Source organism: Salvelinus namaycush, chromosome 41 (genome assembly GCF_016432855.1).
Source record: "Salvelinus namaycush isolate Seneca chromosome 41, SaNama_1.0, whole genome shotgun sequence".
Classification (NCBI taxonomy): Eukaryota; Metazoa; Chordata; class Actinopteri; order Salmoniformes; family Salmonidae; genus Salvelinus; species Salvelinus namaycush.
Window position 1 is genome coordinate 12,310,798 of NC_052347.1, and position 134,587 is coordinate 12,445,384.

At 44.1% G+C, this 134,587-nt stretch overlaps 1 protein-coding gene across 1 annotated transcript; it reads left to right on the forward strand.

The window, feature by feature from the left end:
* The first annotated feature begins 20,036 nt into the window (after positions 1-20,036).
* On the forward strand, positions 20,037-84,132 carry LOC120034487 (glutamate receptor ionotropic, NMDA 2C-like). Its single transcript, XM_038981069.1, has 12 exons — positions 20,037-20,465; positions 46,497-47,095; positions 50,618-50,732; positions 56,384-56,595; positions 73,280-73,448; positions 77,016-77,169; positions 77,592-77,717; positions 77,926-78,155; positions 80,221-80,381; positions 80,595-80,782; positions 81,209-81,441; positions 82,510-84,132. The coding sequence occupies exons 1-12, from the start codon at positions 20,037-20,039 to the stop codon at positions 84,130-84,132; spliced, it is 4,239 nt and encodes a 1,412-aa protein (XP_038836997.1).
* The last annotated feature ends 50,455 nt before the right edge of the window (positions 84,133-134,587 follow it).

Here is a 134,587-nt window from a genome sequence, read left to right on the forward strand (position 1 = left end):
TTAAAGAACGTAATAAGGGTACATTCAGTTAATCAGTACCTTCAGTTTGTTTTGCACCAACACTGTCACTTCAATCAATACTTTAGCTCCACTGAAAAAGTATAAAAGTCAGATGCTTTACGACTATAGCTTTCATGGGTTTCTGTAGAACAGCGTTTGTAACCATGCATATGAGAAGAATCTGATAGCTTTGACATGTAATCTAGTCCAGTTTTGGCATGTTAGTGAGATGTCAGGGAGAGAGGCGGAACTTAGTGTTGTCGCTGGTCTCAGCACATGGCAACGCAATGTTTAAAGCAGAAAACACTCGATGGGATGGTTACCGTATAGTATACTGTATCCCAGAGGTAGATTATAAAACAAAGTGGTATGTTCATACGTGGGTTAGTGCTTATGTGAGGGGTCTGTCATGGCAAATGGGTGGGCAGCAGCCAGCAAGTCAGCTGTCAGAGCAGGATGGTGACATCTAGACCCGGGAGGGGATCCCCCCATCTCCATCGCCAGCCATGGACCTCGGCTTAACCAGGGTTTTATCCTGATCTCTGCTCCACATACCACACGGACACACATGAGGGTCACAGACAGCACGGTCAAAGGCCAGGACTACAACCCAAAGCTTACACCACCATGACCATGTCGACCCAACCGTTTCTTACTTGACGCTGTGATGCACAGAGCCTTCAGAAAGCATTCACACCCCCGTGACTTTTTCCACATTTTGTTGTGTTAAATAGATTTTATTGTGATTTTATTGACAAAGATCTTCACAAAATACTCTGTTATGTCAAAGTGGAAGAACATTTTAAAGTTTTTTTTATGAATGGAAAATAAAGCACTAATATATCTTGATAAAAAAATTATTCAACCCCCTGAGTCAATACAGGTTAGAATCACCTTTGGCAGCGATTACAGCTCTGGACACCTGGATTGTACAATATTTCCCATTATTCTTTAAGGAATTCTTCAAGCTCTGTCAAGTTGGTTTTTGATCATTGCTAGACAGCCATTTTCAGGTCTTGCCATAGATTTTCAAGCCAATTTAATTCAAAACTGTTTAATTCAAACCTAGGCCACTAAGGAAAATTCAATGCCGTCTTGGTAAGCGACTCCAGTGTATATTTGGCCTTGTGTTTTAGGTAATGCTGAAAGGTGAATTAGTCTCCCAGTGTCTGTTGGAAAGCAGACTGAACCAAGTTCTCCTCTAGAATTTTGCCTGTGCTTAGCTCTATTCCGTTTATTTATCCTAAAAAACTCTCTAGTCCTTTTCAATGACAAGTATACACCTAACACTATGCAGCCACCACCATGCTTGAGCATATGAAGAGTGGTACTCAGTGATGTGTTGTGTTGGATTTGCCCCAAACATAACGCTTCGTGTTCAGGACAAAAAGTAAATTTCTTTGCCACATTTTTTGCAGTATATCTTTAGTACCTTATTGCAAACAGGATGCATGGAACCTTGAGGAACCCCGAAATTTACAGTTGATTTGTCAGAGGACAAACCATCCACAGAGACAAACTGATATCTTTCCGACAGATAAGATCTAAACCAGGCCAGAACTTGTTCGCGTAGACCAATTTGGGTTTCCAATCTCTCCAAAAGAATGTGGTGATCGATGGTATCAAAAGCAGCACTAAGGTCTAGGAGCACGAGGACAGATGTAGAGCCTCGGTCTGACGCCATTAATTAAAAGGTCATTTAACACCTTCACAAGTGCAGTCTCAGTGCTATGATGGGGTCTAAAATCAGACTGAAGCGTTTCGTATACATTGTTAGTCTTCAGGAAGGCAGTGAGTTGCTGCGCAACAGCTTTTTCAAAATTTTTTGAGAGGAATGGGAGATTCGCTATTGGCCGATAGTTTTTTATATTTTCTGGGTGAAGGTTTGGCTTTTTGAAGAGAGGCTTTATTACTGCCACTTTTAGAGAGTTTGGTACACATCCGGTGGATCGATAGCCGTTTATTATGTTCAACATAGGAGGGCCAAGCACAGGAAGCAGCTCTTTCAGCAGTTTAGCTGGAATAGGGTCCAGTATGCAGCTTGAAGGTTTAGAGGCCATGATTATTTTCATCATTGTGTCAAGAGATATAGTACTAAAACACTTGAGTGTCTCCCTTGATCCTAGGCCCTGGCAGAGTTGTGCAGACTAAGGACAACTGAGGTTTGGAGGAATAGGCAGATTTAAAGAGGAGTCTGTCATTTGCTTTCTAATGATCGTGATATTTTCCTCAAAGAAGTTCATGAATGTATCACTGCTGAAGTGAAAGCCATCCTCTCTTGGGGAATGCTGCTTTTTAGTTAGCTTTGCGACAGTATCAAAAATAAATTTTGAATTGTTCTTATTTTCCTCAATTAAGTTGGAAAAATAGGATGATCGCGCAGCAGTGAGGGCTCTTCGATACTGCACGGTACTGTCTTTCCAAGCTAGTCGGAAGACTTCCAGTTTGGTGTGGCGCCATTTCCGTTCCAATTTTCTGGAAGCTTGCTTCAGAGCTCGGCTATTTTCTGTATACCAGGGAGCTAGTTTCTTATGACAAATGTTTTTTGTTTTTAGGGGTGCAACTGCATCTAGGGTATTGCGCAAGGTTAAATTGAGTTCCTCAGTTAGGTGGTTAACTGATTTTTGTACTCTGATGTCCTTGGGTTGGCGGAGGGAGTCTGGAAGGGCATCTAGTAATCTTTGGGTTTATAGCACGGTTTTTGATGATCCTTGGTTGGGTTCTGAGCAGATTATTTGTTGCAATTGCAAACGTAATAAAAAGGTGGTCCGACAGTCCAGGATTATGAGGAAAAACATTAAGATCCACAACATTTATTCCACGGGACAAAACTAGGTCCAGAGTATGACTGTGGCAGTGAGTAGGTCCGGAGTGGCAGTGAGTAGGTCCGGAGTGGCAGTGAGTAGGTCCGGAGTCGATGATGGTTCCGAAAGTCTTTTGGAGTGGGTCTGTGGACTTTTCCATGTGAATATTAAAGTCACCAAAAATGTGAATATTATCTGCCATGACAACAAGGCCCGATAGGAATTCAGGGAACTCAGTGAGGAACGCTGTATATGGCCCAGGAGGCCTGTAAACAGTAGCTATAAAAAGTAATTGAGTAGGCTGCATAGATTTCATGACTAGAAGCTCAAAAGACGAAAATGTCGGGGGGTTTCTGTAAATTCAAATTTGCTATCATAAATGTTAGCAACACCTCCGCCTTTGCGGAATGCGTGGGGGATATGGTCACTAGGCCTCATTGTCACGACTTCCGCCGAAGTCGGCCCTTCTCCTTGTTCGGGTGGTGTTCGGCGGTCGACGTCACCGGCTTTCTATTCACCACCGATCCATTTTTCAGTTTCGTTTTGTTTTGTCTGTATTACACACACCTGATTTCAATTCCCCTATCATGTTCCCTATTTAACCCTCTGGCATTCATTTCTGTTCTGTCCGTGATTGTTTGTTTCGTTAGTGGTTGTTGTTAGTACTTGTGTGTTTGTTGTATTCCCATTGAGGAATTTTTGCTTATTTTTGAGTAAACGCCGTGGTTTCGCTCAACACCTGTGTCCTGCGCTTGACTCCGCTACTTCTCTGCACACAACCCTGACACTCATTTAACACAGTAAATTCATCAGGCTTAAGCCATGTTTCAGTCAGGCCAATCACATCAAGATTATGATCAGTGATTAGTTCATTGACTATAACTGCCTTGGAAGTGAAGGATCTAACATTAAGTAGCCCTATTTTGAGATGTGAGGTATCTCAATCTCTTTCAATAATGGCAGGAATGGAGGAGGTCTTTATTCCAGTGAGATTGCTAAGGCGAACACAGCCATTTTTAGTTTTGCCCATCCTAGGTCGAGGCATAGACACGGTCTCAATGGGGATAGCTGAGCTGACTACACTGACTGTGCTAGTGGCAGACTCCACTAAGATGGCAGGCTGGCTAACATCCTGCTGCACCCTATCTCATTGTGGAGCTAAAGGGAGTTAGAGCCCCGTCAATGTTGGTAGATAAGATGAGAGCACCGCTCCAGCTAGGATGGAGTCCGTCACTCCTCAACAGGCCAGGTTTGGTCTTGTTCGTGGGTGAGTCCCAGAAAGAGGGCCAATTATCTATCTTTTGGGAGGGGCAGAAAACAGTTTTCAACCAGCGATTGAGTTGTGAGACTCATCACGCCCCCTAACTGGGGAGTGCTTAATAGGGAGAACCGGTTGAAAGTTTCTGTCTGCTGAATGAGCGACACCGGTTGAGCATTCCTACAGCATTTCTCTCCAGAAGCCATGAGAAAGTTGTCCGGCTGCAGGGACTGTGCGAGGGGATTCATACTACTATCTGTACTTACTGGTGGCACAGACACTGTTTCATCCTTTCCTACACTGAAATTACCCTTGCCTAACGATTGCATCTGAAGCTGGGCTTGCAGCAAAGCTATCCTCGCCGTAAGGCAATCGTTCTCCTGTATATTATGAGTACAGTGACTGCAATTAGAAGGCATCATGTTAATGTTACTACTTAGCTTCGGCTGTTGAAGGTGCTGACGTACCACGTCCAGATAAAGCGTCCGGAGTGAAAAGGTTGAATGAAAAAAAGTTGAGCGAGGGAAAAACAAAAAATATGAACGTAATTAAAAAGTAAAAACCGTAAAGTTGTCAGGTAGCAAAGTAAGGTTAGCAACAAAACGCACAGCAGCACAAAAACAAGTCTGCGAGTCTACAGGTAATTTTATGTATGGGGTACAAAGATAGGGTAATCATTTAAAAATCATATTAAACACTATTATTGCACACAACTTATTATGTGACCTGTTAAGCACATTTTTACTCCTGAACTTATTTAGGCTTGCTATAACAAAGGGGTTGAATAGGTATTGACTCAAGACATTTCAGCTTTACATTTTTTATTAATTTGTAAACATTTCTAAAAACATAATTCCACTTTGACATTATGCAGTATTGTGTGTAGATCAGTGACACACAATTGAAATGTAATCCATTTTAAATTCAGGCTGTAACACAACAACATGTGGAAGAAGTCAAGCGGTGTGAATACTCTCTGAAGGCCCTGTACATCTGTGTCAGCATGACCAGGGTGAGAAGGACATGACTGATGAATCATGCCAAGCCAGTGCTGCGAAAGGCTCAAGTAAACACGTGTTAGGTAAAATAGATTACACCCCGGATACCATTGTAATCTGCTACTGCCTCTCAAAGATTATTACCCTCACACTCTTCCACATACAATCTGTTCAACCTCGCCACAGAGAGTGCTGACAAAGCAAATGCAGAGGATGGAGTTTGGTGCTATAAATGTGATAAGGGTGTGTGGAGATATACAGTGTATATCAACATTTGTCAAATGACAGGACAACACGTTACTGTATTCTTGGCTTTGAGAAATTAGTCGTATACCCTTGTGCCTTTGATGTATTGCCCTTAAAATAATTGATCAAACAGAAAATGTGATTAATGATCAAATGTTGGCTGATGACACAGTATACAGTCTTTCATTGGGTTTCCTTCCTAATGGGTCTGGCAATGATGACAAATTGGTTCTATATGACCTGTCTGTTTGTGAGGGCAACAAATGTGTTCTGTGCACTTTCAATATAGTATGAGACATTATCACCTTACTCCTGTGCTGCAGCTGTATGAAGATGACATGAACATGTAGTAGTCCTGCATTATTACCCATCTGCTAAGTTATTAACAACCTGCCTGTCATTGTACCACTGACACACAGAGACAGGACATCTGCTAAGTTATTAACAACCAGTCTGTCATTGTACCACTGACACACAGAGACAGGACATCTGCTAAGTTATTAACAACCAGTCTGTCATTGTACCACTGACACACAGAGACAGGACATCTGCTAAGTTATTAACAACCAGTCTGTCATTGTACCACTGACACACAGAGACAGGACATCTGCTAAGTTATTAACAACCAGTCTGTCATTGTACCACTGACACACAGAGACAGGACATCTGCTAAGTTATTAACAACCAGTCTGTCATTGTACCACTGACACACAGAGACAGGACATCTGCTAAGTTATTAACAACCTGCCTGTCATTGTACCACTGACACACAGAGACAGGACATAACCTGCTAGCCTTTGCCCTACTAACACCACAGAGACAGGACACACTGTAAACCCCCAAACTCATTTTACCTTACACGCCCTCAAATCCAAAAGCATAATCTTAAATCAGAAATCGGCAGGTGGGCGACCCAATGCTCCCCACTTCTTTTGTTGTGTTTTCACTTTGAACGAAAACAAGGGGGTTGAGCCCTGAGCCGCCTTGGGCTGGTCTTCTAGGCTAGGAGTGTCTTTGTGTTAATCCCGCCCACTCGAATGACCCTGCTGCCCCAGAGCTGGAGAGAAAGTGAAAGTCACTTGCAACCAACATTATAGCCGCCAGAAACAAACAAGCAGGTGAAGCCAACAAGCATCATTCTCGGTTCTAGGATCTGAATCAACTCGACCCCAAAAGAGACAAAGAAGCGAGAAAAATAAGTCTCATGACCAATCCATAAACTCCAGAAAAATGTGAATACATTTTGAAAGGTGGAAGAGTGACTCCCAGACGGCCAGATGGTAATAACATACTGGCCATGGTCTCACCTGAGAGAGAGGATGTAGGTAATAATATACTGGCCATGGTCTCACCTGAGAGAGAGGATGTAGGTAATAATATGCTGGCCATGGTCTCACCTGAGAGAGAGGATGTAGGTAATAAAATACTGGCCATGGTCTCACCTGAGAGAGAGGATGTAGGTAATAACATACTGGCCATGGTCTCACCTGAGAGAGAGGATGTAGGTAGTAATATACTGGCCATGGTCTCACCTGAGAGAGAGGATGTAGGTAATAATATACTGGCCATGGTCTCACCTGAGAGAGAGGATGTAGGTAATAATATGCTGGCCATGGTCTCACCTGAGAGAGAGGATGTAGGTAATAATATACTGGCCATGGTCTCACCTGAGAGAGAGGATGTAGGTAATAATATACTGGCCATGGCCTCACCTGAGAGAGAGGATGTAGGTAGTAATATACTGGCCATGGTCTCACCTGAGAGAGAGGATGTAGGTAATAATATACTGGCCATGGTCTCACCTGAGAGAGAGGATGTAGGTAATAATATACTGGCCATGGTCTCACCTGAGAGAGAGGATGTAGGTAATAATATGCTGGCCATGGTCTCACCTGAGAGAGAGGATGTAGGTAATAATATACTGGCCATGGTCTCACCTGAGAGAGAGGATGTAGGTAATAATATACTGGCCATGGTCTCACCTGAGAGAGAGGATGTAGGTAATAATATGCTGGCCATGGTCTCACCTGAGAGAGGATGTAGGTAATAATATACTGGCCATGGTCTCACCTGAGAGAGGATGTAGGTAATAATATACTGGCCATGGTCTCACCTGAGAGAGGATGTAGGTAGTAATATACTGGCCATGGTCTCACCTGAGAGAGAGGATGTAGGTAATAACATACTGGCCATAGTCTCACCTGAGAGAGGATGTAGGTAATAAAATACTGGCCATGGTCTCACCTGAGAGAGAGGATGTAGGTAATAATATACTGGCCATGTTCTCACCTGAGAGAGGATGTAGGTAATAACATACTGGCCATAGTCTCACCTGAGAGAGGATGTAGGTAATAAAATACTGGCCATGGTCTCACCTGAGAGAGAGGATGTAGGTAATAATATACTGGCCATGTTCTCACCTGAGAGAGGATGTAGGTAGTAATATACTGGCCATGGTCTCACCTGAGAGAGAGGATGTAGGTAATAAAATACTGGCCATGGTCTCACCTGAGAGAGAGGATGTAGGTAATAACATACTGGCCATGGTCTCACCTGAGAGAGAGGATGTAGGTAATAATATACTGGCCATGTTCTCACCTGAGAGAGAGGATGTAGGTAATAATATACTGGCCATGGTCTCACCTGAGAGAGAGGATGTAGGTAATAAAATACTGGCCATGGTCTCACCTGAGAGAGAGGATGTAGGTAATAATATACTGGCCATGGTCTCACCTGAGAGAGAGGATGTAGGTAATAAAATACTGGCCATGGTCTCACCTGAGAGAGAGGATGTAGGTAATAATATACTGGCCATGGTCTCACCTGAGAGAGAGGATGTAGGTAATAATATACTGGCCATGGTCTCACCTGAGAGAGAGGATGTAGGTAATAATATACTGGCCATGTTCTCACCTGAGAGAGAGGATGTAGGTAATAATATACTGGCCATGGTCTCACCTGAGAGAGAGGATGTAGGTAATAAAATACTGGCCATGGTCTCACCTGAGAGAGAGGATGTAGGTAATAATATACTGGCCATGGTCTCACCTGAGAGAGAGGATGTAGGTAGTAATATACTGGCCATGGTCTCACCTGAGAGAGGATGTAGGTAATCATATACTGGCCATGGTCTCACCTGAGAGAGGATGTAGGTAATAATATACTGGCCATGGTCTCACCTGAGAGAGAGGATGTAGGTAATAATATACTGGCCATGGTCTCACCTGAGAGAGGATGTAGGTAGTAATATACTGGCCATAGTATCACCTGAGAGAGAGGATGTAGGTAATAACATACTGGCCATAGTCTCACCTGAGAGAGGATGTAGGTAGTAATATACTGGCCATGGTCTCACCTGAGAGAGAGGATGTAGGTAATAATATACTGGCCATGGTCTCACCTGAGAGAGGATGTAGGTAATAATATGCTGGCCATGGTCTCACCTGAGAGAGAGGATGTAGGTAATAATATACTGGCCATGGTCTCACCTGAGAGAGGATGTAGGTAATAATATGCTGGCCATGTTCTCACCTGAGAGAGAGGATGTAGGTAATAACATACTGGCCATGGTCTCACCTGAGAGAGAGGATGTAGGTAATAATATACTGGCCATGGTCTCACCTGAGAGAGAGGATGTAGGTAATAATATACTGGCCATGGTCTCACCTGAGAGAGAGGATGTAGGTAATAATATACTGGCCATGGTCTCACCTGAGAGAGAGGATGTAGGTAATCATATACTGGCCATGGTCTCACCTGAGAGAGAGGATGTAGGTAATAATATACTGGCCATGGTCTCACCTGAGAGAGGATGTAGGTAATAATATACTGGCCATGGTCTCACCTGAGAGAGAGGATGTAGGTAATAACATACTGGCCATGTTCTCACCTGAGAGAGAGGATGTAGGTAATAATATACTGGCCATGGTCTCACCTGAGAGAGAGGATGTAGGTAATAAAATACTGGCCATGGTCTCACCTGAGAGAGAGGATGTAGGTAATAATATACTGGCCATGGTCTCACCTGAGAGAGAGGATGTAGGTAGTAATATACTGGCCATGGTCTCACCTGAGAGAGAGGATGTAGGTAATAATATGCTGGCCATGGTCTCACCTGAGAGAGAGGATGTAGGTAGTAATATACTGGCCATGGTCTCACCTGAGAGAGGATGTAGGTAATCATATACTGGCCATGGTCTCACCTGAGAGAGGATGTAGGTAATAATATACTGGCCATGGTCTCACCTGAGAGAGAGGATGTAGGTAATAATATACTGGCCATGGTCTCACCTGAGAGAGGATGTAGGTAGTAATATACTGGCCATAGTATCACCTGAGAGAGAGGATGTAGGTAATAACATACTGGCCATAGTCTCACCTGAGAGAGGATGTAGGTAGTAATATACTGGCCATGGTCTCACCTGAGAGAGAGGATGTAGGTAATAATATACTGGCCATGGTCTCACCTGAGAGAGGATGTAGGTAATAATATGCTGGCCATGGTCTCACCTGAGAGAGAGGATGTAGGTAATAATATACTGGCCATGGTCTCACCTGAGAGAGGATGTAGGTAATAATATGCTGGCCATGTTCTCACCTGAGAGAGAGGATGTAGGTAATAATATACTGGCCATGGTCTCACCTGAGAGAGAGGATGTAGGTAATAATATACTGGCCATGGTCTCACCTGAGAGAGAGGATGTAGGTAATAATATACTGGCCATGGTCTCACCTGAGAGAGAGGATGTAGGTAATAATATACTGGCCATGGTCTCACCTGAGAGAGAGGATGTAGGTAATCATATACTGGCCATGGTCTCACCTGAGAGAGAGGATGTAGGTAATAATATGCTGGCCATGGTCTCACCTGAGAGAGGATGTAGGTAATAATATACTGGCCATGGTCTCACCTGAGAGAGAGGATGTAGGTAATAACATACTGGCCATGGTCTCACCTGAGAGAGAGGATGTAGGTAATAATATACTGGCCATGGTCTCACCTGAGAGAGAGGATGTAGGTAATAATATACTGGCCATGGTCTCACCTGAGAGAGAGGATGTAGGTAATAATATACTGGCCATGGTCTCACCTGAGAGAGAGGATGTAGGTAATAATATACTGGCCATGGTCTCACCTGAGAGAGAGGATGTAGGTAATAATATACTGGCCATGGTCTCACCTGAGAGAGAGGATGTAGGTAATAATATACTGGCCATGGTCTCACCTGAGAGAGAGGATGTAGGTAATAAAATACTGGCCATGGTCTCACCTGAGAGAGGATGTAGGTAATAATATACTGGCCATAGTCTCACCTGAGAGAGGATGTAGGTAATAATATACTGGCCATGGTCTCACCTGAGAGAGGATGTAGGTAATAATATACTGGCCATGGTCTCACCTGAGAGAGGATGTAGGTAATAATATACTGGCCATGGTCTCACCTGAGAGAGAGGATGTAGGTAATAATATACTGGCCATGTTCTCACCTGAGAGAGAGGATGTAGGTAATAAAATACTGGCCATGGTCTCACCTGAGAGAGAGGATGTAGGTAATAATATACTGGCCATGGTCTCACCTGAGAGAGAGGATGTAGGTAATCATATACTGGCCATAGTCTGACCTGAGAGAGAGGGTAGGTAAAATACTAACTATGTAATACTTGTAACGAGCGTAATGTCTGCCATTCTCTATGAACAAAAGTTTCCTACCAAGCCATTAGCGATGATGCTCCTGGAGATATTCTTGCTTGGTTGGTAGTGGGACAGGAGGGACAAGTCTGTTTGTGGGGGTTGTTGGCACTGTGGAGAAACACAAGATACATTTTAACTTCAATAGTACACGGTACAATGCAATGCCATATTCCCATATACATCCCACTGTATCCTGTGCATATGCCAAATAAACATTGATTTTGATAACATAATATGGATGGAATATGTGGTGTTTTGCGGTAACCAGTGTAACATCCTAATGTAACCATCCTATCACTTGATGGCCAATAGTCCACCAATACGTCATGAAGATGAACCATTGTTTACTTGACTGACCACGCTGGATATTCATTCAGACGTTCCGGTGGGTAGTTCACACTAAGTAGGAATCAATGCTGTATATAGGTAGGCAATGTGCTGAACAGGCAAACATAGATAACTATTTTGGTCAATTTCAAGCAAAATAATTATTGAATCACAAAGCATAACAGAAAATGCATACAGCATTTCTTACCTCTCTTTCAGTGTTGGGGTTTGCACAACCACAATTTGAACAGCCTCAGATTCCCTCGAAATCAGACCGTCTCCACCAGTATCTCCCTGTGTGATGTTACTTTACCAAATGTTATGCATAGATGAATTTTTTGGGGTGTACATGGGCAGAAATTGCTGTTGACCACCTAGCTAGCTAGCTAGTTATCTACAAATGAAACACTATCATGTCAACAATCTGCATATCTAGCTTTTGCTAGCTAATGTTAGTTAGTTGAAATAAAGGCATTGGGGGGGTTTGTGCAGTGTAGATGTATGATGCCATTGTTAGATTCCTTTGAGTACAAAAAAGATCGAATACAGAAGATATTAGCTAGCTAGCTAAGTAGCCTTGTTAGCTAGCTTGAACATTGAACACACTAAGGTTAGCAGCTAACGTAGCTACCAGGCTAAACACGCAACCTAACACTTACTGACTGGTAAGTCAGTGGAGGCTGCTGAGGGGAGGACTGCTCATAATAATGGCTGGAATGGTGCGAATGAAATTGATTTGATACCATTCCACCAATTCCGCTCCAGCCATTACCACGAGCCGGTCCTCCCCAATTAAGGAACCACCAACCTCCTGTGTTACCAGTCCATGAGAACGGTGACCATTTCAGAGTCACTGTTCCACCTTTCAAAATGTTTTCAAATCAAATCAAATTGTATTGGTCACATACACATATTTAGCAGATCTTATTGCGGGTGTAGCGAAATGCTTGTGTTCCTAACTCCAACAGTGCAGTAGTATCTAACAGTGCAGTAGGATCTAAAAACTATTCACAACAATACACACAAATCTACAAGTAAAAGAATGGAATTAAGAAATATATAAATATTAGATTGAGCATTGTCGGAGTGGCATTGACTAAAATACAGTAAAATAGAATACAGTATATACATATGAGATGAGTAAAGCAGTATGTAAACATTATTTAAACATTATTATAGTGACTTGTGTTCCCTTCTTAAAGTGGCCAGTGATTCCAAGTCTATGTATATAGGGCAGCACAATCTAAGGTGCAATGTTGTGTAACCGGGTGGAAGCCGGCTAGTGATGGCTGTCTAACAGTCTGATGGCCTTAAGATAGAAGTTGTTTTTCCAGTCTCTCGGTCCCAGCTTTGATGCACCTGTACTGACCTCGCCTGCTGGATGTTAGATGGGTGAACAGGCCATGGCTGGGGTGGTTAATGTCCTTGATGATCTTTTTGGCCTTCCTGTGACATTGGGTGCTGTAGGTGTCCTGGAGGGCAGGTAGTTTGCCCCCGGTGATGCGTTGGGTAGACCTCACCACCATCTGGAGAGCCCTGCAGTTGCGGGCGGAGCAGTTGCTCTACCTATCGGTGATACAGCCCGACAGGATGCTCTCAATTGGACAGGATGTTCTCATCTGTAAAAGGTTGTTTTAGAGGCCAAGCCAAAATTATTCAGCCTCCTGAGGTTGAAGAGGCACTGTTGTGCCTTCTTCACCACACTGTCTGTGTGGGTGGACCATTTCAGATCGTCAGTAATGTATACGCCAAGGAATCACCTTCTCCACTGCAGTCCCGTCGATGTGGATAGGGGCGTGCTCCCTCTGCTGTTTCCTGAAGTCCACGATCAACTCCTTTGTTTTGTTGACGTTGAGTGAGAGGTTATGTTCCTGGCACCACTCTCCCAGGGCCCTCACCTCTCTGCTGGCTGTCTTGTCATTGTTGATAATCAGGCCTACTACTGTTGTGTCGTCTGCAAACTTGATGATTGAGTTGGAGGCGTGCGTGGCCACGCAGTCATGGGTGAACAGGGAGTACAGGAGGGGGCTGAGCACTCACCCTTGTGGGGCCCCTGTGCTGAGGATCAGCGAAGTGGAGGTGTTGTTTCCTAGCTTCACCACCTGGGGGCAGCCCGTCAGGAAGTCCAGTACCTAGTTGCACAAGGTGGGGTTCAGACCCAGGGCCATGAGCTTAATGATGAGCTTAGAGGGTACTATGGTGTTGAATGCTGAGCTACAGTCAATGAACAGCATTAGGAACAGGTATTCCTCTTGTCCAGATGGGATAGGGCAGTTCCAATGTTTTTCCGGTTTATGGATTGGTCTTGAGCAGTCTTTTTCTCGCTTCTTTTTATTTTTTGGGGTCGAGTTGATTCATATCCAAGAACATAGAATTATGTTTGCTTCATCTACTGTGTTCTGGCAATGGTAACGTTAGGTTGTAAATGACTTCCTCTCCAGCTCTGTGGCAGCAGGGCCATTCAAGTAGCGCAAAGACACTCCTAACCTAGAAGGCCAGCCCAAGGCGGCTCAGGGCTCGACCCCCTTGTTTCGTTCAAAGTGAAAACACTACACATGAAGTGAGGCGGCATAGGGTCGCCCACAACCTGTGGATTTCTGATTTAAAGCACAGGCATGTTAGGAGAAACCTATCTCCAAAAATCCCCCCCATGCAGAGACAGTCAGAGAGATCATTACTCTCAGATTTATCGGGTTTTCATTCCACGCGGATCAATCACTTGTCATGTACACTTAATGCAACAGCATGTCTGAAATATGTCCAGCACGCTCGTGGCTTAGGAGAGCAAAGCAGAGCAGGGATCTTGATTTGGATGTGATTTTCTTCCCTGGGGTCATGGGGTGGGAGATAAATCAGAGGCTGCTGGGATTGGAAACATGCAGACTGGGAGATCACTGTGTGGACGCAGGTAGGGTAGAGGGAACATGGGGCTGAATATTGGACAGTAGGATACATTTTTACTATGACAGCCTATAGCTCCAGTTTATTATGAGGCCATGATATGGATAGTAATTTCATCAGGACTAAAGAAGTAAATCTACAGGGAGTTGTCAGGGATATGACAGGTTGACATGCCCTGTCCGTGCTCCGCTAGGGCCCACGATGATCAAATCACCAGACGACAGACATAGAGTCACAGCTGAGAGGGACTCACCTTGCACTGCTTCCAATATTGTGGTGACACCTGGCATCGGGATGTAAAATTGAGTTGAATATTGACCTAGATAAAATGTGACAACAATACAAGCCATTACGTCTTGGTGGAGGGGACAAGCAGGTGCATGTGTCTGATTTGAGACATGGCAGATATGTTAAAGTCACATCCTTCCAGATGAGGCAGTGTGTCTAAAGGCTAAGTTGTCTTTAAGAGAAAATATTAACTCTCAAACCACCATGTTGTTCTGTTAGTGGAACTAGAATATAAACACTCTGTGAGTGTGGCTACTCTAGTAGTCTGTTTTTATATCAGTGTGCACTATTGTCACTAAGCTGCTTCCCCACTTGTTCTATTTTGGTCACCATCTGAAAAGGCAGGAAACAAATGTCACTTAACAGTAATACTTCTGTGAACTAAACTATTGACTATACCAAGTCAAAATATTCTCAGAGTGCTTTGTTTTATCCTTGTATAGCTGGCAGTAGTACCAGGAATTTAGGTAATATTATATGATGTGCAATATAGCGTTTATTGAATGTTGTCTAAAGTAGAGAAAAAAGAGGCAGAGGCTTTTGGCACTAAGGATTATAGATCCAGCTTGATATTACATTACTTTACATCACAATGAGGGAGCCATGTTATTGGCGATTGACTAGTTAAGTGTTCCCCAGATGGTGGATCGGGACCCAGGCTGGGTCGCAGCTACAGTATATCCTCCTGGGTTGCAGCTAAAGCCTAGGTTCTGGCTACATGTATTGTTTTGTTTATCAGATGGTCCACAAAGCTCTTTAGATAGATCCGAGCTAAACAAAGTCTGGAAACCACGGTAGCAGTGAGGGCCAATGAATGGGAGTTGAGAGGATACTTAGTGGTTAACAATAAAAGCCTAATTGATTCTAATTTACTCGACAATGCATGACTGGAAGAAGCCGATTCACTGTATTCACAAAAGCATTTTATTATTCCTGTTTAAGTGTACTCAAAATGCTCATGAATTACCAGATTAGTTGAAAGGTAATGGATTTTTGGGGATTAGAATGACAGTATGGCTTAACATGGCTTAGCTAAACCCATAATCACAGGTGAATGGGAAATGAACTGTGACCATAATGATCGGATGAAATAGTTGGCGGTCTTTGCATTAGCGAAGGTCAAATTGTCAACTACACTGTGTAGGGTTAAACTAATCCTTAATACTGAACACATGCATAATGTATGGGAATGAAAAGGAGATTTATACTGATTAGACTTGAAAGGGGTTATTATAAAGGAATTCTAATAGGATTTAATGTAAGTATGTCTTTTTCATGTTAACCCATTGTTGAGTACCTACAAATTATAAAGTTTCCTTACTCAAGTCGAAAATGTGATAGGTATTAAACATTGGGCTGGTCAGCTGATGTTTCATTGATGAAAAGCAAGAGAAGAGGTCAAGTTACCCGCAGAGAGCCACGAGGCACCAGCATGCCTATCCAAGGCTTGGAGCATATTGATCAAACTGTGCCCAGGATGAGACAGGTGTAAGTCTTAGCAGCAGTTTCATGCTCTGAATACGAAATGACCCATTACGTCAGCAGTGACGAGCACAACAACCCCCCACCCCCCCCCCCACCCCCACCCCACCCCCCACCCCCCACAACCAGATGTACTTACTGTACCACTATGGTCTTAAGATATTGAGCAGGGCTGGGAATTGGGCATGAGGAGAGTGCAGTCAAATGTCTGAGCAGAGGCTCCTGAACAGATGTGATAATACTAACACTGTAAGTAAATAAATGTGTCATCTCAGCTGACTTTCAACCAATCACCTTTAGGACAAAGGAATAGCTGAAAAGGTGTAAAACTAAAATAATTTCATTTCTCAGGCCAGTCCAGAGAAAACGAAACACATCTGGCAGGTGTTATTACAATAACAAATGTAACCCCTTGACCCTTGTTATTTAGTCAAATGTGTTACAGTAGAGACTGTTCTCCCACAGACTACATAAGAGAAGTGGGACAGAGACAGAAATAATTAGCTTTTCTGGTTTGATAAGGAAATTGCAGAGGACAACTGATATTCTAAGGGAACTGCTTTTACCAACTCACCCACTAGAGGGGGATAAGCAATTCCTCATTGTAAACCCATCTGGTCTGAAAGCCAAGGTGAAGATCTTGAAGGATTCTGTTAGGACTGTCTGCCATTAAACAGAGATAGAATATCAACTGTCACATAGTTAGATCTGGTATCTGTTTTACTCTGTCATCTCCCTCTCCCTAACACTTTTAGCTGGATGCCAGTTCTAAAAAGGCATGGCATAATCTTTGCAGTCACACCAGGGATTTGCTCAGTAGTAACGGTGCATGGGGAAACGGTCTGAGCCCTTCTAAGTGCCAGACTGGAACAGTGGCAGAAGCTTTGATCTAATCTGGTCTGTGTGCCCTCGCGCCAGCCAGCGGTGACTTGGGCAGAGTCAAGTGAGAGAGAGAGGTCGCTAAACTGAACACATTCCCACTGATAGGAGGCTGGGAGCTGGAGCTGTGAAAACTCCAGCAGACAACTAACACATATCAAATCCAGGCGCTGAAAATTGGGGACTTGCAGATTCACAGAGTGGATTACATCTCTAGAGAGCAAAGAATTTGACATGGCAGTGCATTCCAAAATCCAACCCCAGATTACAGAGGTCATAGCGTAGAAAACAAATGATCTCTTGTCTGTGTAGATTGGGGAAAATCTCCTTCAGGCACATCTTCTACCAATGCCTGCATGTCTCACAGTAATGACTGTTTGCATACTTAGAGTATCATAGATATATTGTAATAGAGTATGCTTATGTTCATGTTCACTAGTTTCACAGGGGGATTTTGTTTGTTTCTACTGACTCAACATGACACAAAAGTCATAAAACTAGCTTTGCGTGACTGCATCATGACGTAAACAGCAACCTGTCTCTTTTCCATGGTCCCAAACTACAGTATTTACCACTCATCTGTTGCAACCAGGCTTAAGAACCAAATAAACTGTGATCTGAAAAAAAATCAACATATAACACAGTGTAAATGACGTACCCAGACCTGCATTTTCTATTACAATATCCCTGACTAAAATAAATATCCACAGTGAGCTTTGATCCCTAACATTGGAATAAAGCCTCAAGCCATTGTACGAGTTTGGGGGTGGATTTAGCTCCATGTAGCACAGTAATAAAAGCCTCTTTCCTGTGTTTTGGAGACTTTGGATTGTGACCAAGCTACAGAACGACTGCAATGTGCAACAACTTTGAACAGGTTTCATGACTATATTGCCCAGCATTATTGCAAATCACAGTGGTGTGAGTTCCACTTTTGTTGTCAGCAAGGTCAAATTGGGCTAGATGGTCAAATCAATGTTTACACTGTGCTGTAATTACCTCCCGATAGCTGTGTCTCTGTTTGGAATACACCTTGGTAATAGGGGGCATATCGACAAACATAAGTCATCTGATTAAGTCGATGATGACTCATTGGCTGTTGTGTTTAATTCCACATCCCCATTTTACCACAGTAATCCCCCATGTAGGTGACCTTCAGACATCCTACTCAGCTGTTTCACTGCCTTGATTAAACATGTGGAAGGTCAAGCATTTTTAATGAGATCCTCCTCAAAGACATTAACCCTAACGTGTTCCATCATACAATGGCCGGATAAGACATGGATAATGTCATTGAAGGAAAGCAATGCATTCCTGCTCTGTGTTCTTAACAATTTCAGAGATTATCAATCAGCCTGCATGATCAATGACAGAAATATTGCCTATTTTTATGACAGAGGAAACTCAGCAATGATGTCATAAAAGGAAAATAGGTATGTCAATCAGCACAACAAATCCATCCTGTTTTTGATATGGTTAATATCTAGCAACTTTCATAATGCCTTTCCATTCTCAGCAGCCGTACCATCATTGGTATTCTAGGCTGCTCCGCTACTAATGACGATCTATAATGGTCCTTTCTCAGCCATGTGCTGCTGATAAGGTCCCTGACCAGCAGTGTGATGCAGAAATCCCTACAGTCCTCTGGGAGGCAGGTTTTCAGAGTGGAGACTATATTATCACGTAGTCCAACCAATTACCCCATGAGAACGTCACCGCCACTTTACTGGTACACTCCATCTACGCTAACACAAGCCCTTCGTCCCATTCCCTCTGCCAGGCAGGTGTTGAGGAATGAGGGACTGCAGTGGGTCCCCAGCTATCCTACATGTCTTGATAGGGAGACACAATCAGGCCGTGGGCCATGACACCCACCAAGGAATACTGAGGATTACATTGTATTCACCCCACTGTGATTCAAACGCATGCTAAATCAAGTCCCCTTGACAGGATACCACACACACACGCACACACTCACACACACCACACAGAGTCAGGCCCGCAGGCTGCAGTGTGACAGATAAGTCATAGAGGATGACTCTGTCTGACAGAGGGACACAGTATCTGACCAGACATTAAATGGATTGGTGAATGCAATGCTGTAGGATCTAACTCCATTCAATTCCATTGTGAAATACATCATTTTTTTCTACTTTGCCCTACAACTATAAATATCTGGAAGATCAAAACAAGCTAAAGAGTTTCTGGTCGATTTGATCATTTATTCATTACATTTACATTTACATTTAAGTCATTTAGCAGACGCTCTTATCCAGAGCGACTTACAAGTACATACATTCATACTTTTTTTTTGTACATTACCTGGAACATGAATGTAGGGTTTATGATTTCAAACTTAAAGTGAATCCCTTAACAAACTTTGTTACTGTCACTGTGTCACTGTACTTTGGGAAAATTGCATTGAAGTCTATTAGCAATGCAGTGTTTTTAAACACTGATCTTATCAATTCATTTCAAAGGCTCATCTAAGGGAAAGCTGTCATCCAAGTTAAGTTACATTAGGTTTTTTCCGTGAACAATGCCTTAGAAATACAGTATGTAGCTGCCGTTAAAAAAAGCCTCCATGGCCAAAACCAGGTCTCCACCTATTCACAGCACATAATACCCATGCATTCAGACGTTTTGCAGATTAAGTTAGAATAGCTCTGCAGCATTATTTCATAGGGGGAAAAAACGTCACGAGAGATAAATGGTAAATCCTTGTTCTCCATTTGTTGCATTAAACAGTAGGCACCATCTGCTGTATTTGACTGCAGAGTACAACAGTAGTGGGGCCACAGCTGCCATCCGCAGGCACAGCAACCTGCTCACTGCCTTGTGTTGCACGCCAAACACTCACACAAAAAATAGTACCCTGGGTCTCTCATCATCCACCTGACCCAACCCACCACTCATGGCCGCTTACATAGAGACACACCTGCACATGAAGCACATGACTCACAGATGAAGCTAAAATGTCTCTAAACTACAGGCAGTTGGTTTGGTTGGCTTGCCTGGAGGGATTACTAAGCATTATCACAACGTTGCACAAATGACACTAAACGGTCCCATGTATCTAATACAAATGTCTTTACTCATCTCTCTTCTCTCCTCCTCTCATCCCCACCCTCGTCCCCTCTCTCAGGCAGTAGGTGACTGAGATGGGCGTTCGTCTAGGCCGCTTGAGCGACTCCCCGTGGTGGTGGCCACTGCTGCTGCTGTTGCTGCTCTGCACTGCCCCCTGGTGCCAAGGTCGGCCTTTCGCAACGCCCTTGCCAGCAGTCAACGTGGCGGTGGTATTCAGTGGCTCGGCCTACCAGCAGGAGATCAAGGGGCGTCTCAGCAGGGAGAACTTCATGGATCTGCCCTTGGAGGTGAATCCCATCACAGTGCTGGTAAACAACACCAACCCTCGGGCCCTGCTCACACGCATCTGTGACACACTGGCGGCCAACCGCGTACATGGTGTGGTGTTTGAGGACAACATCGGCTCGGAAGCCGTTGCACAGATCCTGGACTTCATTGCCCTGCAGACGGCCGTGCCCATCGTGGGCATCAGCGGGGGCTCCGCCATGGTCCTGCCACACAAGGTCAGTGATTGGGCTGGGGGTTGGATTGGGCTGGGGGACAGTGTCTAGCTGTCTGAGGAACATGCTTAAGTTCATCTTCTTTTTATTTTTGAAATAACCTTGAAGGCCACATTATTTGTTTCCCCAAACGGCTGTAGAGAGTAGCAGCTTAACTGATGTGTGGTTTATGACTACACAGTCACATTACATCTGTCACGTTCCTGACCTGTTTTCCTTTGTTATGTATTTGTTTTAGTTGGTCAGGGCGTGAGTTGGGTGGGTTGGTCTAGGTTTGTTTTTCTATGTTGGGATTTTGTGTTCGGCCTGGTATGATTCTCAATCAGAGACAGGTGTGTATCGTTGTCTCTGATTGAGAGTCATACTAAGGCAGCCAGGGTTTCACTGGTGTTTTGTGGGTGTTTGTTTCCTGTGTCAGTGTTTGGGCCACACAGGACTGTTTTCAGGTTAGTCACGTTTGTAGAGTTTCGTAATTTGTAGTGTTTGTTGTTTGTTCATTAAAACATGAATACCTACTACTCCGCATCTTGGTCCGATCCATGCTCCTCCTCGTCTGAGGAGGAGAACGACTACGACAGCCTTAACAGAAACACCCACCGTAACAGGATCAAGCGGAGTGGAGAAGGAAGGCAGGATCAACAGCAATGGGGAAAAGAGAAATGGACTTGGGAGGAGATCCTAGACTGTAAAGGACCCTGGGCAGAGCCAGTGGAGTGTCGCCGCCCCAAAGCGGAGCTGGAGGCAGCGAAAGCGGAGAGGAGGTTGTATGAGGCTAAAGCAAGGCAGAGCGGCTGGAAGCCCGAGAGGCTCACCCAAAAATTTCTTGGGGGGGGGCTAAAGGGGAGTGTGGCGAAGCCGGGTTGGTTACCTGAGCCAACTCCCCGGGCTTACCGTGGAGTGAGAGGGCGTCGTACTGGTCAGACACCGTGTTATGCGGTAAAGCGCACGGTGTCCCCAGTACGCGTGCTTAGCCCAGTGCGGGCTATTCCACCTTGCCGCACTGGGAGGGCTAGGTTGGGCATCGAGCCGGATGTCATGAAGCCGGCCCAACGTATCTGGCCTCCAGTACGTCTCCTCGGGCCGGCGTACATGGCACCAGCCTTACAGGTGGTGTCCCCAGTTCGCCTGCATAGCCCAGTGCGGGTTATTCCACCTCGCCGCACTGGCAGGGCTACGGGGACCATTCAACCTGGTAAGGTTGGGGAGGCTTGGTGCTCAAGAGCGCGTGTCCTCCTTCACGGTCCGGTATATCCGGCGCCACCTTCCCACCCCAACTCAGTACCACCAGTGCCTACTCCACGCACCAGGCTTCCAGTGCGTTTCCAGAGCCCTGTTCCTCCTCCACGCACTCTCCCTATGGTGCGTGTCTCCAGCTCAGTGCCTCCAGTTCCGGTACCACGCACCAGGCCTACTGTGCGCCTCAGCAGGTCAGAGTCGGCCGTCTGCCCAACGCCGCCTGCACTGCTCGTCTGTCCAGCGCCGTCTGAGCTGCCTGCCTGCCCAGCGCCGTCTGAACTGCCTGCCTGCCCAGCACCATCTGAGCCATCCGTCTGCCCAGCGCCGTCTGAGCCATCCGTCTGCCCAGCGCCATCTGAGCCATCCGTCTGCCCAGCGCCATCTGAGCCATCCGTCTGCCCAGCGCCATCTTAGCCATCCGTTTGCCCAGCGCCATCTGAGCCATCCGTCTGCCACGAGCCTTCAGAGCCGCCCGTCTGTCCCGAGCCATTAGAGCCGTCCGTCAGTCAGGAGCCGCTAGAGCCGTCCGTCAGTCAGGAGCTGCCAGAGACGCCAGCCAGTCAGGAGCTGCCAGAGACGCCAGCCAGTCAGGAGCTGCCAGAGACGCCAGCCAGTCAGGAGCTGCCAGAGACGCCAGCCAGTCAGGAGCTGCCAGAGACGCCAGCCAGTCAGGAGCTGCCAGAGACGCCAGCCAGTCAGGAGCTGCCAGAGCTGCCCTACAGTCATGAGCTGCCCTACAGTCATGAGCTGCCCTACAGTCATGAGCTGCCCTCCAGTCATGAGCTGCCCTCCAGTCATGAGCTGCCCTCCAGTCATGAGCTGCCCTACAGTCATGAGCTGCCCTACAGTCATGAGCTGCCCTACAGTCATGAGCTGCCCTACAGTCATGAGCGGCCACTCAGTCCGGAGCTGCCACTCAGTCCGGAGCTGCCACTCAGTCCGGAGCTGCCACTCAGTCCGGAGCTGCCACTCAGTCCGGAGCTGCCCCTTATCCTGGTGCTGCCCCTTATCCTGGTGCTGCCCCTTATCCTGGTGCTGCCCCTTATCCTGGTGCTGCCCCTTATCCTGGTGCTGCCCCTTATCCTGGTGCTGCCCCTCAGTCAACTGCTACCCCTCAGTCTGTTACTGCCTTTTGGAATAGCGGGATTGACATGGAGGGTGAATATTGGGAGGAGGCCACGGAAGCGGGGGTTGACTATGGTGGGGTGGGGACCACGACCAGCGCCAGAGCCGCCACCGTGGACAGACGCCCACCCAGACCCTCCCCTAGACTTTGTGCTGGTGCGCCCGGAGTTCGCACCTTAAGGGGGGGGTTCTGTCACGTTCCTGACCTGTTTTCCTTTGTTATGTATTTGTTTTAGTTGGTCAGGGCGTGAGTTGGGTGGGTTGGTCTAGGTTTGTTTTTCTATGTTGGGATTTTGTGTTCGGCCTGGTATGATTCTCAATCAGAGACAGGTGTGTATCGTTGTCTCTGATTGAGAGTCATACTAAGGCAGCCAGGGTTTCACTGGTGTTTTGTGGGTGTTTGTTTCCTGTGTCAGTGTTTGGGCCACACAGGACTGTTTTCAGGTTAGTCACGTTTGTAGAGTTTCGTAATTTGTAGTGTTTGTTGTTTGTTCATTAAAACATGAATACCTACTACTCCGCATCTTGGTCCGATCCATGCTCCTCCTCGTCTGAGGAGGAGAACGACTACGACAACAGTAACAACATCAGAGGTTTTAAACCCTTTTTATTCTAGTGACTGTGAAATAAAGAACCGGTAAAGACCCCTGGCACAACTCACAGTACAAATAATAAAACCAAAACAACAATCTCAACAACACAGGTCCCCCAAGGTGAGCAAAGCACTCAGATCTTGAAAGCACTCCACCACACACACACAGGCCAACCGTCATTAGTCTGGTGATTATCAGAGTCATAATGAACATTAGCAGACACACATTGCCATTTCCAGGTGACTTACAGCACATGATTATAAACTCACTGAATGTTAATGCTGCCCATACAGACACTGTGGGTTTTTTGTATCTGGTGGTCCTTGGGTGTATCTCCCGGGTGGCGCAGTGGTCTAGGGCACTGCATCGCAGTGCTAGCTGCGCCACCAGAGTCTCTGGGTTCACGCCCAGGCTCTGTCGCAGCCGGCCGCAACCGGGAGGTCCGTGGGGCGACGCACAATTGGCATAGCGTCGTCCGGGTTAGGGAGGGTTTGGCCGGTAGGGATATCCTTGTCTCAGTATGTAAATGTAATAAAATGTATGCACTCTACTGTAAGTCGCTCTGGATAAGAGCGTCTGCTAAATGACTAAAATGTAAATGTAAATGTCCTAGGCCAGAAAGACTGAAACAACAAGATACGGTGTTAAACCAGGTAGCAGAGGGATGTCCAAATACTGCATATAATACACTCATTAAAATATGAAGGTCAAAATCAAAACCTGTCAGCCTCTACCACTTCATCCTTGTTCTATTTCTAAACTTCTGGTCCCACCAGACACAAAGATGTTAAACTAGAGAAATCTATTTGTATTCGCTGGGAACAAATTTACAGTTTACAGTTGGACCCCTCATGTCAATAGAGTTATGCAATGATTTGAAATGTTGTATTACCCGGCATCATGCACTGGAGTTTGGCACCAGTAAATTGTCAGAGGGATGTTTGTGATACAGATTAGACTGCCGTTAAATTGCTTTTAGAGTAAAGCCTCATAGGTTTAGGTTTAGGAGCAATGATCCCTCTCCCAGAGCGTTACACAAAGGGCTCAGCCACAGAGATAAACTTTAATTAGACTGAAATGGCTGTATTCTCTAACTATATCACCATCAATCTTCCCATAGGACAAACACAGCTCTGCGTTTTGCAGAGAATCACAATACTACTCACGGAGACAGAGAATGCACGTTATGAGCATCACAATACTACTCACAGAGACAGAGAATGCACGTTATCAGCATCATAATACAACTCACAGAGACAGAGAATGCACGTTATCAGCATCATAATACAACTCACAGAGACAGAGAATGCACGTTATCAGCATCATAATACAACTCACGGAGACAGAGAATGCACGTTATCAGCATCATAATACTACTCACAGAGACAGAGAATGCACGTTATCAGCATCATAATACAACTCACGGAGACAGAGAATGCACGTTATGAGCATCACAATACTACTCACGGAGACAGAGAATGCACGTTATGAGCATCACACTACTACTCACGGAGGCAGAGAATGCACGTTATCAGCATCATAATACAACTCACAGAGACAGAGAATGCACGTTATGAGCATCACAATACTACTCACGGAGACAGAGAATGCACATTATCAGCATCACAATACTACTCACAGAGACAGAGAATGCACGTTATCAGCATCATAATACTACTCACAGAGACAGAGAATGCACGTTATGAGCATCACAATACTACTCACAGAGACAGAGAATGCACGTTATCAGCATCATAATACTACTCACAGAGACAGAGAATGCACGTTATCAGCATCATAATACTACTCACAGAGACAGAGAATGCACGTTATGAGCATCACAATACTACTCACAGAGACAGAGAATGCACGTTATGAGCATCACAATACTACTCACAGAGACAGAGAATGCACGTTATCAGCATCATAATACTACTCACGGAGACAGAGAATGCACGTTATGAGCATCACAATACTACTCACAGAGACAGAGAATGCACGTTATCAGCATCATAATACTACTCACGGAGACAGAGAATGCACGTTATGAGCATCACAATACTACTCACGGAGACAGAGAATGCACGTTATCAGCATCATAATACTACTCACAGAGACAGAGAATGCACGTTATGAGCATCACATCTTTATTGGTTCTATGCAAATTGATGTAGGCTGAGGATACAGTGGACTGGTGGGGCATAGCTCGCCAATCCACCGACCATAAACAAAGCGTTTATTCAGCGGGGGAAATGGAGGGTGATAAAGCAGAATGGCTGACCTCGGCCGGTCAGAGCAAGAAGAGAATACTGCCGCATTGTAATGTCTAATCAATTCTAGTAATTTCAGCTCCGGTAGCTGGCTGTTTGAGTATGCGGCATACAGGGAACTGAGTAGCGGAAAATATGAGGTCTGCCCGCCACCCTCGATTTCCATCAGTTAATCCACAGCTCAAATATGATTTTCTCTCCCTCATGTTTGTGAGATTTTCCTAATAAACGTGAGAAACGTGTTCCTCCACAACAGGAGACGGCCAGGGCCATGGACTCACAGTACCTTGATTATGCATTCACATTCATACAAATCCTCATGGGGTTGCGGTTCAATAGAGAGCTGGTTAAAATGGATGCATTCCAACTCAATTGAATTTAAATACATTTTCCTGAACAAAAAATTGATTCATTGATTCAATCTTTACTTTGTGTGTGGCCGAGATGATTGAGCAGTGTATTTGTTAGAAGTAACCCGGGGTCCATCAACAAAACAGTAATCAATATAGGGCCCAACAGACTGGCCATAGGCTGGTGTATTAGACACTGTGCTTTGTTACATCCAGCAACCTCGTCTCCCAACAGCTGTCGTTGTAATTGGAATTTCCTTATTCCAGTCCACACATTACTGGACTGCTCCCTTGTCAAATAGCCACATTAATTCAAGGAAACATGTTGGGCAATCAGGGCATGGGCATTGCTTCTTATGGGCAATAAAAGGGGTGTCACTGGCTAGCTAATACCTCCAGCAGGTCATTTACACATTTAATTACGCCAAGTTGGGGAACACAACAGCTAATCATTCATGATAAAATCCAACATAAATAAAATAGGAAAAATGCAATTATCTAAAGGTTGGCAGCAGTTTAATTGAGAGTGTGTGGTAATTACTATGTGTACTACAGTTGAAGTCGGAAGTTTACATACACTTAGGTTGGAGTCATTAAAACTAGTTTTTCATCCACTCCACAAATTTCTTGTTAACAAACTATAGTTTTGTCAAGTTGGTTAGGACATCTACTTTGTGCATGACACAAGTAATTTTTCCAACAATTGTTTACAGACAGATTATTTCACTTATAATTCACTGTATCACAATTCCAGTGGGTCAGAAGTTTAGATACACTAAGTTGACTGTGCCTTTAAACAGCTTGGAAAATTCCAGAAAATTATGTCATGGCTTTAGAAGCTTCTGATAGGCTAATTGACATAATTTGAATCAATTGGAGGTGTACCTGTGGATGTATTTCAAGGTCTACCTTCAAACTCAGTGCCTCTTTGCTTGACATCATGGGAAAATCAAAAGAAATCAGCCAAGACCTCCACAAGTCTGGTTCATCCTTGGGAGCAATTTCCAAACGCCTGCAGGTACCACGTTCATCTGTACAAACAATTGTACCCAAGTATAAACACCATGGGACCACGCAGCCATCATACCGCTCAGGAAGGAGACGCGTTCTGTCTCCTAGAGATGAACGTACGTTGGTGCGAAAAGTGAAAATCAATCACAGAACAACAGCAAAGGACCTTGTGAAGATGCTGGAGGAAACAGGTATCTATATCCACAGTAAAACGAGTCCTATATCAACATAACCTGAAAGGCCGCTCAGCAAGGCAGAAGGCACTGCTCCAAAACCTCCATAAAAAAGCCAGACTACGGTTTGGAAAATTATGTGGATATATTGAAGCAACATCTCAAGACATCAGTCAGGAAGTTAAAGCTTGGTCGCAAATGGGTCTTCCAAATGGATAATGACCCTAAGCATACTTCCAAAGTTGTGGCAAAATGGCTTAAGGACAACAAAGTCAAGGTATTGGAGTGGCCATCACAAAGCCCTGACCTCAATCCTATAGAAGATTTGTGGGCAGAACTGAAAAAGTGTGTGCGAGCAAGGAGGCCTACAAACCTGACTCAGTTACACCAGCTCTGTCAGGAGGAATGGGCCAAAATTCACCCAACTTATTGTGGGAAGCTTGTGGAAGGCTACCCGAAACATTTGACCCAAGTTAAACAATTTAAAGGAAATGCTACCAAATACTAATTGAGTGTATGTAAACTTCTGACCCACTGGGAATGTGATGAAAGAAATAAAAGCTGAAATAAATCATTCTCTCTACTATTATTCTGACATTTCACATTCTTAAAATAAAGTGGTGATCCTAACTGACCTAAGACAGGGAATTTTTTCTAGGATTTAATGTCAGGAATTGTGAAAACCCGAGTTTAAATGTATTTGGCTAAGTTGTATGCAAACTTCCGACTTCAACTGTATGTACAATACTGTGAAAGCTAGTTCGTAATGACACATGGACCATGTGACTTGGCTTATAATCAGTTATACGAATGTTAGATCATGCAATAACAATGTAATAACAATAGTACGATACAAAACACAAGGCTTATATGCAGAGCAGAGAACACTTAATGTTGTTGGATCCAGAGTTGATGACAGAGAGAGAAACTGAAGTGGCACAGACCTCATTAGAGGCTGGCATAGAGCCTTGCCCACGGCACGGTGGCACTCACGGGCTCAGACTGATTAGAAGAGCTCTGTCTTCATAAAAACCAAGGCCACCAACAGCCCCTGCCAGAGCAGGGACAAGTATGGCGGGATGTGATGTCCATCAGCACATCTGTTTCGTGTCCCTGAGCTTGAACATGAATGGTACCTTTCCACAGGAAACAAAGGTAGTTTGCAGCTAGCGCAGCCTTGTGCAGTGATGTCATCCTTCCTATGGCTTAAGTCCACTAAACTGTCTGCACTGTCACAATTAGTGTTACATAGAACTAACTAACTGTTGGTGGGACCATGGACTTAAATCCAGGCTTGGGCTGGTCTATATGCTACTTACACGATGTGTGCCAGTACCAAACAGAGTGATTTAAATGTTCAAAGATACAATCCTATGGAAAAGTGAGTTAATTTACAGAATATGGAAATAAACGCTCACAAAATGTATTTGTGTGCTTAGGCACTTCATTTAAAATGTGATGGCACTTAAATGTCACCACTTCAGATGCAGCCACTTGTATGAACCTTTAAGATACCTTTAAATTAGCTTTTCAATGAGGCTGAGCGATTGCTCACCATTGATTGATTAGTGGGACGCCGTCCAAGCTGGTCGACAAGCCAACTCAATCACTTAAAATGTTGTCTCTGAGAAAGCCTGGAGTTTGATCTCGCTCTAAGAGGAAGGCGAAAATTAACCGAGAACAGATTCCTATCCTGAGGAGATTTTGCTCAATTAGCATGTTGATTAGCTAAATTACAATAACCTATTAGAAACCTATTATTCCCTTTTTCTCTCGCAATTAGAAAAAGTTAAAACAATCACTGGATAATCAATAGCCTAGCAGACACAAAGAATCCAATCAATGGAATGTATGTGGGTGAGGACAAACAGGGTTTTACAAGACAAATTCAGACAAACCCAACTGTGCTTGTCTGTTGTCTGTCTGTTGTCTGTCTGCAGTCATCGAACAGAGAGAGAGCTTCCTTAACAGAGGATTCTAATCTAACTGTGAGGCATGCAGCCATATATCACCTTCTGATGGAATTTAAATTAAATCTGCTTCACCATTGCCAATCAATCATGGCTAACACGCATGCCTGTAATGTTAAAATGCAAGGGGGGCTTTGGTGCATTCATTCCCACTGGGGATTTACAACCAGGGGCGACTGGTGGCTGCTATGTACGACATGACGGTAGAGATGCTGTCACGATCGTCTTGATAAGAGAGAGAGGACCAAGGCGCAGCGCGTGAAAAATACATATTTTAATGAAGGAAAAAACAAACACTTACAAAATGAACAAAACAAACGATCGTGAAGCTAAACTGAACTAAGTGCACACATGCAACATAGAACATAGACAATTACCCACAAACACATGATGCCCATGGCTGCCTTAAATATGGCTCCCAATCAGAGACAAATGAAAGACATCTGTCTCTGATTGAGAACCACTCAGGCAACCATAGACATACCTAGAAACATTCACTGAACACAAACCCATACACTAAACCCAACACCCCCTTTACCATATAACCACCCAAGACGAGACAAAACACAAACATTCCCCATGTCACATCCTGACCTAACTAAAATAAATAATGAAAACAAAGATAACTAAGGCCAGGGTGTGACAGATGCTTCATTGCTTTTATCCTCCTCTTCCTTCTCAGGATGAAACACATGTAGGATCTTCATTTGACCAGTTTCTCACAGCTGGAAAATAATTCTGCAGCAACAGGAAATTATTATTATTGTGTGGATTATAATTAATGGACATTTTTGTAGGGGTAGATACATTTTTTGTTAGGGCAAATCAAGTCTGACATTTTTAAGTGGTAATTACAAACTTTAGAACAATTCTTAAACATTGAATACACTACACGTTTGCATTTTCTGCTATACAAGACATTTCCTGCACCAACAGGGTGATCAAATTAAGATCCTACATCTGTAGGACAAACACAGAATCACATGCATACTGGGGAAATGTACTTACAAACCAGTGGATGCTGCTGAGGGTAGGACGGCATCATACACATGGAAACTGTAAGGACCGACGCTGGGAGACGAGAAGCAAGTACAGGGAGTGAAAATGTAATGGATAATAGACAAGAAACAAACAAGGACAGCGTCTTGACAGGGGAAAACATAACAACATCAATGCTGACACATGGAACAAACTGAGGAGCAGACAGATATAGAGGGGAAATCAACAAAGTAATGGAGTCCGGGTGATTCCAATATTGAGAAGATGCACGTAATGATGGTGACAGGTGTGCGTAATGATGGGCTGCCTGGCGCCCTCGAGCACCAGAGAGAGGGAGCGGGGGCAGGCGTGACAGGAAACCATGTGTTTGGTGTATTTGATACCATTCCAACCATTACACTCCAGCCATTGCCACAAGCCCGTCCTCCCCAAAGAAGGTGTCACCAACCTCCTGTGATACAAACAACGGTACCCAAATTGTGATTTTATATGTACTATATTACATGTGGTTTTTGACTAAGCCATGTGTTAACATGATTCACAAGGGGAATAACAGGGTACAGTCATGTATCAAATGTTTAACCACAACACACTTGCAGCATGTCACGTTCCTGACTGGTTTTCCATTGTTTTTGTATGTGTTTAGTTGGTCAGGGCGTGAGTTGGGGTGGGCATTCTATGTTTTGTGTTTCTATGTTGGGTTAAATGTGTTGCCTGATATGGTTCTCAATTAGAGGCAGGTGTTTGACGTTTCCTCTGATTGAGAACCATATTAAGGTAGGCTGTTCTCACTGTTTGTTGGTGGGTGATTGTCTTCCGTGTCTGTGTATGTCGCACCACACGGGACTGTTTCGTTTTCGTTCGTGTATGTAGTCTGTTCCTGTTCGTGCGTTCTTGGTGTTATTATGTAAGTTCGCTTGTTCAGGTCTGTTGACTTCGTTTATTGTTTTGTAGTTTGTTCAAGTATATTTTCGTCTTCATTATTATTATTAAAATCATCATGTATTCCACCTACGCTGCATTTTGGTCCAATCCTTCTCTCCTCTCCTCATCCGAGGAGGAGGAAAAATATGACGACCGTTACAGAATCACCCACCAACCAAGGACCAAGCGGCGTGGGAGAAAGCAACAGCGCACGAAGGAGGAATGGACATGGGCGGATGTTTTGGACGGCAAGGGTTGCTACACATGGGAGGAGATCCTGGCTGGAAGGGATCGCCTCCCATGGGAACAGCTGGAGGCGATTAGGAGAGCAGAGGCAACCGGAGAGAGGAACCGGAGTTATGAGGGTACGCGACTAGCACGGAAGCCTGTGAGTCAAGCCCAAAAATTTCTTGGGGGGGCTACAAGGGAGTGTGGCGAAGTCAGGTAGGAGACCTGCGCCAACTCCCCGAGCTTACCGTGGAGAGCGAGAGTACGGGCAGACACCGTGTTATGCGGTAAAGCGCACGGTGTCTCCTGTACGTGTGCTTAGCCCGGTGCGGGTTATTCCACCTCCCCGCACTGGCAGGGCTAGATTGAGTATTGAGCCGGATGTCATGAAGCCGGCCCAACGCATCTGGCCACCAGTGCGTCTCCTCGGGCCGGCATACATGGCACCAGCCTTACGCATGGTGTCCCCGGTTCGCCCACATAGCCCAGTGCGGGTTATTCCACCTCCCCGCACTGGTCGGGCTACGGGGAGCATACAACCAGGTAAGGTTGGGCAGGCTCAGTGCTCAAGGGAGCCAGTACGCCTGCATGGTCCGGTATATCCGGCGCCACCTCCCCGCCCCAGCCCAGTACCACCAGTGCTTACACCACGCACCAGGCTTCCTGTGCGTCTCCAGAGCCCTGTTCCTCCTCCACGCACTAGCCCTGTGGTGCGTGTCTCCAGCCCATTACCACCAGTGCCGGCACCACGCACCAAGCCTCCTGTGCGTCTCCAGAGCCCTGTTCCTTCTCCACGCACTAGCCCTATGGTGCGTGTCTCTAGCCCGGTACCTCCAGTTCCGGCACCACGCATCAAGCCTCCTGTGCGCCTCCAGAGTCCTGTGCGTCCTGTTGCTGCTCCCCGCACTAGCCTGAAGGTGCGTGTCCTTAGCCCGGTACCTCCAGTTCCGGCACCACGCACCAGGCCTACAGTGCGTCTCAGCCGGCCAGAGTCTGCCGTCTGCCCAGCGGCGCCTGAACTGCCCGTCTGCCCAACGCCGTCTGAACTGCCCGTCTGCCCAACGGCGCCTGAACTGCCCGTCTGCCCAACGCCGTCTGAACTGTCCGTCTGCCAAGCGCCGCATGAACTGCCCGTCTGTACTGAGCCTTCAAAGCCGCCCGTCTGTACTGAGCCTTCAAAGCCGCCCGTCTGTCATGAGCCTTCAGAGCCATCTGCCAGACAGGAGCCGCTAGAGCCGTCCGCCAGACAGGAGCCGCTAGAGCCGTCCGCCAGACAGGAGCAGCCAGAGCCGTCCGCCAGACAGGAGCAGCCAGAGCCTTCTGCCAGACAGGAGCAGCCAGAGCCTTCCGCCAGACAGGAGCAGCCAGAGCCTTCCGCCAGACAGGAGCAGCCAGAGCCTTCCGCCAGACATGAGCAGCCAGAGCCGCCAGCCAGCCATGAGCAGCCAGAGCCGCCAGCCAGCCATGAGCAGCCAGAGCCGCCAGCCAGCCATGAGCAGCAAGAGCCGTCAGCCAGCCATGAGCAGCAAGAGCCGCCAGCCAGCCATGAGCAGCAAGAGCCGCCAGCCAGCCATGAGCAGCAAGAGCCGCCAGCCAGCCATGAGCAGCAAGAGCCGCCAGCCAGCCATGAGCAGCAAGAGCCGCCAGCCAGCCATGAGCAGCCAGAGCCGTGGGGCAGCCATGAGCAGCCAGAGCCGCCAGTCAGCCATGAGCAGCCAGAGCCGCCAGCCAGCCATGAGCAGCCAGAGCCGCCAGCCAGCCAGGAGCAGCCAGAGCCGCCAGCCAGCCAGGATCCGCCAGAGCCGCCAGCCAGCCAGGATCCGCCAGAGCCGCCAGCCAGCCAGGATCCGCCAGAGCCGCCAGCCAGCCAGGATCCGCCAGAGCAAGCCAGCCAGGATCCGCCAGAGCCAGCCAGCCAGGATCCGCCAGCCAGTCCGGAGCTGCCCCTCAGTCCGGAGCTGCCCCTCAGTCCGGAGCTGCCCCTCAGTCCGGTGTTGCCCCTCATTCCGGTGTTGCCCCTTAGTCCGGTGCTGCCCCTTAATCCAGTGGGGTTAATTTGGAGGGTGGCCATTGGGAGGAGGCTACGGAAGCGGGGATTGACTATGGTGGGGTGGGGACCACGTCCGGAGCCGGAGCCGCCACCGTGGACAGATGCCCACCCAGACCCTCCCCTAGACTTTGGTTGTGCGCCCGGAGTTCGCACCTTGAGGGGGGGGTTCTGTCACGTTCCTGACCTGTTTTCCATTGTTTTTGTATGTGTTTAGTTGGTCAGGGCGTGAGTTGGGGTGGGCATTCTATGTTTTGTGTTTCTATGTTGGGTTAAATGTGTTGCCTGATATGGTTCTCAATTAGAGGCAGGTGTTTGACGTTTCCTCTGATTGAGAACCATATTAAGGTAGGCTGTTCTCACTGTTTGTTGGTGGGTGATTGTCTTCCGTGTCTGTGTATGTCGCACCACACGGGACTGTTTCGTTTTCGTTCGTGTATGTAGTCTGTTCCTGTTCGTGCGTTCTTGGTGTTATTATGTAAGTTCGTTTGTTCAGGTCTGTTGACTTCGTTTATTGTTTTGTAGTTTGTTCAAGTATATTTTCGTCTTCATTATTATTATTAAAATCATCATGTATTCCACCTACGCTGCATTTTGGTCCAATCCTTCTCTCCTCTCCTCATCCGAGGAGGAGGAAAAATATGACGACCGTTACACAGCAAAGCCCAATAGACGGAGACATGAGTAGTAGTCCCAGGTAGACAAGACAACCTTCAGACTGTGTCTGTCCAGCAGTCTCGCTTCACACACTTTCTATCATTAGGGACCGAATCCTAATTTGAGATTTATGGATTTAACCCACATTTTTTTATTACATCTTAGATCTCCCATTGACATTAACGCATAATTTATGCATACGTTTAAATGTATCTTAAGTTAGGATTGGGTCCAGAGTCTCTTTGTTTCAGTGGTCCGGAGAGGCATGGGAAGCAGGGCGAGCAGCAGCAGCAGCAGACCTCGTTTCTCAAAGCAGGAAGGGGAGCCTGAGGCCCATCCCTAAAGTAGAGCAACCTTTTTCTCCCTTCCTTTCTTCCCATCCTAAACCTACTTGTGTCCCTCTCTACCTCGTTGCTTTGCATCCTGGGGCCAGTGACACAGATACAGTACGAACTGTCTAGACAGGGCTAAATAGGCTGGGATGGTATTCAGAGGAACTGTATGGGAATCTGCAATCTCAGTAGGGATGCATGAATACATAAGAAAATCACCTAATATATGTTTTGTCCTGGTTTTCTGCAAGTCAAAGGCATATAATACTAGATCATTTAGCATGAGAATTACAGAGTACAATACAATTCAGACAGACTAATGAATTTGTGCTCACTTTAGTGTTACAATGTAATATAAATGCATTCAAAATTGATATAATAAGACTCAAACGTACAATATGATTGTAATTCAGTGCTATGTGTTACTGCATTTAGATCTCCTCTATCGTTGTGAGGAAGGACAAACGACTACGGCAGTGTACGTCTGTTCCTCGGCCCTGCGCAGGGTCCCTGTGACGTCAGCACATAGGACGAGCACATGACGACAGTGCCAGGGCACATCACGCTGGGAGTTGCAGGCGGACATATGCCGCAGCAAAGATCCATGTCCAGAAGTCACTCACCATCGGAGAGAGAGAGAGGGAAAGAGAGAGAGGGAAAGAGAGAGAGGGGGTAGGGGGAGAGAGAGAGAGACAGAGAAAGAGAGAGAGGGAGAGAGAGAGCAGGTTGCCATGTGCTCCTCTTGCACTAAGGGAGGAAGAATAGAGAAAGAGAGAACAAGAGAGAGAACAAGGGAGACCACGTCGGCGTCTTTCTCTCCACCGGCCCTTCTGGAAGGGCTACTCGCTGCCGGCCTCCCTCCCTCAGATTTATTTTGCAACTTCTGAATCATTTACAACACAGTACAGACCCCCTGCTCTAATCTCTCAAGCCCCTAGGACCACAATTTCAGGTGTCCTTGCAGTTGCAACTTTGTGTTTTATTGAAAAGCCTCGTTTCTTTTCCTTTGTTTTTTTTAAACCATTCCATCTCCATCAATAATTAGCGACAGCTCTTTGTTTCTGTGAGTCCTTCAAATGCCCACCATTGGTACAGATTTTTTTTGAAATCAGTAGCCTAAACTTTGTGTGTAGAGAGCATTGTATTCTGAAAATATATGTTATTTCTTACATTGTTACCCCAGGAAATCTTAGGTTTTATTACATACATTCGGGAGGAACTATTGGATATAAGAGCAACGTCAACTCACCAACATTACGACCAGGAATACGACTTTCCCGAAGCGGATCCTCTGTTTGGCCCACCACCCAGGACAATGGATCGGATCCCAGCCGGCGACCCAAAACAACGGCGCCGCAGACGGAGCGGTCTTCTGGTCAGGCTCCGTAGATGGGCACATCGCACACCGCTCCCGAGCATACTACTCGCCAATGTCCAGTCTCTTGATAACATGGTAGACGAAATCCAGGGTTGCCTTCCAGAGAGAAATCAGAGACTGTAGCTTTCTTTGTTTCACGGAAACATGGCTCACTCGAGACACGCTATCGGAGTCGGTACAGCCACCTGGTTTCTTCACGCATCGCGCCGACAGAAACAAGCATCTCTCTGGTAAGAAGAAGGGTGGGGGTGTATGCCTTATGATTAACAAGACATGGTGTGATCATAACAACATACGGGAACTCAAGTCCTTTTGTTCATCTGACTTAGAATTCCTCACAATCAAATGCCGACCGCATTATCTACCAAGAGAATTCTCTTCGATCATAATCACAGTTGTGTATATTCCCCCCCAAGTAGACACATCGACGGCCCTGAACAAACTTCATTTGACTCTATGTAAACTGGAAACCACATATCCTGAGGCTGCATTTATTGTAGCTGGGGATTGTAGGCTAATGTAGGATAATCTGGCTAATCTGAAAACAAGGCTCCCTAAATTCTATCAGCATATCGATTGCGCGACCTGGGCTGGCAAAACCCTGGATCATTGTTATTCTAACTTCCGCAACGCATATAAGGCCCTCCCTCGCCCTCCTTTCGGATAAGCTGACCACGACTCCATTTTGTTGCTCCCAGCCTATAGACAGAAACTAAAACAGGAAGCACCCATGCTCAGGTCTGTTCAACGCTGGTCCGACCAATTGGATTCCACGCTTCAAGATTGCTTCGATCACGTGGACTGGGATATGTTCCGCAGTGCGTCGAACAACAACATTGATGAATACGCTGATTCGGTGAGCGAGTTTATTAGCAAGTGCATCGCTGATGTTGTACCCATGTTGTACCCAAAACATTCCCCAACCAGAAACCATGGATTGATGGCAGCATTCGCGCAAAACTGAAAGCGCAAACCACTGCTTTTAATCATGGCAAGGTGACCGGAAACATGACCGAATACAAACAGTGTAGCTATTCCCTCCGCAAGGCAATCAAACAAGCTAAGAATCAGTATAGAGACAAAGTGGAGTCACAATTCAACGGCTCAGACATGAGAGGTATGTGGCAGGGTCTACAGTCAATCACGGACTACAAAAGAAAAAACAGCCCCGTCGCAGACCACGATGTCTTGCTCCCAAACAAACTAAACAACTTCTTTGCTCGTTTTGAGGACAATACAGTGCCACTGACACGGCCCACTACCAAAACCTGCGGGCTCTCCTTCACTGCAGCCAACGTGAATAAAACATTTAAACGTGTTAACCCTCGCAAGGCTGCAGGCCCAGACGGCATCCCCAGCCACGTCCTCAGAGCATGCGCAGACCAGCTGGCTGGTGTGTTTATGGACATATTCAATCAATCCTAGTCTGCTGTTCCCACATGCTTCAAGAGGGCCACCATTGTTCCTATTCCCAAGAAAGCTAAGGTAACTGAGCTAAATAACTACCGCCCTGTAGCACTCACTTCCGTCATCATGAAGTGCTTTGAGAGACTAGTCAAGGACCATATCACCTCCACCCTACCTGACACCCTAGACCCACTCCAATTTGCTTACCGCCCCAATAGGTTCAAAGACGATGCAATTGCAATCACACTGCACACTGCCCTAACCCATCTGGACAAGAGGAATAACCTATGTAAGAATGCTGTTCATCGACTACAGCTCAGCATTTAACACCATAGTACCCTCCAAACTCGTCATTAAGCTCGAGACCCTGGGTCTCGACCCCACCCTGTGCAACTGGGTCCTGGACTTCCTGACGGGCCACCCCCAGGTGGTGAGGATAGGTAACAACATCTCCACCCCGCTGATCCTCAACACTGGGGCCCCACAAGGGTCCGTTCTCAGCCCTCTCCTGTACTCTCTGTTTACCCATGACTGCGTGGCCATGCACGCCTCCAACTCAATCATCAAGTTTGCAGACGACACTACAGTGGTAGGCTTGATTACCAACAACGACGAGACGGCCTACAGGGAGGAGGTGAGGGCCCTCAGAGTGTGGTGTCAGGAAAATAACCTCACACTCAATGTCATTAAAACAAAGGAGATGATCGTGGACTTCAGGAAACAGCAGAGGGAGCAGCCCCCTATCCACATCAACGGGACAGTAGTGGAGAGGGTGTAAAGTTTTAAGTTCCTCGGCGTACACATCACGGACAAGCTGAAATGGTCCACCCACACAGACAGCGTTGTGAAGAAGGCGCAGCAGCGCCTCTTCAACCTCAGGAGGCTGAAGAAATTCGGCTTGTCACCAAAAGCACTCACAAACTTCTACAGATGCACAATCGAGAGCATCCTGTCGGGCTGTATCACCGCCTGGTATGGCAACTGCTCCGCCCACAACCGTAAGGCTCTCCAGAGGGTAGTGAGGTCTGCACAACGCATCACCGGGGGCAAACTACCTGCCCTCCAGGACACCTACACCACCCGATGTCACAGGAAGGCCATAAAGATCATCAAGGACAACAACCACCCGAGCCACTGCCTGTTCACCCCGTTATCATCCAGAAGGCGAGGTCAGTACAGGTGCATCAAAGCGGGGACCGAGACTGAAAAACAGCTTCTATCTCAAGGCCATCAGACTGTTAAACAGCCATCACTAACATTGAGTGGCTGCTGCCAACATACTGACTCAACTCTAGCCACTTTAATAATGGAAAAATGTATGTAATAAATGTATCACTAGCCACTTTAAACAATGCCACTTTATATAATGTTTACATACCCTACATTACTCATCTCATATGTATATACTGTACTCTATACCATCTACTGCATATTGCCTATGCCGTTCGGCCATCACTCTTTCATATATTTTTATGTACATATTCTTATTCATTCCTTTACACTTGTGTGTATAAGGTAGTTGTTGTGAAATTGTTAGGTTAGATTACTTGTTAGATATCACTGCATGGTCAGAACTAGAAGCACAAGCATTTCGCTACACTCGCATTAACATCTGCTAACCATGTGTATGTAACAAATAACATTTGATTTGATTTGATCCCGATTCAACCCCTTTGTAAAGCATTCAGCTGCTAGTCTGTTACCCACAAAGCACTCAAGCAAAGAGCCAGTTGGCTAATATAAAACATAGAATTAGGGAGAAGACATGAGATATGTGTTTTTGTTACAGTATATAAAGACACATCACTCTATCTTGTTGTTTGTAAGCAGATTACAGACGACAACTGACCACTGACCAGACTCCACAGCTTGGGACTAAGGTTCTATCTGCATTTCTGTAGATAGTACTCTAAATACCCCAATTCATGGTGTTCAGTTCAAAAGAATACTATAAAAAAATTGCTGACACCATTCAAACCAATAAGGGGATGGAACTTTAAAGCCAGTTATCTCAGAATCACTTCTCACAGTGCCAGTTGAAGCTAAGCTGTTAACTAGATGCCTTTTAGTCTTCTTTATGAAATGTACACACTTACAGTACAGAGGCACAATGGGACGTCAGTCTATAGTCACAACCCTTTCACGGAAACAACAACACCATATACTAATCACCATCAACATAAAGAAACAAACATCTTGCCCTACACCTATAGGAGAACATAGTATTGGTAATGGACACCTGTTTCCAACCAGATTCTCTTAAATCCCCCCAAGCCATGTGATTCGGACAGTATTGTCCATGTCCAACAGAATGTATCATCAGATATGGGTTGTGTCCTGATGCATCATGGTTAAGAGCTCCCGAGTGGCGCAGCAGTCTAAGGCACTGTATATCAGTCACTACAGACCCTGGTTTGATTCCAGGCTGTATCACAACTGGCTGTGATTGGGAGTCCCATAGGGCGGTGCACAATTGGCAAAGTGTTGTCCGGGGTAGGCTGTCATTGAAAATAAGAATTTGTTCTTAACTGACTTGCCTAGTTAAATAAATAAAAAGAGCTTTAGCATGCCGGGTACGGCTGTAGCTGAGCCTATGGCTGTCCGCCGTCCATGCTCAGGGCTCATTTGGACTACAGTAACAGTACAGTTCGAACCTTAGGGTGTTTTGTATGTGTACACATACTACACACAGGCACATACACCCACACACACCCACACATGCTCTGGAGCAAATTGATTTTACACTCTGCCAGATGAATACTCATGAATACTCATACAAGTGATGAAAAAGGCTGCACGCACAGAAAGAAGGCAGTAACTTAAACAGATTTGCTGCGGGACACTGAGAGGAGTTAGAACATTGTAGATTTATGTCATATTCGCAACCTGCTCCTTTACTAACCTGCATAACACCCTTGCTCTTGCTAAGCAAATGTTGCAAGATGTTTTATTGTCCCTTCTACTGTATCACATCTACAGTACCTCCAAGGTAATATAGGAGGAGGTATTTTGTATATGGAAAAGGGTAGAACACGAATTGCTAAATCTTCAATGTTACTAATTGAAAGAGAAACAGAGAGGATGTGATATTCAGAGCAATGAGAACGGTCAGTGGAGACACTCAGAGGAATAGACCAGTATGATGTCTGCCATCAGGAGACACACAGATGGTTCTAACCTACTTTAGACTTCTCTGAAGGACAACAAGGAGACAGCTTCTATCTCAAGGCCATCAGACTGTTAAACAGCCACCACTAACATTGAGTGGCTGCTGTCAACATACTGACTCAACTCCAGCTCACTTTAATAATGGAAATGGATGGAAATTGATCAAAAATGTATCACTAGCCACTTTAAACAATGCCACTTAATATAATGTTTACATACCCTACATTACTCATCTCATATGTGTATGTATATACTGTACTCTATATCATCTACTGCATCTTGCCATCTTTATGTAATACATGTATCACTAGCCACTTCAAACTATGCCACTTTTATGTTTACATACCCTACATTACTCATCTCATATGTATATACTGTACTCTATACCATCTACTGCATCTTGCCTATGCCGTTCTGTACCATCACTCATTCATATATCTTTATGTACATATTCTTTATCCCTTTACACTTGTGTGTATAAGGTAGTAGTTGTGGAATTGTTAGGTTAGATTACTCGTTGGTTATTACTGCATTGTCGGAACTAGAAGCACAAGCATTTCGCTACACTCGCATTAACATCTGCTAATCATGTGTATGTGACAAATAAAATAGGATTTGATTTGATTTGAAAAATGGCACACAGTGCCTTCAGAAAGTATTCACACCTCTTGACTTTTTTCCATATTTTGTTGTGTTACAAAGTGGGATTAAAATGGATTTAACTGTAATTTTTTTGTCAACAATCTACACAAAAAAAATAATATATATATATATATATATATATATATATATATATATATATATATATATATATATATATATATATATCTTGATTAGATAAGTATGTTAGAATCACCTTTGACAGCGAGTCTTTCTGGGTAAGTTTCTAAAAGTGTTCCACACCTGGACTGTGCAACATTTTCCATTATTATTTTCAAAATTCTTCAAGCTCTGTCAAGTTGGTGGTTGATCATTGCTAGACAACCATTTTCAGGTCTTGTCATAAATGTTCAAGTAGATTTAAGTAAAAACTGTAACTCGGCCACTCAGGAACATTCACTGCCTTCTTGGTTAGCAACTCCAGTGTATTTTTGGCCTTATGTGTAAGGTTATTGTCCTGCTGAAAGGTGAATTAATCTCCCAGTGTCTGGTGGAAAGCAGACTGCACCATGTCTTCCTCTAGGGTTTTTGCCTGTGCTTAGCTCCATTCAGCTTCTTTTTATCCTGAAAAACTCCCCAGTCCTTAACTATTTCAAGCATACCCACAACATGATGCTGTAACGGCAGCCTTCCCTCTCTTCACGAGAAGAGAGGGTGTAACAGGGAACGGACCAAGACGCAGCGTAGTTGGTGCTCAACATATTTAATAATGATAAACAGTGAACACTTAACAATTACAAAATGTGGCAAACCGATACAGTCCTAGGTGGTGCAGAGAAAACACAGAGACAGGAAACAACCACCCACAAACCCCAACACAAAACAAGCCACCTATATATGGTTCCCAATCAGAGACAACACAAAACACCTGCCTCTGATTGAGAACCATATTAGGCCAAACATAGAAACAGACAAACTAGACACATAACATAGAATGCCCACCCAGCTCACGTCCTGACCAACACGAAAACAAGCAAAACACACAAGAACTATGGTCAGAACGTGACAGATGCAGCCACCACTATGCTTGAAAATATGGAGAGTGGTACTCAGTAATGTGTTATATTGGATTTGCCCCAAACATAACACTTTGTATTCAGGACAAAAGTTAATTGCTTTGCCACATTTTCTTAAAGTATTATTTTAGTGCCTTGTTGCAAACAAGATGAATGTTTTGGAATATTTTTATTCTGTAAAGGCTTACTTTTTTCACTCTGTCAATTAGGTTAGTATTGTGGAGTAACTAAAATGACTAATACTGAAAGATTTCTCCTATCACAGCCATTAACCTCTTTCAGCTAGCGGGCACTATTTTTATGTTTGGAAAAATAACGTCCCCAAGGTAAATGGACTATTTCTCATGCCCAGATGCTAGAATATGCATATCATTGACAGATTAGGATAGAAAGCACTCATAAAGTTTCCAAAACTGTCAAAATATTGTCTGTGAGTATAACAGAACTGATTTTGCAGGTGAAAACCTGAGGAAATCCAACCCGGAAGTGCCTTTTATTTGGAAAAATCCCTGTTCCATTGCCTGCCCCTCCTCCATTTAAAGGGGTATCAACCAGATTCCTTTTCCAATGGCTTCCTCAGGCTGTGACCAGGCTTTAGACATAGTTTCAAGCTTTTATGAAATGAGCGAGATCTTTCAAAACGTGTCAGGTGTCCTTTGATTAGTTCATGCGCCCGAGAGTTGTAGCTTGACATTTTCTTTCTCTGTAGTATTGAATAGTTTACCATCCGGTTGAAATATTATCGATTATATATGTTAAAAACAACCTGAGGATTGATTATAAAAAACATTTGACATGTTTCTACGAACATTACGGATACTTTCTGGAATTTTCGTCTGCCCTTCAGGACCGGAACAAGCCTGTGGTTTTCTGAACATAACGCGCAAACCAAATGGCGGTTTTTGGTTATAAAACGAATCTTTATCGAACAAAGATAACATTTATTGTGTAACTGGGAGTCTCGTGAATGCAAACATCCGAAGATCATCAAAGGTAAACGATGAATTTTATTGCTTTTCTGACTTTCGTGACCAAGCTAATTTGCGGATAGCTGTTCTTACTGTTTTGTCTAGTGATTGATAAACTCACAAACGCTTGGATTGCTTTCGCTGTAAAGCATATTTTCAAAATCTGACACGAGAGGTGGATTAACAACAAGCTAAGCTGTGTTTTGGTATATTTCACTTGTGATTTCATGATTATAAATATTTTTATTTTTTTTTTTTTTTTTGTCGCTCTGCAAATCAGCGGTTGTTTACGAAAATGATCCCGCTAAAGGGATCCGTGCGTCAAGAAGTTAAACTCTGTAAATGTTTTTCTATCCTTCCTTCTTTTCTTTCCAAAACACTTGAGAGTGCTGTCTCTGATCAACTTTCTCGTTATCTCTATCAAAATGATCTTCTAGACCCTAACCAGTCAAGATGGGTCCCTCAACCGAGACTGCTCTTCTCTGTGTCACGGAGACTCTCCGCACTGCCAAAGCTGACTCTGTCCCCTCTGTTCTCATCCTCCTAGATCTATACGCTGTCTTTGACACCGTGAATCATCAGATCCTCCTCTCCACTTTCTCTGTGCTGGGCGTATCAAGCTCTGCATATTCTTGGATTGCATCCTTCCTGGCAGGCTGCTCCTACCAGGTGACGTAGAGAGGATCTGTCTGCACAACTTACTCTCACTACTGGTGTCCCCCAGGGCTCGGTTCTAGGCGCTCTCCTCTTCTATCTATACACCAAGTCACTCGGCTCCATCATATCATCACATGGTCTCTTCTATCATTGCTATGCGGATGACACTCAACTACTTTTCTCCTGCCCCCCTTCTGACACCCAGGTGGCGACACGCATCTCTGCGTGCCTGGCAGATATCTGAACGTGGATGTCGGTCCACCACCTCAAGCTTAACCTCGACAAGACGGAGCTGCTCTTCCTTCCGGGGAAGGCCTGCCCGCTCAAAGACCTCTCCATCACGGTTGACAACTCTAGTGTTGCCCTCCCAGAGCGCAACGAACCTTGGTGTGACCCTGGACAACACCCTGTCGTTCTCTGCAAACATCAAAGCAGCGACTCACTCCTGCAGGTCTACAACATCCGTAGAGTACGACCCTACCTCACGCAGTTGAAGCTTTCATCTACTACAAGACCATGGTGCTTACCTACGGAGCAGCAAGGGGAAGTGCCCCTCCCTACCTTCAGGCTATGCTCAAACTCTACACCCCAACCCGAGCACTCCGTTCTGCAACCTCAGGTCTCTTGGCCCTCCCACCCCTGCCCAGTCCAAGCTCTTCTCTGTCCTGGCACCCCAATGGTGGAACCAGCTTCCCCCTGAGTCCCTGCCCATCTTCCAAAAACATCTGAAACCCTACCTCTTCAAACAGTATCTTAAATAATCATCCTCCTCCCCCTCCTTTACCCATTTACCAATAGGTGCCCTTCTTTGCGAGGCATTGGAAAACCTCCCTGGTCTTTGTGGTTGAATCTGTGTTTGAAATTCACTGCTCGACTGAGGAACCTTAAGGATAATTGTATGTGTGGGGTACAGAGATGAGGTAGTCATTCAAAAATCATGTTAAACACTATTATTGCACACAAAGTGAATCCATGAAACTTTTTATGTGACTTTTTACTCCTGAACTTATTTAGGCTTGCCATAACAAAGGGGTTGAATAATTGTCTCAAGACATTTCAACTTTCATTTTTTATTCATTTGTAAACATTTCAAAAAACATAATTCCACTTTGACATTATGGGGTATTGTGTATAGATCAGTGAACAAAAAAACTCAATTTAATCCATTTTAAATTCAGGCTCTAACACAACAAAATGTGGAAAAAGTCAAACGGTGTGAACACTTTCTGAAGGAACTGTATGTGTAAATGGCATAGTATCAAGAAACTGAGCTTTACCAAAATCATTCTCACTTAGGAGGGGCAAAAGTAAAACATATTATCATCCAATCTACGTTATAGATTTATTTGGGGTGATAAAGAATATTATACGCTTTTTATTTATTATAAAGTTGCCGTTTATACAACGTAATTTAAAAAGTGAAAGTCTTAATGATCAACCCAGATATGCAACCAGTTAAACAGTAAAATCTCTGTAATTGATGTAACTTTTTATTACACTTTGTTTATCATTACAATTCACTGGGGTTGCACATGATTTACGATGCTGTTGGTTTTACAAAGCAATTATGGTGCAATGATTTCTATGAGCAGCGTGCTTAATTCAAAACCAATAAACAATCATTAACTTCTCTTAGAGTCAAGACATATCAATGGCATCCAACACGAAAATGTACTGTATGGGTCATAAGCAGTTTTAAAAACAATGATGGATTCTGTTATTTTCTAGTAAGAAACACCAAAATAAAACCCTGCCCTGTGTCAGCCCATAGCCTTCCCAGGTTGCAGAAACATGTTTATGCCAAGACCATTACGGATATGAATATTTCAACAAGATTGATGGAAAAAAAAACATATATTATTCTGTTCCCTGAACATACTTAAACAAGACAAATGCTCTTACAAACACACACATAGACAAGAAACAGCTCTGATCTTCCTCAAAATTCCTGGATCACTTTAGTAAACACAACACAGCATTTTCATACTCCTCTCTCCAAGGTCAAAGAGGAGAGACATCTTGAGAAAAGTGAGAGATAAAAAGAAAAAACAGGGGCTCAGTGACTGTCACGCCCTGACCTTAGAGATCCTTATTTATTCTCTATGTTTGGTTAGGTCAGGGTGTGACTCGGGTGGGAAAATCTATGTTTTCTATTTCTTTGTTGTTTTGCCGTGTGTGGTTCCCAATCAGAGGCAGCTGTCTATTGTTGTCTCTGATTGGGGATCATATATAACTTGTTATTTTCGGTTTGGGTTTTGTGGGGTGTTGTTTCCCTGACAGAACTGTGTGCTTTAATTTTCGCCGTTTGTCATGTTGTTTGAGTGTTTTTGTGAACATTAAATTATGAACACTTTCCATGCTGCGCTTTGGTCTCATTCCGACGACAACAGTGAGCTCAATGATAGTGCCAAGTATATATGAGTGCCAATGTTGCCATGGCAAGTGGGAGACACATGGGTTAAAGTGATGAATGGTGCCTGGGCTACAGGGAGAGTAACACCAAACAGAATCACTTACTGTAGAGGACTGCCTCTCAGCCCAGAGACTACACACCACTTCTGTGTGGGCTGGCTGGTGGTCAGGAGCTGGACCGTGTGGACGGAGCACACAGACACACTGTCAAGCTACCCTCAGGATTCTACTGTCTTGATTATTATTAAATTTTTTACATATGACTGGCTGAATTACATAAAACACAATCATATAATTGCCACTAAGCAGGCTATTAACAAAGTCATTGTATTAGATCATTAGAAGGTTTTAATTGTGCTTGTTAGATAAATTGAGCAAATTGATTGAGCTTAAATTAACTATCCATTAAGGGCTGTTATCTGTGCTCACTCTGCTGTCTGTGTCTCTCTGCAGGGCGATGGCTCCACGTTCCTCCAGCTGGGCTCCTCCATCGAGCAGCAGATAAACGGTATGTTCAAGGTGATGGAGGAGTACAACTGGGACAGCTTCGTGGTCATCACCAGCCTGTACCCGGGCTACGAGGTCTACGTGGACTATGTCAAGACCTTCACTGACACCAGCTACTTCATGTGGGAACTGCAGGACGTGCTGACCTTCGACATGTCTGCCGACGGCATGAACAACATCCGGGCACGGCGCCTGCTGCAGCAGATCGACGCCCAGATACTGCTGGTATACTGCTCCCACGAGGAGGCCCAGTACCTGTTCAGTATGGCCGGAGAGGCCGGCCTGCTGGGGCCTGGCTACATCTGGATCCTCCCCAGCCTTGCCGCGGGGAACCCAGACATGCCCCCACCAAGCAGCTTCCCTGTGGGCCTCATCAGCATCATCACCGACCGCTGGCGGATGAGCTTGAGGAAGAGGGTGCGGGATGGGGTGGCCATCGTGGTCAAAGGGGTGCAGAGCTTCCGCAAACAGAGGGGCTTCATCCCCGAGGGCCACAATGACTGCCACAGCCCTGTTAGGGCATCTTCTAATGATACACTGTTCAGGTGAGTGGAGGTGGGGGGATGGAAGGGGTCATACTGACATACTGTAGGTTGTAGATTGTTCATACAAGAGAAGCCAACAAAAATGAGAAGATAAGAGAAGCCAATAAGAGAAGCCAACCAAAATGGAGAGATTAAGTGATAGAGTTGAAGTCGGAAGTTCACATACAACTTAGCCAAATACATTTAAACTCAGTTTTTCACAATTCCTGACATTTAATCAGAGTAAAAATTCCCTGTCTTAGGTCAGTAGGATCACCAATTTATTTAAGAATGTGAAATGTCAGAATAATAGTAGAGAGAATGATTTATTTCAGCTTTTATTTCTTTCATCACATTCCCAGTGGGTCAGAAGTTAACATACACTCAATTAGTATTTGGTAGCATTGCCTTTAAATTGTTTAACTTGGGTCAAACCTTTAGGGTAGCCTTCCACAAGCTTCCCACAATAAGTTGGGTGAATTTTGGCCCATTCCTCCTGACAGAGCTGGTGTAACTGAGTCAGGTTTGTAGGCCTCCTTGTTCACACACGTATTTTCAGTTCTGCCCACAAATTTTCTTTAGGATTGAGGTCAGGACTTTGTGATGGCCACTCCAATACCTTGACTTTGTTGTCCTTAAGCCATTTTGTCACAATTTTGGAAGTATGCTTGGGCCATTGTCCATTTGGAAGACCCATTTGCGACCAAGCTTTAACTTCCTGACTGATGTCTTGAGATGTTGCTTCAATATAGCCACATAATTGTCCTTTCTCATGATGCCATCTATTTTGTGAAGTGCACCAGTCCCTCCTGCAGCAAAGCACCCCCACAACATTATGCTGCCACCCCCCTGCTTCACGGTTGGGATGGTGTTCTTCGGCTTGCAAGTCTCACCCTTTTTCCTCCAAACATGACGATGGTCATTATGGCAAATCAGTTCTATTTTTGTTTCATCCGACCAGAGGACATTTCTCAAAAAAGTAGGATCTTTGTCCCCATGTGCAGTTGCAAACCGTAGTCTGTCTTTTTTATGGTGGTTTTGGAGTAGTGGCTTCTTCCTTGCTGAGCGACCTTTCAGGTTATGTCGATATAGGACTCGTTTTACTGTGGATATAGATAACTTTGTACCTGTTTCCTCCAGCATCTTCACAAGGTCCTTTGCTGTTATTCTGGGATTGAAAGTACGTGTAACGGTTGTTCTCCTCCTCTTCGTCCGAAGAGGAGGAGTAGGGATTGGACCAAAGCGCAGCGTTGTTATATGACATAATGATTTATTGAAATGATAGACGAAACACGAAAACACTTTAACAAACTACCAAAACAAATAAACGATGTAGACAGACCTGGACTTGAGAACTTACAATAAACGAAGAACGCACGAACAGGAACAGACTACATGAAACACAAACAAAACAGTCCCGTGTGGTAGACATACAGACACGAGATACAACCACCCACAACAAACAATGTGAAACAACCTACCTATATATGGTTCTCAATCAGAGGAAAACGAAAACACCTGCCTCTGATTGAGAGCCATACACGGTCAATTAAACCTAACACTTAACATAGAACAAACAACACAGACTGCCCACCCAGCTCACGTCCTGACCCACTAAACACAACTATACAAAAGGAAAACAAGGTCAGGAACGTGACAGTACGTTCATCTCTAGGAGACAGAATGCGTATCCTTCCTGAGCGGTATGACGGCTGCATGGTCCCATGGTGTTTATACTTGCGTACTATTGTTTGTACAGATGAATGTGGTACCTTCAGGTGTTTGGAAATTGCTTCCAAGGATGAACCAGACTTGTGGAGGTCCACAATTTTTTTTGAGGTCTTGGCTGATTTCTTTAGATTTTCCCATGATGTCAAGCAAAGAGGCACTGAGTTTGAAGGTAGGCCTAGATATACATCCACAGGTACGCCTCCAATTTGACACAAATGATGTCAATTAGCCTATCAGAAGCTTCTAAAGCCATGACATCATTTTCTTGAATTTTCCACGCTGTTTAAAGGCACAGTCAACTTAGTGTATCTAAACTTCTGACCCACTGGAATTGTGATAGAGTGAATTATAAGTGAAATAATATGTCTGTAAACAATTGTTGGAAAAATTACTTATGTCATGCACAAAGTAGATGTTCTAACCGATTTGCCAAAACTATAGTTTATTAACAAGAAATTTGTGGAGTGGTTGAAAAACCAGTTTTAATGACTCCAACCTAAGTGTATGTAAACTTCCGACTTCAACTGTAACTGTTGCAGATTGAGAAGGACTGACTTGAAACAGAGAGAGAGAGTTGGCAACATCAGTCAACATTTGCTCAACAGTCATTTAGCTGTGGCTTTCCATCTGCTTAATGTTGTGGTGGGGGGCAACATGGTACTCTCCCTGTCACTCCCTTAACCCCTGCCTGCCAACTCATTCACCCTGCCTCTGTCCCATCACCTCACTGTTGGAAGTACTGGCATCACAGAGAGATGATGTGGCCTGTCATACCTGCCCAGCCCAGCAAAGCCCAGCCCAAAAGAGCAATCTGGTGCCATCTGTGCCAGGGAACATGGAGCAAATCCTATTTGGTTCTAGAACATTTTTAATCAGCCAAAGGGAGGCTTCGCTTCTGTAGGGAAAACAGATTCAGCGTCAGCATTTGGCACTAGCCAAGGTCATTGAGACTGGACTGGGAGGATTGGAGAGTTTCCAGGCAGGGTACAAGGGGATTTCTTTATACATTTTTGTGGACCATGATCGTAATATGGAATCTGACACATTTCAGTGGTATTAAAACATCACTTTCTCCTCAGAAGTAATTTTCTCTTTTCTGAAAGTGGTTAGCCTGAGGGAAAGATAACTTCTCTTTTTGTAAATCGAAATCCTTCATTAAAAAGGTGAACCGTCTGGGCAGCTGTATTTCAGCCTTTGATTTGAGTCATGCTGCTGTTTCCAACCCCTACGATTTTCCACTTTAAAGACCAAAAAATCCTGAGTGGAATAACAATGACCAAAGTTGGTAATATGAGGGGCAGGACAAAGCCAGGTATAGCACTCTTCGTCTGCTCTCCACTCCTTTATTTCCCTCTCTGGCACAATGTTGTTCTTTCTCACAGACCTCCCTATTCAAACGGTGCAGTACCTCGCTCTCTCCTCTGTGGTCAATAGATTCAACACCTCATTTAATTAGGTCTCTTTTTAATGAGCTTTTGATTATAAATCACTCCGCCTGTTAATAAGATTATCACAGATTACCAGATTAAACGAGCCTTTCACATGGACTAGACAGAGGGCCCGTTCATTACCCAGCATGCTTTCATCACCTCTGCTGGACTGAGAGAGAGGGAGGAGAGGTGAGAGAGCAGCCTCGCAGTGCGTGATGACAGGGAGTTCACAACATGTCGATAGCTATGTACACAACAAGCAGCAGGTAGTGCTTTAGAAATAGGATGAAACCATTGGATCATTGGATTAATGACATTAACGACTATTAGTATAATGTTGTAATGAGTATTTAACTCTTTGATTGATTTCCCTTGTTTTCAGGCACATGTTAAACGTAACATGGGAGCACAACGACTTCTCGTTCAACCCTGAAGGGTACCTGATCAACCCAGCTATGGTCATCATCACCTTAGATCGAGAGAGACAGTGGGATAAGGTGAGACATTACACTTCATTATATTCCTCCCAATCAGTAAAACTAGGGTTGTTCTTTGTGTTATCTGACTACAAGTTAATAAGGCTATATAACCTGCTCATTACGAAAGGAAAAACCCCAAAAAGTGTTATTAACAACACATGAATTACTGCCTCATTCACTGTGTATTTTCATGAACTATCACTGACAGGTCTTGACTTGGGCATATTGTGGGCTGTTACGTTTCCTTTGCAGCACCTGTTACAAAATACAGACTGTCCACCTAATAGGCTAGCATTTTGCTCTAACTGCCTCCTACCAATCACAGTGTCCTAACCGGCCACTACACCCGGTATCTCTCCATACCACAGGCCTAGTGTGATTACACATCTGACAATCTCCCTATAAGCACCAGCTATTCAAATGAGCCTGCCTAGCGTTCCACTACCTCAGAGCCACCGACTCTTAGCGAACAGAACCTTGTCTCACATATTCATCCCACCTTCACAACACACCTTCCCTCTACCCGTAATGCCCTTCTTATTGACGGTTGATATTGTCAGGGGGTTCCCAGTAGGGAGTAGACACTGAAGGGAGGTGGAGGTCGGTTTTCTTCCTTAAATGTAGTCAGTGGTTGAATGGAGGTTGATGTGTGTCAGAGCATGTTAGGCCAAACCACATCTCTGGGTAAACAGCTCCGGGCCTCCTCCAGCTTATTACGTGCCATCGATGTTCTCTCAAGGTTGGTTCCTATTAATTTCAGGTATGTTATTGAAACTGAGGCCTATGCCTCTGTAATTGGAGCGTCTGACAGCGCGCTGTACTGAAGGCTATCAGATGTGTGGTTGGTCAGAGAGAGAGAGAGAGTAGTAGTCTATTGACAGCTTGTGCCAATGGAAAGGTTGCAGTTAAAAATACAACAGCAAATGAATGCGCTGTAGCTGTTGCAGTGTAGTGAGTCCACTTTGAGGTTGAGAAGTCAACAAGCTTACTGCTGGACGTGATCTAAAAGACTCATCTTTAAACTGTTACTGGAAATATCTGAGCTACTCAAAAAATTACCTGGAGTGATACTTCAAAAGAATAACAAGAAAACATGCTCATTCATTGCAGATCAAGGAGGCAAACTTACACTGAGTGTACAAAACATTAGGAACACCTGCTCTTTCCATGACATAGACTGACCAGGTGAATCCAGGTGAAAGCTATGATCCCTTATGGATGTCACTTGTTAAATCCACTTCAATCAGTGTAGATGAAGGGGAGGAGACAGGTTAAATAATACTTTTTTACCCTTAAGACAATTGAGACATGGATTGTGTATGTGTGCCATTCAGAGGGTGAATGGGCAAGACAAAATATTTAAGTGCCTTAGAACAGGGTATGGTAGTAGGTGCCAGGCACACTGGTTTGAGTGTGTCAAGAACTGCAACACTGCTGGGTTTTTCACGCTCAACAGTTTCCCATGTGTATCAGGAATGATCCACCAGGATCCATAGGGACATCCAGCTAACTTGACACAACAGTGAGAAGCATTGGAGTCAACATGGGCCAGAATCCCTATGGAACGCTTTCGACACCTTGTAGAATCCATACCCCAACGAATTGAGGCTCAGAGAAGAAGAGAAGGAGAATAAGAAGAGGAGGAGAAGAGGAAGAAGAAGAAGAAGAGGAGGAGAAGAGAAGAAAAGAAGAGGAAGAGAAGAGGAGAAGGAGAAGAAGTCTTTCTCTCTCCTTAATTTTAGCCAGTCTGAGCCTTAAAGTATGTTTCTGGATTTGACAACAGCTAATGAGGATCCTAATAAAATGCCAAAAATACCAAATCATTAGGAACATTGCTCACTCCAAGTATTATCAAAGCTCAGGCTATAGGTATTTGAGATCTTGGCTTCCTCTCTCATCTCCAATATGTTACAAAGGCACACTGACAAGTCTGTTCTTTGACACAAACAAAGAGGTTTGGCTCTGTAAAGCCAGTTAAAAGAGTGAGGGGACACTCTTACGCTCTCTTTTCCTTTTAAAGCTGATAAACTACTTGTGTCTTTTCACCAAGAGCTTAGAATCAATCTCTCCTTCTGATTGCTTTTGTCATTTCTACTAGAAGTCCCAGCCACTCATCGCATTGAGTTCAGCCATCTCGGCAACAACCCCCCCCCCCCCCCCCCCCCTCCACACACACACAGCTCAGCTCATTGCAGATCAATGAGGATCAATGAGGCAGACTTACACTGAGTGTATAAAACATTAGGAACACCTGCTCTTTCCATGACATAGACTGACCAGGTGAATCCAGATGAAAGATATGATCCCTTATTGATGTCACTTGTTAAATCCACTTCAATCAGTGTAGATGAAGGGGAGGAGACAGGTTAAATAATACTTTTTTACCCTTGAAACAATTGAGACATGGATTGTGTATGTGTGCCATTCAGAGGGTGAATGGCCAAGACAAAATATTTAATTCCCTTCACAGGGTATGGTAGTAGGTGCCAGGGGCACTGGTTTGAGTGTGTCAAGAACAGCAACGTTGATGGGGTTTTCACGCTCAACAGTTTCCCATGTGTATCAGGGAAAATCATAACTAAGCATTGGAGTCAACATGGGCCAGAATCCCTATGGAACGCTTTCGACACCTTGTAGAGTCCATGCCCCAACGAATTGAGGGTCAAAGAAGAAGAGAAGGAGAAGGAGAAATAGAGAAGAGAAGAAGAAGAAGAAGAGAAGTAGAAGAGAAGGAGAAGAAGACAAGAAGAAAAGAAGTAGAAGAAGAGGAGAAGAAGACAAGAAGAAAAGAAGTAGAAGAGAAGGAGAAGAGGGGGAGAATAAGAAAAGAAGAGAAGAGGAAGAAGAAGAGAAGACGAAGAAGGAGAACAAGAGAAGGTAAAGAGAAGGAGAAGACGAGGAGAAGAGAAGAAGAAGAAAAGGAGAAGAAGAGAAGGAGAAGACAATGAGAAGAAGAGAAGGAGAAGACAATGAGAAGAAGAGAAGAAGAAGAGAATAAGAAGAGAAGGAGAAGACAATGAGAAGAAGAGAAGAAGAAGAGAGGAAGAAGAGGAGAAGACAATGAGAAGAAGAGAAGGAGAAGACAATGAGAAGAAGAGAAGAAGAAGAGAATAAGAAGAGAAGGAGAAGAAGAAGAAGAATAGAAGGGGAAGACGAAGAGAAGAAGAAGAAAAAGAGAAGGAGAAGAAGAGGAGGAGATGAAGAGAAGAAGATGAAGACAAAGAGGAGGAGAGGGAGAGGAGGAGAAGAAGAGAAGGAGAAGAGAAGGAGGAGAAGAGGAGAAGAAGAGAAGGAGAAGAAGAAGAGGAGGAGAAGAAGAGAAGAAGAAGAAGAAGATGAGGAGAAGAAGAAGAAGATGAGGAGAAGAAGAAGAAGATGAGGAGAAGAAGAAGAAGAAGAAGATAAGGATAAGAAGAGAAGAAGAAGAAGAAGAAGATGGGGAGAAGAAGAAGAGATGTAGAAGGAGACAAGGAGAAGAAGTCTGGGGATCCAGACAGGCTATAGGTATTTGAGATCTTGGCTTCCTCTCTCATCTCCAATATGTTACAAAGGCACACTGACAAGTCTGGTCTTTGACACAAACAAAGAGGTTTGGCTCTGTAAAGCCAGTAAAAAGAGTGAGGGGACACTCTTACGCTCTCTTTTACCATTGTGATCCATTGACAAGGCCCATAAACTGGGGGAAAGGGAAACAAGAGGATTAATCAATAGTCCGGCAGGAGAGACAGGAATAACTAAGCATACCAGTAAAACAGAGGATATTCTAATAGTTGTATTTTGTTGTCCTTTATGACATCTGACAATAATGACTGCAATAATCAGATAACCTCCAGTATTAGTAGGAGAGAGTATTATGAAGCAAAGGCATTTGTCAGTGGTACGGGTTGGCCTCCTGATAAAACGTTTAGGACAGCCAATCATTTTCCAAAGTAAGCAGAATTATGCAGTCTTTGACTGCTGTAAAATAATGTATTTTTTATTAAATGTAACCTTTATTTAACTGGGCAAGTCAGTTAAGAACAAATTCTTATTTTCAATGGTGGCCTACGCCGGCCAAATCTGGACAATGCTGGGCCAATTGTGCGCCGCCCTATGTGACTCCCAAGCACAGCCGGTTGTGATGCAGCCTGGATTTGAACCAGGGTGTCTGTAGTGACTCCTCTAGCACTGAGATGCAGTGCCTTAGACCGCTGTGATACAGCCTGGATTTGAAACAGGGTGTTTGTAGTGACTCCTCTAGCAATGAGATGCAGTGCCTTAGACCCATGTGATACAGCCTGGATTTGAACCAGTGACTCCTCTAGCATTGAGATGCAGTGCCTTAGACCACTGTGATACAGCCTGGATTTGAACCAGGGTGTCTGTAGTGACCCCTCTAACACTGAGATGCAGTGCCTTAGACCACTGCCCCACTCGGCAGCCCGGGAAAAGTCAAATATTATTATTGTTATTGTAAGGTTGTAACTTTCAATGCTCACTTTATTGCATCTTAGATGCCTCAGAGTTGGCCAAGCATCATTTTAGTGACCCCTGACATGAATTAAAGATGGCAGTGCAATCCATACATTCTAAAAAGTTATTGACCAGTATTCTGCCATTGTAGAGGTAGTTGATTGAACACAAACATGTTGTTAAATGTTGTTAATGTGAGCAATGAAATGGTTTTACCCTGCAGGCTTTTGTTGCTGATACGTGTGACAATCCGCCAATATATTGACAGAAACATAAAAGTTGGTTAATATGCTCTATTCTCAAACACAGTAACAATGAATACAATTATAAACACAGTTCACGATCCATTTTAATGTATCTCCGTAAATAATTACGAGGCATAAAAAACAATTAACACAAAAACATTCTGGAGAGAATACTTATTTGACTCTTTGTTTAACCTTAAACAACTTAAACAACTCACAATATGTGTGCCATTAAGAACGGTTAAATCATCATCACTATGTAAAAGTTTACAACCTCATTCTCAACACATAAAACCATAGAGAACAATAATAGAAGTGTTACTGCTTTGGGCTCTGTGAAAGCCACAGTTTAATTACTGTGTGTGATTTTTTTTCTGAGTCACTGCAATGAAGCAGAGAAGTGCTGTTCAGCATACTGAACTACTTCCTCACCACTGAGATGGACAACTGTGTTTGGTAATGGAGGAAACAACAGATGAAGAGTTTGGTCCTCTGTGACCGGCTGATCCTCACAGCTTAAGTACAGATGTTCAGAGTGAGACTAGACAAACTTCTCTAACTTAGTGCAAGGTGACGTCACAGGTGGTGCAACTCCTCAGTGTGTGCCTCAGGATTGTTGAGGTCTATTTCAAATTGGCAAAGATCTTGTCTTTCTGCATCCTGATATATATTTGATCGACTGTATGTTTTCCTTGTGGAAATGAGAGAATCCATCACTTAGCATTCAACAGTAAAATGTATTTAGTTTTTTCTATAATATAATACACAGGAAAATTGATAACAAAAAATGCAGACCTGGAAATAACATTTCCTCGACTTAATCTATCCTGGCATTTCCCACACGGCTGCATGGAAATCAGACACGAATCTCTGAGGAGTAGTTTGAGATGTGATTGTATTGCAGGTTTGAATACCGATAAGCTAAAGTATGACTCATGCCTGTTATTTTCCCATCTCTCTCTCCTCTTCCAGGTGGGGAACTATGAGATGGGGATCCTGCAGATGAGATACCCGGTGTGGCCTCGCTACGGCACCTATCTGGAGCCCGTATCAGATAACAGACACTTGACTGTGGCCACACTGGAGGAACGTCCCTTTGTCATAGTGGAGGCTGTCGACCCCATGACTGGGACCTGTGTCAGCAACACTGTGCCCTGCCGCCGCCAGTCCAACAAGACAGAGACGTGAGTGGAACAATATTCCTCTCTGATATTAATGACGACAAACTTTTTCTGATGAGAAGAATGAAACAGAGCATAAAAGTGTAGTGTACTACTATGGTGATGTACATCCATTATCCTGTTTCACTAACCATTACTTGTTGTCAGTGGCGATTTTAGCATGTATGTCTTGGTGGGGAAAACTCCCCAAAACATTTTTAGCTGCATGCCAGCAAAGCCACTACACAACACAACACAACACTAAATAATACATGAATTGCACTATAACGGTGACAAACAGTGCCCACAAACTGTTCAAATCAAATTGTATTGGTCACATACACATGGTTAGCAGATGTTAATGCGAGTGTAGCAAAATGCTTGTGCTTCTAGTTCCAACAGTGCAGTAATATCTAACAAGTAATCTAACAATTCCCCAACAACTACCTAATACACACAAATCTAAAGGGGTGAATGAGAATATGTACATATAAGTATATGGATGAGCGATGGCCGAGCGGCATAGGCAAGGAGCAGTAGATGGTATAAAATACAGTATATACTGTACATGTGATATGAGTAATGTAAGATATGTAAACATTATTAGTGGCATTGTTTAAAGTGGCATTAGGGCCTACTTAAAGCTGTTCAGCACCATGGAGTGAATCCTTAACACTGCTACACCTGGCTATCAGCGGAGCCTTGTCTGGCAGCGAAACAGTTAATTAAGCCTCGTTTACTGCCTTTAAAAAAAAAACATAACTGATATGGCTGACTTGCTTAAAACAAAAATGTGGTTCTACTGACAATTGAGATGTACAATCTATGGCATAAGCGGACGATAAGAGGCAATCCGTAATTTCGATTAAGACAATAATGAGCGATCTAGGACGGACATAGTCAATATAACTATTTGTTCACCACTTTTGAAATGTACAGTGACATAATTCAGAACATGGGTCGTTCTTAGAGTATTCTAGCTGTATACCAAGTCAGAACCATAGGATAAATAAAGGGGGCATATAAGCAGACAATGAAAGCTCTTACAATATTCAATTATTACATTTCTCTAAAACAAGCTATAGGCTACATGTGCATCACCAAGTCAGAACAGTAGGCTAAATTATGATGGGGAAAGGGACCAAATTATTAGGGTTAGGCACATGGGCCTATTTTGTAATCAAACTTTGTCATCAAAGTCTGGTATTCTCTGGATTTATGGTCCTTTCAAGACAATTGGGAACTCTGAAATAAACAATGTCGAATCATGAAGTCAGTGATCTTCAGGTCAGAGCTCTAGAAAGAGGCTGGATTTCCGAGTTGGATGACCGTTCAAAACGTATTTTCCCATTCGGAGCTTGTTTTTTTCACAGTTCCCAGCATGACCAATGTATTCAACCTTTTCTGGCTCATGGCATGTGAGTGTTTATCCTTTTAAGCTTGGAAAAAAGACCCTTAACTTCTTCTGGCTGCAAGCCCGAAGCCGGGCACAATATGACAACAGCCACTTCAAGTGCAGGGCGCGAAATTCAAAATATATTTTTTAGAAATATTTAACTTTCACACATTAACAAGTCCAATACAGCATTTGAAAGATAAACATCTTGTGAATCCAGCCAACATGTCCGATTTTTAAAATGTTTTACAGCGAAAACACCACGTATATTTATGTTATCTCACCACCAAATACAAAAAAGGACAGACATTTTTCACAGCACAGGTAGCATGCACAAAACCAACCTAACTAACCAAGAACCAACCAAACTAACCAAGAAACCACTTCATCAGATGACGGTCTTATAACATGTTATTCAATAAATCTATGTTTTGTTCGAAAAATGTGCATATTTGAGCTATAAATCAGTTTTACATTGCAGCTACCATCACAGCTACCGTCAGAAATGGCACCGAAGCAGCCAGAGTAATTACAGACACCAACGTCAAATACCTAAATACTCATCATAAAACATTTCTGAAAAATACATGGTGTACAGCAAATGAAAGACAGGCATCTTGTGATTCCAGCCAATATTTCCGATTTCTTAAGTGTTTTACAGCGAAAACACAATATAGCATTATATTAGCTTACCACAATAGCCCGAAACACAAGCCATTCCCCAGCAGCAAAAGTTAGCGATCGTAACAAACCAGCAAAAGATATATAATTTTTGACTAACCTTGATAAGCTTCATCAGATGACAGTCCTATAACATCAGGTTATACATACACTTATGTTTTGTTCGAAAATGTGCATATTTAGAGCTGAAATCAGTGGTTATACATTGTGCTAACGTAGCATCTTTTTCCCACAACGTCCGGATATTTTTCTGGCACTCACATATTCTGACCAAATAACTATTCATAAACATAACTAAAAAATACATGTTGTATAGGAAATGATAGATACACTAGTTCTTAATGCAATCGCCGTGTTAGAATTCTAAAAATAACTTCATTACGATATGCAGTTTACGTTATGGCGAGAGCGTGCCCAAAACCTGGCCGCAAACTACTAGTACAACATGTTCGACAGATATATGAAATAACATCATAAAATGGGTCCTACTTTTGATGATCTTTCATCAGAATGTTGTACAAGGGGTCCTTTGTCGGGAACAATCGTTGTTTGGATTTAGAATGTCCTCTTCTCCAGTCAATTAGCACGGAAAGCTAGCAAAGTGGCGCTAAGCTCTCCTTCGTGAACAAACGCAGACAACGCAACACGCCTAACGTCCCGAAAAAAATTCAATAATCTAATAAAACTATATTGAAAAAACATACTTTACGATGATATTGTCACATGTATCAAATAAAATCAAAGCCGGAGATATTAGTCGTCTATAACGACAGCTGTACAGAAGGCAAAACCAGGTCCCTTCACGCGCTCTCCAGAAAACAGGAAACTGGTGACACGTCATACAAAGAGCATTTATTCGACCCCAGATCAAGTTATACACTCAATTTCTTCTCTCACTGCCTGTCGACATCTAGTGGAAGACGTATGAAGTGCATGTATACTGATATATATCAAGGACATTTATAGGCAGGCCCTAGAACAGAGAATCGATTTCAGATTTTCCACTTCCTGTCAGGAAGTTTGCTGCAAAATGAGTTCTGTTTTACTCACAGATATAATTCAAACGGTTTTAGAAACTAGAGAGTGTTTTCTATCCAATAGTAATAATAATATGCATATTGTACGAGCAAGAATTGAGTACGAGGCCGTTTGAAATGGGCACCTTTTATCCGGCTACTCAATACTGCCCCTGCAGCCCAAACAGGTTAAACCCAGACTTGGACCACACACCCACTCCACTGAATAGCAGGCTAGTGATTGCTTTGCAATGTTTGCAGTTATCCACTGATTTCTTCCAAACCTCTCATTGTTGAATTTGCGATTTCAAACTTGTTGTGTAATGTTTATGCCCAATGGCCGTATAGATACGTTTTATCTATAATTTTTCTTCATATGACAAGGATTGAAATAATTTGCCAGTAGATTGACGTAATTCATGATGATGACTGCTTGTCCAGCTTGCTAGCTAAGATTTTGAAAGTATGATGTTGACATGATCAGTCCAATCAAAGCTATGGTAGATATAATGTGATTTGACATCATTTTATCTGTGGCCAATGACCTTGAGCCTTCTTGGATGGACACTTCTAATGTAACTCTATTGCAGCACCTAATGGGGTTTGAATTTTCGAGCTCTCTCTGTAGATTTTGCGGTAGTGTCCCCATGAGTGACAGAACACTGAGCCAATCACGGCGCAACTAAAGAACATCACCAACTCCCCGTATTTTCCGCTGGCTGCCCCACCACCACAGAGAGCACTGAGCTAGGCTGAAACACCTGCATTTTGGAGCTGTCTTACTCAAAAAATCAAAAAAGACACCATGTTTGTAAGCTGCTTTATTAACAATTTTTATTTATTTTTTATTGTTTGCAAACTGATATGTGACACATATTAGTCCCAAAATAACATGCAAAACAGGCAACACATTATTTAGCTGAACGGGTGGGGCTCAAATCAGGTGGGGCTCTCCCACACCTTCCCTGAATGACTGTTGCCACTACTTGTTGAACGTAAACTGAGCTACCACAGACACCATATTAATGACAGCTCCAACATGTAGAACATGCTGTGGTTGATTCATTTGGACTGTAACTTGGAGAGTGCCATTAGGTGTGAATAGGATGAACAGTCTCTTCCCCTACCATTAGCCCAGCCATGAGTCCTTATCATACAATGGGGTGAGATCTTCATTAAAGCAGACAGCCAGAGTGCGACATCACAGTAATCACAGTGACCCAATAAGGGAAATATATGTGCTGCTTGCTGGGATATCAATTAGATGGGCCGATTACGCCGCCTCATCAATCCTGGACACCTAAAGACTGATAGTGATGTTCATTAGTGAATGGATATGGGGAAAGGAAACATTATCCATTACTGACAATGGTTGTTAATGAGAAGAGGGGATGAGCTCAATTCAGTGAAAATCTGCTTGGGAAGCAGACCAGATCTTTTTTTAGCTTGCACTGACCAAAACACCCCATTATTATAATCTGCATAGTTCTAGTGTGTTTTGTCTTGACTTAGATTGCAGTTTGCCATGTTGAACAAGGAAACATTTTCCTTGAGTTCATATGGGAGAAATTGGCTAAACCAAGTAAGCAACTAAATGATGCAGTTAGTGGGTTGAGATAGAGGCCCAATGATTGATAATGGTAAAACACCAACAGCCATGCCACTAAAGACCAGCCCTGGGGGCTGATGCTAATAATGGACCCCAGGGCTGTGGTGTTTTTTTAATCCTGGCCGCCAGTCATATTTCCTGGCCGGCAGGACAGGGAGCTAGAGGACCTGGCATTTTCATTTATTAAGGGCCATCAGCGGCCTCTCTCAGAAACCGCTTCCATGCCCCAAGACTCCCGCTGAGGCCCGTATCGCCCATAACTCACACCTACACGACTCTTCCGAGCTGGGTGCCAGCGCCACGAGCCATCCGTCAGGCGGGAGTATTTCTGGGCCCTCTGTTCCAATCCCTCAAGCCCTCAGCAGATGAGAGAAACGAGGAAGCCTGCGTACCGGACCATCTGTGCGGCTTCGCATGGAGACACGCTTATTCCTCCTTGAAGAGACAAAACAAACAGTCACTCTGTTCACTCTGCTCCACTGTGGTCAGACGGATATAACTCCTCCTTATGTGTCAGGTTGTCCAGAGAGACAAGTCCTATTCTTCTGTAAAGCTCTTTGTGATGTTTTTCACTTCACTAGCTTGTTACAGACCCTTACAGTGACCACACGTCAGCGCATTAGCCTCTTGCCATTGCTGGTGATCCCTAGGTGAACAGTAGCGTTGACGTTAGACGATGATGTCATCTTATAACAATTTTGCCTAATGAGAGTGAGATGATAATACGTTGATTTGATTAAAACTGAGACTGGGTTCAGCAGTGGGTGAGCCCCCCGAGCCACACATTGGCAGGAACAATCCACAGCACCGTGGTCCAATTAAGTTTGTTTCAAAGGTGAATGTTTCAAGGGATTCCTGCTGGATATAGGGACCCAAAACAACTGAGCCTTTGGATTTCCTTCAGACAACAAGCAGATTCCCATTTACACAAATAATTGTTTTTGTGGTGACAACAACACACACACATTTGTAGCAAACACACATGCGCGCGCACAAACACACACCACATGCACACAAACACACACCACAAACACACACACACACACACACACATATTGTCTTATATTCCCAAACCTGTTTGGATTTAATCAGAAGCCCACTTAACCTCCCAGCGGTGATCCCTGGCAGCTGGTGAGACAGGGGATGTTGGGACCTGTCTGTTTACTCTGCGATGTCTCACACCACTCGCTAGTTTCCTCCAAACACTTCATTTGTTTCCTTTTGTTGCGGCTGCAGCTCTGCGCCTCCATCGGCTGTCTGCGCGTCTCATTGCCCCTCGCCCTCCTCCTCTTCCCATGTGTCTGAGGGCTGAGGGCACACTCCATTAGTCTGAAGGTCTGAGGGAGGTTAAGGGTGATGTGTCATTAGTGCTCTCTGCATCTCATCATGTTTCACTTGGTCCCCCACACCGCCCCTCCCTATGTGCCACTGTCAGTGAGCTATGGAATGAGCCCCTCCTATTTCTGACTGTCTGTTTTCTCTTTCGCTCTATACTGGAGGTGTCTAACATCCTCGAACTGCTGCAATATCAATGTGGTCCCTTGAAAAAAGTCAAATACGTCAACGTTTTGCGCCTCCAAGAGACATTGTGTGCCCCTAAGAGACGCTGGGGACCCCCGAGAGCCAATGTTTAATTTGAACCATGTTCAAGTCTCCAACACACTGTTAATGACGTCACTATGTTTTCCACCCACATATTCCAACGACGCTCCCGTAATCCAGTTAGTGTGAAACTGGAGGACATTTTCCTCATCACATTCCTGGTAATCCTGTTGATAATTTAGAGGAATGGATTATACCAGCGTCAGCTTCCTCCACTTGATATGCACAGCTAGTGCTGTCCATTTAGTTCCCCTTGATTCTCTCTCTCTCTCTCTCTCTCTCTCTCTCTCTCTCTCTCTCTCTCTCTCTCTCTCATTACAGTGGTTGTGTATACAGGTAAAGCTCACTTTGTTAGGGTCATTCCAGCCGCTCCACATGTAGTGGGCCCCATGCTGGTGTACACTTCGTTACCATGGTTTAGCATAAGGATGTGTATGTTGCATTGAGGTTTAGGTCAAATCGTTTCGCCCAGGATAGGGAACGGGGGGGGGGGGGGGGTCGAGATAAAGAGACAGAGCAATGCCTGAAGAGGAAGTATTGCTTTAAGCCCCAAAGACATTGGTAATGGGGCAAGGTCTACAGGATTGAGTATGTAGGCTGGTTATCTGCCATGGACAAGCCCGCCATTAGCCAGGCAGCAAATAATCCAGCATTGTGTTTCACTCCTGCCTTTGTTTGTTTGTGATTAATTTGTGTCAGATTTGTTTTGGTCAGCCCCAGCTGTCCGTCCATCTGTCGCAGCCATGACATAATGCGCAGGCCTGTGGAGCCGCCCAGTCCCTCCAGTTCTCCCTGCAACCCCACTCTTGACGTCAGCTCCTGGGCACACATCAAGGAAGTCTTTTTATACCATTCTGTTTCTCTCTGTCACTCTCCCTCCTCCACCTTCTTCTGGTATGTTTCTTCCTCCTACATCTCCTTTAGGAAATCATGCTAATGAGATGTTTGCCATATAAGCTGAAGCCTCTTGTTCTATTGCTCCAGGAGCATGAAGTTAACGATGGGCTTTTATGAAACCAGAATAAATGTGTTTACAACAATGTTTTTACTGTTTGTAACCTGATGGGTGGAATTGGTGCATCGACTATCTTGATTGAAAATGGCCACATTAGCTGAGTTCCTAATTCATCCCCATGCATTATCGAATCATTATGACATGCCATTGGTCACTCATCTCTTCCATTCACATCCAATCCATGTACAGGAGCTCTGTAGTCGTTATTCAATAAGAACATGAATCAGGTGAAGACTTGTGAATATCCCCAAAAACTCTCAACCAATAGCATTTCTCCACCGATTAATAACCCTGGATGAGCGACAAATGGCCACCTTTATATTAACCAACTCACACCCTGTCTGTCTCAATCAACAACAAGCTGCAATGGTAACAAACAAACCAATATTCATATACAGAAAACCGATAGCCGTGAGGAGATTAATTACATTTCACAACAATATTTTTGTTGTCTGCATTCTTGATTCAATCATAGCTGTTCCTTTCAGATCTAGGAATGAATTGGACTGCCTTTGTACTGGCCTTAACACTAGAAAACCCTGGCCTGGAGGGAACCCCTTCAAGCCAAACCTAGTCATTTTGACTCCAACATTCTAACGGTCCAATAAATATCAAATCAAATCAAATCTTTGAATTTTTAGTTGTAGACCTTACAATGAAATGCTTACTTACAAGCCCTTAACGTTGGCTAATGCGATTAGCATGAAGTTGTAAGTAACAAGAACATTTTCCAGGCAGAAAGCTTACATTCTTGTTAATCTAACTGCACTGTCCAATTTACAGTAGCTATTACAGTGAAAGAATACCAGGCTATTGTTTGAGGAGAGTGCAAAATTTTGAACATGAAAAGTTATTAATAAACAAATTAGGCACATTTGGACAGTCTTGATACAACATTTTGAACAGAAATGCCATGGTTCATTGGATCAGTCTAAAACTTTTCACATTTATTTATTTTTATTTTACCTTTATTTAACTATGCAAGTCAGTTAAGAACAAATTCTTGTTTTCAATGATGGCCTAGGAACAGTGGGTTAACTGCCTTGTTCAGGGGCAGAACGACAGATTTGTACCTTGTCAGCTCGGGGATTTGATCTGCAATCTTTCGGTTACTAGTCCAACGCTCTAACCACTAGGCTACGCTGCCGCCCCATACACTGCTGCCATCTAGTGGCCAAAATCTAAATTGCACTTGGGCTGGAATAATACATCATGGCCTTTCTCTTGCATTTCAAAGATGATTCTTGCAAAGTTTGCATTCTTCTTGTATTATATTTTTGTCACGTCTTCCGCCGAAGTCGGTCCCTCTCCTTGCTCCTTGACGTCACCGATCTTATAGCCATCACTGATCCATTTTCCTTTTCCATTGATTTTGTCTTGTCTTCCTTCACACCTGGTTTCAATCCCATCACTGTTTCCCATCATGTCCTAGTCGGAGATTGTTTGTTTGTATGTTCGTGTATATGTATTGGTGTGCGATGGGTTCTTGTACCCACTTTTATTTATTTTGTAATTTTGGTTTTGGAGTTTTGTTAACTTCTCTGCGCTACGGATCCCTTTAGCGGGATCCTTTTCCTAAACAACCGCTGAATTGCAGGGCGCAAAATATTACTAAAAATATTTATAATCATGCAATCACAAGTGAAATATACCAAAACACAGCTTAGCTTTTTGTTAATCCACCTATCGTGTCAGATTTTGAAAATATGCTTTGCAGCGAAAGCAATCCAAGCTTTTGTGAGTGTATCAATCAATGCTACAACAGCTAGCCCCAAATTAGCATGGTCACGAAAGTCAGAAAAGCAATAAAATTAATCGCTTACCTTTGATAATCTTTGGATGTTTGCACTCACGAGACTCCCAGTTACACAACAAATGTTATTTTTGTTCGATAAATATTACTTTTATAACAAAAAAAACGCCATTTGGGTTGCGCATTATGTTCAGAAAACTACAGCCTCGTTCCGGTCCTGAAAGGCAGAAGAAAATTACCAAACGTATCAGATTCAAAAATATTACAAAAAATATTTATAATCATGCAATCACAAGTGAAATATACCAAAACACAGCTTAGCTTGTTGTTAATCCACCTATCGTGTCAGATTTTGAAAATATGCTTTGTAGCGAAAGCAATCCAAGCTTTTGTGAGTGTATCAATCAATGCTACAACAGCTAGCTCCAAATTAGCATGGTCACGAAAGTCAGGAAAAGCAATAAAATTAATCGCTTACCTTTAATAATCTTCGGATGTTTGCATTCACGAGACTCCCAGTTACACAACAAATGTTATTTTTGTTCGATAAATATTACTTTTATAACAAAAAAACGCCATTTGGGTTGCGCGTTATGTTCAGAAAACCAAAGCCTCGTTCCGTTCGACGAAAATTCCAAAAAGTATCCGTAATGTTCGTAGAAACATGTCAAATGTTTTTTATAATCAATCCTCAGGTTGTTTTTAACAAACATAATCGATAATATTTCAACCGGACCGTAACCTATTCAATAAAAGAGAGATAGAAAATGGAGAGCTACCCCTCTCGCGCACAGGAACTAATCAGAGGACACCTGACTAGTTTTGAAAAATCTCGCTAATTTTTCAAAATAAAAGCCTGAAACTATGGCTAAAGCCTGGTCACAGCCTGAGGAAGCCATTGGAAAAGGAATCTGGTTGATACCCCTTTAAATGGAAGAAAGACGGGCCAGGAAACACAGATTAAAATAAAATAAAAATCACGTCCGGGTTATATTTCCTCAGGTTTTCGCCTGCAGAATCAGTTTTGTTATACTCACAGACAATATTTGGACAGTTTTGGAAACTTTGGAGTGTTTTCTATCCTAATCTGTAAATGATATGCATATTCTACGATCTGAACCTGAGAAATAGTCTGTTTACCTTGGGAACGTTATTTTAAAAAATAATAATAATCTGACCCCTAGCGTCAAGAGGTTTTTAAGTCTGTTAAACGACTCCATTTATACCAAGTTCCATTCTCCTGCGCCTGACTTCCCTGCCACCTACACACGCGCTATTACAATTTTACCAGATCTATTGTGTTATATTCTCCTACATTCCTTTCACATTTCCACAAACTTTGAAATGGTTTCCTTTGAAATGGTACCAAGAATATGCATATCCTTGCTTCAGGGCCTGAGGTCATGCATTAAGATTTGGGTACGTCATTTTAGGCAATTTTTTTTTTAAAGGGGCGGATCCTTAAGAGGTTTTAAGTAAAAAATAGATATGTAAAAAATGTAAATAACAAATAATTAATGAGCAGCAGTAAAATAACAGTAGCGAGGCTATATACAGGGGGTACCGGTACAGAGTCAATGTGTGGGGGCACAGGTTAGTCGAGGTCATTGAGGTAATATGTACATGTAGGTAGAGTTAAAGTGACTATGCATAGATAATTAACAGAGAGTAGCAGCAGCGTAAAAGGGGGGGGGGGGCGACAATCCAAATAGTCTGTGGAGCCATTTGATTAGCTGTTCAGGAGTCTTATGGCTTGGGGGTAGAAGCTGTTAAGAAGCCTTTTGGACCTAGACTTGGTGCTCCAGTACCACTTGCCGTGCAGTAGCAGAGAGAACAGTCTATGACTAGGGTGGCTGGCCTCTGTACTGCCTTGCGGTCAGCGGCTGAGCAGTTGCCATACCAGGCTTTGATGCAACCAGTCAGGATGCTCTCGATGGTGCAGCTGTAGAACTTTTTGAGCTTTTTAAACTTTTTGAGGATCAGAGGACCCATGCCAAATCTTTTCAGTCTCCTGAGGGGGGATAGGCTTTGTCGTGCCCTCTTCACGACTGTCTTGGTGTGTTTGGACCATGATAGTTTGTTGGTGATGTGGACACCAAGGAACTTGAAGCTCTCAACCTGCTCCACTACAGCCCCGTCGATGAGAATGAGGGCGTGCTCGGTCCTCCTTTTCCTGTAGTCCACAATCATCTCCTTTGTCTTGATCACATTGAGGGAGATAGGATCGTACATTTCATATATGCTATCGGGAAAAAAACATTTGGGTTGTGTAAATGAAGGCCTTGGATAATGAAAAAAGTATTATTTCTAAGAACAAAGTATATAATTTTCATTCGTTTATGTTACTGTAGGATATCTGTTGCCTCATGCTCAAGTGTGGAGCTCCTGGAACAGTGATTATTCTTGGAAAAAGTGATATTTTGAAATAGAGCTCATGTCTCGAAACTCTTAAAACTTTTTACCTGCATGTGACTCTTAAATGTCAAGTACGGAGTGGGGGATGACTTTAAAAATGGCAGAGATATTTCAATTTTAAATTCATATTGAGTCAAAATGACTCACTTCCAAGCAAACTGGGAACATTTACAGAACATTAGCGAAGATTCCCTTTAAGATCCAGTTAGGGTTGATAACATTCAAAAATAATTTAATGAATGTTTTTTATATATTTTAACAATTTTATGTTTTAAAATAAACATCCTTGTAATGTTCTCCTAACATTCACTAAAATGTTGTGAACAACATATGTAACGACCACCACAGGACATTCTCCAAAAGTTCTCATTACGTTTCCAGGTAATGTAATAACACAATGTACCAGTAATGTTTTCCCAGCAAATCAAAATTAGTTTGATGAAATTTCCCAGAATATTTGTTAGGTTGCGGTAAATGTTCTCATAACACAAAAACTGTCTAGTCGTGCTGAGGATTATACAATGTTTGTATAAAACATTCAACTGTTGCAAGAATTTTCCCAGAAAACATTTAGTCTGTTCTTTAATTGTTCCCAGTATGTTTCATTAGGTTGTGGGAACAGTCTGGTGGTAACATTGTGGGGATATGACAAGAGATAGGTTCCCAAAACACTAAAACTGTCCATTTGTGCTGACATTCAGATAATGTTTGTATCAGGGTGCACAAAACATTCCTTTGATGTTGCAAAAATGTCGACAGAACAGCCTTTCTAAGTTCTTTAAAGGTTTCCAGAACATTTCATTCGGTTGTTGGACATACATTACATTACAAGAAACAGGTTCCCAAAACACAAAATATGCTCAGTTGTGATGACATTCATGCAATGTTTAAGTTAGGTTTCACAGGACATTCACTTGTTGTTGCAAGAACATTTTGTGATATATTCACGAAGGTTGCACAGAACATTTCCACAATGTTCCATAATTTTCAAATAAGTCAGTTTTTATGACGTTCACGCAATATATACAGTACCAGTCAAAAGTTTGGACACACCAACTCATTCAAGGGTTATCTTTATTTCTACATTATAGAATAATAGTGAAGACATAAAAACTATGAAATAACACATATGGAATCATGTAGTAACCAAAAAAGTGTTAAACAAATCAAAATATATTTGAGATTCTTCAAAGTAGCCAACCTTTGCCTTGATGACAGCTTTGCACACTCTTGGCATTCTCTCAACCAGCTTCATGAGGTAGTCACCTGGAATGCATTTCAATTAACAGCACTGCCTTGTTAAAAGTTAATTTGTGGAATTTCTTTCCTTCTTAATGTGTTTGAGCCAATCATTTGTGTTGTGACAAAGTAGGGGTGGTATTCAAAAGATAGCCCTATTTGGTAAAATTTCAAGTCCATATTATGGCAAGAACAGCTCAAATAAGCAAAGAGAAACGACCATCCATCATTACTTTAAGACATGAAGGTCAATCAATCCGGAACATTTCAAGAACTTTGAAAGTTTCTCCACGTGCAGTTGCAAAAACCATCAAGCACTATGATTGAAACTGGCTCTCATGAAGACCGCCACAGGAAAGGAAGACCCAGAGTTACAGAGTTCACAGAGTTCAAGTAACAGAGACATTTCTACATCAACTGTTCAGAGGAGACTGTGTGAATCAGGTCTTCATGGTCGAATTGCTGCAAAGATACCACTAGTAAAGGACACCAATAATAAGAAGAGACTTGCTTGGGCCAAGAAACACGAGCAATGGGCATTAGACCCGTTGAAATCTGTCCTTAGGTCTGATGAGTCCAAATTTGAGACTGTATTTATCAAGGCACAAGGCGAGACCCAAATGCAGACAAAGGAGCCAGATGGTCTTACAATTTTTATTAATTCAAAGGGGTATGCAAGAGAATGGTCGTGGCCAGGCAAAAAGGTCAAAACTAGATCAGAATCCAGGAAGTACAGAGTGGCAGACAGGCTCGTGGTTAAGGCAGGCAGAATGGTCAGGCAGGCGGGTACAAAGTCCAGAAACAGGCAAGGGTCAAAACTGGGAGGACTATAAAAAGGATAATGTAAAAAGCAGGAGAACGGGAACACCGCTGGTTGACTTGGAAACATACAAGACGAACTGGCACAGAGAGACAGGAAACACAGGGATAAATACACTGGGGAAAATAAGCGACTCCTGGAGGGGGTGGAGACAAACACACGGACAGATGAAACAGATCAGGGCGTGACAGTATTGTAGGCCCACTACAAGGTAATACATGGCATTTTAATTGAATTCACAGAGTGTTTATCATACAAAGACAACCATATTTTTTACACTTCATTTGTTGACAAAATGCACATTATTTCACTTGAACAACATTTAATCATACAAATACAACCATATTTTACAAATACTATGAAGAGGATGGGAACATTTTTAAGAACTCAGAAATTGTGTTCTGTGTCCTGATTGACTATATTAGACTGAAAACCCCCACAATACCACAGCTATCTCCTGGTGGCACATGGTTAATGATTTGGTTGCAAGATTGCAGGTTCAATCCCACATTTTCTTTAACCATGTTTCTTTAAAAAAAAATGAAATTGAGGCTCAGATATAATCTACTAAAAGATATTGTCACGACTTCTGCCGAAGTCGATGCCTCTCCTTATTTGGGTGGTGTTCGGCGGTCGACGTCGCTGGTCTTCTAGCCATCGCCGATCCATTTTTCATTTTCCATTTGTTTTGTCTCGTTTTCCCACACACCTGGTTCTCATTTCCCTCATTATGTGTTGTGTATTTAACCCTCGGTTTCCCCCATGCCTTTGTGTGGTATTGTTTATCTGTCAAGGTATGCGTGAAGGGCTGTAGGAAGTCAGGTGCAGGAGAGCAGATATTTGCAAACTGGAGCCTTTTATTTGGCGAACCAAAAGCACACGGCACAAACGAACACGAAATACAAATACAGGTTGAACATAACCCAGCGCAAAGACATGGGGGAAACAGAGGGTTAAATACACAACACATAATGAGGGAAATGAGAACCAGGTGTGTGGGAAAACGAGACAAAACAAATGGAAAATTAAAAATGGATAGAAGACCGGCGACGTCGACTGCCGAACACCGCCCGAACAAGGAGAGTCATCGACTTCGGCAGAAGTCATGACAGATATTGTCTTTATTTCGTACAAATTTATAAATCCAACAGAAATGCAGAATTTAGAATAACTGTAAAAAATGTAATGTTGTGTAAAAATTGACTGTTCAACTTTTCAAAAACACATTCGATATAATTCCTATTTTGAGACGCTTCCCATGGTTCCCCTGCCCTATTTTTCACGATCTGAAATGCAAACGTGATCCTAGATCAGCACTCATAGTCTTGGATACTTTGTAAATATGGGCCCCCAAGTACGCAGCATATAAAGAGAATGGGTGATGTGATGGTGTATAACCCAGCTACCAGTATTTCCCTGGCTTAGTCACGTCTAAGAAGACTAAAAAGGAAGAATGGAATTCCTGACTGACCATACTGCCATGGCTATATGCTGAAAAAAGAAAATGTAAGAGAGCTTCCCTGGTGTTGCAGAGGATAAAAGACCTGGCTTGAGAACTGAACATTGCAGGTTCAGAACCCACATATGCAGATTATCAACATATGAAATGTCCTATGATCAAATTAAAATTGTACTTGTCACATGCACTGAATACAACAGGTATAGACTTTACTGTGAAATGCTCACTTACCGTCTATGACTACTTGGGTGGCTGGACTCTTTGACAACTTCCTCTGACACCGCCTGGTATAGAGGCCCTGGATGGCAGGGAGCTCAGCCCCATTTGATGCACTGGGCCATACGCACTATCCTCTGTAGCGCCTTGCGGTCGGATGCCAAGCAGTTGCCAAACCAAGTGGTGATCAGGCAGTCAAATTCTCTCAATGGTGCAGCTGTAGAACTTTTAGAGGATCTGAGGGCCCATGCCAAATCTTTTCAGCCTCCTGAGGGGGAAGAGGTGTTGTCGTGCCCTCTTCACAACTGTGTTGGTGTGTTTGGACCATGATAGGTTCTTAGTGATGTGGACACCGAGGAACTTGAAGCTCTCGACCCGGTCCACTACAGCCCTGTCGATGTGAATGGGGGTGTGCTCGGCTCTCCGTTTCCTGTAGTCCACGATCAGCTCTTTTGTCTTGCTGACGTTGAGGGAGAAGTTGCTGTCCTAGCACCACACTGCCAGGTCTCTGACATCCTCCCTATGGCTGTTTCATCGTCATCGGTGATCAGCCTTACCACAGTCGTGTCATCTGCAAACTTAATGATGGTGTTGGAGTCGTGTGCGACTGAATTAAATAATGTGTAAATGTTCAAATGTCCTTTGAAAGAAATTAAAATGCCATGTGTCTCTAGATCACCTTCAAATGCAACTTAAATATAACATTTTTGATCATTTCTGAGGACCTTCAAGACAAGGTCAAATGTATATTGTGTGGACCTCAATGGAATATTATGTTAAACCTAAAATAAATATTCTATGAACGTCATAAAAACTGACTTATTTGGAAATTGTGCAACATTGTGGGAATGTTTTTTGCATCCTGTGTGAATATCACAAGAATATTCTTGCAACATCCCAGACAACTCCCATAACTTAATTAAATGTTCTGGGAACCTTTAAAGAACTTAGACCAGGTGTTCTGTCAACATTCTTACAACATTATAGGAATGTGCTGTGCAACCTAACTTAAACATTGTATGCATGTTATCACAACTGAGCATACTTTGTATTTGTTTTATCCTAAAAGAAACATAGAATTATCTGCACAACTGAACAGATTTTGTTTTTTGGGAACATATCTTTTCAGATGTCCCCACAATGTTCCCACCAGACTGTTCCCACAACCAAGGGAAACATTCTGGAAACCTTTAAAGAATAGACAAAATAGGTTCTAGCAACGTTCTTGCAACTTCAGGTGAATGTTTTTTGCCCCCTAAAATAAACATTGTAGAATTATCTGCACAACTGGACAGTTTGTGTGTTTTGGGAACAGATATTTTCTTATGGCCCCACAATGTTCTCACCAGATTGTTCCCACAACCTAAAAAACATTCTGAGAACCTTTAAAGAAGAGATTAAATGCGTTCTAGGAATGTTCTTGCAACATTGGGCAAATGTTTTAAACAAACATTCTAGTGTATTTTTTTTGTCCTCTGTCTCCCCAGTATTGTAGGTCATACTGAGCCCTACACCAAACTGTGCTGTAAGGGTTTCTGCATAGACATCCTGAAGAAGCTGTCCCGCACCACCAAATTCTCATACGACCTCTACCTGGTCACCAACGGGAAGCACGGCAAGCTGGTCAGAGGCAGTTGGAACGGCATGATCGGAGAGGTAAGGAGATGATGGTTATTCTAACAAGCATTATAATTAGCCACCTGCTAAAAAGTTTGCATATTAAATATAACTGTAAAATAAATATGATCAATTAGCACATTTCATATAACTGATAACAGAGCATTTTCTGCCTCCTCTGAGCTCAGAGACACCATTCAAAATGGTCGTGTTTCAATTCTTGACATTGGTGATTTAGGTTTATGTTTATCAGACCTCATGATAAGACCCAGATGCAGACAGTTCGAAGTAACAAACATTTATTACAAAAACAGGGGGCAGGCAAACGATAGGTCAAGGGTCAGTAATCTAGAGCAGAGTCCGAAAGGTACAGAACGGCAGGCAGGCTCAGGGTCAGGGCAGGCAGAATGGTCAAAACCGGGAAAACAGGGACTAAAGAGAAAACAGAAGTACGGGAAACCGCTGGTAGGTTTGACGAGACAAGACAAACTGGCAACAGACAAACAGAGAACACAGGTATAAATACACATAATGGGGCAAATGGGCGACACCTGGGGGGTTGGAGACAAGCACAAAGACAGGTGAAACAGATCAGGGTGTGACAATGTTGGCGCTGAGTTCAGATAAACATTAAAAAGAAAAAGTAATGAATAACGATGAATTAATTGCCCTTAATAAAAACAAATAGTTATTATGGTCCAAATCCAAATAAAGGGAAACTAGACTATAGTGTAGAGTTGCAACATTTCAATAAATTCCCTGGATTTCCCGAAAATCCATTGGTGTATTTTCAGAATCAGGAGGGCATAAGCAGGAAATCTGGAATCCTCCAACCATAATTTCTGGAATACCAGGGAAGTTTTCCAGAAGGAAGTTGTTGAAAGTTTATTATTTTTGCTGACCGTGTTCGGGAAGAGTTTGAGGTTACAACATTAGTTTTCAGGGAAGCTATTGTTCTCACTGGGGCATTGGCCACAGTAGCACCGGTAACGGCTGACACAATGCCAGGCAGAGTGCCTGGACTGTAAACCCACTGGCGAGTCCATCAACATGTTAAACATTACAGTTGTGTAGGGGAAAACGTCAGTAGAGGTTATTAAGAGGAGATATCATACTGCGGGGAAGGGAGGGAGGATCTGCCAGGGGTAGAACAACAGGACTGACTCTGACTAGACTAGCAACAACCTTTATATAGGGTTATCAGCTTCACAACCACTAGCATGACACAGTTTCTCTGGATCTCCGCAAGGTCTATGCAGCTGCATGCCTATCAAATCAATGATAGGCTTTCTGTGGTGCCAGGGTTTAGCTTTGCATTAGCTAATGGATAAATGTTTATTGGTAGGCCTATTTGGTCATCATTTTCTCATGTTAAGCTTAACATTTCACAAAGCTACACACGGAGTCGAAATGCTGTAATATTTATACTGCTGGCTCGTGGCAATAATGTAATTACAGTAATTACAGTTGGAAATTCAACCATTGCAGATTGTAAAATAAATATTAGATGCAACAGCATACTAATTAGCTACCAATAGATAGTTTTGAAATATACAACTGTCCTGTATAGGCTACCTTAACCTGCATGACATGAGACGTCCTCGCGCTCGCTCCCAGATTGGATAGAAAGTTGTGCATAAAACCAGACTAATAATACCAAACAATACAGTCAGTCCACCCTGAAGACACTAGCTTACTAGGGATTGTTTCATTATGCAGTGTACTATCTATAGTTATATACCGTATTTAGCTGCTATTTATAAACTTTTTTTTTTAATGACACATCAAATAGCCTAACAATAGGAAAATAAGTTGTCGGCTTGAGGATAAATTCAGTCACTCTTTATTGTTGAACTCAGCGGGTTTTGTCTGGCTAATAGACTACACAAATGGGCTGCAATATTCATAGTTATTTTCATTAAATCAATTAAATTTACCTTAATTCTGTCCTGAACCTGGTGTTCTGAAGTCCTCCTTTTTTGTCTGTAAATGTTTTCACCACAGCCTGTAGGTCCAGGTTGCGGGCCCGACTGTTTTTCTGTTCTGAGTATTGCTAACCCAGACAGTCTTTCCTGAGACTGTCAGGAAAGACAGCTGCACACAATTTAAACTTAGTCTTGAACGATACAGGCCAAGATATACCCGAGATAAGGGACTCTTGATATTGTAGCCACACAAGTCAAACGCCAATTCACCAGTATGAACGAAGTTGCAAACCATTTTTTTGTTCAAGCCCTCAAGAACTGTTGTCTGCTAAAGATGATAATCTGTTTGCATCTGCCAATTTATTGACCGTCCTGTATCCAGACGACCTGTTCCCATAGCTTCCTATACAGTTCATCTCTTTCCGTAACATCTTGCGGTTGGCAATTAAGGAGAATGAGAGGCTCAATTAAAGACGTTACAAAACTGACACAACTCCCTTCTGCCCAGTTTCCTTGATGTTGCTATGGCAATCAAGCTGTTTTTACCATCTCTGTAACTGTCGCTTCTGCAGAGAGATGGTTTTATAAACAAAAACTTATGAAGAACGACCTAATAAGCATTAGGCTCTCGGTCTGATATATGCTTTTGAACACCTGAGTAAGAGCCCCTCGTTGCAATGGCACTGTCGTAGCCTTGACCACAACATTTGTCACGACTTCCGCCGAAGTCGGTCCCTCTCCTTGTTCAGGCGGCGTTCGGCGGTCGACGTCACCGGCTTTCTAGCCATCGCCGATCCACTTTTAATTTTCCATTTGTTTTGTCTTTGTTTTACACACCTGGTTTCAATTCCCCAATTACATGTTCATTATTTAACCCTCTGTTTTCCCCATGGTTTTTGTGCGTGTTTGTTTATTGTAAGTTCGGTCCGATGTTTGTGGGCTTGGTGTTACTTCATGTATTTTACATTTTTGAGTAAAGTTCCTTTTGTTACTCATCTCTGCTCTCCTGCGCCTGACTCCTCTGCACCAGCTACACCCAGATCCTTACAACATTTGTTCACTGAAATCCCATTATACCTTTAATCAGTTTATTACATTTTTTTCACTTTTTCAGTCACATTCCTGAAAAATGTAAAAGGTTTATGAATTACTTTTTGAAGGGTTACTGTCAAAATGATGACATCAATGACAGGCGCATGGACCCCCAGAGCTCGTGGGGCCCCCTTGGCTCGTGGGCCCCCTGCTTTGCGGGGGGTGTCTGGTATGCCAGTGTTTACAATGCACAATTGCTGCTGGTAACACTTTGTCACCCGGAGCCAGGGACTTATGTAACAGGTATTAGGTCTATGCTATATGCAACAATATCTAATGGATTAGGAATTAGGATTGATATTGCATGATGGATGACATTGCATGAATGGGTGGGTAGATACCATGGGCTGTTATCTGCATCTGTCTGGATGGGTTGTGTAGTATATCAGGGATAATACTGTACACACTGTATATCACCTACAGGGATTTAAGTCTTGCATATCAATGTTGATAGATAAAATGAATCAAACAGGTCAACAGGGGGCATCCCTAATCCCACCTACTACAGTGTTCAATTTATTACAGATCATGGAACATATAGACTGTAGACTTTCTATGTCATAAAAATGTCCTCTTCCGTTCTCCATAGGTGGTATACAAGCGGGCGGACATGGCCATTGGCTCGCTGACCATAAACGAAGAGCGCTCAGAAATTATCGACTTCTCCGTGCCGTTCGTGGAGACGGGGATCAGTGTGATGGTCGCCAGGAGCAATGGGACCGTCTCACCCTCTGCCTTTCTTGGTGAGCACGTTAAACCTGCTCATGTAAACAAACAAAACGTTTCTCTACATAGATAACAAATGACTTGGCTTAAAAAAGCTTGTTTTACCATCTGAAACCAGAGATGGCAAATAGTACTTTCTCTGGACAGAGTTTAGAACTCACAACTGAATATATCGTACAACAAGCTGCCTCACGCTACAGAGTGGTTCGACTCGCAAAAGACAAGGCTCGTTCAAGGCTACGCTACTTACTTCAATACTTCTTAAAGAGCATCCCTTTCAGAAGCTGCTGACAGTGTGCTACTATGGTAATACAATACCACGTTGTCCTTGCCATTATCTAGCAAGCAGCTGTCAGAGCACATGGTTTCAACGATTGCCAGAAAGATGTTCTGATTCTTCTATAGGTGTTCTGATTCCTCTCTCCCTCCTCCTCTATAGAGCCCTACAGTCCGGCGGTGTGGGTGATGATGTTTGTGATGTGCTTAACGGTGGTAGCTGTCACAGTGTTTATCTTTGAGTACTGCAGCCCTGTGGGGTACAACCGGAGTCTGGTGAGCGCCAAGGGTGAGTGTCAGCTCCGACCACCTTTCCCTCTACCTCTACCCTCCCGTATCAGCAAAGGTAGAAAGTCACGGAAAAGTAGGTTGAAAGAACTCTATATTAAATCACAGAAAATATTAAATGACATTGAAATGGAATGCAAACGCATGTTATATACGCCCTCTCTGAATCCCTTCGGTCTTTACCACAACCACCATCCTGTCTTCTCCAGATCCCGGAGGCCCCACCTTCACTATTGGGAAGTCTGTGTGGCTGCTGTGGGGCATCGTCTTCAACAACTCTGTTCCAATTGAGAACCCCAAGGGCACCACCAGCAAGGTCATGGTCCTGGTATGGGCCTTCTTCGCTGTCATCTTCCTGGCCTCCTACACTGCCAACCTGGCAGCCTTCATGATCCAGGAGCAATACACTGACACAGTCTCTGGACTGAGTGACAAAAAGGTAGGAGGATTCATCAGTCATTGGTAATTCTGTCTGTGTTCAGTCTTTGAAAGGGGGAAAGAATTATGGACATACTGTAGTGTTTGATGTTAGGCTTAGGCAAAATATAGAGTGGCCTATTTTTGATGAGCAAACAGTGCCTGGCTGCGAACGGTCTGAGAGAATACAAATAACCATGGGCAGAGCCTCAATGTCATGACTGTGACTTTTTCCACTCATACTAAAAACATAATAGGATTCCCAGCGTCGGTGGTGAAATTAAATTAGATCCCTGAAGTCTTTAGGTATGATGTCTGTGAAAATCCCCTGGATTGTATTACACCAGTGGATTTGCCAAGCTGCCAGTGATTATATATTCTAGTATTAACTTATGCATATTTGTGTGGCCTGTGGAGGTGCTCTACACCAGTATTGACAAGGAAATCCATGTTAAACCTTCAGTGCTAGAAATGATTTGTAGACTCTCTGCTTTAAGGTACTGAGGGATTAGAGAGGCATTTGAGGGAAAAGACCAAGCTGTCCACTGCTCATTAGAATTCCGGGAACTCATTTAATATTCTTCCCACATAATCCATTAGCTCTACTTTGTGTAAAAAAGACGAGAACCCATTAAAGTGTCTTTTGACAGTGAGTCTACAGATCAAAACCAGGGCAGAATCCACAGAAGCTCAGAGAGAATAGGCAGACTGGACACTGCAGGTGGAACATTTAAATTGAGCTGTATGATCTCTAAAAAGGGACGTTCTCTGAAAGTGTTTCAAACAAGAGGCTTGTGCGGAATACAAACTGGTTAAAGGACAGTAACTGGTGTTTATGTAGTGACAGATGATTGTTTCTCCTCCTGGGACTGTTCACTTCAGAGGCATGAAGTCATGCATGGACAACACCTTGCCATTTCCTCAGAGTGACATCATGTACAGACAGGCACCTCCCTCTTTAGACCTAGTCTCTCCTTTCTGTACAAGCTGTCAGATGTTAACAGATTTTTGTAAGAATCCTATACACTTAACTTTGGCCAGCTAGACTTTGGCCAGCTCGACTCAAGCTCTATGGGCATCCATGCTTTAAGTCAGGTTTTTCACTGCTTCCCAACAGGCATTTACAACACAGAGCACTGTATGACATCCTGTGCCTGAGGGCACTATCACACTGCTACAGCATTCCCTCATTCACATAGCAGCAGCGTAACCTTGGTCTGTTGGGTGAGATGAGGAACACAGGCTGAGTATCCTAATGCAGCCAGTGTACAGGATACAGGACAAATGGGAAAGAGGACAACACTCTGTCATCTCTCCAGCTCCTCCACCAGACAGCAGTGAGACGTGGGATGCATAAGACTGGCACCAAGGGTCTCATTAATTCATGTGAAATGGCTCAGAGGACATTTCTCTCATTCTGAAAAGCCAAGGTTACTAGGAATTATCGCTCACGGAAGTATTTGCGTTAATGAACAAGTACAATTTATTTCCAGTATATTGCAGTCAGGGTATTTAAATCAACATGGTCCACTCTGTGTCAAAGGGGCATGGCAAAATAAGGAGAAATTAGGAGTTTTTATTACAGTCAAGGGGGAAGAAGTCATTTTCTAATTCTCTGGAAAGTATGGCCTGGACTTAATTTCTGTTCATTGTGCCCTCTAATCATCGAATTGAGAAAGGAATTATAGAGAGGGTAACCTTAGCTGACCACTTAATTGAGTGAACAGCACTTGAGGGTACAGGCAGATATCAAAGAGACAGTGGTCTAGTGTAGTCAAGGACAAGGTGATCAGTGTCATTGTGTTAGTTTCTTTGAGGTTTATATTCACGCCTCTGGGTTTGCTTGGCATATCATACACTCTTAGAAATAAAGTGCTATCTAGAACCTAAAAGGGTTGAGACATCAGATCTTAGGAGAGGGTGGGAAAAAAATGTATTACTTAATATGCAAGTATGTCAATGAATTTGATATTTAAAAAAAAAAAAATGGATTTAATGAATAGTGCATGTATTCTTCCTAGACATGTTGGGTATCCTGTTCAAAATTTCTTGATCATGCATTTATAATTCAAACATTTCCCAAACAGTTCCAGAAGCCACAGGAGCAGTATCCACCGTTTCGTTTTGGTACGGTCCCAAATGGAAGCACAGAGAGGAACATCCGGAGCAACTACCCTGAGATGCATGCCCACATGGTCAAATACAACCAGAAGGGTGTGGAGGACGCCCTCAACAGCCTCAAATCAGGGTAACACTCTGTAAATAATCATTATACACAGTCAGTGACAGAAAACAGACATCAGCGTAACACATTCTAAAATGTCTAAGCAAATATTTTATGTTTGATGAAATTACAATTCATTAGATAAGTTATTACATGGTAATTAAATAGTAATTAAAAATACATTTGTCTATCATTGCATTTTCCCACAAGATAAATCCCTATTGTTATTATCTATAGGAAACTGGATGCCTTCATCTATGACGCTGCTGTGCTGAACTACATGGCAGGTAAAGACGAGGGCTGTAAGCTGGTGACCATCGGCAGTGGGAAGGTCTTTGCCACCACTGGCTACGGCATCGCCTTGCAGAAGGAGTCCCGATGGAAACGTCCTATAGACCTGGCCCTGCTCCAGTTCCTAGCTGATGGTAAATTACAATTAACCCCGTGTGGAGTGGGATGGGCGGCTAATTGTAAATCTTAGCTGTACTTATCCTTTTAGGTCCCAAATACTCCCAAATTTGCTAAACTGGTAAACTGCCCATTAATGGTATAAATGCGTAACTCACACAAGTAAGCTAGTATAGACCCGCAGAGCCTCGAGATTAGAAGAAACAAAACTTTAATGAAAATACTGGCGTACATTGCACCATGGATCACTCAGAGGTACTGTAACATAGAGTTTTGACTGTGATCCAGGGAACAACAAGTGTAAAATGCTGAGTCAGGGTGTGTCGAGGGGAGTGATGAGGGTGTGAGATTGGCATTGACACACAATGACAACAACTGGCGCAAGAGTGTTTTAATGAACACCTTCAAGCCTCTCTTTGTTCTGTTCTTCCCGCTCGCTGCAGGTGACACACAGAAGCTGCAGACGGTGTGGCTCACAGGGATCTGTCGTAACGAGAAGAAGGAGGTGATGAGCAGTAAGCTGGACATAGATAACATGGCGGGCGTCTTCTACATGCTACTGGTGGCCATGGGGCTCAGTCTCCTGGTGTTCAGCTGGGAACATCTGCTCTACTGGAAGCTGAGACACTCAGTACGCAAGTCTGAACGCCTCGACTTCCTGCTCGCCATCAGCAGGGTAGGTGTGGCTGACCCTTCTTCCGAGGGACAGGGGTGGAAAGGGTACATAGGCCTAATGTATAGGGATGTACACACTGAGGCATGTCTTAGATTGCGAAGGCCTTGGGTTCTGCAGAGAGAATGTGGTCCAATCACCATGGGAAAGTTGATCTGTTAATCTAAGGTATAAAACCGTTTTTTATAGTAATGAATTCCATAAAGAAATGACATAAAGTGTAAGCAACAATTCAATGAAAGCAGCAACAACGGCATAATTTTGAAAAGTCTAAGAAACCATAAAATGTGTTGTTTCTCTTTTCACAAACACAGCAGAAAAAAATGTTCTACTTCCTGACCATAAAGTTCTCAGTCTTTCTTAGATTTTAGCCTCACAGTAATGCTTGGGAAATATTGGTAATGCACTAAGTCAAAGCTGTACATGATCAGGATATTTCAAGGGCACTAAAAGAAAAATGATGCAAAAATAAAATTTGTAAAAAGCCATAAAATTACTTTATGGAGACCGTGCAATACTGTTACGGTCCTGACATTGAATTTAAATAGGCCCATTAACAATCCATCTCAGTGTTGACAGTGGTGAGGTGAAATTAAGCATTCTAGACTGAGACCCAATTTGAAAGTAAAATAAAGCCGGCCGAATAAAAATTGGAAAACGAATTTAGCAAGTGCATGGTCAGCTGCTGCTTTTTCATTTACTGTCTTGCACAGTTTTTTGTGTGTTTAACACCGACCTGAATGCATACAAGCTTTCAAAACAAAACAAATTGTCTATAAACTATTTTGGACAATCCTGAATCTAATTTGGCTTCCACACTTCTCTGTGTAATTGTCTTCACTTCATTGGTCAGACAGGTTAATAGAAATTGTATTGCTCAAAGTGAATGTTATCAACACAAGCAATAATGTTTTCTAAAGTCATGATTAGAAACAATGGCCAAAGATAATTAACACCTGTGGGATTTAATCTTGTCAAACTTTGTGTAGGGTGAGAAATGTGGATCTGTTCCAAAATCTGACAAGGGTTTTTGATGGATGCTAATCTCCTCCTCATTCGCTGTCTCTGCAGGGAATCTACAGCTGCTTCAACGGTGTGGAGGACTCTGACCGCAACGGAAACCTGCAGAACCCTGACGTCACCACCAACTACACCCAGGCCAACATGCTGAAGATGCTGCAGACAGCCAAGGACATCGTGACCTCGACCAGAGTGGAGAACTCCCTGGACAATGCCACCAAGACCATAGAGAACTGGAGCCGGCGAGGAGCCGACAATGTGCGGGTTGGCCTTCCGCCTCGGGTGGCAACCACTATAGACATGGGCCACAGCCGCCTGCCCTACATCTCCAGCATCACGGACAACCACTCGCCCTACCCCCAGAGGGCGCTCGCTTCCACCTTCCCCATCCACTACTCGGACAGCGCCACCCAGCCCCTGCTGGACAAATCCAGGGTGGTGACGCGCCCTACCCCGCTCCGCTACACCCTTCCGGCCCGTGGCAGCCACCACTTCTACGAGAGAACCCTACCCATCTCCAGCCTCAGCAGCCCCCACATCGCCATGAGGGACCCTGCTCCCCCCAGCACCTCCAGTCACAACCCACACCCCCACCACAGCAGCAGGCTGTATGTGGAGAGCCAGCCCCGGCACCCCTCCTCCCCGTTTGTCCCCTACAGAGAGTTCCAGGTGCCTGACATCTATGTGGAACACCACAAGGGGCCCCTGGGACGGAAGTTCAGCTACCCCCCTGACCACATGGGCAGGAAGAAGAGGTCCCACAGCTACGTGTTTTCTGAGGCCCAAGACACCAGGGGGAGGAACGACTATGATGAGCCAACCTCCTGTCTGGCTGAGCTGAGGGCCAACCACCTCCTGAACAACCATGCCCCTTCTGCATCAACCATGGCCTGCATGGGGGGCCACTACCCCAGCGGCAGCGCCAGCTGCAACTCCTGCATGAAGCCCTACCTGGAGCCTAAAATGGAGGATGTGCCCTTGCTGGGGAACGACAAGGTCAATCGCCGAGCCTCTTTTCTCAAGGCCACCTGGAGCAGTGACAGGATCCGCCAGCTGGGCGAGAAGCCCTCCACTATGCCTGACCTGTTCCCCCGCGTAGTGGTGGCCAACCCCAAGCCCCATAAGCTGTACGGCAGCCAGGGGAACAACCTGTGCTACCCCCTGGCCGCTGAGCCTGCCTACCTAGACCCGGCCCATATGCGTTCCTACCCCTACAAGCAGCAGAAGCTCAAGTGCTCCCAGTCCACCCGGCTACCATCCTACAGGGAGGCTATCCTGCAGAACGCAGCCGCTTTGCGGCGCTCCTCCTCCACCGTGGTGCACAGACACTACTCCACCTACCTGAACTCCTACACAGACCTGCCTGTATACGTGGGGCCGCTGCCCCAGGGGCCCGGGCAGTTCTACGACAAGGACATGTGCCACTTGTTCCCCTGTGCAAGCCACTGCCCTAACAACAATGCCCTTGTGCCCCATATGGGGGACCGGCAGGTAGTGTACCAGAACAATATGTTTGGGGGCTACGAGGGCGCGGTGGGGCGGTCGCGGGAGGAGCCCCCCCTGCCCGGGTCTGGGAGCAGGGTTCGGAGGGAGGTCCTGGTGGCCAGAAGAGTCAACAGTCCCTATGTGCCAAAGACCTGGGGCAGGGTATCCAGTCTGGAGTCTGAGGTCTGAGCCCCTCCCCCTCCACACCTTCAGGCTGATGGACTATCTCTACCTGGGGTCTCCCCCTCAGCCTTTGGTTTAGGCAAAAACTAATGAATTAGCTACCAATATGGATGACTTGAGAGTGTTTACTCAGTGCAATAATATCCTTTGTTGACAGAACGAAGTAGAGGACATTGAAAGGTTGTTACTGCTGGGACATTGTCAAGTAAACATTAAGCGATAAGAAAAGACAATGTTGAATAGTATTTAATACCTTCAAATTTAACCTGTAGATTGTTATTTAAAATATTTTTAAATGCTGTCTTGCTGTGAGAGAGAGAGAGAGACCTGGATGACAATACACTGTAGCCGCTCACTCAGTTTAGACACATTTTACTTTTCTCTTCAATCATTTTGGTATCCTTCCATTTAAATTTAGACACATATAAAAATAAAATAATACTTCTGTTATCAAACCACAGAAATGTCTTCCACGACTTTTATAAGTCCAGGAGCTCTAGGGAAAGCTGTCTGTTTAAGGCTTTTTGGCTCCGGTGGTCACTGATGTAATTTGACTTGGATTTTAAAAGGGAAATTTTTAAATTATCATCTGTATTTCCATTGTTACTCTACTCTTTAATAAATGACAAGGCCACTTCAAGGCCCTTTTGGAATTGTCTATATTTTCCTTTTCTGAGTAAAACTCCACATATGGTCTGGAATGCCAGCAGAATGGAATAGCAGGTCAGGTCCCAGGACTCTAGATGTTTGTGTCTGCTTCAGTTCATTAAGTGGGCCACCTCTGTTGACTCATCCAGAAAGGTCACTGGATATCAGATCCACTAGACAGCGCTGTGTTCAGTTCACATGCCAACAATAGGGCAGACAAGTCAGCTACAGCTCATTAAAAGACAAGAACACATTTGTATTTTACTAACACATAATCTGTTCAGAAACTGTGATATGTCATCAATCTTTCAAATCACTGTATGAGTATTCTGCTGAACATCATAAATACATTTTAAAAAGATGAAGTGGAATAGAAACATGTTCAGTTAGGTAACAAATCCTAACACAGGCTTTGAATTGTCTTTATGACCAGGATGGTCATGCTATTTTCTGAGCAGTGATACCTGTGACAGTAAATCTTCCCTCAGGGCTCATCATGGGATTCCAATGACATTAGCCTATCAGTGAATCTGCCAAGACACGCGCGCACACACACACACACACACACACACACACACACACACACACACACACACACACACACACACACACACACACACACACACACACACACACACACACACACACACACACACACACACACACACACACACTGGCTTCAAAGGGTGGTGTTCATCGACACCTCACTTTACTTACTTACTTACTTACCAATGACTAGGGGGAGCTTTAGCACACCACACCCATCATTGTCCACACTGGGTCTTACCTGAAAACAGACTACGGCAGGGATGGGCAACTGGCCCCTGGATCAACTTCCCAAAAATATACTGAGTGTACAAAACATTAAGAACACCTTCCTAATATTGAGTTTCCCTCAGAACAGCCTGAATTTGTCGGGGCATGGACTCTACAAGATGTCGAAAGAGTTCCACAGGGATGCTGGCCCATGTTGACTCCAACGCTTCCCATAGTTGTGTCAAGTTGGCTGGATGTCCTTTGGGTGGTGGACTATTCTTGATACACACGGAAACTGTTGAGCGTGGTAAACCCAGCAGTGTTGCAGTTCTTGACACTCCCAAACCGGTGCGCCTGGCACAAAGGCACTTCAAACCTTTGTCTTGCCCATTCATTTACACATTTTGAAGTGGATTTAACAAGTGACATCAATAAGGGATCATAGCTTTCACCTGGATTCACCTGGTCAGTCTACGCCATCAAAAGAGCAGGTGTTATTCATGTTTTGTACATTCAGTGTATATAACATTTTTGCTTGTGTATTCTACTATTCTAACCCTCAACATTAAGTTGAGACCCCGACTGAGTCCCCACCCATATAAACTCAGCAAAAAAAGAAACGTCCCTTTTTCAGGACCCTGTCTTTCAAAGATAACTCGTAAAAATCCAAATAACTTCACAGATCTTCATTGTAAAGGGTTTAAACACTGTTTCCCATGCTTGTTCAATGAACCATAAACAATTAATGAACATGCACCTGTGGAACGGTGGTTAAGACACTAACAGCTTACAGACGGTATGCAATTGGGAGTGGCAGGTAGACTAGCGTTTAGAGCGTTGGACTTGTAACCGAAAGCTTGCAAGATCGAATCAAGGTAAGGTAAAAATCTGTCATTCTACCCCTGAACAAGGCAGTTAACCCACTGTTTCTAGGCCGTCATTGAAAATAAGAATTTGTTCTTAACTGACTTGCCTAGTTAAATAAAGGTAAAAAAAATAAGTTAAGGACACAGTTATGAAACCTTAGGACACTAAAGAGGCCTTTCTACTGACTCTGAAAAACACCAAAAGAATGATGCCCAGGGTCCCTGCTCATCTGTGTGAACGTGCCTTAGGCATGCTGCAAGGAGGCATGAGGACTGCAGATGTGGCCAGGGCAATAAATTGCAATGTCTGTACTGTGAGACGCCTAAGACAGCGCTACAGGGAGACAGGACGGACAGCTGATTGTCCTCGCAGTGGCAGACCACGTGTAACAACACCTGCACAGGATCAGTACATCTGAACATCACACCTGCGGGACAGGTACAGGATGGCAACAACAACTGCCTGAGTTACACCAGGAACGCATAATCCCTCGATCAGTGCTCACACTGTTCGCAATAGGCTGAGAGAGGCTGGACTGAGGGCTTGTAGGCCTGTTGTAAGGCAGGTCCTCACCAGACATCACCGGCAACAATGTCGCCTATGGGCACAAACCCACTGTCGTTGGACCAGACAGGACTGGCAAAAAGTGCTCTTCACTGACGAGTTGTGGTTTTGTCTCTCCGGGGGTGATGGTCGGATTCGCGTTTATCATCGAAGGAATGAACGTTACACCGAGGATTTGGAGGTGGAGGGTCCGTCATGGTCTGGGGCGGTGTGTCACAGCATCATCGGACTGAGCTTGTTGTCATTGCAGGCAATCTCAACGCTGTGTGTCACAGCGAAGACATTCTCCTCCCTCATGTGGTACCCTTCCTGCAGGCTCATCCTGACATGACCCTCCAGCATGACAATACCACCAGCCATACTGTTCGTTCTGTGCGTGATTTCCTGCAAGACAGGAATGTCAGTGTTCTGCAATGGCCAGCGAAGAGCCCGGATCTCAATCCCATTGAGCACGTCTGGGACCTGTTGGATCGGAGGGTGAGGGCTAACATCTCACAGCAAGAACTGGCAAATCTGGTGCAGTCCATGAGGAGGAGATGCAATGCAGTGCTTAATGCAGCTGGTGGCCACACCAGATACTGACTGTTACTTTTTGACCCCCCCTCCCCCTTTGTTCAGGGACACATTATTCCATTTCTGTTAGTCATATGTCTGTGGAACTTGTTCAGTTTATGTCTCAGTTGTTGAATTTGTTATGTTCATACAAATATTTACACATGTTAAGTTTGCTGAAAATAAACGCAGTTGACAGTGAGAGGACGTTGCTTTTTTTGCTAAGTTTATATAGTACCAGTCAAAAGGGTTTTTCTTGATTTTTACTATTTTCTACATTGTAGAATGATAGTGAAGACATCAAAACTATGAAATAACACATATGGAATCATGTAGTAACCAAAAAAGTGTTAAACAAATCAACATCTATTGTATATTTTAGATTCTTCAAAGTAGCCACCCGTTGCCTTGATGACAGCTTTGCACACTCTGGAAAGATGATCATTCCTCTGCTAGTTCAACTAAGTCTCAGGTGTTATAATATGTGAGAGTGAATGCCCCTTGTCTAGTAAAAATATTATTATTCAACAATAGGTATTATGTATTCAAGATACTGTATGAAAGATTGCACTGTATACAGTACAATATAAAGAGGGAAAATCAAGATGTGCTACTGAGGTAATATTTCGGAAGGTCTTCAGTTGAACATCTTATGCACTTATGCTCCAGCTCTTGGGATCCCTTCACTGATATCACTGAGCGATGAGTGCTTTTCAGCTAGGCCAAATATCATTGAAACGTGATTTCTAATTCAACAAAGAGAGATTAATGCCTTCAGCACTTAAGTGTGAGAAACGCATCGCGGCTGAATAAAACCCTTTCAAGTTCCCCAAAATGAACCTTTTCAGAGCAATATAGGCAATATTTCAGCATTGCTCAGAACAATCTTTTTCATTTCACACAGTAATTAATGACTAATTCTGTGCTCTGCGTGCTTTGTAATGTGACAAATGTGCTCCCTCTCGCCCTCCTTCTTGAAATGTTGAAATTCACGAGGGGTAGGCCTACAAAGGCGGTCAATGCCCGCCAATTCACTTCTCAGAATTACCACATAAATATAGGACAAGATTATATCCAACCTGAGGGAATATTTTATGAATACAATTTCACTCTTGATTCCCTTAGCATGGTGCTACATATTTTACTGTTCATTCAGGCCCAGATCACAAAAAAAGATGATGCCTGAAGCCCTCCTGATGTACAGCTGTAGTCAGAGAAACCCAAGGTCTATATATCTATCTGTTCTTCATGCACAGTTACTTTAGAGGGCATTCAAAACAGGATTTTCATTCTGTGAGAGTTGCAGCAAACCTTAACCCCCTTATCCTGTGGCAAATAGGTTTGATTCTGCCTTAGTACTACCCCTCACCCCATCCTATCCCAGCCACACTGACTGCTGCTTCCTCCATGGTTCTGGTTCTGTTGGCCCTACGTGTGCTGGGCTGGAGTGTACAAAACGTACAGGTTGGTCAGCACCAAATGTATAATCCCACCCAGGCAGGCCCAGAGCAGGGATCTGAGAACACAGGGGTCAATGAGGCATGGCTGGATGAATAGACTCATTAACCCTGGGACAGGGTTAGTGGTATGTTTAATCAACATGTTCGGACCTGTGCAGCCCTCCCTCATTAGCCCAGCCATGATGTGTGGAGCCAAGCTAACCAACAGTGCAGGTCACCATGGAGACCAAAACCAGGCCCTGCTGGGAGTTTGTCTAACGAATCTCTCCTTCCACCACACGCTCCTTCCACCACACCAACTCTCCTTCCACCACACTGATGACAGTTAGCTACATATACATGTACATGGATAGGTGGGAAAGATAATAGTTGTTCATGCTACACACTACTACTACTACTACTGCTACTGCTGCTGCTGCTACAACTGCTACTGCTGCTACAACTGCTACAGCTACTGCTACTACTGCTACTGCTACTACTGCTACTACTACTGCTACTACTGCTACAACTGCTACTGCTACTGCTACTACTACTACTACTACTGCTACTACTACTGCTACTACTGCTACTGCTGCTACAACTGCTACTGCTGCTACAACTGCTGCTACAACTGCTACTACTACAACTGCTACTACTGCTACTGCTACTACAACTGCTACAACTGCTACTACTACTGCTACTACTACTGCTACAACTGCTACTGCTACTACTACTACTACTACTACTGCTACTACTACTACTGCTACTACTACTGCTGCTACAACTGCTACTACTACTGCTACTGCAACTGCTACTACTACTACTACTGCTACTACTGCTACTGCTGCTACAACTGCTACTACTACTACTACTACTACTTCTACTACTACTGCTACTGCTGCTACAACTGCTACTACTACTACTACTACAACTGCTACAACTGCTACTGCAACTGCTACTACTACTGCTGCTACTGCTGCTACTACTACTACTACTGCTACTGCTACTACTGGTACTACTACTGCGACTTCTACTATCACTACTGCTACTATCACTACTGCTACTGCTACTGCTACTGCTCCTACTACTACTACAACTACAACTACTGTAGTCACTGCACCACCACCTCCATACAAATGCGATGACATATCAGAGAACATCCAAACAGACACAGATACTCATTAGATCATATCTTCCTCTGGAGCGTAACTATGGGATTCTCTGCCTCTAACCCTATTACAGGGGCTGAGTCACTGGCTTACTGGTGCTCTTTCATGCCGTCCCTAGGAGGGGTGCGTCACTTGAGTGGGTTGAGTTACTGACGTGATCTTCCTGTCTGGGTTGGCGCCCCCCCTTGGTTTGTGCTGTGGTGGAGATCTTTGTGGGCTATACTCGGCCTTGTCTCAGGATTGTAAGTTGGTGGTTGAAGATATCCCTCTAGTGGTGCGGGGGCTGTGCTTTGGCAAAGTGGGTGGGGTTATATCCTTCCTGTTTGGCCCTGTCCGGGGGTATCATCGGATGGGGCCACAGTGTCTCCTGACCCCTCCTGTCTCAGCCTCCAGTATTTATGCTGCAGTAGTTTATGTGTCGGGGGGCTAGGGTCAGTTGGTTATATCTGGAGTACCTCTCCTGTCTTATCCAGTGTCCTGTGTGAATTTAAGTATGCTCTCTCTAATTCTCTCCTTCTCTCTTTCTTTCTCTCTCTCGGAGAACCTGAGCCCTAGGACCATACGTCAGGACTACCGGGCATGATGACTCCTTGCTGTCCCCAGTCCACCTGGCCTTGCTGCTGTTCCAGTTTCAACTGTTCTGCCTGCGGTTATGGAACCCCTACCTGTCCCAGACCTGCTGCTTTCAACTCTTAATGATCGGCTATGAAAAGCCAACTGACATTTATTCCTGATTATTATTTGACCATGCTTGTCATTTATGAACATTTTGAAAATCTTGGCTCTCTCTAATTCTCTCCTTCTCTCTTTCTTTCTCTCTCTCGGAGGACCTGAGCCCTAGGACCATACGTCAGGACTACCGGGCATGATGACTCCTTGCTGTCCCCAGTCCACCTGGCCTTGCTGCTATTCCAGTTTCAACTGTTCTGCCTGCGGTTATGGAACCCCTACCTGTCCCAGACCTGCTGTTTTCAACTCTTAATGATCGGCTATGAAAAGCCAACTGACATTTATTACTGATTATTATTTGACCATGCTTGTCACTTATGAACATTTTGAACATCTTGGCCATGTTCTGTTATAATCTCCACCCGGCACAGCCAGAAGAGGACTGGCCACCCCTCATAGCCTGGTTCCTCTCTAGGTTTCTTCCTAGGTTTTGGCCTTTCTAGGGAGTTTTTCCTAGCCACCGTGCTTCTACACCTGCATTGCTTGCTGTTTGGGGTTTTAGGCTGGGTTTCTGTACAGCACTTCGAGATATTAGCTGATGTACGAAGGGCTATATAAAATAAACTTAATTTGATTTGAATTTCCATAGGATTTTATAATTGATACTTTCTCCTGATATATTGTCTCATCTTGAAGATAAATATCATCATAGTGGGGGAAAAGCAATCTAGATCCCATGTGAATACCCCTACCCTTTATTTTCTATTTCGCTCCAACAATTATCATCAAAATTGTATTCTCATGATGGAATGTATCTTTCATGCAACATAAATCATGTGGTAATGACAGGCGAGGCTAAGTGAAGGGATAAAGAGTTACATGACTAAGTGTGGTGGTGTAGAGGACACCATGTCAACTGGCTGTTGATGGATGGATCTATTTCACCTGGCTCTATACAGGGCTCTACTAGAAACATACTGCTGGGGAGGTACAGGGAGGATGAAGGGGTTGAAGGTCAAGAGTTACAAAGGGGGAAAAGATGTTGGGAAAGGGAACGGATATGATTTTAACCACCAAATCAGCCCCTGTTCATCATACCTCAGGTTTAAAGTAATGTGTGGACGGAACAGTTCTGTGGAGAAAATATCAATACAACATATCTACAGTATATGAATTATCATTTTTCATAGCTGGGTTGCATTTTGGCTCAGATTTAAAATTCTCGCTTAGCTCTGTTGGCTAATGCATTTCTGACAAGTGGGCATAACATGGACATTTCTTAAATATAGAAGGCATACATCCATGTGAGAGACTGATACTTGTTGCACCCACAACACATACTGAAACTGTTGATTCTTGGCTCACAGTCCCAGAGGCAAACAGTGACAGGAGGTGCCAGTGTTGAGTGGCAGTTGAATGGCAGGGCCAGGGCCAGAAGGGAATCAGGTTTATGGGGCATTACCAGGCTTTAGTGGACATTAAAAGGCTTTCAGGGTGATGAGATCTGAGATGCTGCCAGTGTTAGCCCGATCTTGTTGGGTATGGGTGGCACAGGGTGGCACAACATACAGAGGACACCTGTAGATTAGTGAGGCGTGTAGGAAAAAACCTTGATGATTCACATTGACTTTGAAATTGACACTGAAGATTTAATCACGTCTATTGGACAGTTGCCCTTGAAGAGACAGATACTGACCAAAACAGATTGTACTCTTTCTGAGACTATTCAACTGAAATTCCTTATAATGAAATGTGATCCTCATGGTCCATCTCATCATGTCTCATCTCTTGCCCAAGTTGAAAGGAGTCTGGATTGAACACATACTGTAGTGAGCACATATTATCCTCTCTTGCACTGCCGACCCATAACCCCATCAGACCATGGGACTGTCTCTGGGCCGACCAGCCGGCCGGTGGCCTCTCATGATCAAGCCCCCAGTCCAGGCTGTCCACATTGAGCTGGTCCCCCAGGGTATGAGCATTACTCTGGGTTTGTGAGGGGCAGATGCCCTGACATCTGGGCCCAGGGTTAGTGCGAGCCCATCAGGGTGTGCTGGTGCTGGTGGTGCGTTGGCATGCAGTCTTCCCTGTAGCAGATTGAGGGTCCTGATGGAGGCTGATTGTGATCATTCCTTACCCAGGCCCTGCAGATGGGTTCCTCTACTCCCACTGGGGCGTAAGTGGAACCACTTACTGAGGACAACAGCCAAAGGGACACACAGGAAAGGACACAACATGAGTATGGGAAGAATGAGAAGAAGAAGAAGAAGAATGGTGATGATGATGATGATGATGATGATACTTGCATATTATTCCCTAAGGCAAAGTCAGGTTGACTTATTGGCCCTGTGACTCCATGGCTATTTATTCTCCAGTGAAGTGGCCATCAATTAACTACCAGTTTCATCCATTAATCCGTATTAGAGGTCGACCGATTATGATTTTTCAGCGCCGATACCGATATCGATTATTGGAGGACCAAAAAAAGCCGATACCGATTAATCGGCCGTTTTTTATATTCTGTATATATATATTTGTAATAATGACAATTACAACAATACTGAATGAACAATGAACACTTTTATTTTAACTTAATATAAAACATCAATAAAATAAATTTAGTCTCAAATAAATAATGAAACATGTTCAATTTGGTTTAAATAATGCAAAAACAAAGTGTTGGAGAAGAAAGTAAAAGTGCAATATGTGCCATGTAAAAAAGCTAACGTTTAAGTTCCTTGCTCAGAACATGAGAACATATGAAAGCTGGTGGTTCCTTTTAACATGAGTCTTCAATAATCCCAGGTAAGAAGTTTTAGGTTGTAGTTATTATAGGACTATTTCTCTCTATACCATTTGTATTTCATATACCTTTGACTATTGGATGTTCTTATAGGTACTATAGTATTGCCAGCCTAATCTCAGGAGTTGATAGGCTTGAAGTCATAAACAGCGCAATGTTTGAAGCATCACTAAGAGCTGCTGGCAAACGCAGGAAAGTGCTGTTTGAATGAATGCTTACGAGCCTGCTGCTGCCTACCACCGCTCAGTCAGACTGCTCTATCAAATCATAGACTTAGTTATAACATAATAACACACAGAAATATGAGCCTTAGGTCATTAATATGGTCGAATCCGGAAACTATCATCTCGAAAACAAGACGTTTATTCTTTCAGTGAAATACGGAACAGTTACGTATTTTATCTAACGGGTGGCATCCATAAGTCTAAATATTCCTGTTACACTGCACAACCTTCAATGTTATGTCATAATTACGTACAATTCTGGAAAATTAGTTTGCAACGAGCCAGGCGGCCCAAACTGTTGCATATACCCTGACTGTGCGTGCAATGAACGCAAGAGAAGTGACACAATTTGCCTAGTTAATATTGCCTGCTAACATGAATTTCTTTTAACTAAATATGCAGGTTTAAAAAAGATATACCTGTGTATTGATTTTAAGAAAGGCATTGATGTTTATGGTTAGGTACATTCGTGCAACGATTGTGCTTTTTTCGCAAATGCGCTTGTTAAATCACCCGTTTGGTGAAGTTGGCTGTCTTTGTTAGGAAGAAATGGTCTTCACGCAGTTCGCAACGAGCCAGGCGGCCCAAACTGCTGCATATACCCTGACTCTGTTGCACAGAACGCAAGAGAAGTGACACAATTTCCCTAGTTAAAATAATTAATGTTAGCAGGCAATATTAACTAAATATGCAGGTTTAAAAATATATACTTGTGTATTGATTTTAAGAAAGGTGTTGATGTTTATGGTTAGGTACACATTGGTGCAAGAACAGTGCTTTTTTCGCAAATGCGCTTGTTAAATCACCCATTTGGTGAAGTAGGCTATGATTCAATGATAAATTAACAGGCACCGCATCGATTATATGCAACGCAGGACAAGCTAGATAAACTAGTAATATCATCAACCATGTGTAGTTAACTAGTGATTATGTTGAGATTGATTGTTTTTTATAAGATAAGTTTAATGCTAGCTAGCACCTTACCTTGGCTCCTTGCTGCACTCGCATAACAGGTAGTCAGCCTGCCACGCAGTCTCCTCGTGGAGTGCAATGCAATCGGCCATAATCGGTGTCCAAAAAAGACGATTACCGATTGTTATGAAAACTTGAAATCGGCCCTAAGTAATCGGCCATTCTGATTAATCGGTCGACCTCTAATCCGTATGGCAGTCAGACTGTTTCAAAATGCATTTCATTGTATTACCCTTCTGCTGCGCTCCCTTCCCCCTCTCACCATGCTCATGTCATGTTACTTATCCCTAATGTGGATCGGTGAGTTGTAAACATGTATACTAACACACTCAAAACACGCACCCACACACACACACACACCCACACACACACACACACACACACACACACACACACCCACACACACACACACACACACACACACACACACACACACACACACACACACACACACTCCAGGCTCAGTCCTGCGCCATCTACAGAGGGGCTGTGTAACGGCATTCTCGGCACATCCGTGCTTTGAATTAATTACAGTACCTCACACTCCATACATTTTCCCAGACACTAAGTCACCTTGAGAATAGGGCTTGGGATCCTATCAGTTGTGGTGGTGGGGGGGGGGGGGGGGGGGAATGAGGGCAGGGGAGGGGGAGAGCCAGAGAGAGAGTCCAGCTAACATGAGCAGCTGAAAATGGCTGTCAAATGTTTGCAAATGAAAAATACACACCCATAAACTTTGTATCCAGGAGGGTTAAAAAGCCAAGCCAACCACATGACTGTGTGAGGACTATAATCTGCACTTATCCCTCAAACATATACAACAGGACGCTACAGAATAAATCTTTCTTTCTCTATGTTTGTAGTGGAGCATTTTAATAAAATACCCATAGAATTCTGTATAACTCCTCTAATGGCAAGGGAACAGTAGATTTGTGTCCGTCTGTGTAGGCTACAGAAAATATCCTCTCGGCTGACCATTACAATATCATCCAGTGAAGTAGCAATCAAGTAGTGAGAAATATTTTTCATCCACAAAATATTTTACCATTCAGACTGAATAGTAAATTATCTTAAAGTCGATCAAATTGTAACATTTCACCAATATTTGATGAAATATTAATCCATCACACAGAAAACAAATGCATTAAAATGACAGGATCCTCCTCAGACCGTAGCCTGGGTTGTAATGGGCTAATGATTCATGGGGCATTGAAAAGGCCTCTGTGTGGAGGACTGCTCTAAATCTAATCAGGGACATTGCTTATGCCAGCAGGGCATAGTAATAAAGGTGGCAACACTTGGTTACTGCTTTGTGTTCCTCCTCATTTCTCATCACAGCTCAGACACCACAGTGGAGGGCAACACACACCGTAGCAGCCTATCTGCTGTAGCAGTAATTGGAAGATGTAATTCTATTATCCTGATACTACCTGGCCAACCACCGCCTATGGTAAATGTGTATTATTAATATAATGAATTTGGCATCCTATTTACAGGGCTAATGGTAACTACTTCTAAACTTCCCATAATCCAATTACCATGGATGAATGATAGTATACCTAGCTACACGTTGAAATGATGGTGTCCTTTGTTGGGCAAATCAGATGTCAATGTAGCCGACATAAACCCAAACTCACTCTGAATTTACTTTCACATACAGCTTGGGTATGAGAAGTTAGAGGAGTTACTTTCAACTATTCTATGTTATTTAGGTAGTCTACACAAAGGAGTATGAAAGCTGATCAATATCTAAATGTGTTGACATGATAGCTCAGCTGAAACACACACAGCTTGTTTGTTAAGCAGGGTATATAGAGGTAGGCATCTGGATGGTGGACTTGTTCTCACTGAAATGCATTACTCCTCCTATAGCAGTAGGAGTCCCTGATCAGGCAGAAATCATTGGATTGTGAGGGATGTGGATTCAAGCACAACATTTTACTATCAACCTTGAAACAAGGTCAAATAAAATGTATTATCACATTTTAAATTCTATGCAATTTCAACCACCCAATATATATTGAATATAGGATGAACATTTTTTTTTAAATTTCTATGTGGAATTTTCAATGCAATTTCAATGTATACATATTTCTGATGACGACAACCTGTTAGTCAGGTTAAGTCAATGTAGTTAATTTCAATGTTTACAACACTGGTTGGAATGAGATGAAAACAGTACTGAAAACCCTCCCACTTGCTAGCCAATAGATTTTCTCAAGGAGTTTTCATTCAATAGGGTTTTCAGTACATTTATCTAAAGCCATCCCTTTAAATTTGGTGTACCTTTAATTTGACATTTCTGGACAGACTCACTGCTCTCAGAGCACTACCTGATTCTAATAATTAGCTGGTTGATAAACTGAATCAGGTTAGCTATAAATGGGGTTGGAGTGAAAACCTACAGGAAGGTAGCTCTCCAGGAACAGGGTTGGAGAGCCCTGCACTAGAATATATGAAGAGAACGTTCAGAATATTTGTAATCAATGAAAGAAAGCCATATAAATACACACATATTAGTCTCCTTTACAGCACTTTACTCTGATCTTGTATATTATTTAGGGTTAGGAAAGTATTTATTCATTAAAAAAACAGGTTTGGAGAGCCTTTATGCACTAAATATATTGGTGAATAAAACATACAGTGGTTTGATTCATCCGGAAAGTTACCATATTCAATTATTCAATCCATTAAATATTGGAAGGTGAGAAAAGTGTACAATAGGTGTTGAACAGTAGTCTTATGAATCTACCCTAATAATCCTCACTAATCAAGGAACCGTGATGACAACGGTCCAGTCGTAAACAGTGCGCCAGGCTCCAGGTTTAAACTGCTACATATGGTCTACATTCCATAATGATTCAAATAGGCTACATGCCCCGAATTATTACACAGCTTGTAATACGTTAGCCTAATATTATCCACTATTGCTAACGATCCTCAGGAACAACCATGCCAACCTGACAGAGGACAAACTAACGATGTAATGGAATGATGCAAAATGTAAGGAAACTAACACTAAAGTCAGTGACAGATATACATGTATGTGGGTATAACTGACGGTGGATAGTAGCTAATATTAAAAAAAACAGTGAAAAGTCTGGGCATATAATTAAAACATTCTATGAATCATAAATCAACTCCATAGGTTTACTGTCATTTGCGCTTGACTACAGAAGCCTATAGCTTGAGTCTCCAAATTGCATCCGTGGCCTGCAAATGCAAGTTATAAGGCCAACATTTCATAAACTTCACTGTGGAAAAGATGTTGATATACTTCAGTTTATACTTTCACATTTGTCTCCAGCGATCATAAGGTCAAATATATCTAAAACAATTGTCATTTATATTTACAATCCCCTTATCCTAACGGCTTACTCATTTACCTAGCTCTTATCCAAAGCTCTTAGAGTAGCAATTTGTAAATGACCGTGCATGGAAAATGGTGTGATTTCTATCCAAGACAGGTTGCTCGACCATATTCATAATTTCATTGTGCGTAAACACCTTCATATATTGTATCTCCTCCCCAAACCAAAGCAGGTGAATAGCATAGTAGAGAGAAAAGTGAATAAAAAGGGAATTATGTTCCATTTCAAATAAAATCAAGTTGTATTTGTCACATGCCTCGAATACAACAGGTAACCTTACCTTGGTGTCAATGTACATAGTCTGGGTGGCCATTTGATTAATTGTTCAGCAGTCTTATGGCTTGGGGGTAGAAGCTGTTAATTAAGGAGCCTTTTGGTCCTAGACTTGTGTGTTAGGACCATGATAGTTTGTTGGTGATGTGTACACCAAGGAACTTGAAACTCACTTCAGCCCCGTCAATGTTAATGGGGGCCTGTTCGGCCCTCCTTTCCTATAATCCACGATCAGCTCCTTTGTCTTGCTCACATTGAGGGAGAGGTTGTTGTCCTGGCACCACACTGCCAGGTCTCTAACCTCCGCCCTATAGGCTGTCTCATCGTTGTTGGTGATCAGGCCTACCACTGTTGTGTCGTCAGAAAACTTAATGATGATGTTGGAGTCATGCTTGGCCACGCAGTCGTGGGTGAACAAGGAGTACAGGAGGGGACTGAGCACGCACTCCTGAGCCCCCAGTGTTGAGGATCAGCGTGGCAGATGTGTTGTTGCCTACTCTTACCACCTGGGAGCGGCCCATCAGGAAGTCCAGGATCCAGTTGCTGAGGAAGGTGTTTAGTCCCAGGGTCCTTACCTTAGTGATGAGCTTTGTGGGCACTATGGTGTTGAAAGCTGAGCTGTAGTCAATGAACAGCATTCTCACATAGGTGTTCCTTTTGTCCAGGTAGGAAAGGGCAGTGTGGAGTGCGATTGAGAACGTGTTATTTGTGGATCTGTTGGGGCGGTATGCGAATTGGAGTGGGTCTAGGGTTTTCAGCATGATGGTGTTGATGTGAGCCATGACCAGCCTTTCAACGAACTTCATGGCTAACAACATGAGTGCTACAGGGCGGTAATCATTTAGGCAGGTTACCTTCATTTTTTTAGGCACAGGGACTATGGTGGTCTGTTTGAAACATGTAGGTATTACAGACTCGGTCAGGGAGAGGTTGAAATGTCAGTGAAGACACTTGCCAGTTGGTCCACGCATGCTTTGAGTGCACATCCTGGTAATCCGTCTGGCCCCGCGGCTTTGTGAATGTTGACCTGTTTAAAGGTCTGGCTCACATCGGCTACGGAGAGCGTGATCACACAGTAGTCCGGAACAGCTGATGCTCTCATGCATGCTTCAGTGTTGCTTCAGTGTCTACAGCTTATCATGAGGTATTCTACCTCAGGCGAGCAATACCTTGAGACTTCTTTAATATTAGACATCGCGCACCAGCAGTTATTGATAAATAGACACACACCCCCGCCCCTCGTCTTACCAGACGTAGCTGCTCTGTCCTGCCGATGCACAGAGAAGCCAGCCAGCTCTATATTATCCGTGTCGTCGATCAGCCACATCCCGTTGGTAGGACAGTCTTAATCGTAGATCATCCAGTTTGTTGTCCAATCATTGCACGTTGGCCAATAATACAGAGGGTAGTGGTAGTTTACCTACTCGTCGGCAAATTCTTACAAGGCACCCCACCCTCCTCCCCCTTTTTCTCTGTCTTTTCTTCACATTGATGACAGAGATTTGGGCCTTGTCTTGATAAAGCAGTATATCCTTTGCATTGGACTCATTAAAGAAAAAAATGATCGTCCAGTTTGACAGCAGCATCATGTACAAAATGAGTTACAAACAATGCGAAAAAACAAACAAAATAGCACAGTTGGTTAGGAGCCTGTAAAACGGCAGCCATCACCTCAGGCGCCGTTTATGTGTGCTTAAATCTGGTCGGAATTCCCCTCATAAAGCCTAGACCCCCCCCCTGCTGGCTCTACTGCTGGCTGGCTCTACGGCTGATTGCTGGCTCCACTGCTGGTTGGCTCTACTGCTAGCTCTACGGCTGCCTGCTGGCTCTACTTCTGGCTGGCTCTACTGCTGGCTGGCTCTACGGCTGATTGCTGGCTCCACTGCTGGTTGGCTCTACTGCTAGCTCTACGGCTGCCTGCTGGCTCTACTTCTGGCTGGCTCTACTGCTGGCTGGCTCTAAAGCTGGCTGCTGGCTCCACTACTGGCTGGCTCTACTGCTAGCTCCTAGCTCTACGGCTGCCTGCTGGCTCCACTGCTGGCTGGCTCTACTGCTGGCTGGCTCTACGGCTGGCTGCTGGCTCCACTGCTGGCTGCTGGCTCCACTGCTGGTTGGCTCTACTGCTAGCTGCTAGCTCTACGGCTGCCTGCTGGGTCTACTGCTGGCTGGCTCTACTGCTGGCTGGCTCTAAAGCTGGTTGCTGGCTCCACTGCTGGTTGGCTCTACTGCTGGTTGGCTCTACTGCTGGCTGGCTCTAAAGCTGGTTGCTGGCTCCACTGCTGGTTGGCTCTACTGCTAGCTCTACGGCTGCCTGCTGGCTCTACTTCTGGCTGGCTCTACTGCTGGCTGGCTCTAAAGCTGGCTGCTGGCTCCACTACTGGCTGGCTCTACTGCTAGCTGCTAGCTCTACGGCTGCCTGCTGGCTCTACTTCTGGCTGGCTCTACTGCTGGCTGGCTCTAAAGCTGGCTGCTGGCTCCACTACTGGCTGGCTCTACTGCTAGCTGCTAGCTCTACGGCTGCCTGCTGGCTCTACTGCTGGCTGGCTCTAAAGCTGACTGCTGGCTCCACTGCTGGCTGGTTCTACTGTTAGCTGCTAGCTCCTAGCTCTACGGCTGCCTGCTGGCTCCACTGCTGGCTGGCTCTACTGCTGGCTGGCTCTACGGCTGGCTGCTGGCTCCACTGCTGGCTGCTGGCTCCACTGCTGGTTGGCTCTACTGCTAGCTGCTAGCTCTACGGCTGCCTGCTGGGTCTACTGCTGGCTGGCTCTACTGCTGGCTGGCTCTAAAGCTGGTTGCTGGCTCCACTGCTGGCCGGCTCTACTGCTAGCTCTACGGCTGCCTGCTGGCTCTACTGCTGGCTGGCTCTACTGCTGGCTGGCTCTAAAGCTGGCTGCTGGCTCCACTGCTAGCTGGTTCTACTGCTAGCTTCTAGCTCTACGGCTGCCTGCTGGCTCTACTGCTGGCTGGCTCTACAGCTGGCTGCTGGCTCCACTGCTGGCTCTACTGCTGGCTGCTAGCTTTACTACTGACTGTAATCCCCTGTCGAGCATGCCCAAGACAAGGGCAATGGGAGTGCCCTAATGGGACTCGAACCCTCCTTCCCCCCCTCCCTTACTCTGTTCCTACTTTCCACCTGACTTTTCAACTCACATGCATAGCAGAGAGACATGGAGGGCGGACAGGCCCATCATTACCTAATGCTATTGCCTTTCTCATAATGAGAGTGCCTGTGTCAAGGTTAGGAGAAAAGGAGAACATTCCCTTTCCCTCATTCATTCACCTTTTCACTTTTCATTTGTGAAAGCAGAGTTGATTATGGTGGACTGTGTTCAGTGTTTGTATGCATGCCAGAGATTGTGTTGGTAATACCAAGTCAAAGAGATCAAAGTGGAACCAATGGCATCTGAATGATCCCTACCAGTGGATGAATGTCCCACTTCTCAACATGTCAATCAATCTGGTCTGATAAAGAAAAGAGACAACTTAGAAAATAATAAACGTTTTCAAATATTCATTTCCTCTTTGAATATGGATTCATTACAGCCTTACTATTCTCAATTGTGGCAGACTAGTCTGGATGAACAAAATGCACTGTGAAATGATGAACAGCAGCCCTGAATGAACAGTTATTGATCCATAAATGTCCATATTTCCCATCCCAACACTGGTTTTAAAATCTCAAATCCCTTCCGCAAAGAGGGAAATGCAGTTAGCCGTGTCATCGAGAACACATTCCAAGTTCCCTTTCTCTCTATAGGCAGCACGATCCATCAGCGCTGGTTGATACATTTATTGTTTTCTGCCCTGCAGTCAATGAGCCTGTAGTCTGGCTACATGGAATCGACTCATCCTCATATGCTCCTATGGATTTCACTATCACACACATTCCAGATGGTTGACTCCTGATCATTTTTGTTATTGATTTTCCTCACAAGGCCAAATGTGGCCTGTGACACCTCGGGAGAAATTACCACATTAATCTGTGATACGTACAGAACAGTGGAGGTTCCACTCCACAAAGTTAACTCTCTCTCTCTCAAACGATGTGTTCAGTGCCAAACACGCTTTATTTAGCCCGGGGAAGTTTCCTATGCAGTAGGAAGCTTTTGTGGCTTTATACGTACACAACACCGTGGTTTTAACCAGCCTCCTCTGCTTAAAACCCCCTAGCTTCATCATCAAACAGCCATGTATTGTTGTTCGCCACCCCTAATGTAATTGTCACTGCAGTATACATTAAGTAGAGGTTGAAGGACATGGATGGAGGCCAGTCCAACTCAACCTTTGTCAATGACTCTGCAGCAGCTTTAGCTAGCGCCTCACCACATCACTCTGACTGACACCAGTCTGCTGATAAGGCCAGCTAGCGAGCAGCCTAAACTCCACCTCTGTCTCCCTTCCAGCTCCTCTCCCTGTCCTGTGTGGGGTACAGGGCCCCAGCGGTAGGCTTGGCTCTTTGTAAGTAGTGAATTACCCAAACCGAGTACATAGCACTGCAGGGTCCCGTTGAGGAGCGAGGCACTACTTCACAACCCTACTGGGGAGCGCTCGGAAACAAATGGCTGTCTGATTAGGAAGTGCTTGAGTCTCATTAATCTCCACTCCCAGATAGAGGAGAAGGAAGGAGAGAGGGAGGGCAATCTCATTGTTTGCGTTGTAGGATCAACTCTTTTTTCTCTGTACTGCTCTTCACCCGTTCAATTGGAGACTGAAAATGAGCTAATAAAAAGCAGGAGTGTGGAGGGTGGGTTTACAGTGCCCTGGATGCTGCTTTATGGAGCAGCGGACGGAAGCTTCCCCAGAGGAAATCAGCTGGGAAGCCAAATTCATTTATGTGTTCGGTTCTCCATATCACTGGGAAACGATCCCATACGAGCCACACATCTCTGGAAGCAGGGCCACATCGACCTTGACCTCGGGGCTAAGAGCTACTCTTTGCCCCACGTGGTTGTTACGCAACACCCCTCTATTTCTGATCTCCTATCAGCGTATTTCAGTCTGAGATGAAGAGTGGAAATATACTGTAACCACCAGAGAATGAGATACAACATATTGTCATGAATGACTACATCAATGTCATCTTATCACAATGATATAAATAGAAAAAGATCAGGGTTCTGCTACAAATGTGTTTGCTGTACCTCATCTAATGTATTTTACCCCAAAAAACACAGCAGATATTTCTTGTGTCAATGACTTCAGACTTCAGTAACCACCAAACAGCAGTAAACCTCTACTAGTGTAGTGTGAGGCGGCAGCAAGAGAGAAGCCCCAGGTGTGAGAGTGCTTTGACAGTTAGTCCACAGTGCCCACTGAGACAGCAGTAATGGGTCTGTGTGACTCCACTAACTACAACAATGAGTCTGGTGAGGAAGGGAAGACACGCCCGGTGAGTGCAATTCACACAGAGATAAGGCAAAACAGTCCAGACAGCTCAATGAGCAAACCCTTCAGCACTACCTTCTATATTTTCCTACTCACAGAGGTTAGAGCTTGAGAGAGAGAGAGAGAGAGAGAGAGAGAGATTGGTAGTAAGACCCTCTTTATCAGCAACAGAAGGAAGGCCATTTAATCTCCATTTAATCACACTTTAATAGATCACTAATTTGAAAGAGTGTGAGAGAATGAGAGAAGAAGAAAAAGAGAGATAGGAACTAGGTGAAGAACTTGCACCAGTGTTTGCTGCTCTGTGACAGTAACAAGAGCTGAGTGTGTTCCTTTCTCTCAGCCACTTTTAGCCCTGTGTCAATTCCCACAGGTCTTGACTCCTGGAGTTAATGAGTCAAGGACAACACAAATTTGCCCACTCCTTGGTTGGCCCCCTGACACCAGAGTTTCTGCAGTGAGCAGAAAAGGGCAGGGATCATGCAACGACCTTGTCTGTTTGCCATGGTCCCTCTCTCACTCTGCACTCAAAGGATATCGGAGGTGTTCCAATCATGTTAAACAAAGTTAACGAATGTTTCACCAGAAAAGTTGAGCAGACGCCCCATCCTAGCCAGATCTTCAGTAATTCTACTCTGGGTGGTTTGTGTACAGTAGGTCTCACCACAGCCAGTGTACCAGCTGGAATGCTAGGTTTGGCGCCTCCTGTTCGGTGGCGCTGTTCTCCTGACCACTCCTCCCCAGTCCCTGACCCACCACTCCCCCAGCCCTCTCCTTGCGGCCTGCTCCCCGCTGTGCCAGTACCACACCAACACAACCACTTAATTAGAATGGATGGACACGGCTGCCAGGCGACACACCGCCATCTGTCAAAACTCCTCGGGTGTGTGACAAGCACAATGGAAATAATTGCCTCTTCGTCACAATAACGAGACATTTAGAGTCATTGAAGGTGGACTAGGCGTAAGGTTCAGAGAATAGCCCACCATCATGGTTGCCAGATTGAGGCTGTACGCTATACAGGGAGGGCTTGATGAATCCAGTGTTCTGCAGAGTCATGGAGGTAAAGACAGGTAGGCATGCTGATGTTGGTGTAACATTTATCATAGTTGTGCTGAACAAACCCGGACTTTACATGAATGACTTGAGTTTGTTTTATGAGTGCCTTTGCTTTTCCACTTTGCTCCACTGGTGGGTTCATACATGTATCCATTGACCTGCTGATGTTTTAATTGCCATTAATCAGTGTTGATGTTGGAGGAAACTTTTTTGAGCGGCTGCCAAAGTTCTCCACCCATCCTCTGCTGGCAGCTCAGAGAGATATCGATCTCAGATCCACCACGTATCCCTGAGAGAGGGAAAGATTGGACTGAAGAGACAGGAGAATAGAGAGAAAAAGGAGGGGGTGGTTTGCACAAGATAAAGAAACAAAAGCATATGATCAAACTTTTTCAATACAGATGCAAACATGCGTTGGGATTACTGCCGGCATACCAAATAACATAGTTCAGGGAGATAAAAGTAGATTGGAAGAGAGAGGGAGAAGGAAAAAGAACGATCCTTGATATTTATTTGGGAACAGCTGCTGCGAGGCATGGAAATTTGTACCCCTGTGAGCATCTGCCATTGCAAATTGATTACCCAGGGGTAGGCCAAACTGTGCCAACCGACCACAGACTAATGGCATCTGTTGCTTTGATTATTAGGAGAACACAGACCGCTATCTTGTCCCTGATGAGAGCCTGTGATGGGGCCTCTCTGACTGGGGCTCCTTGGGCCCACATGACTGGAAGCCTGACTAGAGGAGATGGGGGGCTAGCAGGGTTGGTCAGAGGGAACGAAGGGGGTGTAGGGGGTGCGTACTGGCGGCAGAGAAGTAGATCAACCGGTCACAAACAGCAGACGGGACGTACAGACGCCCAGCGGGACACTGGACGGGAGCGGGCTCTGCACGTAACGCCTGCTCAATGTCCGCGTCCAGCTCCCACACTACCAGGCAGGAGGCGGGAATATGGGAGTGGGATCCATGGGCCGCTCGTCTGTGTCATACAGCCAGGACAATGCGTCTGCCTTCATGTTCTGGGAGCCTGGTGTATAGGAAAGGGAAACACAAAACGGGTGAAAAACATGGCCCACCTTGCCTGATGAGGGTTCGGTCTCCTCACTGCCCGGATGTACTCCAGATTGCGGTGGTCAGTCCAGATGAGAAAAGGGTGTTTAGCCCCCTCAAGCAAATGTCTCCACGCCTTCAAAGCCTTGACGACAGCCAACAGCTCCCGGTCCCCCACGTCATAGTTTCGCTCCACCGGGCTAAGCTTCTTCGAGAAGAAGGCACAGGGGCGGAGCTTCGGTGGCGTTCCCGAGCGCTGAGAGAGCACAGCTCCTATCCCAGCCTCGGACGCGTCCACCTCCACTATGAACACCAAAGAGGGATCCGGATGGGCCAGCACGGGAGCCGAGGTAAACAGAGCCCTCAGGTGACTAAAAGCCCTGTCCGCATCAGCTGACCACTGCAAACGCACCAGGCCCCCCTTCAGCAGTGAGGTCATGGGAGCCGCTACCCGACCAAAACCCCGGATAAAACTCCGGTAGTAGTTGGCAAACCCTAAGAACCGCTGCACCTCCTTTACCGTGGTGGGAGTCGGCCAATTACGCACGACTGCAATGCGGTCACTCTCCATCTCCACCCTTGAGGTGGAAATGCGATACCCTAGGAAGGAGACGGACTGCTGGAAGAACAGGCATTTCTCAGCCTTGACGTACAGGTCATTGTCACGCCCTGGCCTTAGTTATCTTTGTTTTCTTTATTATTTTAGTTAGGTCAGGGTGTGACATGGGGGATGTTTGTGGTTTTTGGCTAGTCTAGGGTGTGTGTATTGTCCAGGGGGTTTTGGTAGAGTTCATGGGGTTGTGTTCAGTGTAGGTGTTTATGTAAGTCTATGGTTGCCTGGATTGGTTCTCAATTAGAGACAGCTGTCTATCATTGTCTCTGATTGAGAGTCATATTTAGGCAGTCATAGGCATTCGGTAGGTTGTGGGTAATTGTCTATGTTTGACGTTAGTAGCTTGTGTCTGCACTTTCGTTTGTAGCTTCACGGTCGTTTGTTGTTTTTGTTTAGTTTGTATTAGTGTTCGTGTTCGTTTCATCTTCTCAAATAAATAGAAGATGTATCTATATCACGCTGCGCCTTGGTCCTCTCTTTCACCTAAAGACGATCGTGACAGAATTACCCACCACAAAAGGACCAAGCAGCGTGATAAGCAGCAGCAGGAGCAGCGAACACAGGATTCATGGACTTGGGAAGAAATACTGGACGGTAAGGGACCGTGGGCACAACCGGGAGAATATCGCCTCCCTCGTGAAGAGCTGGAGGCAGCTAAAGCCGAGAGGAGGCGGTATGAGGAGGCAGCACGGAAGCGAGGCTGGAAGCCTGAGAGTCAAGCCCAAAAATTTCTTGGGGGGGGGGGCTACAAGGGAGTGTGGCGAAGTCAGGTAGGAGACCTGCGCCAACTCCCCGTGCTTACCGTGGAGAGCGAGAGTACGGGCAGACACCGTGTTATGCGGTAGAGCGCACGGTGTCTCCTGTACGTGTGCATAGCCCGGTGCGGTACATTCCAGCTCCTCGTATCGGCCGGGCTAGATTGGGAATTGAGCCAGGTGCCATGAAGCCGGCTCAACGCGTCTGGTCTCCAGTGCGTCTCCTCGGGCCGGCATACATGGCACCAGCCTTACGCATGGTGTCCCCGGTTCGCCAACACAGCCCAGTGCGGGTTATTCCACCTCCCCGCACTGGTCGGGCTACGGGGAGCATTCAACCAGGTAAGGTTGGGCAGGCTCGGTGCTCAAGGGAGCCAGTACGCCTGCACGGTCCGGTATATCCGGCGAACCCAGCGCTATCTGAGCTGCCTGCCTGCCCAGAGCCATCTGAGCTGCCTGCCTGCCCAGAGCCATCTGAGCTGCCTGCCTGCCCAGCGCCATCTGAGCTGCCTGCCTGCCCAGCGCTATCTGAGCTGCCTGCCGGTCCCGAGCCGTCAGAGCCGTCCGTCTGTCCCGAGCCGTCAGAACCGTCCGTCTGTCCCGAGCTGTCAGAGCCGCCCGTCTGTCCCGAGCCGTCAGAGTCGTCCGTCAGTCAGGAGCCGCTAGAGCCGCCCGCCAGTCAGGAGCTGCCAGAGCCACCCGCCAGTCAGGAGCTGCCTGAGCCGCCCGCCAGTCAGGAGCTGCCCTCCAGTCATGAGCTGCCCTCCAGTCATGAGCTGCCCTCCAGTCATGAGCTGCCCTCCAGTCATGAGCTGCCCTCCAGTCATGAGCTGCCCTCCAGTCATGAGCTGCCCTTCAGTCATGAGTTGCCCCCCAGTCCGGAGCTGCCCCTCAGTCCGGAGCTGCCCCCCAGTCCGGAGCTGCCCCCCAGTCCGGAGCTGCCCCCCAGTCCGGAGCTGCCCCTCAGTCCGGAGCTGCCCCTCCGTCCGGAGCTGCCCCTCCGTCCGGAGCTGCCCCTCCGTCCAGTGGCGCCCTCTGGGATGGTCTTCAGTCCGGGACTCGCTGCAAGGGTCGCCGTTCCAGAGGCACCACCAAAGCGGGTATTGACTATGGTGGAGTGGGGTCCACGTCCCGCACCCGAGCCGCCGCCGTAGGAAGGCCCACCCGGACCCTCCCCTTCTGTGTCAGGTTTTGCGGCAGGAGTCCGCACCTTTGGGGGGGGGGTACTGTCACGCCCTGGCCTTAGTTACCTTTGTTTTCTTTATTATTTTAGTTAGGTCAGGGTGTGACATGGGGGATGTTTGTGGTTTTTGGCTAGTCTAGGGTGTGTGTATTGTCTAGGGGGTTTTGGTAGAGTTCATGGGGTTGTGTTCAGTGTAGGTGTTTATGTAAGTCTATGGTTGCCTGGATTGGTTCTCAATTAGAGACAGCTGTCTATCGTTGTCTCTGATTGAGAGTCATATTTAGGCAGCCATAGGCATTAGGTAGGTTGTGGGTAATTGTCTATGTTTGACGTTAGTAGCTTGTGTCTGCACTTTCGTTTGTAGCTTCACGGTCGTTTGTTGTTTTTGTTTAGTTTGTATTAGTGTTCGTGTTCGTTTCATCTTCTCAAATAAATAGAAGATGTATTTATATCACGCTGCGCCTTGGTCCTCTCTTTCACCTAAAGACGATCGTGACAGTCATGCTTCAACAGGCGACCAAGTACCCTGGACACCAGGGACACATGCTCGGCCCGTGTAGCGGAGTATATCAGAATGTCATCAATATACACCACTACACCCTGTCCGTGCCTGTCCCTGAAAATCTCGTCTACAAAGGCTTGGAAGACTGATGGCGCATTCATCAACCCGTACGGCATGACGAGATACTCATAGTGCCCTGAGGTGGTACTGAAAGCCGTCTTCCACTCGTCTCCCTCCCGGATACGCACCAGGTGATAAGCGCTCCTGAGATCTAGTTTGGTGAAGAAGCGCGCCCCGTGCATTGACTCAATCGCTGTGGCTATGAGCGGTAGCGGGTAACTATACCTCACCGTGATCTGGTTCAGACCCCGATAGTAAATACACGGGCACATGCCTCCCTCCTTCTTCTTCACAAAAAATAAACTCGAGGAGGCGGGTGAAGTGGAGGACCGAATGTACCCCTGACGCAGGGATTCGGAGACATATGTTTCCATAGCCTCCGTCTCCGCCTGTGGAGAGGGCATACACATGACTCCTGGGAAGTGCAGCATCTACCAGGAGATTTATCGCACAATCGCCCTGTCGGTGGGGTAGTAATTGAGTCGCCTTCTTTTTGGAGAAGGCGAGAGCCAAATCGGCATATTCAGGGGGAATGCGCACGGTGGAGACCTGGTCTGGACTTTCCACCATAGTAGCACCAACGGAAACCCCTAAACACCTCCCCGAGCACTCTTGAGACCACCCTGTGAGAGCCCTCGGTGGCCAAGAAACAGTGGGGTCATGACAAGCTAACCAGGGTAGGCCTAGCACCACGGGAAACGCAGGAGAGTCAATAAGGAAGAGACTAATTCTCTCCTTGTGACCCCCCTGCTTCACCATGCCCAGAGGAGCGGTGGCCTCCCTAATCAACCCTGACCCTAATGGTCGACTATCTAAGGCGTGAACGGGGAGGTGCACAGCCAAGGGAATAATAGGGATCCCTAAACTATGGGCGAACGATCTATCTATAAAATTCCCAGCCGCGCCTGAATCGACGAGAGCCTTATGCTGGGAATGCGGGGAAAACTCAGGAAAAGTGACATACACAAACATATGTGCAACAGAGGGCTCTGGGTGAGAATGGTGCCGGCTCACCTGGGGTGACGCCAGAGTGCCCTGCCTGCTGCCTCGATACCCAGAGGAACCAACCCAGCACCGACCGGCAGTGTGACCTCTGTGGCCACAGATGGTGCACGAGCTGGAACCCCCTCCGGTCTCCCTGCGCACCGCCCCTCCCAGCTCCATGGGTATCGGAGAGGGGGTGCGGGGGGATGGAACCAACAGACCCCGATCTGAACGTCCGCGGGTGGCCAGCAGGTTATCCAGCCGGATGGACAGGTCCACCAGCTGGTCGAACGTGAGGGTGGTGTCTCTGCAGGCCAACTCCCGACGGACGTCTTTGCGCAGACTGCTGCGATAATGGTCGATCAGGACCTTGTTCCATCCCGCGCAGGCAGCCAGGGTGCGAAACTCCAGGGCGAACTCCTGGGCGCTCCTCGTCCCCTGCCTCAGATGGAAGAGGTGTTCACCCGCCGCTCTTCCCTCGGGCGGGTGAACTCCTCAAACTGGTCCAACGCCGCAACTCCCTCTCTCCATACGATGTTGGCCCACTCCAGGGCTTTCCTGGTGAGGCACGAGACGAGGGCGGACACCCTCTCACGGCCCTAAGAGGCCGGGTGGACGGTTGCCAGGTATAAGTCCAGCTGCAACAGGAACCGCTGGCAGTTCGCAGCCGTCCCATCGTATTCCTGGGGAATTGAGAGACGAAGCCCACTGGGTCCAGGAGAAGGAGGGGCGCCTAGTGGAGACCCCGGTTGTGCTGGTGGAGGCCCTGGGAGAACTCCCTGTCTCTTCCAGCGGTCCATTGTCTGGACAACGCGGTCCATGGCGGTGCCAAGATGGTGGAGCATTGCTGCGTTCTCCCGGACGCGCTCCTCCACCCCTATACCCGGGGTACCTGCTCCTGCTGACTCCATAAGTTCGGGTCCGGAATTCTGTAGGGGGTGCGTACTGGCGGCAGAGAAGTCAGGCGTAGGAGAGCAAAAACTGATTTACAACGGCGCAGTATAATAAACAAAACCACCGTAGACAGAACAATAAATCAATGGGTAAACAAAACCCGGTACACACCAGCATAACGTGCACAAGCACTACAATAAACAATTCCGGACAAGGACATGGGAAAGCGAAAGTTGATCGTGAACAGATCAAGAAACTGACAGGCTCCATGGATGGAAGGCTCATGACAGTTATTGAAAAGGAGGGTGACTATATTGGTCACTGAATATTTTTGAAAGGCCAAAAATGTTATTTAATTGTCATTTTGTGTTACTTATTTGTTACACTTACTCAAACAATTGAGAATAAGCAAGTGAGTGGGGATAAATTATTTTTGTAATTTAGTTTCCTAATAATTCTGCCCACTAATAGTTGCCTAATAATTGTGCACACTTACCGTTGAAGTCTGAAGTTTACATACACCTTAGCCAAATACATTTAAACTCAGTTTGTCACAATTCCTGACATTTAATCCCAGTAAAAATTCCCTGTTTTAGGTCAGTTAAGATCACCACTTTATTTTAAGAATGTGAAATGTCAGAATAATAGTAGAGAGAATGATTTATTTGAGCTTTTATTTATTTCATCATATATAAGTTTACATACACTCAATTAGTATTTGGTAGCATTGCCTTTAAATTGTTTAACATGGGTCAAACGTTTCGGGTAGCCTTCCACAAGCTTCCCACAATAAGTTGGGTGAATTTTGGCCCATTCCTCCTGACAGAGCTGGTGTAACTGAGTCAGGTTTGTAGGCCTCCTTGCTTTTTCAGTTCTGACCTCACATTTTCTATAGGATTGAGGTCAGAGCTTTGTGATGGCCACTCCAATACCTTGACTTTGTTGTCCACAACTTTGGAAGTCACGCCCTGAACTTAGAGATCCTTTTTATGTCTCTATTTTGGTTTGGTCAGGGCGTGAGTTGGGGTGGGTATTCTATGTTCTATGTTTTGTAGTTCTATGTTTTGGCCGGGTAGGGTTCTCAATCAGGGACAGCTGTCTATCGTTGTCTCTGATTGAGAACCATACTTAGGCTTCCCAGGCTTCCCACCTGTGTTTGTGGGAAGTTGACTTTGTTTAGGGCATTAGCCTTTAGCTTCACGGTTTGTTTTTGTAGTGTTTATTGTTTTGTTCGGTGTCATTTTTATTAATAAAAGGAAAATGTACGCTCACCACGCTGCACCTTGGTCCTCTTCTTTTAACGGCCGTGACAAAGTATGCTTGGGGTCATTGTCCATTTGGAAGACCCATTTGCGACCAAGCGTTAACTTCCTGACTGATGTCTTGAGATGTTGCTTCAATATATCCACATAATTGTTCTTCCTCATGATGCCATCTATTTTGTGAAGTGCATCAGTCCCTCCTGCAGCAAAGCACCCCCACAACATGATGCTGCCACCCCCGTGCTTCACGGTTGGGATGGTGTTCTTCGGCTTGCAAGCCTCATATTTTTTCCTCCAAACATAACGATGGTCATTATGGCCAAACAGTTCTATTTTTGTTTCATCAGACAAGAGGACATTTCTCCAAGAAGTACGATCTTTGTCCCCATGTGCAATTGCAAACGGTAGTCTGGCTTTTTTATGGCGGTTTTGGAGCAGTGGCTTCTTCCTTGCTGAGCGGCCTTTCAGGTTATGTCTATATAGGACTCGTTTTACTGTGATATAGAACCTTTTGTACCTTTTTCCTCCAGCATCTTCACCGGGTCTTTTGCTGTTGTTCTGGGATTGATTTGCACTTTTCGCACCAAAGTATGTTCATCTCTAGGAGACAGAACGTGTATCCTTCCTGAGCGGTATGACGGCTGTGTGGTCCCATGGTGTTTATACTTGCGTACTATTGTTTGTACAGATGAACGTGGTACCTTCAGGCGTTTGCAAATTGCTCCCAAGGATGAACCAGACTTGTGGAGGTCTACCATTTTTTTCTGAGGTCTTGGCTTATTTCCTTAGATTTTCCCATGATGTCAAGCAAAGAGGCACTGAGATTGAAGGTAGGCCTTGAAATACATCCACAGGTACACCTCCAATTGACTCAAATGATGTCAATTAGCCTATCAGGAGCTTCTAAAGCCATGACATCATTTTCTGGAATTTTCCAAGCTGTTTAAAGGCACAGTCAACTTCATTAATGTAAACTTCTGACCCACTGGAATTGTAATACAGCGAATTATAAGTGAAATAATCTGTCTGTAAACAATTGTTGGAAAAATGTCTTGTGTCATGCACAAAGTAGATGTCCTAACCGACTTGCCAAAACTATAGTTTGTTAACAAGAAATTTGTGGAGTGGTTGAAAAACGAGTTTTAATGACTCCAACCTAAGTGTATGTAAACTTCTGACTTCAACTGTATATATTCCCCTGAGAAAGACAAAACTCACTTTTCCTTAGTTAAACATTCAGGTTTGAGGTTCAATAACATTTTGGATTGACTAAAAGCATTGTGTTTGTTCAACAATAAAATGAATCCTGAGGAATACAATTTGCCTAATAATTGTGCATGCAGTGTATGTTGATCCAATTAAGAATGGAAATGGAGTGCTACATTACGTTTCTGGAGATAGAAACTCAGTGTACTGCATCAATCAATTACACCATTTTTTGGGCACTAAATGCTCCTCATAGTGTAATTACGGTGATGAATAAATATTGATATTTTCTCTCCTGAATTACATTATCAATGCACTGTGCTACGGATTCATTACAGGCTGGGTATTCAGATAATAGTTCCTTATTTGAATAATAATAAAACATGAATATGATTAAGGACGCAATTATGGGAATTGTTTGTGTGTGTGTGTGTGTGTGTGTGTGTGTGTGTGTGTGTGTGTGTGTGTGTGTGTGTGTGTGTGTGTGTGTGTGTGTGTGTGTGTGTGCGTGCGCATGTGTAGGGGAGTGTGACGTAATGAAAAAGTGGTTTGTCTGAGAGAAGCATAAATGTATAAAACACAATGAAGATAAGTCACAGGTTGAGAAGAGTTTTGAGTACATTGAAACACGTAATTGCTGTATTGTACCACATGAGATATAAATGTACGGTAAAGTGTAGGGATGCATTGCTATTACCTTCAAGTCGTATAAGGAATCAACCACTTTAGAAACACATCCAATGTTACCTAATCTACAGTACATGCAAACACCACTGGGATTACATGCATTGTTGTGTGTGCTATAGCAATTACAAACTGATTGTTTGATGAATGTGTTGTATTTACTATATCTCTTTTCAAAGGAACTCCTCTATCTTAAAGAACATGGAAATAATGCATGGGTAATGGCTTCATATTATTGGCTTAAATGAAGCCATTCAAGTCCAAACAGAGACAGACAAAGGGGAAGGTGTCTTCCTGTTGTGTAAAAGGCAGGAGTAGCTAGGTTTCCATCCAATTGGCGACAGATTTTCATGCGAACATTCTAAAATCTGCATTAAAAACAATATGCTCATTACCACCAGAGGGGTGTTTCCATCAAACTGACTTGTTATAAAAGGCTGTGCACGACGACGTAGTGCACATAAAAAAAAACTTTTGTGGTTAAGTTTCCATGTACCGAATAAAGAATATAAGTTAAATGGGTTTCCATGGCATTTTCAACTCTATCAGTGGTTTTGTCACAAAACCTATTGCGATAATATTGCAAACTTGCCCAATCTGGTTTTGGTGCATGCTCTATAGACAGCTCGCTGATAAATTGGACAGGGTAGGTTATATGATGAGATATGGATAAAAGCCAGATCATTTGTATTTGATAATTGCAGCCAAGCACCAATCATCATGTCCCCATTCAAGTGATAGCCTACCCTCAATCTAAACATATTATCGTGTGACTCCAAGTTTCCTGCGAAATTATGCTTTTAATATCAATATTTGTCCATAAAAGCATTTCCACTGGAATTTTTTCATAATCTATTTCACAGACCCAAAAAAATCCCACCTTGTCTTGCGTATTTTGTTTTGTCGACATTGGGACATTTTACCAACAAATTAGCTGTTTCCATAAGGCCTGGCGCGAGTGTTTTTTATGCATCAAGTAATTCATCCGCCTGAAATGACTTGATCGAAACCTGCTTACTGATAGGTTTCATTTCACAACTTGAGGAACATGGACAGACAAATAACATTATATTGATCCAATGTAATTCCTAGAACAACTTTGAGCAAAGGGAGGGAGGGAGGGAGGGAGGCAGGCAGGGAGGGAGGGGGGTTAGGTGCAGGAGAATGTACCTCTACCTTTCGACTGTCTGGAGGAAAATGATGTGACGGCCTATAAAAATGAGACTTTCCTCCTGCTTTCCGAAATACATTTTCCCAGCATTTTAGGTGATGCAATAAACAGGACAGCTGAAATGGGAAAGGGAGGCAATGGCTATTTCATCAGTCGGAAATGAGTCTTGTCTCTCCCCTTAAAAGACTCCCGTCACTTCTGCTCCTGATACGCCTGCTACTGCCGTCCTCACAGACCTGTGGCAGCATGTTTGCCATTCACAGTGGACACAATTAGTCCTATAGATCGGATTTACACACTTCTTCAGATTCCAATTCCAGCAGGCCTCTCTCCTCTGGGGTCCTTCATGATTTACCAGGAGATGGCTGGACACTAAGACAGAGGTGATATTGGGCGGGGGAGGAGGTGTTACTGGGTGGGGTCTGGGAGTCTAGTGCTGGTGACTGCATGTCAGGGTCAGGGTCAGGCCAGTTTGTTTCATCATCCTTCCTAACATCTATCTATATCAAATATGGGCAGGAGAATACCACCCTGCATCCCACTGCTGGCTTGCTTCTGAAGTTAAGCAGGGTTGGTCCTGGTCAGTCCCTGGATAGGAGACCAGATGGTGTTGGAGGGCCAGTAGGAGGCACCCTTTCCTCTGGTCTAAAAAAATATCCAAATGCCACAGAGCAGTGATTGGGGACATTGCCCTGTGTAGGGTGCTGTCTTTTGGCTGGGATGTTAAATAGGTGTCCTGACTCTCTGTGGTCACTAAAGATCGCATGGCACTTATTGTAAGAGTAGAGGTGTTAACCCTGGTGTCCTGGCTATATTCCCAATCTGGCCTTTGTACCATCATGGTCATCTAATCATCCCCAGCTTACAATTGTCTCATTCATTCCCCTTCCTCTCCCATGTAACTATTCCCCAGGTTGTTGCTGTAAATGAGAATGTGTTCTCAGTCAACTTACCGGGTTAAATTAAAAAAAGACCTCCATTTGTTGAATTAGCCTGACTTACACCAAAAGTGTGATAAGTTGGTCTGAATAACCATCCCACGGTATTGCCTGTGAACGTGATGGCCATGATAGGAACGTGGCAGAACTGAGGCCAAGTTTTAGGACTCATCTTGGTGCTTTTTCCAATATGCTCCTCTCTATCATATAAGGAGTCATCTATCTCAAACACTATTTATCAAGCTAACAGTGATGAAAACTCATACATTAAAAGTAATTTCTGTACAATTAAACATTGCATTTGCTATCCAAAAACACATGAACATATTCCCACCGTAGAGAGAAACACGTTTAAACGGGACACATGCAGTCAATCATTCATTTTGCTGAGAGGTTATTTCCTATTTTAATTTCACTAGGGCACATTACATTGATGTTGTTTGTCAACTATTTCCATAGTTGTTAGGGGTTTTTCAACGAGGCAATATTTTGTTCAAGATTTGATACAGGTGCACTTGGCAACAATTTAAATATCATGGCAGCAACTACTGTATACTCGACACTGATTGATGTTGTTCTCATTTACAACAAAACACTAACTCAGTCACTGAATGCATTTACTGTCAGCGAATAAGAGTTCTTTCTCATCTCCCACCTCCCAATAGGCTAACACCTGTTTGTACAGGAGTCATGAATTTTTTATGAATGACAAAGACTAAAATAACGTTTTTACAGTGAGCTTAATTTTAGGCCGATAGTCATTTTGAGATGCATAGAACCACTGTATAGCCTCCAGGGACTCAGAACAACAATCAACTGGCAGACAATGAATGGATAAATTCCCTGTCTGAAATCATGAGGGTCGATGGGTTAACAAACAGGTCCTTCCTTTAGCCAAAACCCATCCTCTTCCCTCAGTCAATTAGTGCCAAAGTCCCTGGAGTTGACCAACCAGACCAGCACAGAGCTGCCTTCTGCCCCTTCTCCACTCAGTCTCCCAGTCCCCTCAGATCAGCACCATACACTGTGTTATGGAAGGTTGCTTCTAGTCACTTGTTTCTACCAAACAGGCACATCATTTGTGGATGCCAAAATGGTGGACCGTTGTGAGTAAAGAATGTGAGTACTTTGGTGCCAGAAATCCAAACTTTAAAACATTCAATAACTCTAACATAGCACAGTGAAGCTTGGAAGGACATCCCAAAGGGTATTTATTTTAAATATGCAACATCCCTGTCATCACTCAAATGCATGATCACTTTCTTGTTTTTACCTTGACAGCCCAAAGAGAGGTAATTTCTTAACACTAAATGAAATAGAAAATAACACTTAACTTTTATTAAATGATTAAAAGGGATGGGTTATTATACAGCCCACTTAGAAATTAAACCCCCACACAGTGTGTGTGTGTGTGTGTGTGTGTGTGTGTGTGTGTGTGTGTGTGTGTGTGTGTGTGTGTGTGTGTGTGTGTGTGTGTGTGTGTGTGGTGAAGCCACCTGTTTGGTTTTAAATGAACATTGCTGACAGGGTGAGGTGAGTGCCATGGTTACCAGGATCCAGGCTCTGTAAGACCACATAGTGCATGTCTCAATGAACATCAGGCTCTGGTATTACCGACAGTGTGGGCTGTTATTAGCAGCTGATGTAACTGGATATTTTGGACGCATTAGAAAAGCTATTAGAAGATTCAGGTACGCTCTGCTGGTGGACTGTCTGCAACTGGAGGGAATGATTGGTAATATACAACGGGTATGTGTTGTGGCAATGGAAAGGAGGTCACCGGACAGGATGCTATTATACAGCGCGACAAAGCTTTTAAAACCTAACGCATTTACTGTTTTGAAGGAGAATTAGGATGCAGCGGTCAATATTTCTATAAAGTCCATTATGCATTTCAGCTGGAATCAACTGGACCAGTTTGTTTCTCCACACAGGCCGTCCTCCCACCCTAATGTCCAGTTCTCCTCATACTCACTGCCTGCTGCTACCACCTGACCTGTGTCAGGATGTCACAGTGCAATGTTCCACCCTATAAAGTAGCAATACACTCTAACAAGCTTACCCTCCAGGCTGAAAGTCACACTGTGGTGTGCTTTTATTGCTTTCTCTCCATTTTAAACTTTCCAATAAACTCAATCTCTGTCTCTGTCTCTCCCTCCCTGTCTCTGTCTCTGTCTCTGTCTCTCCCTCCCTGTCTCTGTCTCTGTCTCTGTCTCTGTCTCTCCCTCCCTGTCTCCCTCCCTGTCTCTGTCTCTCCCTCCCTGTCTCTGTCTCTCTCTCTCTCTACTCTCTCTCTGTCTCTCTCTCTCTCTCTCTCTCTGTCTCTCTCTCTCTCCCTGTCTCTCTCTCTGTCTCTCTCTCTCCCTCCCTGTCTCTCTCTCTGTCTCTCTCTCTCTCAATTCAATTCAATTAAATTCAATTTGCTTTATTGGCATGACGTAACAATGTACATATTGCCAAAGCTTATTTTGGATATTTACAATATAAAAATAAAAATGAGAATCAAAATTGTCAACGGGCCAACAGTAACAACAATAACCAAGTGTCAAAATAACCATACATTCAACAATAATAATAAACATAAAGTAGAGTACATGTGCAGGTTGATTGGTCTGTCAGACACTGTCCCTCAACTTATGGCAGGCAGCAATGTAGTGCGCTTCCAACCCACAGCTCTCTGCATCCTCCCCCAACAGGACTGGTAGCCTACTCTCATCAGAGAGGTCTTTGAAACCCTTAATAAGGGTTTCAAATTTGGGGAAATGACACTAATTGTTTTATATTTTTGACATTTTGTCAGGAAATGCAGCTCTGTCTCAGGTTCTGCTATTGTGCAGTGGTTGCACAGCCTTTCCTCTACAGGGAGCCAGGTTTTCCTGTGTCTACCCTTCTCAATGGCAAGGCTGTGCTCACTGAGGCTGTACTTTGTCAAGGTTTTTCTAAGGTTTTGATCAGTAACCATGGTCAAATATTTAGCCACAGTGTACTGTCGATTTAGGGCCAGATAGCACTGCATTTTGCTTTGTGTTTGTGCTTGTGTTTCCCAATAAGTAATATAGTTTTGTTTTGACCGTGTTGTAATTTGGTTTATCCTGATTGATTGGATGTTCTGGTCCTGAGGCTTCAGTGTGTTAGTAGAACAGGTTTGTGAACTCTCTCTCTGTCTCTATCTCGCTCTCTCTCTCTCTCTATTTTGCTCTCTAGGCTGTCTGAGAGACATCTAAGGTTGTGTTCTTAATTGTGTCAGGCTTTGGACTCGGAGGGAGTGGAACGGGACGCTAATGGCTGACGTCAGATCAGCGTGAGGAGGAGGGCGACCTTCACCAGGAGCGACCTTCAGAGGGCGTCGGTCCACAGAGAGGTCTCCCTGATAAGTGGAGCATCAGCGTTCAGATTGCTCCACTAATCAGTAGCAGAGCCTCAGGTGATCCTTCAGTACCCCCGCGTCTACTCGACTGTGTCTATGCAAACTACGTGGCTAAATCAGCATTCTAATTTGTGCAACTTGTAGAGAGACAGACGCACTGACATCAAGGTTGCTCCTGATTCAATGTCATGTTCAATTTGTTTGGGATTTGTTTGGAGCTGAACAGCTTGTTGGAGGGATATGTGGGCTTCTGACAGTGCTATAGTTGTCTCTTAAGCCGTAACCAAAGTGCTGAGGTCATTGGTCTAACCATGAGTTAATGCATACAGGACTGAGATTGAATGGGGGGACACACTGGTAAGAGGAGCAATAATGTGCTCATCCATAACTTGCTGGGCGAATATCCCATAATTACATAACACATTAGTCCACAGATACATTAGCATTGATCATTACAGCGCAATGCGACCTGGTTGAACCACCTGAGCCAACAAATCACTGGCATAATAAAACCCATTTAGCTTGACTGGCTAGTTTCCATGAGAGTGATTAGTTTAGTTGTGAATTAACACATCTGTCACCATATGATGCAAAAGCTATGCTTTCTTGTACATCAGCAATTACCATGAACCAATTTAGGGGCTGTGGATGTGGCAAATTCTTTATATTTCTAGTTCCACAGAACCACAGTGACAAACTACTGGCCATAAGCAGACCTTGAAAGTGCTTTTAAAGTTATTTTCAGAAAGTAATAGTTTGAGGTATATACAACCCATTGGGAGGTTTTCTCAGTTGGGCTTTAAGAAAAAGTAAACGGGGAAATAGTTAGATTTTGAAATGACTTTGGTCACTTAGCAAAGCGATGAGCCATTGCACTGTGCCCTAACGACTTGCTTCCCCAAGCTACTACAGGAACAAGCCTGTGGATGTATGGGTGTCGGTGTGTGTGTGTGTCAGAGTTGCTGTAAAAGACATGTTATGGTTTAACATTATCCACAGGGAGGGATGTAAAGAGCGGGGGCAGGAGGGATTCAGGGATGGAAGGAGGGGGTCAGAGGAAAGGGGATTTGGGAGAAAGACAAATACAGTGTGGAAGGCCTCCCGAGTGGCGCAGCGGTCTAAGGCACTGCATCGCAGTGTTAGCTGCGTTACTACAGATCCTGGTTTGATACCGGGCTGTGTCGCGGCCGCGACCATGAGGTGACGCACAATTGGCCCAGCGTTGTCCAGGTTAGGGGAGGGTTTGTCCGGCCGGGATGTCCTTGTCCCATCGCTCTCTAGTGACTCCTGTGGCGGGCCGGCGTATACACGGTCGCCAGGTGTACGGTGTTTCCTCCGACACATTGGTGCGCCTGGTTAAGCATGTATTGTGTCCAGAAGCAGTGCGGCTTGGCGAGGTTGTGTTTTGGAGGACGCACGGCTCTCGACCTTCGCCTCTCCTGAGTCTGTACGGGAGTTGCAGCGATGGGCCAAGAATGGAACTACCAATTGGATATGATGAAAAAGGGGGTGAAAAGAAAAGACACTTCAACATTTCCTTTTAATCATGTTGCTGCCATTTCACCAACTAAGCCCTTCTCTCTTCAGCAATGTAAACTCAGTTACATTCTGTTGATAGACATTAGATGTGAAGCAAACACTGTTTGATACTACTGGGAAACCTTCCCACAAACCTCCAGCCACCCAGATTTACTCTGCTGTCTCCCATTCTAATTGGCTGCTTCTAATTCTAACAAAGGTGGTGGGAATCTAACACCAATTAAGAGACAATGAGGACCAGAGGCTTTAGGGAGGCTCACAGGCAGTCAGGAGGACGCCTAAACCAAAGCCCTGCTGGGTGAGGTCCACAAAACGGCCTGTGTCTGGCACGTGCATAGGAGCATTAAGTGATTTAGCTGTGGTGTCCACTGTGTCCCTGGGGAGGGAAACAGAGAGCTGGGGCTCCTGGGAAAAGAGAGGGCGAGGAGGAAGGCGGTGAGAAGGACTAGTGTAAATCTCCACACCATTTCAGGGGGAAGAAGCAGCAAAGAAGCAGACAAACATTACGCATCGGCACCATAAATAGTGACTGTAAAAACAGAAGCATCCCCAGGACCTCCAAGAGCTCTCAGCAAATCAACCCAGAATACTGAGGCAACAAGGGCACCATGTGTATCAACTCTCTGGTGTGTTTGCCACATGAGGCAATTGAAAACAAGGTAGGAAATGACAACATACTGATATTTACAACATTGCAGAGTCTTTGAACCTATTCCATTTTCAGAATGTGTGTGTTATAAGTCCACTGCCATCCTCTTATAAAACGAGCCCTTTTAAAGGTAAGTGCTGCTGTCTGTTAGAAGACGATATAAACCTAACTAGGAGCTTGTAAAGGAGGTTTATGAAGGTGTTATACTGTCTTCCATTTGGACCTTTCATGAAGTTGACAGCTGCAGAGACAAAAGAAGAGAGAGAGAGAGATGGAGAGGCAGGGGTCACCACACCGTGACTTCAATCGTTAAATCGATGAATAAAACTTCTGCTGAATTAAGTCTGAAAATGACACTGAAGCTTCTCTCCAAAGCTCCTCACCTTCAGTAGGCAGAGTGTTGAGTGGACGAACTCCAGGAACTGCAGATGTGACCGATTGGCTGATTCCTTATACTTGGCGGCCAAATGGGGCGCGCTTAAGCAGGCCTATTGACAAGTCATTTGAGTGAAAACAAATTGGAGTTTCAGGCTGACATTAATAAAACAAAGTCATGGAGAAAGAGAAAGGGTGGGGTGACAGAGAGAGAGGATGAGGTGTGGGGAGAGAGGGGATGGTGTGTGGGGAGAGAGAGGATGAGGTGTGGGGAGAGAGGATGAGGTGTGGGGGGAGAGAGGATGGGGTGTGGGGAGAGAGGATGGGGTGTGGGGAGAAAGGATGGGGTGTGGGGAGAGAGGATGAGGTATGGGGGGAGAGAGGATGGGGTGTGGGGAGAGAGGATGGGGTGTGGGGAGAAAGGATGGGGTGTGGGGAGAAAGGATGGGGTGTGGGGAGAGAGGATGAGGTGTGGGGAGACAGGATGAGGTGTGGGGAGAGAGGATGGGGTGTGGGGAGAAAGGATGGGGTGTGGGGAGAGAGAGGATGAGGTGTGGGAGAAAAGAGGATGAGGTGGGGGGAGAGAGGATGGGGTGGGGGGAGAGAGGATGGGGTGTGGGGAGAAAGGATGGGGTGTGGGGAGAGAGGATGGGGTGTGGGGAGAGAGGATGGGGTGTGGGGAGAAAGGATGGGGTGTGGGGAGAGAGGATGGGGTGTGGGGAGAGAGGATGGGGTGTGGGGAGAAAGGATGAGGTGGGTGGAGAGAAAGGATGTGTGGGGGGAGAAAGGATGGGGTGTGGGGAGAGAGGATGAGGTGTGGGGAGAAAGGATGAGGTGGAGGGAGAGAATAAGGTGTGGGGAGAGAGGATGAGGTGGGTGGGGAGAGAGGATGGGGTGTGGGGAGAGAGGATGGGGTGGTTGGAGAGAGGATGGGTGGGGGGAGAGAGGATGGGGTGTGGGGGAGAGAGGATGGGGTGGGGGGAGAGGATGGGGTGGGGGAGAGGATGGGGTGTGGGGGAGAGAATGGGGTGGGGGGGGCACACGGAGACTAATTAGATATGACATCCAAAGCCTGCTATCAATTTATACCCCACACACCACACACAGACTGACCTAGAGGAAGGGCAAGGTAGGAGGGAAAAAACATACACCTTGTTGATATGTCACGAGCCACAACTGCAGAACCACTTTCAACATTTGAAGCCATGGCTGTGGAAATTAACATTGACCATCTATTACTGTATGCTTGAAAGAGATATGTACAGTAAGTCAAGGATGACTTAGACAGAGTAGGCCTTAAAGGAGAATTTTCCTTTTTTACAACCAAATCTCTATTTTTGATGTAAATGGCATGTTATGGAAGGGTCCAGACACTTTTCTTTTGCGATTTCACTTGATTTTGAAAAACGTACCTCAAGCAGCGATTCACTTCCTCATCCTCATTGTGCAGTACGGGGCTCTGAAAAAACAAGAACAGTGGCTCCAAAAACACCCAACTAAGCTCTCAGTATAGTGACGCAGGTCTTTAGAAGTTGTACACATGAAATTGTGTCATTCGGAACTTTATCCACAACTTTTTAATTTTCTTCCATTTTTTCCCCCACACCAGATAGAAATTTATACGTAAGAAAAACAATTTACAGACAAACAATGACTACTATTATCTGCCCAGACCTGCATACTCACAACCCCATCCATAGTGCCTGCATTATTGTTTGCCTGAAATTGTATCAATTTGTTTTTCTCGGTCGCCCATGCTATTTCAATATTTACATAATAAATCATTCGATTTTTCCATTGTATTAACGATGGCGGATTGATATCCAAGTTTTTAGTATACGTTTTTTCAAGATGAGTTATATTCCATTTGGTTGCGACTCAAGTGATACCTCTCCATCCATTCTAGCAGCAGGCTACACTGAGAATGGAACAGCTGGATAAGGGAAACAGCTCGAGTTGCACAAAACCGAATATAACTTTGCAAATAAAGTTCGGGATGACACAATTTAATGTGTACAACATCTAAAGACCTGCATCACTATACTGAAGGCGTTTCAGATTCTAAAAGGATGTATTTGGGTGTTTTTGGAGCGTTTGTTCATGCTTTTTCAGAGTACTGCACAAGGTACTGCACAACGAGGATGAGGAATCAATGGTTGGGGTAAGTTTTTCAAAAACAAGCAAAATCCCATCAAAAATATAGATTCGGTTGAATAAAGCTAACTTCGTCTCCCGGGTGGCGCAGTGGTCTAGGGCACTGCATCGCAGCGCTAGCTGTGCCACTAGAGATTCTGGGTTCGCGCCCAGGCTCTGTCGCAGCCGGCCGCGACCGGGAGGTCCATGAGGCGACGCACAATTGGCCTAGCGTCGTCCAGGTTAGGGAGGGTTTGGCCGGTAGGGATATCCTTGTCCCATCGCGCACCAGCGACTCCTGTGGCGGGCCGGGCGCAGTGCGCGCTAACCAAGGGGGCCAGGTGCACGGTGTTTCCTCTGACACATTGGTGCGGCTGGCTTCCGGGTTGGATGCGCGCTGTGTTAAGAAGCAGTGCGGCTTGGTTGGGTTGTGTTTCGGAGGACGCATGGCTTTCGACCTTCCTCTCTCCCGAGCCTGTACGGGAGTTGTAGCGATGAGACAAGATAGTAATTACTAACAATTGGATACCACGAAATTGGGGAGAAAAAGGGGGTAAAATTTAAATAAAAAATTTAAATAAAATTAATTATAAAAAAGCTAACGTCTCCTTTAACACCTTGCTGAATGCAATTAAGGCTGGCCATTATATACTGAAGTGGGTTGACTTAAATTGAACCCTGGCCTGTTTTATGAGGCCCCCGCGTCACCAATGCTCTCACATTTCAACAGGACATCACAGGGAAGTGCTTTGGGCGAAAGTAAATGAAGAGGGTTCCTGCGATTGGTCACAGGCAGATATCACTGTGGCGACAGCTTAACAATGAATTTAGACTTTTATCCATTTACTCTACCTAACAATGGGAAGGCGATGTCCCCAGGGGAATGCAATTAAGACCCTCCCATCACTGAACCCCCTCCTCCCTAACCCCCACCTCTCCTCCCTGTAAAGAAGGTAGTAAGACAGCAATATACCTCTACCGATTGAGGAATGTGGATGGTATTTCACTGTGCCTGTCTCACTATATAGAGTAATAAACCCCAACATTCAGTAGTAAATCCTAACATTCGAATGCCCATTTTCCGTGTATAAAACCGCTTTTTGGAGAAAAGATTAGACCTTTAAAACATTTTCTATATGTTCTGTGAAGTGTATTTCAATGAGGGCTGTTGTTGCCTCCTCTGCTCCTCGATAAGAGGATAAAGATGAAGAATGACCTTGACCCGTACCCCCTCCCCACACTGCTCTCTATCTCTCCCCCCCCTCTCTGCCTCTTCTATCTCTCTGGCTTAATGACAGGGTGATGAAGTGACGACGCAGGACTTCTTTGTGAGCTTTTTGCCCTGCACCGCCCTGGCTACAGAACACTGTGTGACTGCAGACTACTGCGTGATAGTGTCACTGCACATCTGCCCAGCTGGCCATACCTCCAGCTTGGTAGTCGAGAAGGAGGAGGAGGAGGAGGGACAGGGCCGATACGGGAGAGGGACAGATGGCTTCAGAGGAATGGGCAGGGGTACAGTATGCCATCAATTCATTTGCAATGGAACCCAAATCCCAACTGATGCCTCCATAAAATTTCAAAGACGAAGGAACAGATTGAACGGGCGTGTATGGAAATCCTGAAATGAGGGTTTAATTGGGAGTGAGGAGGTACAAATCCATTGCAGCATAAAGACTGCTAACTATTTTGTACTGCAACTACATTGCATGTGTACTGTACGCATCATGATCAACCCTCACCTTATCTTACCTAATTTAATCATATAGGGCTGAGATAGCATAATAGTAATGAACGATTCACCAAAATGTCAGTTTAATTTTGGGGGGTTATTAATAACTTTTCATGTTCAAAACTGTGCACTCTCCTCAAACAATAGCATGGTATTCTTTCACTGTAATAGCTACTGTAAATTGGACAGTGCAGTTATATTAACAAGAATTTAAGCTTTCTGCCAATATCAGATATTTCTATGTCCTGGGAAATGTTCTTGTTACTTACAACCTCATGCTAATCGCATTAGCCTACGTTAGCTCAACCATCCCGTGGTAGGGACACCGATCCCGAAGAACTAATTGACTGACATCGGTTCAATGACTTGAATACGATTTAGTTAGGGTTTTTTGTGAGCTCAACACACCGTTTCTCTAGAAAGAAATCAAATCGTTCACTTGAGAAATTAAATCAAGAACTATTTGGGACGCTGGGCTAATTGGAAGTTGTAGTTTATATGAGGCAAATATTCAACCTAGTTCAGTGCAGAAACATGGTAATTAACTACAATGACCATAATCCATTGCACATGTTCCTTCCAGCCACGGACAGAGGCGTATCCAGTGTTACCAACTTAGCGACTTTGTCGCTATATTTACCGAGTATTCAGACTCCTCTAGCGACACATTTTCAAAAAAGTGACTAGCGACAAATCTAGCGACTTTTTCTGGTGTTATTGGAGACTTTTGGAGACTGACTTGAAAGCACATATCGTTCTTACTCTTCTCAACAAACAGCGGGTGCTGCCGTGGGCCCCACCCCCGTCCCAAAGCACTCACAGGCGGCCCAGTCGTCGCGCAGCAGTCTCCCAGCTGCAGTCAGAACAGGAGATGTTCACCCCTCTGTCCAGACTGCAAATGAATCGTGCATGCGGGAAGCCGCCGCTGGCTGATCCCGCCCTAGCTTACAGGGCAGGATGTAAATGTAAAAAACAAAAATAAAAAAACAAAAATAAAAAAATACAATAAAAAACTAAGTAACTCCGCCAGAGTGTCTCTTTTGGGTCACTTTTGCCAGTCCCAAGCCCGGATAAAGGATGACGGTTGGAATTGAGACATAAAAAAAATCAAGAATCGACAGAAGAAAGTTCATCTGTAGTTCTAAACATATTTAGGGTGTTTTTTACTCACTTTCTGTCTCTCCCACGGCGTTATTCCTCTCTCCTATAGCGTCCATCACAATTACATGCACATGGCCAATTATGCAAATTTGACAATGACGTATTTTAGCGACTTCAAGCAACTTTTAGGACAGCCAATAGCTACTTTCCTTACTGAGGAGTTGGCAACACTGCACAGACCATATGGGACTGCATGAGAGCGGAATGACACAAAGACAAGAGGGATTACATTTAAAATTTAGCAGACGCTCTTGTGCAGAGCGACTTACAGGAGCATTTAGGGTTAAGTGTCTTGGCCAAGGTTAAATCGTCAGATTTTTCACCTAGCCAGCTCAGGGATTTGAACCAGCGACCTTTCGGTTTAATCAAATCAAATTGTATTTGTCACATGCGCCAAATACAACAGGTAGTCCTTACAGTGAAATGCTTACTTACAAGCCCTTAACCAACAAATCCGTTTTAAGAAAAATAAGTGTGAAGAAAGTATTTACTAAAATAAACTGAAGTAAAAAAAAATGAAGAAGAAAATAGAAAAATATCAAATAATTAAAGAGCAACAATAAAATTACAGTAAGGAGGCTATATACAGGGGGTATCGGTACAAAGTCAATGTGCGGGGGCACAGGTTAGTCAAGATAATTGAGGTAATATGTACATGTAGGTAAAGTGACCTGTCAGGGACAGGTTGAAAATGTCAGTGAAGACACTTGCCAGTTGGTCAGCGCATGCTCGGAATACACGTCCTGGTAATCCGTCAGGCCCTGCGGCCTTGTGAATGTTGACCTGGCTATGGAGAGAGCGATCATACCGTCGTCTGGAACAGCTGATGCTCTCATGTATGCTTCAGTGTTGCTTGCCTTGAAGCGGGCATAGAAGTCATTTAGCTCGTCTGGTAGGCTCGTGTCACTGGGCTTCTCGCGGCTGTGCTTCCCTTTGTAGTCTGTAATAGTTTGCAAGCCATGCCACATCTGACGAGCGTCGGAGCCGGTATAGTAGGATTCAATCTTAGTCCTGTATTGATGCTTTGCTTGTTTGATGGTTCGTCGGAGGGCATAGCGGGATTTCTTATACTGGCCCAACGCTCTTAACCGCTAGGCTACATGCCGCAGATAGAGACAGTTTGTGAGGTAGCTCTACTTGATTGACAGTTGAGGTAGTTGGTAATAAGCAGTCTTGAAAATATGTGTGAACGAGTGAAATTATTTAGTGAAATTATTTAGTCAGCCAACTAGGTACTACTACTAGCTTAGCTAAATAGGATGACTCCTTCAATGGGGAGCACAATGGCTGGCTGGCTGATACTTCCTGAGCAGAGATTTGATGATGACTTCAAGGAAAAAGAATCATAAAATAAGTCATGTGAATACATGATGGTTAATAAGTGATAAGCAGTAATGGATATTAACTAGCATCATGGGGCTCTTATTAATTGTTTTATTTGGTTTTGTTACAGAACTCAATCCACTGTCAGGGTCATGGAAAAGGCAGGTGATGGCTGAGGAAAGCTCTAAAATAATTTGAATGTCATTATTTCATAATGCATTTAACATTTTCAAAAATGATACGAACCGTGATTTTTATTTCAAACCAAAACCGAACCAACCTCAAAAAGCACTAATCGCTCAGCACTATACTGTAGATTAAAGACACCTTCAACAAACATCAATGTAATTAACAACTGTGTAAAATAAAGGTTGTCTAAATGCAGATGTCCTTGTCAGGAATGTGATAGAGATCTTGTGAATCAATATTAGCCCATTCAGCACATGCAGGCAGGGCCCGGGTCCCAGGGACAGAGGACTGTTCACTAGATGGATGCATAGAGGATCAAGCGCTGCGAGACAGATGAGCTAAATGACCTCCCTGTTCTTTATCACACCCTTACAGTAAGCATGAAGACACACACAATCCATGCCACACTTTGACACACATGTAGTGCACAACACATCTCACATTCATACTACATGAACATGTTCACACATGCTGAAACAAAGTGTTTTATCTCTGTCCCTAAACATAAATACAGTTGATATACATACACTCTAGTTGACACAGTCTAGTAGACACACACTCTAGTTGATATACACTCTAGTTGATATACATTCTAGTTGATACACAGTCTAGTAGACACACTCTAGTTGATACACACTCTAGTTGATATACACTCTAGTTGATATACATTCTAGTTGATACACAGTCTAGTAGACACACTCTAGTTGACACACACTCTAGTTGATACACACTCTAGTTGATACACATTCTAGTTGATATACATTCTAGTTGATACATATTCTAGTTGATATACATTCTAGTTGATATACACTCTCTAGTTAATACACATTCTAGTAGATACACATTCTAGTTGATATACATTCTAGTAGATACACACTCTAGTTGATATACATTCTAGTAGACACACTCTAGTTGATATACACTCGAGTTTAAACACATTCTAGTTGATATACATTCTAGTTGATATAGACTCTAGTTGATACACATTCTAGTTGATATACATTCTAGTTGATACACACTCTAGTAGACACACATTCTAGTTGATATACACTCTAGTTGATACACACTCTAGTAGACACACACTCTAGTTGATATACACTCTAGTTGATATACACTCTAGTAGACACACATTCTAGTTGATATACACTCTAATTGATATACACTCTAGTTGATACACACTCTAGTAGACACACACTCTAGTTGATATACACACTAGTTGATACACATTCTAGTAGATACACACTCTAGTTGATATACACTCTAGTAGACACACTCTAGTTGATATACACTCTAGTTGATATACACTCTAGTAGACACACTCTAGTTGATATACACTCTAGTAGACACACTCTAGTTGATATACACTCTAGTTGATATACACTCTAGTTGATACACATTCTAGTAGATACACACTCTAGTTGATATACACTCTAGTAGACACACTCTAGTTGATATACACTCTAGTTGATATACACTCTAGTAGACACACTCTAGTTGATATACACTCTAGTAGACACACTCTAGTTGATATACACTCTAGTTGATATACACTCTAGTAGACACACTCTAGTTGATATACACTCTAGTAGACACACTCTAGTTGATATACACTCTAGTTGATATACACTCTAGTTGATACACATTCTAGTAGATACACACTCTAGTTGATATACACTCTAGTAGACACACTCTAGTTGATATACACTCTAGTAGACACACTCTAGTTGATATACACTCTAGTAGACACACTCTAGTTGATATACACTCTAGTTGATACTCACTCTAGTAGATACACATTCTAGTTGATATACATTCTAGTTGATACACATTCTAGTAGACACACTCTAGTTGATATACACTCTAGTTGATATACACTCTAGTTGATATACACTCTAGTTGACACACTCTAGTTGATATACACTCTAGTTGACACACTCTAGTTGATATACACTCTAGTTGATATACATTCTAGTTGATACACACTCTAGTTGATATACACTCTAGTTGACACACTCTAGTTGATATACATTCTAGTTGATACACACTCTAGTTGATACACACTCTAGTTGATATACACTCTAGTTGACACACTCTAGTTGATATACACTCTAGTTGACACACTCTAGTTGATATACATTCTAGTTGATATACATTCTAGTTGATATACACTCTAGTTGACACACTCTAGTTGATATACATTCTAGTTGATACACGCTCTAGTTGATATACATTCTAGTTGATACACACTCTAGTTGATACACACTCTAGTTGATATACATTCTAGTTGATATACATTCTAGTTGATACACATTCTAGTAGACACACTCTAGTTGATACACACTCTCGTTGATACACACTCTAGTAGACACACTATAGTTGATATACACTCTAGTTGATATACACTCTAGTTGATATACACTCTAGTTGATACTCACTCTAGTAGATACACATTCTAGTTGATATACATTCTAGTTGATACACATTCTAGTAGACACACTCTAGTTGATATACACTCTAGTTGATATACACTCTAGTTGATATACACTCTAGTTGACACACTCTAGTTGATATACACTCTAGTTGACACACTCTAGTTGATATACACTCTAGTTGATATACATTCTAGTTGATACACACTCTAGTTGATATACACTCTAGTTGACACACTCTAGTTGATATACACTCTAGTTGACACACTCTAGTTGATATACATTCTAGTTGATACACACTCTAGTTGATACACACTCTAGTTGATATACACTCTAGTTGACACACTCTAGTTGATATACACTCTAGTTGACACACTCTAGTTGATATACATTCTAGTTGATATACATTCTAGTTGATATACACTCTAGTTGACACACTCTAGTTGATATACATTCTAGTTGATACACGCTCTAGTTGATATACATTCTAGTTGATACACACTCTAGTTGATACACACTCTAGTTGATATACATTCTAGTTGATATACATTCTAGTTGATACACATTCTAGTAGACACACTCTAGTTGATACACACTCTCGTTGATACACACTCTAGTAGACACACTATAGTTGATATACACTCTAGTTGATATACACTCTAGTTGATATACACTCTAGTAGACACACTCTAGTTGATACACATTCTAGTAGACACACTCTAGTTGAAACACATTCTAGTTGAAACACACTCTCGTTGATACACACTCTAGTTGATATACATTCTAGTAGACACACTATAGTTGATATACACTCTAGTTGATATACACTCTAGTTGAAACACATTCTAGTTGATACACACTCTAGTAGACACACACTCTAGTTGATATACACTCTAGTTGATATACACTCTAGTTGAAACACATTCTAGTTGATACACACTCTAGTAGACACACTATAGTTGATATACACTCTAGTTGATATACACTCTAGTTGAAACACATTCTAGTTGATACACACTCTAGTAGACACACACTCTAGTTGATATACATTCTAGTTGATATACACTCTAGTTGATACACATTCTAGTTGGTATACATTCTAGTTGATATACACTCTAGTTGATATACACTCTAGTTGATACACATTCTAGTTGATATACACTCTAGTTGATATACACTCTAGTTGATATACACTCTAGTTGATACACATTCTAGTTGATATACACTCTAGTTGATATACATTCTAGTAGACACACACTCTAGTTGATACACATTCTAGTAGATACACACTCTAGTTGAAACACACTCTCGTTGATACACACTATAGTTGATATACACTCTAGTTGATATACACTCTAGTTGATACACATTCTAGTTGATATACACTCTAGTTGATATACACTCTAGTTGATATACACTCTAGTTGATATACACTCTAGTAGACACACTCTAGTTGACACACTCTAATTGATATACATTCTAGTTGATATACATTCTAGTTGAGATACACTCTAGTTGATATACATTCTAGTTGATATACATTCTAGTTGATACACATTCTAGTTGATACACATTCTAGTTGATACACACTCTAGTTGAAACACACTCTCGTTGATACACACTATAGTTGATATACACATTCTAGTAGATACACACTCTAGTTGAAACACACTCTCGTTGATACACACTCTAGTTGATATACATTCTAGTAGACACACTATAGTTGATATACACTCTAGTTGATATACACTCTAGTTGATATACACTCTAGTAGACACACTCTAGTTGACACACTCTAATTGATATACATTCTAGTTGATATACATTCTAGTTGAGATACACTCTAGTTGATATACATTCTAGTTGATATACATTCTAGTTGATACACATTCTAGTTGATACACATTCTAGTTGATACACATTCTAGTAGACACACTCTAGTTGATATACACTCTAGTTGATATACACTCGAGTTGATATACACTCTAGTTGATACACACTCTAGTTGATACACATTCTAGTAGACACACTATAGTTGATATACACTCTAGTTGATATACACTCGAGTTGAAACACATTCTAGTTGATACTCACTCTAGTAGACACACTCTAGTTGATATACACTCTAGTTCATATACACTCTAGTTGATATACACTCTAATTGATATACATTCTAGTTGAGATACACTCTAGTTGAGATACACTCTAATTGATATACACTCTAGTTGATATACACTCTAATTGATATACATTCTAGTTGATATACATTCTAGTTGAGATACACTCTAGTTGATATACACTCTAGTTGATATACACTCTAGTTGATATACACTCTAATTGATATACACTCTAATTGATATACATTCTAGTTGATATACATTCTAGTTGATATACATTCTAGTTGATACACATTCTAGTTGATACACATTCTAGTTGATATACATTCTAGTAGACACACTCTAGTTGATATACACTCTAGTTGATATACACTCGAGTTGATATACACTCTAGTTGATACACACTCTAGTTGATACACATTCTAGTAGACACACTATAGTTGATATACACTCTAGTTGATATACATTCTAGTAGACACACTATAGTTGATACACATTCTAGTAGACACACTATAGTTGATACACATTCTAGTTGATATACACTCGAGTTGAAACACATTCTAGTTGATACTCACTCTAGTAGACACACTCTAGTTGATATACACTCTAATTGATATACACTCTAATTGATATACATTCTAGTTGATATACATTCTAGTTGAGATACACTCTAGTTGATATACACTCTAGTTGATATACACTCTAGTTGATATACACTCTAGTTGATATACACTCTAATTGATATACATTCTAGTTGATATACATTCTAGTTGAGATACACTCTAGTTGATATACACTCTAATTGATATACATTCTAGTTGAAATACACTCTAGTTGAGATACACTCTAGTTGATATACACTCTAGTTGATACACACTCTAGTTGATATACACTCTAGTTGATATACACTCTAGTTGATATACACTCTAATTGATATACATTCTAGTTGATATACATTCTAGTTGAGATACACTCTAGTTGAGATACACTCTAGTTGATATACACTCTAGTAGACACACTCTAGTTGATATACATTCTAGTTGATACACATTCTAGTAGACACACTCTCGTTGAAACACACTCAAGTTGAAACACATTCTAGTTGATACACACTCTAGTTGTTACACACTGTAGTTGATACACACAGTAGTTGATTCACACTCTAGTTGACAAAGCGACAAATTGTCAGTGTGTAAGTGACAGAGACAGGGACACAGACAGAAACAGGGACAGAGACATGGACCAAGACAAGAACAAGGACAGAGACAGGGACACTGACAAAGACGGACGGGGACAGGGACATAGACAGATGGGGACAGAGACAGAGACGGAT

What these genes read in the sequence shown, in the direction of transcription:
- LOC120034487 (XM_038981069.1), top strand. Translation starts at nt 20,037, where the DNA reads ATGGGCGTTCGTCTAGGCCGCTTGAGCGACTCCCCGTGGTGGTGGCCA. An exon ending in CCATGGTCCTGCCACACAAG is followed by an intron (nt 20,466 to 46,496) that starts GTCAGTGATTGG and finishes GTCTCTCTGCAG; the next exon opens with GGCGATGGCTCCACGTTCCT. An exon ending in TCCTGCTCGCCATCAGCAGG is followed by an intron (nt 81,442 to 82,509) that starts GTAGGTGTGGCT and finishes CTGTCTCTGCAG; the next exon opens with GGAATCTACAGCTGCTTCAA.